Source organism: Quercus lobata, chromosome 1 (assembly GCF_001633185.2).
Source record: "Quercus lobata isolate SW786 chromosome 1, ValleyOak3.0 Primary Assembly, whole genome shotgun sequence".
Taxonomy (NCBI): domain Eukaryota; kingdom Viridiplantae; phylum Streptophyta; class Magnoliopsida; order Fagales; family Fagaceae; genus Quercus; species Quercus lobata.
The window spans coordinates 1,902,193-2,046,371 of record NC_044904.1 but is presented as its reverse complement, the minus strand read 5'-3'; the positions used below and the strand labels follow the sequence as shown (position 1 = coordinate 2,046,371).

At 33.5% G+C, this 144,179-nt stretch overlaps 9 protein-coding genes and 1 long non-coding RNA gene across 13 annotated transcripts in view; 9 read left to right on the top strand and 1 right to left on the bottom strand.

The window, feature by feature from the left end:
* Nucleotides 1–9,071: 9,071 nt before the first annotated feature.
* Nucleotides 9,072–11,701, top strand: LOC115973966 (heavy metal-associated isoprenylated plant protein 37). Its single transcript, XM_031094203.1, has 3 exons — nucleotides 9,072–9,518; nucleotides 9,656–9,731; nucleotides 10,350–11,701. The coding sequence occupies exons 1-3, from the start codon at nucleotides 9,480–9,482 to the stop codon at nucleotides 11,468–11,470; spliced, it is 1,236 nt and encodes a 411-aa protein (XP_030950063.1). The 5' UTR covers nucleotides 9,072–9,479; the 3' UTR covers nucleotides 11,471–11,701.
* Nucleotides 11,702–27,316: 15,615 nt separating this feature from the next.
* Nucleotides 27,317–32,079, top strand: LOC115973956 (multicopper oxidase LPR2-like). Its single transcript, XM_031094197.1, has 4 exons — nucleotides 27,317–27,633; nucleotides 29,609–31,060; nucleotides 31,588–31,670; nucleotides 31,861–32,079. The coding sequence occupies exons 1-3, from the start codon at nucleotides 27,403–27,405 to the stop codon at nucleotides 31,639–31,641; spliced, it is 1,737 nt and encodes a 578-aa protein (XP_030950057.1). The 5' UTR covers nucleotides 27,317–27,402; the 3' UTR covers nucleotides 31,642–31,670; nucleotides 31,861–32,079.
* Nucleotides 32,080–45,579: 13,500 nt separating this feature from the next.
* LOC115985574 (multicopper oxidase LPR1-like) lies at nucleotides 45,580–49,500 on the top strand. The gene is made up of 5 exons (XM_031108748.1): nucleotides 45,580–45,810; nucleotides 47,221–47,573; nucleotides 47,745–48,849; nucleotides 49,228–49,320; nucleotides 49,411–49,500. The coding sequence occupies exons 1-4, from the start codon at nucleotides 45,595–45,597 to the stop codon at nucleotides 49,279–49,281; spliced, it is 1,728 nt and encodes a 575-aa protein (XP_030964608.1). The 5' UTR covers nucleotides 45,580–45,594; the 3' UTR covers nucleotides 49,282–49,320; nucleotides 49,411–49,500.
* Nucleotides 49,501–54,528: 5,028 nt separating this feature from the next.
* Nucleotides 54,529–56,331, bottom strand: LOC115993302. The gene has a single exon (XM_031117457.1). The coding sequence runs from the start codon at nucleotides 56,329–56,331 to the stop codon at nucleotides 54,529–54,531; it is 1,803 nt and encodes a 600-aa protein (XP_030973317.1).
* A 13,108-nt stretch (nucleotides 56,332–69,439) lies between these two features.
* LOC115973940 (multicopper oxidase LPR2-like) lies at nucleotides 69,440–78,751 on the top strand. Of its 2 annotated transcripts, none has more exons than XM_031094186.1 (5): nucleotides 69,440–69,584; nucleotides 73,837–74,189; nucleotides 74,390–75,494; nucleotides 76,478–76,570; nucleotides 78,541–78,751. In XM_031094186.1, the coding sequence occupies exons 2-4, from the start codon at nucleotides 73,921–73,923 to the stop codon at nucleotides 76,529–76,531; spliced, it is 1,428 nt and encodes a 475-aa protein (XP_030950046.1). In that variant the 5' UTR covers nucleotides 69,440–69,584; nucleotides 73,837–73,920; the 3' UTR covers nucleotides 76,532–76,570; nucleotides 78,541–78,751. The 2 variants fall into 2 exon arrangements, with proteins under 2 accessions (XP_030950046.1, XP_030950052.1); XM_031094192.1 differs by lacking the exon at nucleotides 69,440–69,584 and adding an exon at nucleotides 70,881–71,433.
* Nucleotides 78,752–80,984: 2,233 nt separating this feature from the next.
* Nucleotides 80,985–82,360, top strand: LOC115993286 (nuclear transport factor 2-like; the record flags this gene model as incomplete). Its single annotated transcript, XM_031117456.1, has 3 exons — nucleotides 80,985–81,276; nucleotides 81,396–81,580; nucleotides 81,725–82,360. Coding segments are annotated over 3 exons (687 nt in total), but the record flags the coding sequence as incomplete, so codon positions are not given.
* A 152-nt stretch (nucleotides 82,361–82,512) lies between these two features.
* LOC115973933 lies at nucleotides 82,513–84,000 on the top strand. Its single transcript, XR_004087831.1, has 3 exons — nucleotides 82,513–82,601; nucleotides 83,369–83,442; nucleotides 83,642–84,000. It is a non-coding gene; the product is annotated as an uncharacterized LOC115973933 (long non-coding RNA).
* Nucleotides 84,001–85,420: 1,420 nt separating this feature from the next.
* Nucleotides 85,421–92,006, top strand: LOC115973911 (uncharacterized lipoprotein syc1174_c-like). Of its 3 annotated transcripts, none has more exons than XM_031094163.1 (9): nucleotides 85,421–85,541; nucleotides 85,628–85,762; nucleotides 86,581–86,697; nucleotides 86,866–86,994; nucleotides 87,516–87,692; nucleotides 88,758–88,898; nucleotides 89,922–90,107; nucleotides 90,312–90,383; nucleotides 91,425–92,006. In XM_031094163.1, the coding sequence occupies exons 1-9, from the start codon at nucleotides 85,440–85,442 to the stop codon at nucleotides 91,584–91,586; spliced, it is 1,221 nt and encodes a 406-aa protein (XP_030950023.1). In that variant the 5' UTR covers nucleotides 85,421–85,439; the 3' UTR covers nucleotides 91,587–92,006. The 3 variants fall into 3 exon arrangements, with proteins under 3 accessions (XP_030950023.1, XP_030950030.1, XP_030950016.1); XM_031094170.1 differs by having other exon boundaries at nucleotides 85,607–85,762; nucleotides 91,733–92,006; XM_031094156.1 differs by having other exon boundaries at nucleotides 85,607–85,762.
* A 20,481-nt stretch (nucleotides 92,007–112,487) lies between these two features.
* LOC115973900 (myb-related protein 308-like) lies at nucleotides 112,488–114,363 on the top strand. Its single transcript, XM_031094145.1, has 3 exons — nucleotides 112,488–112,700; nucleotides 112,960–113,089; nucleotides 113,524–114,363. Exons 1-3 carry the CDS (start codon nucleotides 112,571–112,573, stop codon nucleotides 113,951–113,953), a joined length of 690 nt encoding a protein of 229 aa, XP_030950005.1. The 5' UTR covers nucleotides 112,488–112,570; the 3' UTR covers nucleotides 113,954–114,363.
* Nucleotides 114,364–140,348: 25,985 nt separating this feature from the next.
* LOC115973892 (U-box domain-containing protein 11-like) overlaps nucleotides 140,349–144,179 on the top strand; it is a 3,894-nt gene continuing 63 nt past the window's right edge. The window contains exons 1-4 of the mRNA XM_031094134.1: nucleotides 140,349–140,939; nucleotides 142,052–142,168; nucleotides 142,338–142,784; nucleotides 142,908–144,179. The exon at nucleotides 142,908–144,179 is cut by the window's right edge and continues 63 nt beyond it. Coding sequence (XP_030949994.1) covers nucleotides 140,634–140,939; nucleotides 142,052–142,168; nucleotides 142,338–142,784; nucleotides 142,908–143,987 — 1,950 coding nt within the window. The 5' untranslated portion in view covers nucleotides 140,349–140,633 and the 3' untranslated portion in view covers nucleotides 143,988–144,179. The remainder of the gene's footprint in view (nucleotides 140,940–142,051; nucleotides 142,169–142,337; nucleotides 142,785–142,907) is intronic.

Here is a 144,179-nt window from a genome sequence, read left to right as displayed (position 1 = left end):
ATTGGTCGTGTGTGTGGATATGATATTTATAATGGGCAGCAGAAGAGGACAACAAGGTCCACAAACTATAGGAGTGTTTATCACTGTTGTTTAAACAATAGTTTTCAGTATTTAAATAATATTATACATATTTTTTTTTATCTACGTGTATTTCTACAAAACAACAACAACGTTACTAAAAATTTCTTACCAAAATTGGGCCTATATTTGACAGAAAACAGACATATGGGAAACCCAAAACTAGTTTTTTATGTTGGCAATTTTTGACCGTGCATTTGACTCCACACGAATATTGGTAAATTGGTAGCTGTTTTTGTGTTTACATGTTTCGTCAAAGTTCAAAATCTTCTTGTCAAAGTTTTGTGCCTTTTTGCTGATGGATTCTGTAGCACCTAAGTGAAACATAAGGACAAATGACCTGAGAAATAGTTGGGTTTTTTTTCGGAGGAGGGAGTTGGAATATGGCATTTATAAATCCAACAATACTAGGGTATGTTCATAAATACTTTTACATCCAATTTCACAACTTGTTAAACAGGTCAATTTTGAGTCGTAAAAATAATTAAAAAAACGTTGTGAGCATAAAGTGTTTATCAGTCCCAATCAACCAATTTAACATGCTGAAAAATTAAGTATGAAATCAAATATATGTATTCCTAAATTTATTCTACGTGCCCCATTTGCAAAATAAAGAGTAGCTTGATCATGAAATTTATTTAGGCAAATTACATAAAAATACACGCAATTTGTACTATAGTAACATTTATTGTTAAAATTATTGTCTTAAGACTTGTTTATTAATCAATTTGACAATCATTGAACTTTACCCTTCAAAATAGATAGTAATTTTAAGATCACACACTTTATTACACGCTTTTCTACAATTATATCTATTTTTTAGAGATAATTACAATATGCTGTTAATCCCGCAATTCGAACTATTTCTCTCCTAGATCTCAAGCATAAAGTGCATGAGGATGTACTAATTCAACTATAAGACCTTTGACTTTTTCACAACTATCTTATATGTTTACATAAACTTACTATTTTTTTCTCTATTACTCACGATATGCCACGTTAGGGTTGTGACAGAAAAGATTGTCCTTATATATATTTTCCAAAATCGTAGGCCTTTCACATTTAAAAAAAGTGCCATATTCCCTATGGTTCATTGGTTAGTACCATCCTTCTGCAATAAAGGCCAGATGGCCATTGTGTCTTCAATAGAGGGCCAATTGCAGACCCACTTCAAGAAAAAAGGCCCAGAAAACAGGACAGTCTGGCCCAATAAGGCCAACACCTCGTGTGTCTCTCTGTCATCGGAATTCATAGCAGATCAAACGTGGGGCCCAAACAAGAGATTGGTTACATCATATGTCATATAAGTATAACACAAAAAGCATAGCACAGCTTGGGATCCCAAAATTGTGGGTCCTATTGGTCACCAGTACCATAAATCATCCTGATCTTCATGATCTTACCCTCCTCACCCAAAATGTACAATAGGTCTTTATAATTTCCTCAGAGAATTTTAACCCCATTTAAGAATAAGATAACGATTGAATCATTGAACTCATTCCAGAAGGAAAGAAGTCAGTGGCAGTTATAGTTAATTATTACAATTGATATATGTTTTTAACAAATTTCAGAACATTTTTAATGCAGTCTTAATGTATTAAAATTGAAAAAATGCTACTAACTATTTGGTGAGTTTGATGGTCACTGGTTGAAAAAAAAAAAAAGTTTAGGTTTATATAAAAGTGATAGATAATTAGTTACCATCTATTATGTAAAATAATTGTAAAAATAAGTATAAAAATTAATTGTGGTTCTAGTAGTACTCATCAAAATTCTATCAAAATTTTCATATTTCACCGCATAACCATCAAGATAGTGTTCCATGGCTCCATCTTAACGCAAAATATATAAAAGAAAATTGGTGAAATTTTTGTATGGAGAGTTCTTTTATTCCCCTTTTAATGTGAGATAGCATATTGTGATTGATAATAATAAAATGATCCGCATGATTCTATATATATATATATATAAAAAGAAAATGGTCCCGTTAAGGCATACATTAATCATCTAGTTTATAAAAATTTGATTTTTTTAAAAAAAAAGGTTAATCACTTTCATTTCATCATAATTATAAAAAAAAAAAAAGAAGAAGAAGAAGAAGAAGAAGAAGAAGATTCACTAATGTAAACCTTAAAGCTAAGGAAATGTTTAGTAAAATCCATTAAAAAAATTATATTACACTAATCACAATCTATAAAATATTATGGAAAGGTTTAAAAAATATTAGGAGGCATCGCAATAAAATTATTTTTTTAGAAAATTTTTGATGATAATTCTTTATTATCATATTAAAATATTAATTGATTTTTGATATAAATAAAGATTGACCCTTAATCTTCTTATTTAATTATTAAAAAATTTACGAGTGAAGTTATCAATAACTAACTATAAAATTGTAATTAATGAGAAGGATGGGAAAATCATTATAACTCTAACGAATAATCAATAATAAAAAAAAGGTATAAAATTTGTTACTAGCAGTAGTCTAGCATTATCAGATTCAGAGACTTCATAAGGAAGCAAAAGATAGTAATAAATAAAGAAAAGAGCGAAGAAAGTAAAGGGGGGATTGGTTAAGTTGGGACAGCATGCAGAGAGATTTGCAGGAGCTAGGGAGCAAGTAATGATGAACCCTAACACATACTTACACACACACACCCACCTAGACCTAGCTAGACTCCTTACTTCTTCTTACACAACATCAATCACTTTTACCTTTGTGTGATTGCGTGCTGTGCCTCTAGTCATATTCATATAGAGTATTAGTGTACCCTCAGAAAGAAAAAAACGAACCCCTCTAATAGAGTCTTGGGACTCGAGGCCCAAAAGTCACATCTCCCACAAATGTTGCTGTTCATGTGGTTTATAAAAATGTATATTTTTTTGTATAGTATAGAAATGGTTAAAAAAAATAATGAGCCATTTATTTTTGGAAATTGTAAACCATAAGAGGTCAAAAAGTGAACGTCTACTTTTGTCCTTTGGTCTTTCCCATTAGAGGGTCAGTTTAAAGAACTTTGTCCGAAAGGTAAAACATCTTTTTCTTTTGCACAGATGGTCATTCAATTCAGTCCTATTAATAAATTCATTTTCTCCCTTTTAAGCATCACCCCAAAAGGTTCTTTCTATTTTTTTCTTTTTGTTTGTAGACTGTAATAGATAGCCCGGATTTTTTTGAAAAATAAAAAAGTATCCCTAATTATTTGAGGTATTTTTGGGTATTTGCAAAGCATTTTTTTGGGTATTTGAGGTATTTTTGTTGCCACTCTGAATATAGTCCACATAATAAAAATAAATATAACCCGTCTCATATGTTATGCACATGCATAGTGTTATTTTTTTGAATTTAATTTTCCTATCATGCATGTTAAAAAGAAAAAGTAAAGAGAGAAAAACATATGCATCGTTATACTAGTCTATGTGTTTAAGAGAGAAAAAAATTGCATCATCAAAGGAAAAAAGAAAAAAGAAACAAAGAAACTACTTCATTTCGTTGGTATTTAATGTTCGAAATGGGATGAACAAAATGACTATTTAGAAAGCACAATCATACTTGGAGTACAAAATTTTTTTTATAAAAAGAAATCCCAAATTTAAGTGGTTAAAATGGAAACAAAAATATAATTTTATCCTAAATATTTTAAAAACTGACATATAATGACTCTATAAAATAATTGGATGAGTTATAAACATGGGAAATTATGAGAGATCAAGTCATGAAAATAATAATTCGTTACTTCATAGCAAATTGACTCACTTTTTAACTCATAAACAAACCTAGCATTTTGTATGTGATGGACATATTGTAAATTGTGAGCGGTGAAAAATAAAATTTAAAGATTTATATGAAAGTAATAAACAGATTACTCACAATTTGCCACATTAGAATTATAACAAAATGACTTTATAAAACTTCCCACTAGCTAGTTGTAGCATGGCAATTCCCTCCCATGGAGAGGATAAACTAAACACCAAAGCGAGTTTCCAAAGGCATTGGTCTGGTTAGAAGTTGAGACTTGATTTGAGACCTTTTAAGAATTTGGTTGAGTGGCTTTTCTCTTAGGTTAGGCCACACAACTAGCATCATGGTCATTCTTTGGGCGATAAAAGCACAATGACCACTGACAGACAAAGGGTTATAGTCTTGCAAAATGTAGACACATTATCGCGATGTTGAATCCATTTATATTTTTCATGACTTATATGATGAGTTAATAGGCCTATAGTATACATTTGCACTTTTGTTTCTGATTGCAATAATCTTCTTATTTAAGATAAAATATATATATTGGGAAGCCAATTATTGTGCCGATCAATTAACTACATCGATGAGAGGGCGACAACACGAAAATCATAAGATTTAATTATACATTGAGTATACATCTTATTTAATGTTAATTAACTTATTTATTCAAAGGTTGAAAATAGAAAGGTTTAAGACCTATTTAGTAGACAAGTCTAAACCTAAGTTAGTTAATTCAGAGTTAAACCTATAGTCCACTTTTTTTTTTTTTCCACAGTCAAAAACTGTATAAAAGTCATAGCCAGGTATTGGAGTCAAAAACAAAAAGGAAGTGGGGTTAACAAGAAATAAAGAAATCATCTGGAAAAAGTAGGAATAGTGGCAAATAGAGGAGGTGGTAAGTGAAAAAAGTTGACCTCGTAATCTGTAACCCTATTTGTCGTGCTTCCCACACTGGAGTGAGGTTGTCCCTACTTGTCACGGGGATACGTGAAAATAAGTACAGGAATATATATTATTCAAAGATTATATATAGTGCTAGCTAGCTAGCTAACCTTTATACTAGTAGACCAATTTCTCCTCTAACTTCTCACACTACTTTCAATTTCTCGCTGTATCTTACTATGGATTACTTTTGATAATTAGTTCTTAGTTAATTAGAATAATATTGGAGAGGAGAGATGGATTCAAATCCTTATTTTTTTTTTATAAGTGATTCAAATCCTAATTATGTTTTGAGTGTGTATGAAAAGAAACCAACCCAAATCAATTCAATTCAATTCAATCCGATGCCTCAAATTGGTTTTTCACTTTTTTTTGTGATTTGGTGAATTGTGTTGCATTGAAATTTTATTTTGAATTTTAGGTTAGATCGAGTTCAGGTTGATAGGTTTTTTAACCCATTTTATTAAACATAATCCATCGAATTTATAGATTTATTCATTGACCTTATTTATATTTCTAGCTTGACTTATTTTTGTCTTTTGAAAATTAGTTTTGATGAGTTTGAAAATTAGATATATAATTTAGATAGATAATGTGTAATTCTAATAATTTATTGAAGAAATGCTTAAACATATTATGAAAAGGACATGACTTATTTCTAGTGAACAATTCCATTGAATATATATTCATATCTCAACATGTCTAGTGAAACTGCTCGACACAAGCTCTATTAAAAAACCATTTTATGTTTTTTTAATAAGGCATGAATTATATGAATACAATTCGCTTATCCAACCCAACCCATTTGAGTTGGGTATGAGATTACTCAACTCGACAATGTTTGGTTGGATTGAAAAAATCACTTTAACAAGATTCATGCTCACCCTTAATTTTCTTAATAAAATAGAGGATGTTGTAGTGCTACTAGACTACAAGTTCCTTTACCTGAATTCATAAAATTTTGACGGGCTCTATTTGGATCAGAGTTGTGCTTCTTCAACTTTAAACGACAAGTGGACAAGGGGCTTCAAGTTATTTCAACCACTCTTTATATTATTGCTAACATACACACATAATACAACAATGCAGAAATTACCAAAATTTAAATAGTGTGTTTGCAGCCAAAGATTGCAGGAATCTCAACATCCGTACATATCGATCTCACTTAGTATTGCATGTACGGAGTTCCAGTGAATCCTGTTATATGCATAAGCTTATATTTGTATGTTTGCAATTTAAAAGGTGAAAAAAAATATGTTTCAAAAAAAAAAAAGTGAAAAAAATAGTGTGTTTGAACTTGAATAATATATACTTTATTGATTTACTTTATTTAAAAGATAAATTGTGTAAAAATATAATTATATATGCTAGAAAGTAAAACTTTAAAAAACTAATCTAACAAAATAAATAAAATAAACTTTAAATAAAAAAAAGCTTAACCAATAACACTAATAACAGGTCCACTAAAAAGACGAAAAAGAGTAAAGCATGAGATACCTTCATAGGGTGGCAGCTTGATGGTAAAAGTCCTTTGAACCATCATCTTTGCGAGTCTAAGGGTTATAATTCGAGTCGTGACGCTTCAGTTTAAAATGATGTATTCACATGATAGCCCCAAGCAGCTTCAATGGTCCCACGTCATAAAATTTGGGTTTAAGTGGTAAAGGGTAATGATACCGCACAGTATGAGCCTTTTTTTGTTCATAAAAAAAAAAAAAAGTTTCCAATTTTATTTATTTATTTTGGAGAAAGAAGACTTGTAACTATTTTATTAAAGCAACGAAAAATTGGCTAAATCAGCTTGGAAAACAAAGTAAAAAGTTGGTGGAATATTCTCCATCTACATTGCATAGTCAGAAGCATTTATGGAATAAGGTTTGGCTTGAATCTAGAACTAGATTTAGTACACCTACCGAAGCTTTGCCCAAAATAGAAGAAATAATTTTCCAACACCGAAAATTTCACTAATTTTTACACACCCTTAAAAACCCTTTTGTTTTTTGGGTTTTGGTGGATAAGTGGAGTAATATCCTAAATATTTTGTGAGTTTGATGTGAAAACGTGATGTAAAATTCAGTGTCCCTAATTGGAGTAAAGAAGGGTTTGACCTAGTATGCATCACAATTGATACTTGACAGAAAATTGATAATCAAATCAAATTACAAGTAGGAATAATGGTAGCTCTTCCCTTCCATGGTTTTGAGCTGATGGCTCATGCAAGACTCGAATCCAATGAAGAAAACAAGGCATGTAATTCAGGCTCGTAAGATGGTGTAGCCATCAAGCATCAAAGGAGATCAATCAAGGTATTCTCAAAGGGCTTTGCCTTAAGGTGCGGGGTTTTCATTCAAATCCTTTCACCTAGTGTGGCGAATTGTAAGAAATATTTGGATTAGTTTCCCTTTGAAGAATTATTTAAAATTGTGGAACTTTTTATTCAGGCAAGTTCTGATTTAAATAGTTCTTATTTCGGGTCCACAATTATTTCCTGAATAGAGATGGTTCAAACATATGAAATATTTTATTTTCTTCTTTTCGGGTTGGTTAGGAACTTGGAGAGGATGATTAGACGTGGATTTGGCAACTTTCTTGTAACATGCAGGACTTTGCATTCTGTACATCCAAACCATTAGGTGTTCAGCAATATTTCAGGGTGGTCAAGATCAATATATTCTTAGTTTGGACTTTGGGGTATACATCAAATGTGACATTTTAGCAAATATATATAATGTGACATTAAGGAAAGTGATTTTTACACTGCAAGGAACAGTTCTATGCTAAGAAGAATTGTACAGACACATTTCTTCTGAAAAAAACACTTTTTACAATGTTCTTTTATTCCCCAGTTTCCATGATACATATATGTACTAGTGTCTAGTATTAAATGGTAAAATCTATGGTATACCTTTCACAGCAATATTTTTGGTTAAACATGTGCTCAGTCATTCTGTATTTCTTACCAGTAAGCAACAATGTCCAATAATAACTTGTCCTACGAAATTGGGGATGACCTTTAGTCCCCCAAAAAATACAATAGACTGTTTTTACATTCAATATAATGAACTCTTTACATACAATATAAGTAGTTTAATATAAAATCTGATTTGTTCTTCTCGGGTTTTGTCATAAGTCACTAGCTAGCTAGTCTGAATAAAAGTTAGTCTTTTTTTTTTCTTTTCAAAAAACATGCTTGATCTCGACCTTCTTTTTCTAACAGGAAGGTTCATGCAATCAAAAATCAAGGATATGTGCTCATGGAAAGGTTGTTAGCTCATTGCTTAAGTAGTAGTGTACTAAAAGAGAATTCAAAGATGCTGCTTCTCTTGTTGTTTAATGAAAGTTGGGGATTATAAAAAAATAAAAACCTCTTATATGAAGGTCAACCTTGCTCGTACTGTCCAGGCTTTAATGGAAAAGCCACCGAAGCTATTTGACCGATTTTAATGGAAAACCCACCAGCTATTACCATTTTGATTGCTATTTACTTAATCAACTCTTATTGAGCCTGTGAAGTACATTTTTTGTACTTAAAATTTAGAGTTGTTTTTATTATAGCTATATGTCTCAAAGTTTTGTTTTTACTCTTTACATTTGATTCTGTTTTCATATTGATCCATGCCGCCTATTTTTATTAGTAATTTGACCTTTAAATACTCTTCAATTATTTCATTAAATACTAACTTTAAAATATTATAGCATGTATAAATTTCACAATCTATGCATAACAACATTATGAATGGTCAAATTAGTAATGAAAATAGATGGTAAAGTCAATACGGAGACAAAATCAAACATGAACAACTAAAAAATATATATATATATATAATTTTTTTGATACCCAACTAAAATATAAATTTTAAAACATAAAAAGAATCAGAATCAAAACAATCTCAAACGTGTCATAAATGGCCTATGAATATGATGGTGAAACTGTTGAGTGCTCTTATCATTGTTTGTCAAAAATGAGTTAGGAGAGAGCTAGCCAAATACCCCATTTTTAAAATGTGAGCATTAATGCCCAGGTTACCTAAAAATAAATAAATAAATTACAGGACACATGAACTTAAATTAGTTTCAAGTTTCAACTTCAAAATCCAAAACAGAGAGAGAGAGAGACATTAAGCTCAGAGCTCTCGTATTTAAACTATCACGAGAAAATATTATTTATAGGGGTAAGTAGATGTGACAAAGAGGACAGATATATAAGTCGGCCTGTCAAGTCGCTGTTCTTCAGTATTTAACGTTAAATCACATCATTTCAGAATTCAGATCACCCGCTTCTTTCTCTCTCTCCCACATTTTACTCTTCACCTACTTGCATTGCTCTCTCTCTCTCACTCTTACCTTTTTATCTTCAACCTATTCAGTATCTGTGATTTTAATTTCCACCTGTTTGTCTTGGCATTTGGGTTTTGTATAGTTTGTCACTATTTTTGTTTTCCTTTTTATAAACTAATATTTTAACTTTAAGTTCAACACCCATGTGCCTTTGTTTTGTTTTGGTTTTGAGAAACTGAAGGGAGAGAAGAGAGAAGTGAAAAGTGAAAGCAAAGACCAAAGAGATAAAAGGAAGAATCTATCTATAAGTTATAGAAAACTCACATGCCATTGCTAACTCTTTTACCCCCACTAGCGTAGGTGTTTATCCTCTTTTTCTAGCACTGAGAGAGAGAGAGAAAAAAAGAATTCTTTCATTCCAAACAGCACTGAAGAAATGACTAAAGAAGAAGACTTTAAGCTCCTCAAGATCCAGGTCTCTCTCTCTTTACCACATTCTCTCTGTCTTCACAAGTCTTTCTTTTATTTATTTTACTATGAATATACAGCAAAGTGGGTTGGTGGTCTTTTCCTTAAGAATATTTGTTCTTGTTTTATTTTCATTCTCTACAGACTTGTGTTCTCAAAGTGAGCATACACTGTGATGGGTGTAAGCAGAAAGTTAAGAAACTTCTTCAGAGGATAGAAGGTGCTCACTCTCTTATATCATCCTTTTAGTTTGTATTACAAGTTCTTGTCTTTGCTCTTTTTCGTGACTCAACATTGTGTGAACTTTATTGTCTGTTGTTATATGTTACTTCTAGTGTACTATTAAAAGCTTGGTTGGCTACTGAGAAAATGTTGGAAGAAAATGTTCTAAAATGAAGACTATTTTCTTGGCCCTTAGTGAAACAAAAACAATGAAGTGAACTGAGCCTCGTAATAATATTTAGCTTTACTGAATATTTGAATAACATCAAACTTTTTTTTTTGAAAATGAATAACATCAAACTTGTTTCCTCAACAGCCGAAGAGTACATTGGTTAGTGGTTACTCTGTTCCAAGTCAAATGACATGTAAAGAACTGTCTTTTTATGTTTATAGATTGATTAAATCATGTCAAAAGTAATGATTGTTACGGGGTATTAATAATTGATGCTATTGACTGGCTATTTTGCCTTTATTTGAGAGAATATAATTAAAGTTCACTGTTCGTAGACCAAAGAGTTTAGGCAAATTTCTCATGAAAGTAGACTCTTAAGCTTTGAATTTTGTGCATTACAGTCTCTTAATCTGGTTTCCCCTTTGTTCTTCCCTACTGTTACAGGTGTGTACCAAGTAAATATAGAAGCTGAGCAGCAAAAGGTCACAGTTTCAGGAAGTGTAGATGCTGCTACTCTGATTAAGAAACTAGTCAGAGCTGGTAAATATGCTGAGCTTTGGTCACAGAAACCCAACCAAAACCAAAACCAAAACCAAAAGCAGAAGAACAACAACTGCATCAAAGATGATAAGAACAACAAAGGTCAAAAGCAAGGGTTGATGAAGGGCCTTGAAGCCTTCAAAAATCAGCAGAAATTTCCTATTTTCTGCCCTGAAGAAGATGATGATTACTATGATGAGGAGGAAGAGGACTATGAAGAGGAAGAACTTAGGTTTCTCAGGGAGAAAGCTAACCAACTGAATTTTCTTAGGCAGCAAGTTGAAGCAAATAATGCAAAGAAGGGTGTTGGGGTTGGAGCCATTGCTACAGGTTCCAACAATGGAAAAATGAACAATAATGTTGGACATGTGAATGCTGGAAATGGAAAGAAAGGAAACACAGATCATCTGACTATGGGAATGAAGGCTAGTCCAGGTGGGATTGATCCAAAAACTCTTGCAGCTTTGAAAATGAATGCTGCTCATTTGGGTGGTGGGAACAATATGATCAATGCTGGGGAAGCCAAAAGGGCTAATGACATTGGTGCCATGATGAATTTAGCTGGTTTTCATGGAAATGGGATTAATGCTTCTGCTCCTGCTTCTGCTGCTGCTTTAGGAGGCAGTCCCAATGGTTTGGCAGCTTTTCAAGTCCAATCCAACAATGGGTTTCATCAGGGATCTTCTGGTGGAATCCCAACTGGTGGATATCCTACTGGTCAACAACAATACCCTGCATCAATGCTGATGAACATGAATGGTTACAACAACCATCCATCACCCATGATGATGAACATGGACATGCAGACTAGGCATGCCATGCAACAACAGCCCCAGATGATGTATCAAAGGGCCCCTATGGTTCCACCTAGCACTGGCTATTACTACAATTATAGCCCTAGCCCTAGCCCTAGTCCTAGTCCTTACAATGTCCCATACCCTTACACTCAGCCTAATTACAGTGATCATAACTCTGCAGCACATATGTTCAGTGATGAGAACACAAGCAGCTGTTCCATAATGTAATAATAAAATAACATGTAGAGAAAAAGGTATGTTGCTGACTTCAAATTCTCTGTTAGTGGGGTTGTTTAGACTTTTGATTGTATTAATGGTGTGTGTGGTGTATGGGGAAGGCATGGGTTTGGATGGGATATCTGGTTTAAAACATTATCATCAGTGTGTATTGTGTAGTTGTTAAGAAGTCGTTGCTTTTTAATTTATTTATTTACTACTCAAGTTATGTCTGTTTGTTCTTTCTCTGTTTTCATGCGACTGACTACAAGATGTGGTTTGTTAGTTAAACAAAAGGATTGATTAGCATATCAATGTGACAGGGAGTGACATTGTCACTTTTATGAGTTTATTATTTACGCTATTTCTATTATTTACTAATCATGATAAAATTTTTCAATAATTTTGAATCATGAGTAATTCATGTACATCCAAGTTCACAGCTTTTCTGACCATGGTTATGTTAGTTTGGTAGTTATATTGTAGTAAATTATAGTCTGTCATCTACGAAAAAATTGTGTAAAAATTTATTGGGTGTTTTGTTCTGCTGAATAAAACAAGGAGTTTAGAGGCGTGGATACTGCCCTCAATTCACTTAAACTCGAGACCATTCATGCAATAGTAGAGCTTGTTCACTCAAATCCACAACCTAAACTTGTAAAATGGTTATGAACCTCTATTTACTTAAAACTCTATTCATAAATGGCATGGGACCATTCATCCAATAGTAAGGCTATTTACTTAAACTCTACTCATAAATGGCATGGGACCATTCATCCAATAGTAGGGCTTGTTTACTCGAATTCACAACCTCGAACTCTTAAAATGATGGGCTGCAATTGGGTGTGGCATTTTTTTGTGGTTATCAAGAGCATGGTTCAAATTTGAGTTTGTTTACTTGGATCTGTGAGTGACGAGGAGGAGACATGGGTTAGTGGATGTTGGAGAGTGACATAATGGCAGTGTGCAGAGAGCAAAGAACCGCTAGCTAATTAAGCTAAGGTTGACAATAATGTACGCAGAGGATTTTTTTGGCCGAAACAATGCGTATCACAGCACCAGACAACTGTATACTATTTATTGTATGGTGCTGTGAATATGTATTCAAAGTTTGGTATTTGTGCTTGTGTTCATCACGTGTTTATGTGTTCAGTGGCGTTACCGACAGGACAATTGTGGACCACAACATTCTTATTATTATTATTATTGTTTGTTTTTTTGGACTGAAGGAAAACAAACGGATCATACTGTATCTTATCTGTTAGGTGATGCTAGCATGAATTTTTATAGAATGTTTTAATCGATTTATGCATATGGTATATATAATTATATAATCATATGCAAGTAATACTAAAATGACAGTTTCTTTTGTGTGTGGGTGTGTGTGTGAGAGAGACAACAATATTTGATTATGTTAACACTTTTCTTTTTATTTATAAGGGATATTATTTTAAAAGCCTTAACACATCACCTAAAGGAAAGGGTATTCATTACAAATCACATAGCATGTAGGAAAGGACATGAGAAATGGTTATGAGAAAGAGAAATATTCCAAATACCAAAAACAAGAGGTAGAATTTGAAACAACGAGCGCTAGTTAGGGATATGAATATCATGATAGATGGATTCGATAGCTTGATAATTCAAGACCTAACCAGTAGTTTAGGATTTTGGGTGGTGCTGAACCTAGTAATAGTGATATGAAGGTGATAAAAGCACATAATGATTTTGTATGATCAAAGTGCCTAGGGCATGGAAGACACAGTGAAAGCTATGTTTGCCTTATTTTCATTGGGCTGACTCTAGTATGGCTTTGGGTCCACTCTCACTTCTATTCTTTCATGGGTTTTCCTTGTTGAGGGAAGAGATGTGTTAGTCACTCCCCATTTAGCTTTTGTTTCTTTGTTTCAAATTAAATTGAAAATCAGTAAATGATAAGAAAGGAATCTCAATTCTCAACTATTTACTATTTACTCTCCAGTTCTCCTTTGACTATTTAACCATTTATTTGGGTATTTGTACTCGTCCTATCTTACACACATCAAATAATTACAAAGATAACTTTTTTAAGGGGGTTTAATATGTTAGCTAAAAGTTTAGACCCCTATAACCTTATGGATGCCATCAAACCCTAGGATTTTGGAATCACTAGGCCAACTTTTTGGGGTTTAGTATACTCTTATTTAGGTGAATTTATGTCATAAATGTGGATAGGAAGAGTCTTTACCCTATCTCTTGTTAGCTCTACGTTTCTGGGACAAATTTTAAGTTATAGTTCTATGCAAAAGGTAGAATAGGAGAGAGTAGCCATTGACTTATTTCAACATGGTACTTTTTTTTTCCCCTAAAAGCATTGCTACCAAAATTTACAAGAGATAGATAATCATGTTAGTAAGGCTTCCATTGATTTGGTGATGTAGCAATTTTCAAATAGTAGTTCTATTTGTTGAAAGTAATTTTTTTTTTGAGAAACATGTTGAAAGTGATTGATTGTGAATAAGTGACGGACAATCTTTTCACGTGGATCGACAATTCTTTTTTCATTACTCATACCGGCCACTCTCAACAAAAGTTGCAAGGCTAAAATTTTTTTAATAATAATTTGATCTTAATGAGTTTCAAACATGATTTAATTTTGACATGTTGTGCGGACATTGTGAAAAAAACATTAATAGAATTATAGAAACAACTCACTTTAGTGAAGCTTACTCTCAGCAATGAATACATGACATCATGACACATAGAAAGAAGACAAAGTAACCCCAATTAGCAAATCATATAAACCAAGGGAATAAGATTGGAAAAGTTTCCAAAATAATGATGAAGAAAATTACCTCAATCTTTCAAAAAGTCTGCTTGCTCATGAGCTCTGCTCTTCTTGATCTTGCCTACACACTAGTCTTTACTTGCCATGGTTGAAGAGCTTGAGAAAAAATCCATTAATAAAACCAATCAGTGGTAGGATCTATCAGCAGTACTTGGGGTACAGACACTACAGAGTACCACTTTACATACTAAATCCTTAATCCCAGATCAAATCAAATTAATCAATCAACAGAAAGGAAAAAAAAAGAAAAAGAAAAAAGAAGAAGCTCATTTGCCAACAAAATTTTCTTTAAAAGGGAAAATGTCACGCTGTTACCATACATGAGTTAGTATATTACAAATATTTTATACTACACTATTTTTTAATTTTTTAATTTTTTTTATATAAAATAGAAATTCTAATCTAGTCTAATTTAAGTATATATATGTGTAAAGTTTCTTCCTGGAGACTTGAACCCTAACTCTTACTCTCCACATTTCACAAACACTAATACTTGTAGACTGATCATTGTGCCAAGGGTGCGCACAGGTAATACTACACACATTTAGCACTTGATCAATCCTTGATTATGACTAAAATCAAAGTACATTAATTATCCCTAATTTTAGCCTAATTAATAGGTCTTTTTTTTTTTTTTTTTTTTGAGAATCCAATTATATAGCATTTTTGATGTACAGAAAATACAGATCAAGTTTTACTTGATCCCCATCCCAGCTACAATATTGCGTTCAATAGTAAGACCAAATATTTGGCAGATGAATGGGGGGAGATACAATGGGAGGTTAAGGTTGACCAAGTCATCCAAGATTCAAGATATTGTGTAGGGAAAAATAATAAAATTTAAAAGGTTGTTTTAGTCTCTATCGTTGACTATATGTTGGGGAAATTTCTTTGACTTCTTAACTTTCTATTTCTGAATATATGAATAAGAATAATTCAAATTAGTTAAATATAAGTAAGAATAACCCTTGGGAATTCTGTGCCCTCCATGGGGGTCCATAATCATTATTCACACAGTAAGGTTGGTGACGGATGGTGACGGAATAATGTTCACAAAATATATAAATATAATTTGATAGTTGAGAGAGTATGATTAAAACTTTGGAATATGTTTTCAATCGAGGTAGAAAGTTTTTGGTGATATGATATATTTGTGTTATACATTTTTTTTTTTTTTTTTGAGAAACATATTTGTGTTATACTTGATACTAATAAAAGTGATACAAAAATTCAAGTGATAATATAATGGTAATGACATTTTTTATAGTGCACTATGTTTATAGTTTAAATCTCACATTCTCTATCTCTATGTACTTATAACAAATAAATAAATAAATAAATGTGATATAGTGATGAATTCATCTAATCACAATTTACTACGTTAAAATTGTAAAATATATATATATATATATATATATGAAAATTGTTGTGTGTTTACTATTATTTAGCATTTTTGTACTTTCTCAAACATTCCCTTCGGAACTTTGTATGATGAATAGTTCATGATTGGGCTAGGATGTAGTGAAAATCATTAATTTAGCGAAGTGTGCACTATGGGCTGGGTTAATAGATAAACCATGATCTCTATCTTGGAGAACAGCCTTTACACATTTAAAGCCCATTGGGGGCTTGGCTCGTGTGTGTGTGAGAGAGAGAGACTACGAGTCTATGAGACTTTGAGAGGCGGTTAATTGAGTGGGGAATTTGAACAAGTTGGAGGGTGAGATAATGGGCTGGGTTTGTTTGAATTTTGTTGGATTGTTTGGGTTTCGATTTGAGTTGGGCTCCAAATGTTTCAAATTCAAACACAATTTTTCAAAAAGAAATTTCATTACCAAACAGACCCCAACAACAAAAAAAGGTACCGCACAAAGTTCCAAATAGTTGGCCCTTATACAAATGTGTTTGGAACTTTATTGTGTTAATCTCATAATCTCTAATGGTAGAAATAGATAAATCCCATTACATTAAAAGAAAAGAGCTTCACACTCCCCCCACTCTTTCCATATTGTATGAAGTGACCCCTCTCTCTCTCTCTCTCTCTCTCTCTCTCTCTCGTATATGTAATATGGTCTTTCTTTTTATAATAATAAAAAAAAAAAAGAAAAAAAAAAAAAGAAGAAGAAGAAGAAGAAGCCTTTTATAGCTATTAAAAAAGTGTATGAGAGTGGGTGGTTGTGGAGACTTAACTTATATTTGAACATAATTTTAAATCTAACTAATATTGAATTTAACTTAATTAGGGCAATGGTTCAAATGATGGTCAAGTGATAATGACATTTTTTATGGTACCACATATTTGTGGTACAAACACCATCTCTCCCTCCTCCACAATATATCTAAAAAAAAAATAAAAAATAAAAAACCTTAATTAAGGCTTGAACATTATTGTAATTGTCATATACCTTTTAATTTTATTAATTCAATTCTCATGTATGAGGTCATAGTTTCTACACTGTAATAGTCATTAATTATGAAACAAAAAGAGAGAAAAATATATTAAATAATGAACTTAGTACAGTTATTTAATTAACACTTCTTTTTTTTTTTGTGGAGAAAGATTTGATTAACACTTAATCATAAAACTATTAATTGATAATGCTTCACGAAACACACCACTTAGCACTTACTCATCACTTTGACGAGTGCTTTACACTTTGGATATCCACAAAAGATGTTTTTTTCTTCCATTCCAGGTCATCCATATCCTGTAAATACATGACACATAAACCATATCCCACATAATTTCAAGGTATCAGCTCCAAAAGTATCAAAGCAAATCACATTTTGTAATGATGAGAAACATAAGTTGGTGTCTCTATCATATCAATTACACAACAAAAGTGCTAGAGGAGCGCCTGTGGCCTATGTATTAAACAACTCCATGTCCTTATTTAAGCCACATATATGTTATCTGGGTTCCCATTGTTTTGAGATGACAACATAAAATTAACCTCACTTTTTCAAAAAGAAAAATTGTCACTACTTTTTTTTTTTTTTCCTGCACATAAAAATGGCTTCACAACTTTTGGTCACTGAGCAATACCTAATGGGAAGACTTTTTGTTCTGATGTGACTGACTTTGGCCCTTACAGTTTTGGCTGTATATTGAATTTCTGTGGCCAAAAGGACTCGAACAATAAATGAGAAGCAAAAGAAAGACTATTCAAATTCGAGATGCCTCCTTTCATTGTCTTTTTAGCCAATGAGATGACTCTTCCAAGCAATATTGGCCAAAATTATATCGACAGCATCAAACATGGGGCCTACTTTCATTGATGATTAGCTGTTTGATGTAACAATAGCAGTAAATATCTAGATTACCTAAATTCATATCATTCATGTTTAGCTTCTTCTTTTTTTTGGTTAAAATGTTTAGCTTCATCTGTATGAAGTTGTGATTTTATTTTTTTTTAAATATATTAAAGGTATTATTACTTTCATTATCAAAATTTTATAAGTTAGTGTGATAATTTATGAATGTGGTATCACAATAATTAATTAATAAATTATTTTCATTCATGTTTAAATAGTAAGACATTATTTTATAAGATTTAAGTTGTCAAAAGTTACAATAATTTTTTAAAGTACAGTTTATGACGTGTATTTAAGTTAAAATATCGTTCCATATTTTTTGTATGGGTGTGTTTATTTATCTTCTAAAAAAGAAAAAGAAAAATGACCTAGAATCTTTTTGGTCCTCAATCTCGTTAAATTGTAAGGGGCTAACAATAAAAAGTCTAAAGAAAGCATGCAGTACACACTTTTTCACAATCCAAGTGTGTAGTAACAACTCCGTCCACGCGTTGTCACAACCCAAGTGTGTGTTAGCAACTCGGCTAATGCTTTGTGACTAAGTAGGTTTCCTAAATACCAAAAATGTTGGAAAACAAGGACTCTCCAAGCATATGTATTAAAAAAGAAATTTGTGAAACTTTTACGATACTTTTTTCTTAATAATTACTTCTACGTGACTTAAATTTGAGAGTCAAGCCCCTTCTATAATAATTTTCCAATAGAGTGAAAACTTTAAGACAACGGCATATGTGTGTGTGTATATATATATATATATATATATGAAACTTTCACAAACATAATTAATAATTTTTATGGTCCGTTTGATATGTATGTTTAAACAACAGTTTTCAATTTTAAAAAAAAATATGTATAGATGAAAAAATATATAAAAATACATATAATATCGTTTAAAAATTAAAAATATATATCTAAATTTATGTACCAAATAGTAGGTTCATAGCTTTTGTATCTTCCCAATAGGCATATTCGTTTTTGTTTTGGGCTCTGAACCCATTAGGCACATTCACATTCACATTCACAATAACCTGCAGTATAATTTTCGTCTTATTATGGGCGATATAATTTTCATCGATACGTAGGATTTTTTTTTTTTTTTTTTTGGTTTTTGTGTGGAGAAATGATACAAAGGACGAGAGTGGTCCATTTTAGATAATAATATATATGCACATCAATAACAAGATTAATTATTATTTGAATATGAACTTTTTATTGGTTTTGGCAGTGATCGATGCTTTGTGGTTCTCAAAAAAAAATTGTAAAACTACATTATTGTCATCCTCGTCAGCTTTGTCCCTGAACGACAGGGATTCAGTTTTTGCCAGTCTGAGTCTTTTGTGTTCTTTGTCCTTTTTTATTTTTCTGTTTGGTAATAGATAGAAATCAATAATTTATACCATGTGGGCACGCAATTTTGGATCTAAAAAGTGATTTTCCCGAGACAATAAAAGTTTTTTTTTTTTTTTTTAAAACCAACACTAAAATAGATTAAGTATAAATAAGTCTGTTACAAAATAGTTTAATTTTGTTAAAAGTCAGTAAATCCTCTATCACAGGTGATAGGTTAACAAAATTAACAAAATCCGATGAAATAGTGGCTCCAAACTTAGCCAATACTTCAGTACATTGGTTTACCTTTCTAAAATTGTGATTTACAATATTGTTGAACTCCTAGAAATTGATTAACAGAGCCTAGAAATCAAATCGCTGTTGCACAATTTCTCTTTTGACTATACCCTCCAAGATACAATAGTCTAGGCTGTCTAGTAATTTGTTGTATAGCTCAAACCAACTCAGCACAAGTAGTTAAGGTTGAAGTTTCCCCTTCAAAAGAAACACTATTCTTTGGCCCGAAATATCTGAAGCGTTTAAAAATATTGTCGAACTCACTCATTTTCACACACTACTCACAAATACTATAGAAAAGAGAAAATGAGCTCTTTTGCTTAACTCTTTCTCTTCTCATAACCTACATATTATTTATTAGTTTAGATAACTCATCTTTATTAATTTAATTTAACTTAAATAAAGTTACAATTTCTTTACTTTATTAAATAACTTGATCATCTCTTTTATAAACTTTTGTTAATTAAAATTAAGTTTTAATTTTAAAATGCATTTACATTCACTTCTAATTGCTCTCTCCAAAAAAAAAAAAAAAAAAATTACTCCTCTTTGAACCCAAGGGTGGCAATTCGTGTTCGCGGGTCGGGTTCGTGTTGTGTCGAGCCATGAGTATTTGGCTATATGGGTTGACCCAAATCCAACCTATTTAGTAAACATTTCAAGAATTCTTAAGCCGAACACAACCTGTTTATTAAACAAGTCGACCTGACTTGACACGTTTAACTCGTTTAATTAACAAGTTATATAAATGTCAATACAAATGACCCGTATAATAATCTATTTGATTAATAGGTCTTCCTCAACATATATTATTTTTATCAATTCTTGTATATCTAAAATTAAAATACAATTACGACCATATATATAGTAATAAACATATAAAAACAATAAGAAATTAAACAATAATATCAAAATAACTAATAACTTAATAAGCTAAATGGGTCAGACGGATTTGCACGTTAAATACAAATACAATTCATTTACTAATTAGGTTAGTCGTGTCAACCAGAATATGACCTGAACCCATTTAGTCTCAACCCATAACTTGTTTATAAATGGGTTAGTTGTGTCAAGTTTGTAGATTGTGTCAAATTTTGCCACCCATATTTGAACCCAATAATTTCTATCAACCCACTCTTCAAATCAACAACCCTTAACCCTTCCCTTCTCTTCTTAGCCTAAAATTAAAAATAAAAATTTAAGACCTCATAATTATACTTGTCAATTTTCTAATATATTTTTTTAATTGAGTTTTTCTATATTTAAATTCTCAATTAAAATCTTATCACAAATATAATTTAGTTAATATCTAATTACCACAATTATAATATCTAATAATATATAGTTATTAGTTACCATAATTATATATATTAATATATATAATAAATATCTATTAATATGTAATTAATATATATATTAATTATTGTAGGGACACGGTTCTGTTGAGGCTCAATAAGGATGTTGGGCTCGCACATGAAAGATCCCTCACAATATGATTTGTAGAGAGTGGGCTTGAAAAGCTTGCCTTTGGTCATGGGGCGATGTTCCGGTCTTGATTTTAGAGGGATTCATGTAGAAAAAGGAGTTGGGTTTAAACATTTAAGCCCTTCAGAGTCGCATCCTATGGGATTGGACTCCTCGGACTTGGTCCGAGGATCATTAAGGTCTTACTCCGGTTACCCAACGGTGGGTTTTTTATCTGATGTACATGTATTGTTCCGGTGTTTTCACCCATGGAGTCTTTTTTTGAGGTGGGATGGAGAGAGCCCCCCTTTTCTTGACTCACTTAGTTTTTATTTTATACTAGCCTGCGTTCGCTGTCCTTCGTCCACGTGTAGGGTCAACCTTTACAAGACTGATATTTGTCCCATCAGTCTAATCCCAGAATTGTTGGGGATGGTTGATAAAGCTGAAGAATACGGCTCTGTTAGGTGCAGAGCCTTATCTGGGAAGGGTAGTAAGGATAACTTTCCCAAAATATTTTAGATCTTCTTTCAAGTTTTAGTCCTATACCAGTTTTACCCTTTTTTTTTCCGGTGGGATTTTGGATCTACCGAGGACTGAACTGTCCTCGGCTGTATCCCAAAACTGTTTTGTGCTTTATATTATCGGGCTTGGTCCATAGCTCTCCTCGGCTTGGGCCTTCGGACTCTCCACGAGCAAATGGGCCTGGCCCATAAATTATTGGGCCCCACAATTATAATTACCATAGTTACCATATTATATATATTTAAAAAATTTCATTAGCAAAAGTGTACTTCAATCTTAATTTTTTAGATAAATTAATCTTAATTTATTTTTATCTTAAAATAATAGTGATTTTTTTTCTCCAATCATAAGAGACTATACCCTTTTTTTAAAATAATTTCAACTTATGGTGTTTGTTTCTGATAATAGCTATTTATTATTAAATCAAGACATTAATTGGTTTTTGGTGTAGGTAGGCAGGGACGGACCCAAATCTTGAGATTAGGAAGGGCGGCTTTGTTGTTGGTTGTGTGTGGTGAGCCTTTGGCTCTGTTGCTTAACAGCTAATAGTTAGTTATTTATTTATTTGTGTTTTTTATGTGTGTCGTGTGAGTCTAGGTATGAACAAAATTATTTTGTTTAAATTTTTTTAAAGGGCTAGGTTGTTTGTTTTTGGTAAAATTGGTTGATTGGACTTAATTGTTTTTAGCTTTGTTATTGGTAATTTTTGTTATTGTGTAATTTTTTGGGTTTGCTTATTTTGTTTTAGATTTTAGATCTAACCTTTAAAAGAAGGAAAATGCTATAGTTACAATTTTTTTTACAAATTGTCAATGTGGTTAGTGGTTATTAGTAAGTAAAAATGTTATGTAAGTGATTGGTCCAGATGTAAACCAATAATAATTTACTACCTCAAAAATTTGTAAAAATATTATAGAAAAGTTTGTAGGTATAATAGTACTCTTAAAAAAAACAGTGATATTGTTAAGGGGAGTAAAGTATAATTTTATAGAACAAAATTGCTAAAATTAGTACTGTGGGACCAGGGAACTTATGGTCTGGCCCACGCTTTACTAGGGCCCAAGGCCCGTGCCGACTAGGGCATTTGCCGAGGACGAATGGGGAAAGGCCGAAATGCTGGGGGCACAGCCGAGGATGACCTTGTCCTCGGCACTCCAAGACTTCGAAGGGAAGATCAACATCTCGTTGAGGGCTGCCCCCCAAAAAGCCCCCTGAAGGAGATGCGAGTAGAATGAGACCCACGTGGGGGTACGGTGCGAAACTGGTTTAGGACAAATGTGTCCACTCCGCATTAAATGCACCAACCAATGTCCTAACCATGTTAATGAGAAAAGACGTCTGGACATGGTGACTTCGATCATCGCAACTAACAAAAAGTAAGGAGGGACAGCTGATGGGACGGGTACTGAAGTAGGTACCTGCCTGATCAACAAGTGGAGGGCCAAGATCAACCAAGAAGGGCTATATAATGTGGAGGTTGACACACCAAGAGGGGGGCTGGAAAAAAAAAGTCAAGAACTAGAGCCTCCCAGACCTCCTCAAGGAGAAAGATTCCTCGAGCAAACACTGCCTAATTCTGTACGAACAAGATATCTAACCCTTGCCTGGTGACCAAGGCCTAACCTTTCAAACCCACACTCTATAAGTGATATTGTATGAGCCTTTTTACATGCGAACCCAATACTATTATGGGTTGTTACAAATTGTCCTTACAAGCACCTATATATATATATATATATCTATATCTATATCTATATATATATATATATATTAATATTTAAAAAAAAAATTGGGGGGTGGGGGCATTGTGCCCCCCTTGTTCAAGTCTCCCTTCGTTTTTGTAGGCGGGGATTGAACGTCAGATCTCTTATTCAACTATCAGAAATTTTATCAGTTGAGTTAACTGAAACTCACAAATAATTGAGATTTTTGAAGTATCACATTTTTAAGATATGTTACAAATTTGCGCTGAAAATAAAATGAATTGATGAAAATAATCTCATTGATCAATCCCAAATGAAGACCAAGTAAATGAGCATTACAAATTTACAATCTATCAAAAGACTTTGGCAAATAGCCAAGTGATATTAAATCTACAAAATAGAATATTTTTTTGAAGCCACAAAATAGAATATTTTAGAAATAGAGAAAATGAACCGTACATACACATAAGTAAACTAATCCAAACTCCAAAGGAAAGTATTATGAGTTACGACCAGACCAAGTAGCGAAGCGAAATCTATATATCTATATAAAATTGAAACTTCTAAAATTTTCACAATTTTCCACGTCAGCATAATATTTAAATAAAATTATAATTTTATTTAAATATTAACAAGGATTAAAACTCTATTTCATTAACAAGTCCAAGTTAAACTCAAACTCAAACGTTGATAATCTATATAAATTTTTTTTTTGATAGGACTAAAAAAAGAAAAAAAGGAGACTCACGTTGAAAATAGGACTCAAAAAAGAAAAAAGAAAAAATAGAGACTCACATTGAAAAAAGAAGAAGAAAAAACTCACGTTAGATTAAGAAGAAGAGAAAAAGAGAGAGAGACTTCTGTTAGGACTCTCTCTCCCTTCCTCAAAGTCCTAACAATTACCACCTTAAAACCCTAAACTTAACTTCACTTTAAGATTAAAAAAAAAAAAAAGACTCACATAACAAAAAAGAAGAAGTTAGGATTAAGAAAAAAGAAAAGAAAAGAGAAGGACTCTTGTTAGGAGTCTCTTTTCCCACCTCAAAACCTTATCAATTATCACCTCAAAACTCTAAACTTAACTTCGCTTTAGGATTAAAATAATAATAATAATAATAATAATAAAGACTAACGTAAAAAAAATTATATAAAAAAAAACGCTAGCAATCTGAATCAAATTTCTTCTTTGATTAATGAATTTTATGTCAAATTTGTTTATATTGTTATTATTAATAAAATTTCAATTCAACATATGTGGATATTTGTTTATGTTGTTATTAATGAATTTGATCTTTTATGTCGAATTTTTTATTTGCTTTCACATGTGCCTGAGATTTTCTTTCTATCTTATTCTTTTGTTATATTTAGAATTGATTTTCTTTTGAGTATTTGGGTTAATTTTCATATTTATATTGACATTTTTTTCGTGGGTTTGGTTTTTGGATTGAAATTTCTACTAATTATTATTTTTTATTGTACATGGCATATAAAACATCTCTATTTTTTTGGAGAAAAATCAAAGCTGTAACCTATATTTTCCTGCCTAGGAACGATAAATTTTTATTTGGTATGTTATATATAAATTTGTTGAATTTGGTTTGGTTTTGAAGTAAAATTTAGGGATTCTATAAATTTTTGAAATTTTAAGTCTTGGAGTTTTTGGTATTTGCGTCTCAGTAGGTTGATCTTAATTCTTCACCTTAAATGCTTTTTATTTTGGTTTATGTGATTTTTTGTTTTCTTATTAAAAGCTATGATTTTTGGTTGATTAATTATTTGTTTGGATTCAACATAATAGATAATGAAATTAGGTATTATAATTTTGATATTGTTTCATGTTTTGAATTGTCTATATTGTTATTAAAAGCTATGATTTTTGGTTGATTAATTATTTGTTTGGATTCAACATAATAGATAATGAAATTAGGTATTATAATTTTGATATTGTTTCATGTTTTGAATTGTCTATATTGTTATTACTACGAGAAAGTCATATTGCTGCTACTCAAATTTGAAATTTGGTATGTCTTCCTCATATCATGGTCTTTGTTTATATATATATTGTAAGGACACAATTCTCTGGCGGCCCAATAAGGATGTTGGGCTCGCGCATGAAAGATCCCTCACATTATGATTTGTAGAGAGTGGGCTTGAAAAGCTAGCCGCTGGTCACGGGGCGGTGCCCGATCCTGGTTTTAGAGGAATTCAGGTAGAAAAAAGGAGTTGGGCTTGAACGTTTAAGCCCTAAGACGTCGCACCCTATGGGATGGGACTCCTCGGAGTTGATCCGAGGACCATTGAGGCCTTACCCCGGTTATCCAACGACGGACTTTCTTCAGTGAAGTCCGGTGTTGTTGAGATGTTCTCACCCAGATCGTCTCCCTTTTTTGGAGGTGGACTGGGAGTCCCCCCATAGAGTTACTTACTTTCTTCTTTTATACTTGTCTGCGTTAACTCTCCTTCGTCCACGTGTAGGGTCAATCTTTATAAGACTGATATTTGTCCCATCAGTCTAATCCCAGAATTGCTGGGGATGGTTGATAAGGCTGCAGAGTACGGCCCTGTCATGTGTTGGGTCTTATCTGGAAGGGTAGTAAGGGTAACTTCCCCAAGATATTTTGGATCTCCTTACAAATTCGTCCCTATACCAGTTTTACCCCTTCATTCCGGTGGGATTCAGGATCTGCCGAGGACTGAATTGTCCTCGGCTGCCTCCCAAAATTATTTTGTGTTCTGTATTGTAGAGTTTGGGCCACAGCTCTCCTCGGATTGGACCTTCGGATTTTCCAAGAGCAATTGGGCTTGGCCCTTAAATTATTGGGCCCCACATATATATATATATATATAGAGTTTATATTAGTTTTAAGTGTGTGTATATATAATTATTGAGAGTTTTACTTTCTTAATTTAAGAATTGTAAATTACTCTATAGGTTTCGATAATTATGTACTTGCAACTCAATAATGTTTAATGTTAGGTAACACTTTAAAACTATGGAAAAGTATAGAAGTTAAATATTCCTTCATTTTAAAAAAAAATAACTAGCAAAATGTCTATTTACTCATTGTTGTTGTAAGGACACAATTCTCTGGCGGCCCAATAAGGATGTTGGGCTCGCGTACGAAAGATCCCTCACAATATGATTTGTAGAGAGTGGGCTTAAAAAGCTAGCCGCTGGTCACGGGGCGATGTCCGATCCTGGTTTTAGAAGAGTTCAGGTAGAAAAAGGAGTTGGACTTTGAACATTTAAGCCCTAAGACGTCGTACCCTATGGGATGGGACTCCTCGGAGTTGATCCGAGGACCATTGAGGCCTTTCCCCGGTTCTCCAACGACGAACTTTCTTCAGTGAAGTCCGGTGTTGTTGAGATGTTCTCCCCCATGTGATCCTTCTCTTTTTGGGGGTGGGCTGGGATCCCCTTTAGATTTACTTACTTTCTTCTTTTATACTCGTCCGTGTTGATTGTCCTTCGTCCACATATAGGGTCAATCTATACAAGACTGATATTTGTCCCATCAGTCTAATCCCAGAATTGTTGGGTATGGTTGATAAGGCTGCAGAGTACGGCTCTGTCATGTGTTGGGTCTTATCTAGAAGGGTAGTAAGGATAACTTCCCCAAGATATTTTGGATCTCCTCACGAATTCGTCCCTATACCTGTTTTACCCCTTTATTTCGGTGGGATTCAGGATCTGCCGAGGACTGAACCGTCCTCGGCTACCTCCCAAAAATTTTTTTGTGCTCTGTATTGTAGAGCTTGGGCCACAGCTCTCCTCGGATTGGGCCTTCGGACTTCCCAGGAGCAATTGGGCTTGGCCCTTAAATTATTGGGCCCCACAGTTGTATTTTTTTTTTCAGAGTCAATAGTTTTTTTGTGCATCGTACAGATTAGCGACTAGTTCTAACTAATTCTTATCCAACATGTTATTAGCTTATTATAGAAAAATTAAAAATAAATAATAATTATGGGATGATAACAGTGACTAAAAAAAAACAAGGAAGCACACGAAAAAATCTCATAAGAAAAAAAAAACTTGAAAGCGAGAAAGTCACGGATTTTTATTAAAATTATCAAATTAACTTCTCTTTATTGTATCTTTTCTGTTTCCAGAAACATAAGGCCACATAGGAAAAGGCAAGCCTAATTTCATTCATACCCAAGATTAGAGATGGCACACTCTTGTCACAATTTTGGTCATAATTTATACACGTGTCAATATATGATTAGATTACATTATTGACACATAGTTGACCTTAATTTGACACATGTCTACTCCAACAAAAAAAAACAATCAGAACATGTGCAAGTTGTAACAAAATGCGTGACAAATGTGTGTCATGCTTGCCTTTCTATATTAAGATCTTTAAACTACTAATAAATACTACCAAGTACCAACCTCACTCGCTCGCTCCTCCATCAAATACCACACACTCTTGTTCTAAAATTAAAAAAAGAAAAAGAAAAACCACACACTCTCTCTCTTCATGCGAAATAGAGAGATGGTCACTAAGGAGAAGATTTTGCTGTTTTCTCTGGCTGTTTTAGGACAGCTGACCGTTTCATTTGCAGTCAAAGAAGACAGACTTTTGAATCCAGCCAAGTTGAAAATGTTTGTGGATGAGCTTCCAGACATGCCCAAAATCCATGGCTTTGATATGGTTTCTGGGGTTCCCAAATCCAAGTCACTCAAGATTGGCATGTTCAAGAAGAAGTGGGTCAGTTTTTCTCTCTATTTTCTCTTTTTGTCACCAGTACTTTTAAAACCATAATCATATTTGGAAAGCTGGTTTTCTTTTCCTGCTCTCTGGGATTTAGACAATTTTTTTTTTATAAGATAAGATTTGAAATTTTATACTTTTTTTTTTTTTTTGATGTACTATTTTACACTTCCATTCTATACTAATTTCTGATCGATCGATTGATTGACTGATTTTTTTTTTTTTGAGGCAGTACTCACTTATAGATTTTATCAGCTAACTCTAATGTTTAAGACAGTGTTCCATGTCCTTGATTTTGATTGGTTTCTTGCTTCATGAAAATTTATGTTGTCCCTTCTGACTCTTTTCAGCTTTTTGATTGAATTATGTGAAGCCACAGAAGTAGTAACCGTTGCTCACATACTGCGAGTATTCGGTTTCGAACATTAAAAGCAACCTCTATGAGCATTTAAGAGAGATAATAGCTCCTATAAAAAAAAAAAAAAAAAAAAAAAAAAAAGAGAGATAATAGCTATGCTGCATTTTAAAACTTCAATTCTACATCTTTTTTGAATAGCTCCCCTACTGTCTAAAACTCAGAGAGAGAGAGAGAGAGAGAGAGAGAGAGAGAATGGAAGCATTTGTAATAGTGCTTCGCTTTTGCCAGATTCCCTCACCACCTTTGCCAATTTATCAATTAGAACTACTAAGCCATGCCATTGGAAGCATGTGTAAAAGTGCTTCACTTTTGCTAGATTCCCCCACCACCTTTGCCAATTTATCAATTAGAACTACTAAGCCATGCCATTGGCATCATGGCATGTGCCACTGCCCCCCCCACCCTTCTTTTGCAGTCTCTTTGCCGCTTTTACAATAATTCACTTGATTTATTAATACAAAATTAATTTTTCACTTTACTCAAAAGATAACTTTTAATTCTTTTTTATTTTTTTTCAATATATTTAGAATTGGGTATAATAAAGTGAGGATAATAGTGATTCAGTATAAACATAAGGTTGCTCTAATCAAAACTTATTGCCAACATAGTAGTAAAAGCTATTGTAAATGGATTGGTGTCACTTATTAGAAATACTTGTAACTAAAAAATATTTAGTCTTGGATCAAGAATTGGACTGTGATATTTTGTTCTTGATGCATCAATTCAATCGATAATTCATTTATTAGCAAAATTGTAAAGAATTCAAAATCCGATGGTCCGTAATGATAAGCTACCCTTAAGTCCTTCTGCTTAACAGCACCTTGTTTTGTTTTCTTATAAAATTTTTATTAAGGGCATATGTTAGGAAATTTCTATTATTATAAGATCATGTTAACTGATGGTTTTTAAGACAATTGCTAATAAATCATGATAAGAAGATTTTGACATTATTTTCATAAAAAATTATCAATAATATTTATTACTTTTATCATTCTCATACTCACAATAAAATATTTCTAAAAACGATTGTTAAATATTTCCCATTATTATATACTCTTAATTGTATAAATTATTATGCTTCGTTTAGCTGAGCAGTCTATTTCCTAGGACTATTAATAGCACTTTGATTTATTCAAAGCATTTAGTGTAACTATCACTAGCTATCATGATTAAAAAAATCTCTTAGGAACTGACCCTATAACTTTCTGAACACACAAACTTAAACCAATTTTTTGATTAATTCAACTTAATTCAGTTATAAATAGGAAAATATTAACTAATATCTTTAGGACATTAGTTAAAAATTTAATTAAAGAAAATTTTTACTGGAAAAGAAAAAAATAATATTTTAATAATTTTTTTTATTTCCTATAAAAATGATGTCAAAATTTTTCTAAAATAAATTGTTAACGAATGTACTACATCAACTAAGTTTTTCAAATATCTTTGCCGTGCCTCGTTTTTCAAAGAACACATCAGACTAAGTTTAATTCTCTTGACAAAAAAGTCATTCTAATGAGGTAATCAATAGTTGTAATTTTTTTTTTTGGGCAGAAATTCCACAAAGATCTTCCACCAACACCGGTGTTTGCCTATGGTACATCCAAGCACACGGCAACAGTTCCTGGTCCAACAATCGAGGCCCTTCATGGAGTTGACACTTATGTGACGTGGCGAAATCACCTCCCTAAAAAGCACATACTGCCTTGGGACCCCACGATCCCCACTGCCATGCCAGAGAAGGGCATTCCTACGGTGGTTCACCTTCACGGTGGAATCGATGAACCCGAGAGTGATGGGAACTCAAATGCATGGTTCACTGCTAAATTTAAATCAAGAGGGCCCATGTGGACGAAGAAAAAATATCATTATCACAATAATCAGCACCCGGGAAATTTATGGTACCATGATCATGCCATGGGATTAACTAGAGTCAATCTTCTAGCTGGCTTAATTGGGGCCTACATAATTCGTCAACCTAATGTTGAGGCCCCACTTGGACTCCCATATGGCAGTGAGTTTGATCGACCGTTGCTTGTATTTGATCGTGGCTTTCATACTGATGGTTCCATATACATGAATTCCACTGGAAATAATCCCTCCATTCACCCCCAATGGCAACCTGAATATTTTGGTGACGCTATCATAGTAAATGGCAAAGCTTGGCCACGTATGACGGTACGACGCCGTAAGTATAGATTTCGTATTATCAATGCAAGCAATGCTAGATTTTTTAGGTTCTTTTTTACCAACGGCTTGAGATTCATCCTCGTGGGATCTGATTCTGCTTATCTTAATAAACCCGTGGTGACCAATGATATTTTATTGGCTCCCTCTGAGATTGCTGACGTGGTTGTTGACTTTTCAAAGTCAAAGAATGAAACTGTAATTCTAGCCAATGATGCACCCTATCCTTACCCATCTGGTGACCCAGTCAACGAAGCTAATAGCAAGGTTTTGAAGTTTATCATCAATGGGCACCACGAGCTTGACACGTGGCGAGTACCCAAGAAGTTGATGAAATACCCAAGTCCTGATCTATCTAGTGTGTCGCACACACGATACATTGCTATGTACGAGTACACAAGTGACATTGATGAGCCAACTCATCTATATTTGAATGGGAAACCTTATGAGGCCCCAGTGAGTGAGACACCTAAAGTGGGGGCCACAGAGATTTGGAATATAATCAATCTAACGGAGGATAATCATCCTTTGCATATTCATCTAGGGTTGTTTAAGACGTTGGATCAAACGGCGTTGGTGAAAGAGGAAGAGTTCAAAAATTGCATGACGAAAATCAACGATGCGATCAAGTGCCAAATAAGCAAGCATGCACGTGGCAAAAAGATAGAGGTGCCGGCCTATGAGAAGGGGTGGAAGAACGTGTACAAGATGAAAAACGGAACTGTGACAAAGATTCTAGTGAGGTTTTCTTACATACACTCAAATGAATCATATGCTTTTGATGCAACTTCAGAGCCTGGCTACGTATATCATTGCCATGTGAGTATACCTCTCTCTCTTTTTTTTTTTTTTTTTTTAATAAATTTTATAAATTTAATCTTTTTAGAATTAGTAAATACAAATCTCCTTCATCTAAACAATGAATTCAAGCCGGAATTAGTATTACAAAATCGGGTTAAATAAAAAAATTATAATTAAATATTTTAGGATTTATATATTTAATGTACGATTTTTTTGAATGATCTTATTATTTTACATCTGTCTAACTTTAAATTCGTAAAAATATTCTGTGTAGGTGGTATATAACCTCTCTCTCTTTCTCACATTAAGTTTATTTGTGTCTAAACTTAAATAAAGTGGGTTTTAATTATTAATTCTATTAGAATATAGGTTTGGAACTTTTAATTATTGAAAGTTATAGCTGTTTTACGTACTTATGCCAGCTTACTTTTATAGTTTTGAGTACATTTCAGGCCAATGTTACTAGCTTTCAAACAATTTAAATGAAGTGGTACCATATTCCCTTCTCATTTAACGAAAATTTGGCTCTTCAAATAAACTTGCAGATCTTGGATCATGAAGACAATGCGATGATGAGGCCCTTGAAATTCTTCAAATAAACTTGCAGAACTTGGGTTATGAAGACAATGTGAGAATTTGCTATGACATATCAAGAGTTTTGTATATTATAGCTCAATTGATATTTTTTGATGTTTCTAACGGAAATGTTTAGTGTTTAAATCCTCTCAGCTAGCTATTGATTTTTTTTTTTTTTAAAAAATTCATTGATATCTTTTAATTCTTTTAATTCGAGTTTTAAATCCTCTCTATATATGCAGGATTATAATTCACGGCTGTGAAGTGTGAATAATCAATGTATAACTAATCCCGTTTCATGGTTGTGACGCTTGAGAAGATTAGAAAAAAAAATAGGGGTTCATAATTGGTTTTGCTCGGGAATTATTTGTATATGCATAATCTTTTTATGAAAGGGAATTATTTGTATTGATTACCAAACATTTTTAGGAAATAGAAGATAGTGAAGCTTAAATTGGGAACCTTTGCTGTCTATACTATGGAATATGTACCTTCTAAAATTAAAAAAACAGTAATCTGGAATTTGAAAATATGTTTATAACATTGATGTCAGGCCCATTTGTCTTTTTATTTTGTATGAGAAGAGGGTAGCACCAAGCCGCCAACTGAAAATTAAAAAAAAAAAAAAAAATTATTGTTCACCCTAAAGGGTATTTTGGATTAAAATTTCATCCAAATTAATGCTTAATTCTTTCTATTTTAGGGCATTTTTATTTTGATCTCTCCCACATTGAAATTTTGTTATTATTTTTTTTTCATCCCTCACATTTGAGATTAGTTTCAAAGTATTCATCTTGTCTATTTTTCTGTGAGCAACGTGATCGTAGTTTTAATGATGCACCCTAACTATAGGATTTAATTCTCTTGCTTGAGTTGTCATTGCTTGAGCACAAACTCAATGGCACAACATCTGGAACTGAAGGACGAAGTTGAATTGCCTCCAACCATCATCCCTTATTTGAGTAGGTTAAAAGTGCACCGGTAGCCATCAGTTTTCTTTCGACTGATGTCAAGTTTCAGATTTGATTCTTGAAAACAAACTTGGGCCTAAAGCCGGCTCCAATGGTTGACATGGCATGCAAAAATTATTTGGCATGTACGCAGTAATGGAATGTGAAATTGCTTATCCAACTTAGGCTAGGCCTGACAAACTTTGATGCCTGAGGCAATATATTTAAATGAAGTTTTTTTTTTTTTGTTATTACTCAAATAATATTTAACTAGTTTTTAATATCATAATTTTTTTTTATATAAAAAATCCATTCTTTTTATGTTGTAATATGCTTTTTGTTGTTGTTGTTGTTGATGAAATGTTAAGGCTATAACAAATTTGACTAAGAACTAAGAACTTAAAAGACGTTTCTCTCTGCCTAAGAAGCTAGTGCCTTGGTCTAACTTCTTTGGCTTTGTAGAATTGGAGTGTCACTTCACTGGAGGTGTGGATTGTATCCTTGGGATAGTAAGGCTATCTCTAGGTTTGTTGGGTTCTCTTTCAGGGGATTGGGAAACAGTTTGTGGGGTAAGTGATCATGGATGAGCTAGCAAACTCTTGGAACCGCCTTACCCTCTCCGAGAGAGAAGGGCCAGGGTGTAGTCTCACTCACGAGGAAACTGTTAAGGAATTCTCCATTGCTGCGAAATTCTTGACAAGGAGTGCTCTCAATGTGGATGTAATAGCTAAAACTTTTACACCATTGTGGAGAGCTAGGAGTGGTTTCAAGATTCAGAAGTTTGAGGACCATAAAATTTTATTCACCTTTGATAACGAAGAGGATGTGGAAAGAATTCTTAGTAGCGAACCATGGAGTTTTGATAAACACCTGGTAGTAATGGAGTGTTATGAAGGTGATAAACCTTTGAATGAGATCAGGTTCGAGAGGACGATCTTATGGGTGCAAGTGCATGGACTTCCTGTCAAGTACATGAGTGTGGAAGCGGGGATAAAGATATGTGAGGTTATAGGTCAGGTGTTTCGGCCAAAGGAAAATAGGGTGTTTGATGCTGGTCACTTCATCCGTCTATAGGTATCCATTGATTTATCTCTACCATTGTGTCGTGGTCGCCTTATATCATTGCATGATGGAAAAGAGATTTGGGTGTCCTTCAAATATGAAAGATTGCCCAATATTTGCTATTGGTGTGGCCGGTTAACTCATGATGATCGAGATTACGATCTCTGGATTGAGAGTGAAGGGACTCTGAGCATTGATCAAAGGGAGTTTGGTCCACAGCTGAGAGCTCCACCGTTTATTCCATCAAAGAGGAATGTTATTAAGGTTCCTGGGTATTATGCTGAAAAAAAGAGAGGAAGCACGACCACCATGGCAGGCCAAGCTTCAGGCAAGCCGTCACAGCAGGGGAGGGGAAGAGGGCTGGAACGTGCGTGCAGTGAGGATGAACGTTACGTGGGAGACATTAATTCACCATTAAAGTGCAACGGATTCTCTGGAGTAAACACCTCGGCTGAAACTGAAAATCAGCAATCATGTCCAGTTAATACCGTGATTGAAGGAGCATTTAAGGGACCTAATGAAGTCCAGCCGGTGCAGAATAATATTGATGATGATTTCGCTGAAGAGTTATGTTTGGAAAAGGAGTGTGACTCAGCAGCTGAAGTAATAAAGGACTCTAGCTCACGTGAATTTTTAAAAGACACCAACTAGCAACTAAGAACCTCACGTGCTGATCAGGATTCATCTACGGCTTCACCATCAATTGTGAAAGCACGCAGCCCTCATTGCTGGACACGAAAGAACAGACCGATTAGCTCAGTGGGGCCAATTACAGAGCAGAAAGTCTCAGGGCAAAAAAGAACAAATGTTGAAGCAGAATGTCAGTTTGAAGTGCCTTCGAAACGCATTCAAGTATCGAATATTGATGAGTAATCAACTTCTTTATTGGTGGAGGCTGATAGTCAGCCCCGCCAACAACAATGAGTTGCCTAGTATGGAACTGTCGTGGGCTTGGGAACCTACGTACAGGAAGAGAGCTCGTGGAATTAATTCGGGTAAAAGATCCCTCTGTAGTGTTTTTAGCCGAAACACTTACAGACGAAGCAAGGCTAGAGTTCATTCAAAATAGTATCAATTTTGATCATCGATGGGTAGTTCCAAAAGTGGGGTGCAGTGGTGGGCTGGTTCTCTACTGGAGATCATCAATTAATTTGACTATAGAAGGATCAGAAAAAAATTTTATTCATGCTGTTATTGACAAAGGTTTGGAAAGTGAATGGTTTTTTACAGGATTTTATGGTGAACCTGAAACAGGAAGATGGTTTGAAGCTTGGGAGAAACTTAGGAGATTGAATTCAAGTCCAGAGAGGCCATGGTTGTGTTGTGGCGATTTCAATGAAATAGTTCGTTAGGATGAAAAGTTGGGAGGAGCAATTCGGTCCCATAACCAGATGCAACAGTTCAGAGATGTGATTGATGAGTGCGGTTTTATGGATTTGGGCTTTGTGGGTCCAAAATATACTTGGAGTAGACATTTCGAGAATGGTAATTCAATATGGGAAAGATTAGATAGATGTTTGGCAACTAATAGCTGGTTTTTGAGGTTTCCAGGAACAAAAGTATATCATCTCAGATGTGACTTCTCAGATCATATCCCTCTCCATATTGTTTTTTCAGGAATTGATCCTCCTTCCCGGAAAAAATTGTTTCGATTTGAAGAGATGTGGCTGTCACACACGGGATGTGAAGAGGTGGTGCAGGCTGCATGGACTAGTGTTGGTGATTTCGGGTTCGAAGGATCTATTCTAGCAAAGGTTGAAAAATGTGGAAAAGATTTGTGTTGGTGGAATAAAAATGTCTTTGGTAGTGTGAGGAAGGATTTGGACTAATTGAAGAAAAACTTAGCAAAGGCCGAAGTTGAAGCTATGGCTAGTGGCAACAACAATCAAGTGAGGCAGTTAAAAAGGGAGATTGAGGTGCTGTTGGAGAGATAAGCCATTATGTGGGCCCAAAGATCAAGGGTACTATGGGCAAGGCAAGGGGATAGAAATACCAAATATTTCCATAGTTGTGCTACAAGGAGATATAGGAAAAATCTGATTGAAGGAATTAGAGATGAGGAGGATAGATGGAGAGACCAACCGACTGATATCGCCACAATTCTGGTAAATTATTTCCAGAATCTTTTTACCTCAACTGAGCACACTATGCCCCAACATGTATTATCATGTGTAAACCCTATCATTGATGATGAGATAAATGCCGCCCTAAGCCAAGAATTTGATGAGAAAGAAGTGGAGGAAGCTCTACACCAAATGGCACCACTTAAAGCTCCTGGGCCCGATGGAATGCCACCCCTTTTTTACCAGCATTTTTGGGGCACAGTAAGGGAGGATGTCACCTCCTCCATCCTGGCATGGTTGAATTCAGGTACTCTACCATCCCCCCTCAACCATACGTTTATCACTCTCATACCCAAAATAAATAAGCCTGAATATGCTCATCAATTCCGCCCTATTAGTCTTTGTAATGTACTTTACAAAGTATATTCCAAAATATTGGCCAACCGTTTGAAAAAATTATTACCATCTATTATCACTGAACACCAATCAGCTTTTACAAAAGATAGATTAATTTCTGATAATATCCTTATTGCATTTGAGACCCTTCATAGTTTGCAAAATTTCAAGTCTAGTACTCATGGTTTTATGGCTATTAAATTGGATATGAGTAAGGCTTACGATCGGGTTGATTGGAATTTTTTGGAAAAACTGATGAGACAAATGGGTTTTAATGAAAGGTGGATTCAACTGATAATGGGGTGTGTTAAAACTGTTTCATATTCGGTTTTGGTCAATGGGGAGCCTTGTGGTATGATCCAGCCTACTCGTGGGATAAGACAAGGCGATCCCTTATCACCTTTTCTTTTCTTGCTTTGTACTAAAGGCCTAAATGGGCTAATCAAGAAAGCAGAAAATAATGGAGAAATACACGGTTTTTCACTGTGTAGGAGAGGGCCCAAACTAACCCATCTGCTTTTTGCAGATGATAGTCTTCTTTTTTGCAGGGCAACCATAGAAGAATGTGAAAAGGTGTTGGAGGTCTTGAATATGTATGAGGAGGCATCGGGGCAAAAATTCAATAAAAACAAAACGGCATTATTTTTTAGCAAATGTACTCCAAGTGATGTGAGGCATGAAATAAAGGTGGCTTTTGGTGTTCCGAAGATCATGCAATATGAGAGGTATTTGGGGCTACCTTCCTTTGTGGGTAAAAGGAAAAAAGCAAGTTTCAACTACATCAAAGAGAAAATATGGAGGAAGTTACAAGGTTGGGAAGGTAAATTGCTCTCGCAAGCAGGTAGGGAGGTGCTACTAAAATCAATCATACAAGCTATCCCCACCTACACAATGGGTTGTTTTAAATTACCCATTGGATTGTGTCATGAAATTGAAGCTCTAATTAAAAAATTTTGGTGGGGGCAACGTGGTGATCGTAGAAAGATTCATTGGGTGAATTGGGAGGAAATGACAAAATCCAAATCAGTGGGTGGAATGGGCTTCCGGGGTCTAACTATGTACAATGACTCACTACTAGCAAAGCAAGCATGACGACTTTTGCACAATAAAACTTCTCTTTTCTACAAGGTCTTCAAGGCCTGATTTTTCCCAAATACTACAATCATGGAAGCTGTTGACTCAAGAATGGGTTCGTATGCATGGAAGAGTATTCTTAGAGGAAGGGATGTTATTCAAAGGGGAGCTACATGGAGGGTTGGAAATGGGGAGAAAATCAACATATGGCAGCAAAGGTGGCTGCCAAGGAAACATCCTCCATATCTACCTATTTGCCCTATACAGGACTTTGAAAACTCCTCGGTGTCTTGCTTGATTGATCAATCCACGCGGCAATGGAAGGCAGACTTGGTGGATGGGCTATTCAATGAAGAAGATGCTGAGCTAGTTAAGTCAATTCCACTGAGCCAAGGTGAAGCAGAGGACGTCCTGTTCTGGCTGTACACAAAGAATGGAGTTTATACATGCAAATCCAGCTACCGTTTCCTCAAGGAAGAAGCTGAAAGGGAAGTCACAAATCAGGTTCCACCTCTTCGAGATAAAAATATGTGGAAAGCAATCTGGTCGATGCAAGTTCCGCAGAAGGTTAAAATGTTTATATGGAGGGCTTGTCGAAATGCAATGCAGACAAAACACGCGTTGATGAGGCGCACCATCACTGAAGACTCCACATGTGAACGCTGCCAAACTGATGTCGAAGACCCTCTTCATGCATTATGGACTTGCACCAAGCTCGATGTCGTCTGGAATGACCACGCAGAATGGGATTTCAGAAACTCTACTGGTTTTCTGGACTTCAAACAACTGGTTTCTTGGTTAATCACGGAAGGGAAGAACTTGAATCTTTTTGCACTCACGGCTTGGTCAGTTTGGAACCAATGGAATCGGGCTCGGATACAAGAACCTGCCACTGATCTTCAGCAGATAGCAGTTGCTGCAAAATCCAGGCTGGATGATTTTCACAGGTCAATATAGAGGAGGGATTCTCAGGGGCGACGGGCTACTCATACAGCCCAAAGCCACTGGCGTCCTCCTCCAAGGGAAGTGGTTAAAGGAAATTTTGATGGGGCGACTTGTTCACAGGAGAAAACGTCTGGAGTCGGAGTGGTTGTTCGAGACATGAACGGTTTGGTTCTAGCTTCATGTGCGAAGAGAATACATCAATCCGTTAAGGCAGTGGAGATAGAGGCTATGGCAGCTGCTACGGCTCTAACATTTGCAAAAGATCTTGGCTTTCAGCGCCTTATACTGGAGGGTGACTCACTGGAAGTGATACAAGCACTATTGGAAAGAACAGAGACATTAACACCTACAAGTTTACTGCTTGAGGATGTCAGAAGTTTGTCCCAAAATTTTGATTTATTGCTATATTCTCATACAAAAAAAGATGGCAATGCTGTAGCTCATAGTCTGGCAAAATATGCTCTACATACTAGATTTTTTAGCTTGGATGGAGGATGTTCCAACGCACATTCAATCTATTATACAAGCTGATTTGGCTCTTTTACATTAATAAAGTTTCAGCTATTTTCCCCCTCAAAAAAAAAAAAAAAAACAAATTTGACTACAAAAAACTTATGAACGATGTATTAATGAATGTGATTAATGATACTTCAAGAAAATTATAAATAAGTATTTGAATGAATGATATTAGAGATATTATAAATTTTACAATATGAGGCTTATAAAGATGTATCACTAATCACAAAAAGTAATTTAAAAATACATTTAATAGGTTTTTGACGTTCACAAATCATATTAATTGTCACATCAATTTGTAAAGGTTTTGAAGTAAAATTTATAGTATTTTTAGTATTTTCCTATCTGAATTATTTTTTATGCTTTGTGACACATATTTATAAGCCCTATGTATTTAAAATTGTATTATCTCTAGCATTACTAAATTCTTTGGGACTTCTTAAAAGTAGAGGAAAAATGTAAAACTAATTTTTTTCCTATATCTTAAAAAAAAAACATTTTAAAATATGTTTCAATTTTTGCCCTAAAATTTGAAGGCCTTTCTCTAGTAGGGGGTCCTAGGCGATGGCCTAAGTGGGCCTAGGCTCTGAACTTAGAATCAATGATTCTAATATTTGGTACGTATGCAGTGACGTTGTTCTATAACCTCACTTTTATATTCTCTTTCAATATTGAAAAAGAAAACCTACTTAGGGAGTATTTGGTAGTGTGTTTTGAATAACAGTTTTCGGTGTTTAAGCAACATTACACGTATTTTTACACACTTTTTCACCCACACATATTTCCAAAAAATACCAACAACGTTATTAGGACGATATTGTCAAACCGGCCTTAAAGTCTTTGTTTTTGATCTCAAACTATGTCTAGCTAGCTGTGCTGAACATGCCCTAATCAATAACCTTATAGGTCTTTCACTTTGTGGCATTTAGAGCAGGACCACTGTTTGTGCTAGAAATTCTTTTCAATGTGATGGATCAAAGATTATTACTTTAGCTTAGTAGTTTGTAAATGTCACTTTATTTTTAGTCTATGGAACATATTTTAATGGGACCAATGGAATCAAAGAGGAATTAGCCTACGACAACTTAGCACAAATGCACAATGCTTCACCTAACTTGGTACCTTCTACCTAGTTTCTGACTCACTGGTAGTGCTAGTTTGAACTGGAGATCCAGAAAGGTATTTATTATTTATTCTCAGTTCTCACACATGACACACCAGATGCACCTGCCCATGAAGCAGGTTGAACCAGATCGAGCCTCTAAAGAGAGTAAAAAGAGACCTAAAAGACCCAATTGGTTGTTCTAAAAAGTATGTGATAATTATCCATTCCTCATACTGTTTTTAGTTTTCCTTTCAATATTCATGACACTTTTTGAACTTAAGATATAGAATTGGTGGGCCTCTATGGTCATAATGATGCAAGAAGTTGCAAATTCAATTAAGACAGCAAAATTTCCTTTGCTATATATTTATGACCAGTAAGTTAGCTAGCTTTCTGTGACTAGAGCTTCTATATATATATATATATATATATATATATATATATATATAGTCAAAATTTGGAGGAAGTCCAATTAGATTTCAATTGGATTCTTAAATTTGTGCTATGTGTCCTATTTAAAATTTTTAATTTTTATGCTAAATAAATTATTAATGTAAAACCCAAAGAGTTTATATAAAACACTATACAAGTGCTATGCAAAATACTAAGAGTTTATATGACAAACTACATAAATGCTCCAATGGAGAAATTGGACTGTCACAAAAGCTAAACTCTTTGAATTCTCTCTCTTTAATGGAAACAAGTATACTGTTTTCACTGCGCCATCATTCTCTACCTTAAATCCCTTCCGTTTCTCTCTAAGTAAATATTTCTTTATGTTCAATTATTTTTTCTTAATTTGTTTGTTTGTTTCTTTAATTTTTTTTTGTCATTCTCACTATGGTTCATATCTCTCTTTCTCTCTCCCTCTCCAAATTTCCTATTTAGTGTTGATTATCTTATTTGGAATACTTATGGGTTTCTGCTAATTTAGGAATTTTTCAACTTCAATAGTTTAATTTTTATTGATTTTCATTCATTTTTATCATCGTTGTTTAATGTTCTTGTGCGTAAGCTCAGGTTACAAGTTAGTATAGTTTAAAAAAATTATTCACATTTTTTTTTTAAATTTATAGATTAATCTCTCCCCTCCTGACTGTAATTAGTAGGAAAAAAGAAAATATTTTTAATAAATGAATTTATTCAAATAGAAATCTTCTATATTACTTTTTTGTGTTCTATTTTATACTTCACTAATTATGTTATATTGTGTGTTTGATTTTTATTTTTTCCATTTTAAATTTTGATTATTTTATAAGAAACAAAATGTAACAAGTTATAACTAGTGAAGTATAAAGTGGAATCAGGACAATAAGATAGATGATTTGTATTTTATGTCTTCGTCGTATACTTGTTAGCTCAACAAAAATGGAATAGTCTTACCTTTAGACTCTCTTAATCAGTTTAGTGATTTAATGCCATTTTAATTTATTTCCTTAAAATTAATTAAAGGAGCCCAACGTTAGGTCTTAGAGAATAGGGCAGTAAATGAGCCGAGTTTTGTCGAGTAGTGCATGTTAAACTTGGCTCGTCAGGAAAAATCAAAAGCTCAAACTTGGCTCGAGCTGGTGATGAGTCTAAAAATAGTGTTTGAGTTTGAACTCGTGGGAAAGTCAAAAAGTTTGAATTTGGTTTGGTTTGGCTTGGCTTGACTTGATTAACTAATCAAGCCAAGTTCAAGCTTAATATCAAGCTCAAACTCAAGCTCAGGTCAAACTTTTGAGCTTGAGATTAAAAAAAAAAAAATTTATCAAATGCTTAAATCTCTAAAATTAAGAAAAAAGAAAAAGAAAATAGTATACTCATTTTATCATGCATTTAGTCCTACTTATGATTAGCCATTATTCAAATTAAATATTTACATAATTAAATTCATTTATTCATCATTCCTTGTCTATAGTTTCAACAGTTGTTCAAAATACAATTTTTACATTTACTTTAGATGGTGAAGAATTAGAAAAATACTTGTTTGTAACTATAATAAATAGGAAAATATTAACATGTTTCATAACTTTACTTTAGATGATTGATAAGGAATGATCATATGTGGCCCACTTAATTAATTAATTTATTTTTAAATGTAACTATAGTCTAAAGTGATTCTTAATCAGTTTAGAGAGAAGGAAAAAATTAAGGTAATGGATAGTGGTCCCATGTTAGTCATGTCATTATTAAGATATATGTAATGAGTACATTTAGCTAACACATATAAACTTATAAATTAGTTTATACTTGAATTGTTTTGTATTAAGCATAATAACTCATGAGCTTGTTCGTGAACAATTTTTTTTGCTTGGGCTCAGTTTGTTTATTAAACAAGCCTAAAACTAAGGCTCAAGCTTAACTTATTTATAAACAAACAAGAATGAACGAGTTTTTTATTGAGCGGAATCTGAATTATTCATGATCGGCTTGGTTCATTTACAGCCCTATCTCAAACTCTCAATTCTCAAAGCCCAGTAAAAATAGCTTACAACATTGTTGACACAAAGAGAAATATCAAATTTCCAAATAATATTAACCGTCTAGTTTTGAACCATGTTGGAAAAAATTCTTGATGATGACATTTTGCATACTTTTTTCCATATCATATGGCCTTCCTCTTAAAAAAAATAATGTCAAAATACATGGATGGAGCCAAGACTTGGAGTTAGGGGGAAGCCATGTTGCTTGCTGTGCGTGGCGGCTCCGGCTTTTGATTTTAGTGCTTTATCAATAAGGATTTTTGTTTAAAACTATATAAAAGGCCAAGTTGTTTGTTTTGGGCAAAATAAGTTGATTAGGCTTAATTTTTTTTTTGGTTTTATTATTTGTAATTTTTGTCGTTGGGCTAATTTTTTTGGGCTTATATATTTTGTTTTAGATTTAATTTATTAATTTTTTATGGCCTTTAAAAGGTGGAAAATGCTAAAACTACAATTTTTTTACAAATTGTTAATGTGGTGAGTGGTTATTAGTAAGTAAAAAGTGATGTAAATATGTGAACTAATAAGAATTTGCTATCTCAATAGTTTGTAAAAATGTTACAAAAAGGTTTGTAGTTATAGCATTACTCTTAAAAGAACTGATATTATTATTAAGTGGGGGGAAAAGTGTAATTTTATTTTAAAAAATTGCTAAAATTAGTATATATTAACATACTAATATTAAAAAAAAAAAAATTAGGGGGCAATCCATCCATGAGGCAAATAACATCTATCACAACTTTTAAGTATCGACTGTAAGTGATAAAGAAAAAATGATAAATTTATATAAATTTATAAAGTAATCATCCACCATGCACAATCGATTGCTTCTTTTAAGTTGTGGTTGTAGAAGATAATTGGAGTTCTTGCTTGCACGCCTTCATTGGATTACCCTAATTCTAGCTACCAATCAAACGTTAAAAAACATACATCTATCCCTGGAAAAAAGGCGGAAGAACATGATAACTCTCAAGCCAAAAAGCATTGTCCGATGAGGCTGGATTAGTATTTACTATTTAGCTTAAGGTGGTTTACGGTTTACCAAAATATGCCAAATTGCCAACCACATATATAAAAGTCCATAACTAAAACGACAAACTGGTGGCTAAGTGGCTTTCCAATTTCTATAGTGATTAATAGTGAATAAATTAAGTATTTTGTTTTTTTTGATTGATTCAAATTCCGCACCAATTAAAATAATTTATAACATAAATTCTTTTTTTTTTTTAGTTACGCCAGATTTGACGATTTCCATGGTTCTTGACTTCTTGCTGCTTAATAGTGAATAATTAAAGTATTTTGTTTGTCTGATTGCTTCCAATTCCGGACCAACTAAAATAATTTATGACATAAAATTCTTATATTATTTTAGTTACTTACCTACCAGATTTGACATTTAGTCATTTATTGATTTCTTGTTAAGCTAATTTAGGGTGTTTTGCGAGGAAAATTTTCCTTAGTGAATTGAAATTTGAATCTTTCTCCTTAAAAAAAAAAAAAATAAAGCGTGTGCCAGCAAAACGACCTTGAATACAATAAGTTTGATAATATGCTTTAAAAATTTTAGAATACTATACTGTAATTTTCAAGTTGTTAATTAAAAATGGAATGTCACTTGTCAACATTATGCCGATAGTACTGATTAATATATTAACACGAAATCCAAATTTTGATTTGTCAAACTTGCAAACGCAATGTTATTAAATTAAAAAGTCATCAACATTAGACTTTGTTCTGATAGGCAAGTCTATCAAATGATGAATTCAATACAAGGTGAAGTCAATTCAAAATGATGGAGCTTTTCTTATTTTCAAATGGGTTCCCCTATATATATTAATCTGCCTAGATGATGCCTCTACCAGTTGCCTCTACTAGTTGTGTTAAACTTTAATGTACAGATCAAGTTTATAGATGGAACATGTAGGAAAGCCTTTAATTTAAAAATGAAGGATTCGTACATGTAGGAAATGAAGACTTGGTTTAACATGTTCTGGCCTTCTAGATGGTGATCTAGAGCTTATGGATGTAGCTAGTGCTTGGAACATGTCCTAATTATTTGCCATATGACTCGTTGCTGTAGGTTGCGGAGGGTGTTAGTACCATTGAGTTATCACTGAAAACCTTGAAAACTAGTTTCACTAATCAAATAAACCGTTTTAGGAACATGGATATTGTTAAATTATTAATGTTAGGAAAAAAATTTAGATATGATTCCTTCAGTCTCGTGCGTCTAAGTTCCCAAATTGAAATCAACCATACACAACGATATTAACTAATGTAGTAAAAATAAAATCATGTTTTTTAAAGACAAATTAATTTCAATCACAATGCAACCACGTGTAGATTTTAAGTAAAGAACCTAAGATTTTCCCTTAATATTAAAATTTTAATTTCATATTCATTTGATTTTTATTAACATCATAATTGAATTTATTTATTATAATATATTCTACTATTTGATTTAATATAATTTTTATTTTTATTTAAAATAATAGTAATGACTAATGAGAAAGAAAAGAAATTATTCGTCTAAGATCTGGAGGGGTGTTATTGGAATATGCGTGATGTATTATGTATAGTTCAAGAAATACTGCTAAATATTTAAAATAAAATTATGAATTATGATGTACAGTTTATATACATACATTAGTCAATAATTTACAGGTAAGTGTATATAGATTTTAATATATTTTCTTGATATCACGTCCAAATAAGTCCAATTAAAAATTATTTCTTGAAACTCATATATAATATATAATAGAGTAAAAAATATTCACATGACTTGTGACTATATAAAGCAGTCCTTAGAGCTTTAATTGAAAAATGACTGTTACATACCAGAGAGGTGTGCAAATAAGTAAAAAATTACGAGAGGAGAAAATATATTTTATATATCAAATACATTTTTTTTTTGGGAAGTGTATATATCAAATACATGTATCATTCGGTACTTTCCTAAGCCTTAAAGGTTTGAAGGGTTCATAGACCCAGGTTTAAGTGGTAGCAAGGTTAGGTTATACTGTCGATTGTCAAAAAAATACTAGTATCATTATCTCATAGTATATAAATCTTACATAATATAGATAGATAAAATAAAAAATAAAATTCGAAGTGAAAATAATTCATGCATGCGTAGCATCGCAGGAATTTTTTTTTGATAGAGTAGCAGCCCAGGAATTGGACATGTCTTCAAATAGTATTATCACTATTATTAATTATGGAAAAATAAGGTTATTTTACAATCTCGCCAAGGATTCTTTTCACAAAGCAATATCTAATATCGTCTATCAACTTATCAAAAAAAAAAAATATCGTCTATCAAACGCCCTCATCCTTCCTATAAATACCCATATCTTCCTCTCATTCTGTATATGCTTGCGTGGAACCAGTGATAAAGACCATGGAGAGAGTTTTGCTGCTTGGTTCCTTTTCTTTAGCTTTGTTAGGAGTGTTCACCACATCATTAGCCCAAGATACTAGTCCTCTTCTAAATTCATCCAAGTTGGAAATGTTTGTGGATGAGCTTCTAGATATGCCCCAAATCCTAGGCTTTGATTCTGTGTATGGTGTTCCCAGATCTAAGTCACTGGAGATTGGCATGTACAGTAAAAAATGGGTAAGTGGATTTTGTTTTTTCCTTCTAAATACAGTCTTATTGCTTTACACTTCTTACATGTGTTTTGTATATATAGTTCCTGCTATCCGACTTTCGATTACTTAAGTCAGTAATTAACGACCTTACCACAATCATCCATATTGCACTTCTGGGCTTTACTGTTAGTTCATCGAAAGAAAGGCACAGGTGACTTAAGTTCTTGCATATGGAGTAAGTATGCCATGCATGGGATATACGTATATTCTCTGTCAGAGCATGTGAGTCTTATATGACTATAAGAGAGAGGATACTTAAATCCGATGTATGGGATATTTATTTCTTGTTTATGTTTTAATCTTTTATACATATAAAGATATGATTCCAATTGTGTTGCCCATATTCTTGCTACATGGGTTTCTTTTTAACGTAATAGTGGCGTCTTTCTCATCTCCAATATACTAGTTCATGTTTTGCTATTGAGATGGTAGATGGCCCAGGCCCTAGTCCTCTTTCGCATCAACAACATATTTCATTCAGCCAAAAAAAGAAAAAAAATAGACAGGATTTTGAAGAGAGAGAGAGAGAGAAAAAAAAAAAAAAACATACAAATAGTATGCAGAAGCAGAAGCACATGAATGAAATCCAAATAAGATGTTGGGGTGTTCCCTTGTTCATATTATGTTCAGGGCTGGAATTACAATCCTAGAATGGCTAGACAGTTTTATGTTACAAAGATTTCAAGTCAACTTCAAGACTTTTGAAACCAAGGAAAATTGATTTTTACCAATTGGTACTTGTTATAAATGATAACCAAAATGGCTAGTTTTGTGCCTAATAAGGGGATTAAGGAATTGGAACCACTTAGGCCTTAGCTCCTTACGATGCCTTGTACGGTTGCACCCTCGTGTTTTGCTATCAATATTTTATTTAATTTTCTTAGGTATGGTAAGATTCTTCGCTAGTTCGCAAAACATATCTAGTTACGTACTATTTTTTTTTTCCTTGGAACTTTTCTTTAGTCATTACATAGCTGATCAATGCCTTATTTAATATTCTTGAATAATAAGATTTTGTATGATTAAAGTATCAAACACCCCGTTTGTCTAATCATGTCATTACCGCAAAAGACAAGCATAATGTCCTAGTAGAAGCCTTCCCTCGGTCTTGGTAAATTTAGAAGGACAAAATTTTCCTTAAATTCACTACGTGCTGGTTCAAACTAATACTTACGTAAATTTTTGGTTATATGATTTATTCAATTGTTATGTAACTTGTCCAAATAATTTAATATACATGAGTGGTTTTATAAATTGCCCTAATGAGTTAGAGAAAATTTCTTTAATCCGGTTTCGAAGAAAATTTTGTCTAATATCAAATGTGCGATGAAACCCCTAGCAAATTAGTTGTAATTTCATTTGCTTTTCTTCACAGAAATTCCACAGAGATCTCCCTCCTACGACCGTATATGCCTATGGTGTATCTAAAGAAGCTGCAACTATTCCAGGTCCAACAATCAGGGCCCTTCATGGAATTTACACCAACGTGACATGGAAAAATTATCTCCCTCCAAATCACATATTGCCTTGGGACACAACCATCACAATTGCTGAACCGGCTGACAAGATAGGGATCCCTACGGTAGTCCATCTCCATGGTTCAATTGGAGAGCCCGAGAGTGATGGAAACCCAAAATCATGGTTCACCGCTGGATTCAAAGAAAAGGGACCTGCATGGACCAAAGAAACATACAGCTACAACAACAACCAACAACCTGGAAATTTATGGTAATGATGATAATAATTCTTTCAAAGGTTTAAATTGTTAAGAAATAATGGACCTTCTCAATGTGGGCCAATCTCTCCCTTAATATGTTAGATTTTAATTAAATATCAAAAATGATAAAACATTTACAAAGTGATAAATTTAATCAATTAACCAATATTTTATTGTAACAGGTACCATGATCATGCCATGGGATTGACTAGAGTCAACCTCCTAGCTGGATTGATTGGGGCCTACCATATCAACCACCCCGAATTGGAGGCTCCACTTGGACTCCCTAGTGGTGATGAATTTGATCGTACATTGATCGTATTTGATCGTAGCTTTCGTACTGATGGTTCCATATACATGAATTCCACAGGAGATAATCCCTCCATACACCCCCATTGGCAACCGGAATATTTTGGTGATGCTATTATAGTGAATGGCAAAGCTTGGCCTCGTATGACAGTACGACGTCGTATGTACCGATTTCGTATTATAAATGCTAGTAACGCTAGATTCTTTCGGTTCTTTTTCACCAACGGTCTAGGATTCATCCACGTGGGATCTGATTCAGCTTACCTTAATGAAGCAGTGATGACCAATGAGTTTTTACTGGGCCCATCTGAGATTGCTGACGTGGTTGTTGACTTTTCCAAGTCAAAGAATGATAGTGCTATTCTAGCAAATGATGCACCATATCCCTACCCAACTGGGGACCCAGTTGATGAAGAGAATGGCAGAGTCATGAAGTTTATCATCTTGACACATCCAGAGAATGACACGGGTCGAACACCCAATAAGTTGATCCAATACCCAGGCCCCAATTTATCTAGTGTGACGCAGACACGATATATAACTATGTACGAGTACGAGAGTTCCACTGGTAACCCAACTCATTTATATTTGAATGGGATATCATTTAACTCACCAATCACTGAGACACCTAAAGTGGGGGCCACTGAAGTGTGGAATGTGATCAATCTAACGGAGGATAATCACCCATTACACATTCATTTGGGGCTCTTCGTAGCATTGGATCAGACTGCGTTAGTGAACGAGACAGAGTTTAAAAATTGCATGATGAAAATGAACGATGCGATTAAGTGCCAAATAAGCAAGTATGCAATTGGGAAAAGTGTAGAGGTGCCTGCTGAGGAGAAAGGGTGGAAGAATGTTTTCAAAATGAGACCTGGATATGTGACAAAGATTTTAGTGAAATTTTCTTTCATAAATTCAAATGAATCGTATCCGTTTGATGCAACTGCGAAGCCAGGCTACGTATACCATTGCCATGTAAGTATTTTCATTCTCTACTTTTTACTATGTTTTATTTTTTGTTCAAAGAATGACAATAATTGTAGAAAAAAAAGTTATATAATGGGTTAAGGCTCGGGCCTATTTAACATAAGTGATACAATAAACCTAATTTTGTTTAGTAGAAAAAGTAAACTAAAAGAAATATAAATTGCAAAAAACAAAATGATGAAATGACATCAATGGTAAATCTAAGGAGATGCATATTTTTAATATGCATGATAGAATTACGAATAAAAATTGTCATTTTCTCACTTTAATATGCTAGATAAGAGTGGATATGAACCAATTGCCATAATTTTATGGTGAAAAATAGTGTCTATGGACGTACTCTAATTTGCTTTTTAACGCATACAGATCTTGGATCACGAAGACAACGAGATGATGAGGCCCTTCAAGCTCATCAAATAAGATTGGGCATGAGAAAGATATACGAGGATCCTAAATAAAGTTTGTCACTCTGAGCCACAATCTTTTTTTACTTATCAGTTTGATCCATATATGCCCGAAATTTTGAAAATTCTCTCTCTCTGAATGCAGGATCTTACTTGTTCTCATGCACAAACTTGAATAATTAAGAAAGAATCCCTCGTCTTAGAAATTGTAGTACTAGTATTTGTATCAAAAAAGGGAAATAAAGGAAAACAATTGTACAATTGATTGGTAAGAATGGAAAACAAGTGTACAATTTATTGTGTTTTACAAGACGTTTAAAATAACTAGCTCAATTGTGGGCGTTTGGTTTCAATGTTTAGTTTTAGATAGACCACTCTACGCAACTTTATGTTGAGGGGTATATATGTACCAAAACAAAAGGGCAAGCCCCTAAAACCTAAAAACTTTATTTTATCCAACAACCAAAAATAAAATAAAATAAAAGAACAAAAAAATTGAACAATGCTCATATGAAAACCATATAAATTGCAATTATATTTAAGATATACAAATTTGGATAATTTATTTATGTAAATCTTATATGGGATTCATGCTAAGAGTCTTGTATCTCAACACATCTCTTTTCAAGTATTTTCAATAGAAATGTCCAGGATTGAATTTCCTCATTATTAAAAAAATTAAAAAATGAAAAAGAGGGAAAACAAAGGGAATTGTGTAAAACCTACATAAGCCCCACATACTAGTGGTCTAACAAGTGATTTGCAAGAAGTTTGGAACTCAAATTGCAAAGAATGATATGTTTCTATTAATTATATATATATATATATATATATATGAAAGGGGTTATTTGGTATTGTGAGAGACCGCGCCCCTAGCACAAACCTTTCAATGGTTTTGGCTCATAACCCACATGAATAGTGTGGAGTCATATTTGTTTCTTTCAAGAGAAAATGGAGGTTCTACTAATGTTATTATCCCTTTTTAGTTTTACAATAGAATCACCACTTATTTTAATACAGAAAATAAGAAACAAAAAGAATTGAAAAATATGTCGTCGTTATTGATGATTTGATATTGAAATCGTACAACTCTTTGATAATAACTAAAGATCACATCACTTTGGTCCTATATACAATCTAAGGCTGTGTTTGGTTTATGTAAAATATTTTCCAGAAAATAAATATTTTCGGGAAATGCTATTTTCGGGAAAGGAAAATATTTTCAAGTGTTTGGTTGCATTCCAAAAAATGCTTTGGAAAATATTTTCTAGTGTTTGGTTGTGTTGCTGAAAATAATATAGAAAACACATTTTCTTCTTGTTCCTCACATTTTCTCAGCTTCCAAACAAATATATAATACCATTTCTCAATAGATAAACATAGAAACAAAACCCAACTAAAAAAAATTCATCAAAACCCAACCATTTCTCAATTGCGATATCAGTGCGATCGGTGCCGTCTTGATGCGATCTTGGGGTGCGATCTTGGCAAAGTCGAATGCGTGATTTGGGCTCTGGGTTCGCCGGCGAAGTCGAAGGGTGCGATCTGGGTGCGATTCGAAGTCGAAGTCGAACGGCGAAGTCGAAGGGTGCGATTCGAAGTCGAAGTCGAACGGCGAAGTCGAAGGGTGCGATTCGAAGTCGAAGTCGAAGGGTGCGAAGTCAAAGGGCTCTGGGTTCGATCTCTCTCTGGGTGCGATCTCTCTGGCTGGAGCTTGGCTGGTCAGAGGGGTGTGCTCTCTCCCTCTCTCTCTCTCTTTGTCTGTGTTTTTCGGAATCCATTTGAAGGTAAAATAGCAACTGAAATTGATTTCCGGTTTGAGAGGGGAATTTTCGGTCAAAGCTGAAATTAATTTCCGTTGACCCTATTTTCCTGTGCTTACCAAACACACATTTTTACAGAAAACCATTTCCGGAAGTGGTTTGAAGCCAAAACAAACGCAGCCTAAAACAAAATACAACACTTTAATTTCTAATTACAATTACAATCTAGAGAAATCTCGATTTGGTAAGAAGTTGTTTTGAGTTTCTGAGATACTTGGTGTATTTTTGGATTGAAGGTGGAGAGGAGATTTATACTAGATGTAAGGGAGTTAGAGTTTAGTCTCCAAGCAATATGGGACTCTTATAAAATTAGGTTTTCTAAAGAAAAAACGTAAGAATCAAGGTCAAACTGAGTGGGGAGTAAGCCAAACTGAAAAAGGAAGATAATCTGGAGAATGTGGTCCAAGTATCGATAAAAAATTGGTCCAAATCCTCCTGGATCTTTTCCTTTTTTCGGGTCTATCTATTTCATTTTTAATTATGATATGATTTCCTCTGAATTTTGACTTCCTATTTTTGATTTTCTTGACTAAAAGTAGACTGGTTATGATTAAGAAATCATAATCACCTATGGTTGGAATTGGTTTCATATAAGTGCACTTTACTGTTAAAAAGTGTTTATTTGATATCTTTTAATTTTGAGGCTTGATTAATGCTCATGAACCGTTGTGTTTGGCCATTATGACCAAAACGTTTGTTTTAAAAAAAATATTTAGAGATCAAACGGTTAAAATTACAATCTTGCCCTAGAGACCAAGGTTTTCAGACCCGGACCGTTCATTGAACCGTAAAAGAGAGAGGTTCAAGGGTTTTAAGGTCGAACCGAGATCGAACCGGGGTTGAACCGTGATGACGTCATAATTAATTTAATAATTATTTTAAATATATATAAAAACATTAAATTAATAAAAAAAAAAAAATTAACTAGAATAGTCTAATTCATTTAGAAAATGAAAATGTTCACATTCCCCTATATTTCAGTTGTATGCCCTGCAATTTTAACAACCAAGAAACCAACCCACAGCCCCGTTGCTTTGTTCAGCACTGATAAAATAACCTATAACTGAACGGGATCAACAAAAAGAAACAAAACCCAGATCACAACCTTCAACTGAAATTTTAATAGGTAATTGCAATATTTGATTAATGAAAACCAATCCCAAAATTCATGTCTCATAAACATAAACCAATTTCAACTGACTAAACATGACTCCATTTCAAAAATCAATATTTCTCAGCAAAGTTCTCAGAAAACAAAAGGCAATCATTTGATTTGACATTAGCCTAATCCCAAATTCCAAATTTAGCCATGATGACTAACACCATTTCAAATAAACAAAACCAATACAAAATTTTAAAAAATATATTTCCCAAACCAAGAGAAAATTAATTTGATTGGGCTGATCCAATCTCAAATTTCAAGCCTAATAAACACATACCATCTTATAAAACAAATGTAAGATCAAAATTCTATGAAAAATCCATAAAAACAAAATAGCTGATCTATCTGATTAACATAATCCTATATCAAGTCTTGCAAACTTAAACCCACCCCAAATACACGCACACCACACATATACAATCAATAATCCCAATAAAGTTTCACTTACAAATCTACTGGAACAAAAAAAAAAGTAACCAATTAAGAAACCCATCAAATTTCTAATCAAATAAAGTCAAGATCACCTCACAATTGAAAACCCACCTCAATTCCAATTCAAAGAATTCTAAAAGATGAAAAAGACAGCAACTTTCTTAATAACCAAAAAAAAAAAAGTATCTTCACAAGAGCAGCTACTACTACTGAATATATCACCCAAAACAGCCCCCATGAACCCAGAATTTTCACAACCAATCACCCAAAACAGCCCCCTTGAACCCAGAAAAATTCACAACCAAAATCCCAGCAAAACCCACTGAATATATCACCCAAAACAGCCCCCATGAACCCAGAATTTTCACAACCAATCACCCAAAACAGCCCCCTTGAACCCAGAAAAATTCACAACCAAAATCCCAGCAAAACCCACTGAATATATCACCCAAAACAGCCCCCATGAACCCAGAATTTTCACAACCAATCACCCAAAACAGCCCCCATGAACCCAGAAAAATTCACAACCAAAATCCCAGCAAAACCCACTGAATATATCACCAAAAACAGCCCCTATGAACCTAGAATTTTCACAACCAATCACCCAAAATGAACCTAGAAAAATTCAATTAAAACCTCATTGCGAACATAACACAGGACATGAAATTCTTAGCCAAACACCATAGGAAATCAACCAAAAAAAATTCTCATAATACAACCACACATTGTGTACAACCTTGTTTCTCATAATAATGTTTTCCAAGTTATAGTACACAAACATAATACAAAATATAAAATACATAGAAATTATCTCTAAAATGTTACAGTACACAAACAGAATACATAGAAATGTTTTCCAACCTTCTTACAAAGAGACATAGAAATTATCTCTAAAACACAAAACATAACTTCAAAGTTCAAACATAATTATCATAAATCATAAATCATCAATGTCCAAATCATCATGCTCATCATCATTCCCTGGAAATCCAGGAGGAGGGCCAACAGGTTGTCCAAATGTTCCCAAATCAATTCCTTCAACCTCACTGCTATCATCTACAGATTCTATACACAAGGTTGAACAAAATAAAAAGAAAAATCATAATAATGTTTGCACAAACTTAAAAAAATAAAAGAAAAATCAATATAAGTTATTATATTTTTTTGCATATAAACTAACCTTCCATATTAGAAGAAGGCCCTTCACTTGCTGGATATGCACCCTCTTCATAAATTGCATTCTCCAACTCTTCATAATTAAGATATGGGTCCTCCTCTTCCACAAATACCCAAAAATTGGTTTTGTCGATACTTGCATAATCAATGGGGTCAAAATTAAACTTTTTGTTGTAAAGCCTGCATCATAAAATGTCATGCTCATTATTGGAATTTGAACATAATTAGTAACTAACAATTACATTATATAAATGACTTTTTAAAAATTAATATAATGATAAGATATAGCATTTAGTTACCTATGTTTCAATCGCAAGTTATGATGAACAAACACAAGATCATTGAGCCTTTGATGCTCCAATCTATTTCTCCTCTTAGAGTGTATTTGGTCAAATAAACTCCAACAACGCTCACATCCAGAAGAAGCGGAAGTTTGGCTAAGGATTCTAATTGCCAATTTTTGCAAGTTTGGAGCATCAGCACCCCACAACTTCCACCATTCATCTAATTTTCATAACACAACATAATCTAATATTAATTAACATAAACATATAGTCCAAGACTAGATTCTCAACATATAGTATTAAAGTAATTAAATTCCCAACTACATTACTTGAATGCAACACTAATTACTTGAATGCACACTATATCTTTTAGTAAACATATGGTATTAAAGTAAACTGATTACTTCACCTGGATGAGTGGTTGTGCTTGTTGACAATGCAAGCTCTCTATCAAAGCTCCCAATGCGGTCTCGAAAATATTGGGTTTCCTTAATAACCTTCTCTTTGTCACCATCATATTTTGTCCCAATATAGTCCAAAACAGCCATATGTACTGCTGGTTTCCGGCAAAAATTCTCCTCATCATACTGAAAAGCGGGATTTAACCAATATGCAGCAGCATGAAGATCTTTACGCAAATGTTTGTCCCAACGAATTTTTATAATTGAAGTGTATGGCTTGTACAAGTGCTTCTTCATTCGGAAGATCTTCTTGATTCCCAACCGTGCTCTATGCATGCCCTCATACACATATCCTATTGCAGGCCTTTGATCAGAATTAACAATCCGTAACAAACGAATGAGCGGCGATGAAATCTTGACAAGAACATTAATATCATCCCAAAAAGTATTATCTAAAATGATAGAAACTACTTCTTTTGCCTTTGACTCTCTTGCCAATCTATTGTCCACAAAAAACTTGCTAGTCACTAAGGCTTGCAAGTCATGCTTATGCACATGAAGACTTCCAAATGAAAGAAAAGTAGTAGCAAATCTTGTTGCTCCTACACGTACAATATCTGTCCAACTAGGTCTCTTCCTCAACCAAGCAATCAAAGCTACATGATTATAAATAAAAACTGTAACTTTGGATGCACGTTTTTTAAGTCTCTCCACATGAGGCATTTCTCCCATATCCTGCAACACAAGATTCAGGCAATGTGCTGCGCAAGGAGACCAACTAATGGTCTTATACTTTTCACACAACAATTTACCAGCAGATACATAATTGGAAGCATTGTCGGTAACCATGTGAACTATGTTTTTTGGACCAACCCATGTAACTACTTCATCAAACAATTTATATAAGTTTCTAGTACTCTTCACAATATCAGAGGCATCAACTGATTTTACAAATACCATTCCCCTAGGACAATAGACAAGGAAATTAATCAATGACCTATGTCTAGTATCCGTCCAACCATCAGCCATAAGTGTACATCCAACTTCTGCCCAATGCCTACGTTGTGACTCAACCAACAACTGTACCTCTTTCTTTTGATCCCTCAACAAAGGGACCCGTACAGCATGATAAGATGGAGCTTTGTAGCCAGGACCAGCAGCAGCTACAGCATCAATCATCTTTTGGTAGTACACTGAATTGACTACATTAAAAGGTATGCAATTGTCATACAAGAACCTTGCAATAGCCATATCAGCTTGCCTCACCCTTTCTTTACTTTGAAACACACTTTTAAGACCAGGTTGAGCTCCTGGAGTAGTTCTTGGAGCAAAATAATTATCCCCCGGATTTGTACCCTTTCTTTTACCTAAAACAAGTTTTTTAGGCAACCCACTACTATACACCTCTTGAACATCTTCATCTTCTTGTATATCACTATTTGTGGAAGGCACACTAAACATTTCTGCTTGACGTTGTTTTTCAACTTTTTTCTTCAACTCAAACTCCTTCACATATTCCAACATTTGGTATCTCACATCATGAGAAACCTTTTTACATGATCCAATATCACCTTTTATCCCCGCAAGGTGTTTTTTCATCCTATTAATACCCCCACCTTTATATGTTTGCCTACAATACATACATGTGAAAGTATTTCGTCCCTTCTCATCCGACCCAAGGCTAAAATGTTCCCAAGCCGGATCAACCTTTTCCCTTACTCTAGAGCTAGACTCCATTACATTGGAATCAGCTTCATGTGATGGAGTAGACCCGGTCTCTGTTTCCATTTTAATCTAAAAAACTAAACAACCAATCAAACACGCATAGACCCATCAATTTTTGAAATACAAATAGTCAAAGAATCACAACTTCATACACAAAGTCAAATTAACAAACTAACATACACCAAGTCATAGAGTCAAAGAATCACAAATTGATCTATAGGTGCTAATATAGAAAGAATCATAAACTAAGCCAAATTGTTGTACCAAGCACAAAATAAAATGAAATGAGAATCCAAACTTTAAGCCTCTCTCTAGCTCTCAAATTCCCCGATCAACCAAATGTGGGATATAAACCCATTAACTTAGTCCACATATAAGTTCTAGAGAATTACTACAATAAGTAAACCATTTAGCAAAACATTCCACATCATATAATCTTTTCGAGGCATTTTATCAAACACACATCATGCATTATTGTTGCAACCACTGTTGCATATATAATCTTATAAAAGAACTACCCACAAATACATTCAACTCAAAACCCAGCATCAAAATCCTTTGATAGACTAAGTTCTCCAAACTCTTTAACAATACCCAACTCCAAAATTTTCCTAGAAACAGCATTAGCATTAGCATTAGCTTAGCTGTTCCCATATTCTAATCACAAGTGAATCAGCGCCCACTTCATGATTATTTCCTAAGTTATGCATGTTTCATATATGATTCCCTAAGTGAGCAGTGAACACACACTTACATGCATCATATTGCACATCAATAGCTATAAACAAATTTCTCTTTCAATGCCGTAGAGGACACCGTCGCACTATTAGGAGAGGAGAGGAAGTGAGAATTGGTGAGAGACGTTTGTGGGTCAAGTTTGATGTTCAAAATAAACCATATTGCGACGGCGAAATCAACAATCAAGTTTGATGTTCAGCAAAAAAAAATCAACAATCATCATCCACATTTTCAATTGACCCAAATCATCAACAATCAACTTGCAAAAATTAACAAAGAAAAAACAGATTAGGGGTAATAAAATACCAAACGACGGCGACGGCGACGAGGCAAAGAGTGAGTTGCGACGGCGACGAGGGAGAGAGGCAGAGATGAGCTGCGATCTGGGCTGAACTGCGACGGTGAGAGAGTGACTGAGCTGCGATCTGGGCTGACTGCGATTTGGGCTGAACTGCGACGGCGAGAGAGTGATCGAACAAAGGTGGAACGACGGCGATCTGGGCTGAGCAAGAACGACAGTGGAACGGCGGTAGGATTTTAGATTTAGGGCGATCTGGGCTGAGCCAAAAGAAGGGTGGAACGGCGGTGGAGCAAGGGAGGAACGGCGGCAGGATTTATGGTGGAACGGCGGTGGAGCAAGGGAGGAACGGCGACGACGAGGGATAGAGGCAGAGACGAGAGGGTGAATGAGAGAAGTGAGGTTTCGTGTGATCTCAAATGATGTGAGGGTTTCAGAGTGTTCTGGAGACTGGAGAGAGGGTTAAAACATAGTAACGGTTGAACGACGCCGTATAGGAACTAGGAAGGAAAAAAAAAAAGGTGCTGGAACGACGTCGTTTTAAGGCAGAAGTAATGCACCCGTTCAACCCGTTTGAACCGCTCACGGTTAACAGAACCGGACGGTCGGACCGCGGTTCAGACGGGTTCATGCTTTTTTCGCATAGAACGGTTCCTTACCTTAAACGGACCGTGAATCTGAACGGTTCCCGGGTTTTACGGTCGAACCGGACGGTCCGGTCCGGGTTTAACAACCTTGCTAGAGACATGAGATGCTGATGATATGCAATACAATACAAGTAAGGTTAAATGGAAGGTGCAAAATAGAGTGTCTACTAATATAGATTCCTTATTTTTAAAACCAATAAAAATATTGTTTTGTGCTTTGTGTTCTCTAAACTTATTTTTTTTAGTGTTTTTCTCGCCCTTCAAAAACTTGTTTGGCAATATTTTTGGGTTTTTGACTTTTTGTTTTTCAACCCATCCCATCCTTAAAGAACTTGCATTAGTCAACGCAAAATGGACTACTGTAAAGCTACTTAGTTATAGTAGTCGTACAAATTTACACAACTATTGTAGTTGTGTATATGCATTTTTTATTCATGCTTTGTGTTTCTCAAAGTTGAAAAATAAGAGTGAATAGTAGTTGTGATGTGTGAAGAGAGAAAAAATTGAAAAACCAAGAAAATTTTATATTTTAATAAAATAGACAGTATATAATTAGATGTGGGTGTTTTTGAAAATTGGTTATGCAAAATAGAAAAAGTAGATTTTATGCTAAAATAGACAAAATATTTTGCATGAGTAGATGCAAATGCTCTTAATCCACAACCGACATGCTTATATTAAAGCCCATCCCCACCCCAATAACACCCAATCAACTAAATTCATCCACACTCATGTGAGACTGACATGTGGGCCCTACAACTAACCACCAACCAAACCATCAAATGCAACACCGACTAACATTTAACATGGAAATCAAACCCACACTCACAGTAAAGGATGAAAAACCCATATTTGCTACATTAATTTTGAGAACAAAAGTTGAAGAGAAAACTCCTTTGGGTTGTTTTCAAATAACTATTTTGTACAATACAATTAGAAATAATTTTCCTATGAGCGTGCACACGCACACACACACACACACATATATACACATGCAAAATTGTATTTTTTTATTACAAATTTTGAGAGCAAGGTTAAGTGTGGGTTTAAACCCTAACAAACTCATGCATACAAAGTCGTGGTCTACCCGCCCTTCGCACATCAAGCCATGACAAACTCTTACACTCCTAACCATTACTAACTCACACATTTAAAGTCATTGTCTAATATTATGCCACATAAACTTTTTATGCCTTAAAACATCATTTTTGACATCTAAATTCAAGATTATTTGCATATTTTTCTTTCATTTCTTCATTTTCCCCCTTGGTGGGAGTGGCGAGGAACCTAGTCACTACAAAAAGCTTAACCTGTTTCAACCCACTTTTTTTGAGGGTGTATTGAGAAGTGGGGAAACAATTACTAAAAACATATGCTTATCTATTTGAGAACAATTTATTTAGATAAAATTGAAAATGTTATGCTGAAAGTGTAGAAAAAAATGTTAAAAATTAACTGAATAGTATAGTGGGACCTATAAATAGTACCAAAAAGTGCAATAAGACCCATAAATAGTACCAAAAGAAAGCTAAAAACTCAAATAAGCTGTAACTTGTGACAGTGTGGAGGAACCTAGTCACTACTAAAAACTTAACCTGTTTCAACCCACTTTTTTTGAGGGTGTACTGAGAAGTGGGGAAACAATTACTAAAAACAGATGCTTATCCATTTGAGAACAATTTATTTAACTAAAACTGAAAATGTTATGCTGAAAGTGTAGAAAAAAATGTTAAAAATTAACTGAATAGTATAGTGGGATCCTTAAATAGTACCAAAAAGTGCAACGAGACCCATAAATAGTACCAAAAGAAAGCTAAAAACTCAAATAAGCTGTAACTTGTAGCTGGTAAATCTAACTAGCTTTATTTTGAGGGTCTTTAAAACCCTCGAAATAAACCCTATACGACCCTGAAATAAGCTTTAAAAAAAAAGTTCAACTCTTCTGCGTGAATTTTGCTTCCAGATTTTAACATTTTTCATGGCAACCTTGCAATGTTATTAAATTAAAAGTCATATCAACACTAGGCTTTGTTGTGATAGGCAGTCTATCAAAGGATGAATTCAATACAAGGTGAAGTCAATTGAAAATGATGGATCTTTTCTTCTTTTCAAATTTGATCCCCTATATATTAATCTGCCTAGATGATGGCTCTACCAGTTGCCTCCTCCAGTTGTGTTAAGCTTGAAGGACAAAGCAAATTTATAGATGGAACAGGTTCGAAAGCCTTCAATATATTAAAAAATGAAGAATTCATGCATGTAGGACAGTAGGAGATGAAGACTTGGTTTACCATGTTCTGGCCTTCTCATTGGTGATATAGAGTTTATATGGATATATATAGCTAGTGGTCGGAACATGTCCTAATTATTTGCCACATGACTTTTTGTTGTAGGTCGAGGGTGTTAGAACCATTAGGCTATCACTAAAATCCTCAATAACTCATTTCATTAATCAAACAGCAATTTTAAGCATGTGCATATTGTTAATTATTAATGTGGGTCCGAGAGGTCTGCAATTCGGCCCAAACTCTATTTGGGCCCAGGGCCCGTGCCGAGGAGGTATCTTGCCGAGGACGAATGATCAATGGCCGGAGTAGCAAGGGGAACGGCTGAGAACTTACCCTGTCTTCGGCATTCCAGAGTTTCAATGGGAAGACCAACATCATGGTGGAGGCAATCCCCAAACAGCCCCCTCAAGGGGATGTGAACGGAATGTGGCCCATAGGGAAGCAGGGTGTGAAATTGGACCAAGGAAAATGCGTCCCCTCTTCAGTAAATGTACCTGCCAATACCCAGAACTGATTAATGAGAAAAGACGTTTGGACGGTGTAAACTTCGATCCATGCAACTAATAGAAAGTTAGACGGGACGGTTGATGGGATGGATACAGAAATAAGCTCCTGCCTGCCCTACAAGTGGAGGGTCAGGATCAACCAAGACGGACTATATAATAAAAAGGAAGGTGCACCAACTAAGAGGCTGGGAAAAATAGCCAAAATCCAGAGCCTCCCAGCCCACCTCCAGGAGAAAGACTCCAGGGGTGAAGGAAACATAACTATATACGAACACCTCGAAAAACCCACCGCCTGGTGACTAAGGCCTAGCCTTTCAAACCCACGCTCTACAAATGATATTGTTTGGGCCCTTTTTACGTGCGAACTCGACATTGTTACGGTCCGCCACGAATCGTGTCCTTACAATTGGCGCCGTCTGTGGGGAAGGCTTGTGTGTTGGTATAGGAGGTGGGTCGATAGAGTTTCTTTGTTATTTCTAACCGTTGGTTATAGAGTTCTAGTATAAAGTTCTGCTAGGGGCTACGTTTCTTGACTAGGGGCTTGGCTGAGGAACTAACTCCCTTAAAGCCAAGGTCCCCCGCAAAGAGCGAACTAGGCACTTGGTAGCGTTAATCGTATGGATAAACTCTAGGGGCTTGGCTGAGGAGCTAACTCCCCTAAAGCCAAGATCCCACACAAAGAGAAAACTAGGTTTTGGACAGAACTAAGGCATTGCATGGTCCACGGACTCAAGCCTATGGGGAAACCAACTACCTGGATGTGGAAAACTAGGTTTTGGACAGAACCAAGGCATTGCATAGTCCTCGGACTCAAGCCTATGGGGAAACCAACTACCTGGATGAGGAAAACTAGGTTTTGGACAGAACTAAGGCATTGCATAGTCCTCGGACTCAAGCCTATGGGGAAACCAACTACCTGGATGAGGAAAACTAGGTTTTGGACAAAACCAAGGCATTGCATAGTCCTCGGACTCAAGCCTATGGAGAAACCAACTACTTGGATGAGGAAAACTAGATTTTGGACAGAACCAAGGCATTGCATAGTCCTCGGACTCAAGCCTATGGGGAAACCAACTACCTGGATGAGGAAAACTAGGTTTTGGACAGAACCAAGGCATTGCATAGTCCTCGGACTCAAGCCTATGGGGAAACCAACTACCTGGATGAGGAAAACCTTGGGGGGAAAACCAACTACCTGGATGTGGAAAACTAGGTTTTGGACAGAACCAAGGCATTGCATAGTCCTCGGACTCAAGCCTATGGGGAAACCAACTACCTAGATGTGGAAAACTAGGTTTTGGACAGAACCAAGGCATTGCATAGTCCTCGGACTCAAGCCTATGGGGAAACCAACTACCTGGATGAGGAAAACTAGGTTTTGGACAGAACCAAGGCATTGCATAGTCCTCGGACTGAAGCCTATGGGGAAACCAACTACCTGGATGAGGAAAACTAGGTTTTGGACAGAACCAAGGCATTGCATAGTCCTCGGACTCAAGCCTATGGGGAAACCAACTACCTGGATGAGGAAAACTAGGTTTTGGACACAACCAAGGCATTGCATAGTCCTCGGACTCAAGCCTATGGGGAAACCAACTACCTGAATGAGGAAAACTAAGTTTTGGACAGAACTAAGGCATTGCATAGTCCTCGGACTCAAGCCTATGGGGAAACCAACTACCTGGATGAGGAAAACTAGGTTTTGGACAGAACCAAGGCATTGCATAATCCTCGGACTCAAGCCTATGGGGAAACCAACTACCTGGATGAGGAAAACTAGGTTTTGGACAGAACCAAGGCATTGCATAGTCCTCGGACTCAAGCCTATGGGGAAACCAACTACCTGGATGAGGAAAACTAGGTTTTGGACAGAACCAAGGCATTGCATAGTCCTCGGACTCAAGCCTATGGGGAAACCAACTACCTGGATGTGGAAAACTAGGTTTTGGACAGAACCAAGGCATTGCATGTCCACGGACTCAAGCCTATGGGGAAACCAACTACCTGGATGTGGAAAACTAGGTTTTGGACAGAACCAAGGCATTGCATAGTCCTCAGACTCAAGCCTATGGGGAAACCAACTACTTGGATGAGGAAAACTAGGTTTTGGACAGAACCAAGGCATTGCATAGTCCTCGGACTCAAGCCTATGGGGAAACCAACTACCTGGATAAGGAAAACTAGGTTTTGGACAGAAACAAGGCATTGCATAGTCCTCGGACTCAAGCCTATGGGGAAACCAACTACTTGGATGAGGAAAACTAGGTTTTGGACAGAACCAAAGCATTGCATAGTCCTCGGACTCAAGCCTATGGGGAAACCAACTACCTGGATGTGGAAAACTAGGTTTTGGACAGAACCAAGGCATTGCATAGTTCTCGAACTCAAGCCTATGGGGAAACCAACTACTTGGATGAGAAAATTGGGCACTAAACAAGACCTAGCTACCATACGCGACGTCGAAAATGGTTCCTATATCTCCGTTAAACGATGGTTAAAAATGATTCTAAAGCCTCTACGGGTGCAAATAAACTAAGGTGTGGGAAACACGATGATAAATGTATTGCATACATAGATAGTCGTACGTGTTAAAAATGAATCAGCACAGAATTTGTAAACAAAAGTGCGTATCAACGAGGGTAGCTAATGATGTAACCAGAAGGAAAAAAGAAAAGTAAGATTTCATATATACATGCTCAAATGTTTGCACATCATCACTAAATTAGGAAGTTTTCGAAATAAAAGGAAACAAGTTAATCGTTAAAATAGACACGAATACAAAAGCCTAGCCTAGACTTTTACTTTTCTGCTTTTTTGTCGGTCACATCTTGGGAGATAGGAACAGGATCAGCTTCGATGCCCGGAATGACGGTCCCTTCTGGGGAAGGCTGAACAGGGCCAGGGTTGGTACTCTGAGGGACCACAGCAATGGGAATGGCCTATGGCGGTTGTGCAAGTGTGGCTGGCTCCTCTATACTAGACACCTGAACGCCAACCACGGGCTCAGTATCCTCTTTAGGTGCCTCAGGACCCGTATGCTGAGATATCATTATCGCACCCTGAAGTTCTCCTTCTTTGGGCGCCTTGCTAGAGGAACCGCTGGCCTGTAAGTCATCCGATGGGGTGATCTTTTCCTCGGGTTGATCACACGTAGCCGCAGAGTTGGTAGAAGTGGCCTCACGGATGGCTGCCGGGTAGAATATGCTCTCCACCTTCCACAAATCAGATGAAGCATCCACCCCAGCTTGCTTCAATGCTTCTTCCCAAATCTGGGAGCAATAAAACCTACACACTCCAGGAATCTGCGCCTTAAGGGTGGCTTGGGTCTCGGCGACTCCCATGTTGTAACCGTCATCTTCGGCCGTATTCTTGGCAACCTCTGCCTCATTCCTGGCAAACTCGGCCTCCTGTTTTGCCCTTTGGGCTTCATCTCGGGCGTATTCTACCACTCCCTTTTCATGCACAGCCGCGGCCAGCTGCTTGTTTAAATCCTCGATCAGGTTTTTGGCTATTCGTAACTGGTCCTCGGCTTCAAGTGCACGCTTTGTTTGGTCCTTGGCCTGTTTTTGGGCACTAGCAAGGCCCGCCGAGACGTTATCCCTCTCGTGGGTAGTTATTGTTAAGTCATCCTTGACTTTGGCAAGTTCCTTTTCAGAAGCTTCGAGAGTCTTTGAGGCCGTTATGCGCTTCTTGCGTTCGTTCTCGGCTGCCTTACTCCTGTCATGCACTTCTTCCTCCATCCTATAGGTTGCCTGGAGAGCCTGTCAAGAAAGATGAGCGTGTAGTGAGTGACAAACCGGTGACAAGAGTTAATAAAGTGTTAGGTTTCAAGAAATCTTACCATGCCCAAGTATCTCTTAGTACTGAGAAAAACCTCCTGCATCCTCATTCTCCCCAACTCATCCATGTCATTAGGGAGTAACATGGTTCTCCCTAATGCATCCGCCACGTAGCCACCCTCGCCGTCTCCAAGGTCCCTCAGAGAGGCCGTCTCCAGTAATGGACCCCCGTGAAGCATTGGGGCAGTAAGCCAGGCGCTCGGTAGGGACTGGGAATCAATTCCTTTTCCCTTGCCTTGAGAAGTTTGAACTTCGGTTCCTTTGCCCTTGCCTTGGGGTCCGATCTTCAGTTGTTTTGTGCGCGGAGTCTCATCCTTCTCCTTAGGAGGTTGGGATTTTCCCTCGTCCATAATGTCCTTGCCCTTGGGGCTCCTCTTTCTCTTGGAATCAGCACTTTCAAGTTGAGGAGGCCGAACTGGTTGGGAGGAAGTGGGAGGTTCGGGGCGGGTGGATTGTGGCTGGGACTTGGTGGAGGATGACCTGGTTTGGATTGTAAGGGGCCGAGGTGGTGGAGGAGGAGCATTGGGTTGTGGTGTCTCCTGGGTATCCTTCCCTGGTTGGTCCTCGAGGAGTTGGAGAAGGGGGGTCAAAGGTATTCGCTTGACTCCCATCTCGGCTTGAGAAGAGGCGCCTATTAACGACAATTCCACCTCGGACAAGGCTGGGTCACCTATGTCACCAGGAGGGTCCTCGGATTGGTAGACTAAGTCAAATACCCCGAACCCTTCCTCCGGTTGATCTGGCTCACCTTCGTCCTCTGCTGCTTGATGAGACAAGGAGGGGCCCACCTGGGGAACGTTCTCGGGGACAGCTGGCTCCTGAGAGATTAGAAATCCCTTCTCAACTACGGTAATTTTGGGAAGCCAAGGACGGCGGGCACTGATCACGTGCTTTGCGTCCCCAAATGACTTTTGAACAGGAGGGTACCCTAGTATTTTGTGAGCTGCTCGGACTTGGCCATCACTGTCATTCACAAAAACCGCCGCTTGTAAAACGGTCTCCAAATCCGCCCGATTGACTAAGTGAAAATGCCGTGTGTAGGCGTGTTCATCTGCAAAAAAAAACAAAAGCAAACACATATGCATAGTTAGTTATCGAACAACATTAGATTAGAATGGCGTAAAGGGTTATCCCCCTTCCATTCCCGGTACCCCACCTGGTTCTCCTTCTACTACGGGGCATGGATCGCCATCGTGCCATTCCCCAGAGACGATAAGGAAGTCCTTGTTCAGTCCCTTATTAGAGTCAGGGAGGCACTGGATCAACCGAACCCTGTCGTCCCTCGACCTCATGTAGTAGGTTTTCTCTTTCAATTTTTGGAGGTTATAGCACCAGTTCACGTCATGATGGGTCAGTCTTAACCCCATCTTCTCATTTAAAGCGTCCACGCACCCCAGAATCCTAAAAATGTTGCCGGCACATTGGGTGGGGGCTAAACGGAAATGTCTGAGATAACCCCTCGTCACTGGCCCCATAGGGGTTCTCATGCCTCCCTCAACAAAGGCGAGGACGGGAATTACCACCGCGCCTGTTCCCCTCTTATAGTGCCATTCCCCCATCTTACAGTGCTCCAGGCTTATGTTGGGGGGAATCCTGTAATCAACGATGAACTTATTCATCGCCTCTTCAGTATCGACCAACTTCCTCAATCTCAATTTAGTCGTCTTTGTCATTTACTAAAACAAACCTAAACCCGCGACGGGAAAGAAAGGGAACCAAAGAGAAATAAACTCAGAAAAGAAAAAGCACGAGTTAATGGAGGTAGGAAACTTACATAAAAGAAGAATTACGCTTCGGATAGGCTTTATGTGCTTGAGAGAGACTTGAATTAGGGCGGAAGTTCAGATGAACCCAGGATACACGCACTAAAACTCTTAAGTGCAAAACTGAAGAGACGGATCCATCTCCAAAAAATCTTTTATACTTTCTAGGGTAACTGCACGCCCTTTTCCCACCCAAAGAGGCCAAGAGATCACCACCGTTCGATTTCCATCACACTGTTGAACATGGGAAGCACAGAGCCGCCCGTATTTAATGATGCCACGTTTCGCCTTCCAGGGGCACTAGGAACGTGCCTTGGGCAGGTGAAAAACCTCGGGAATCGATAGATGACAAGGATTGATAGGCATTGGCAGATCTCTGATGTCATCAAAACCCTCCTATCCGTCCCCATCAAAACCCTCCTATCCGTCCCCATCAAAACCCTCCTATCCGTCCGAGGAGACGGATAGCAGGATTTTGAGGGGCTATTGTGGGTCCGAGAGGTCTACAATCCGGCCCAAACTCTATCTGGGCCCAGGGCCCGTGCCGAGGAGGTATCTTGCCGAGGACGAATGATCAATGGCCAGGGTAGCAAGGGGAACGGCTGAGAACTTACCCTGTCCTCGGCATTCCAGAGTTTCAATGGGAAGACCAACATCATGGTGGAGGCAATCCCCAAACAGCCTCCTCAAGGGGATGTGAACGGAATGGGGCCCATAGGGAAGCAGGGTGTGAAATTGGACCAAGGAAAATGCGTCCCCTCTTCAGTAAATGCACCTGCCAATACCCAGAACTGATTAATGAGAAAAGACGTTTGGACGGTGTAAACTTCGATCCATGCAACTAATAGAAAGTTAGACGGGACGGTTGATGGGATGGATACAGAAATAAGCTCCTGCCTGACCTACAAGTGGAGGGTCAGGATCAACCAAGATGGACTATATAATAAAAAGAAAGGTGCACCAACCAAGAGGCTGAGAAAAATAGCCAAAATCCAGAGCCTCCCAGCCCACCTCTAGGAGAAAGACTCCAGGGGTGAAGGAAACATAACTATATACGAACACCCCGAAAAACCCACCGCCTGGTGACTAAGGCCTAACCTTTCAAACCTACGCTCTACAAATGATATTGTTTGGACCATTTTTACGTGCGAACCCGACACTGTTACGGTCTGCCACGAATCGTGTCCTTACAATTAATATTAGAAAAAAATTTAAATACAATTTCTTAGTTCTCGTGCGTTGAGTTCCCAATTTGACATCCTTGATAACTAGTTTCATTAATCAAATAGCAATTTTAAGCATTTGCATATTGTTAAATTATTAATGTTAGGAAAAATACAATTTTTTAGGTCTCGTGCGTTAAGTTCCCAATTTGACATCAACCATATGACGATATTAACCAATGCAGTAAAAATATTGTCATTTTTTTTAAAGACAAATTAATTTCAATCATGTGGTTTATTCGCCAATGCAACTACATGGTAGATTTTAAGTAAAGAACCTAAGTTTTTCCCTTAATATTAGTATATTATATTAATTAAAATTTTAATTTCATATTCATTTGATTTTTATTAGCATCATAATTGGATTCATTTTTCTAATATTTTTACTATTTGATTTTATATAATATTTTATTTTTATTTAAAATAATAGTAATGAGAAAGAAAAGAAATTATACATCTAAGATCTAGAGGGGTATTATTGGAATATGTGTGATGTGTAGTTCAAGAAATACGGCTAAATATTTAAAATAAAATTATGAATTATGATGTACGGTTTATATATGTACATTATTCAATAATTTACGAGCACGCTTAAATATAGAGACGGAATTGGAATTTAAACCTAGGGGGCCAAGGTATAAACAATTTTTTTTTTTCCCATGAAAATCTAAGCTAGCATATATTTAATATTAACAAAAGAGAGGATACAAAATTATTGTTTCCTAATACCTTAAAACTACATCATCTAAAAAAATAGAACTCGATGTTCTTTAAATCACCAATTCACCTAGGATTCATTGTGCACATAATTTTGATCACAAAATCAATGAAAATCTCCAAATGAATTAATTATGAGGTTTGATCCTATTTGAATAATTATGTTGTTTTGATTACAATTCTAATAGGTTCTTGATTTGTAAGGACATGAGACTTTTTTAAATGAATAAAGACATGACAATTTATCTTATATATAAAAACCTAATGTTTCTAATATTGCATTCCATTATTTGTTTAATATTTTCATATATTTCATTATTTTCATATCTCATAATTTTATTCAGCCAAAAATTAAATAAAATATATAGGAAAAAAAAGAATAAAAGAAAAGGTATATAGTATTCATAACATATATTAATGTAGCAATTCATTAAAAAAGCATATACTAATGCAGTAATAAATGTGATTGGTTCTATTTCAACAAAAAACAAATTAATATTTTAATTACTATTTTGTGATTGATAACACATCAGTTTTTTTTTTTTTTAAATTAATTTTTTTAGAGAGTTTCAACTTTCAACCTGTGGCGTTTGCTTCTAATGATAATTCTTTTTAACCTATGGCGTTTGCTCTTAATGATATCATTAGACCAATACACTAATCGGTTTTTGGTGTAGCAGGAATTGAATTTTAAATCTCTTATTCCTCCATAAAAAAACATTACCAGTTGAGCTAACTAGAACTCACATTAGTTTGTAACATTTATTTACTAAAATTGATAGTATTCATAGCGTCACTCTTTATATATAAAAGACAAAACCTAATTACAGTTTCTACTTAGATTATGTCCATTAAGTTCCCCAATATCACAATAATAAATAATAATACACATATTTCACTCACACACCTTAGTTGCTTAGCACTAATTTATTAACACAACTAAATAAATTAACACCTTAGTTGCTAAGCCCAAATAAATTAACACTACTTTATTACACAACACTCAAAATTGGTTAACACCACTACTTCACATAAAACTACAAATAAAAAAAGAAAATTATAGCCACACACTTTCCACCCCAACTCACTGAGATTAATTAATGGCCACACACACACAATAGTCACTTTGTATTGACACTTTGACTTGGTTTACGCTAGTCCACCACCAAGCACAAATTTTTCATCTGTTTCACAGTCTAAGTTTTATACCAAAAAAAACCGTAGAGAGAGAGACCAACATACCACCGTTGGGCAACCATGTAGATGCTGCAGTTAGAGTCAAGATCAACACTGAGTGGTAAGTGGGTAAAAATTGTGGATTTGTGTTTTGTGATTTTAGATTTGTGGTTGTTTTGTGTGTCTTTTTTGTTTAGATTGGATTATTGATAATTTTGGTTTGTTTAAAGGTTATTCTTGTTATTTTTGGGACAATTGGGTTTGTTTAGATTGGAAATGTGATATGTTTTGTGGGTATTTTTGGTTGGTCCAAAGGTTTTTCTTCTTATTCTTGGGACAACAAGTAAAAGGCTAGGGTTGGGTCAATTTGTAAAAAAAAATTGGGAAGAAGGGGGGGGGGGGTGTGGTTCCATCGTTGCTTACATAGATTCAAAATGATTGCATATATTTTATTAATATCATGTCCAAATAAGTCCAAGTAAACACTATTTCTTGAAACTAATATTGTAGAGTACAAAATATGCTAGGCGATGGCTGATCTTCAAGGCTGGGATTTGATTTAAGAATTGTCTGCAATTAACAAGAATTGATGCAAAGTCAGCAGATGAGCTATCATTGTTAGAAGATAAATTAACAATTGCTTTAGCATCAACATCTAATTCAACCGCAAGTAGCCCAAGAGACTCTTTAGGGTCTTTTTGTAATAGAATATATTTGGACTGTTGTTTAATATATTGCCCTTTTACCACATATATATATATATATATATATATATATATGTTCCATGACTTGTGTTGTGATTATAAGGCAGTCCTTTTAACAAGATCTTTAAATGAAAAATGACACTTACATACAAGAGGGTAGAGACGTGCAAATAATTAAAACTATGATAAAATTTAAAAGAAAAAAATTTAGTTACAAGGTTGGTTGTAAGTTAAGACTACAATTTTACTTAATATCTTTTTATTGGAGATAAATTTTGACAAATTTACCATTGAATTACATTTTTTTTCTTATATCTTCTATACTTGCAAATTTTTTAGAAAATTAAAGATCAATAGCTATATCATCAATAAATATTTTAAATTGTAAGTTTTTGTAGTTTAAAATTATGCATAAAACATAATTTTATAGATTATGAGAATATGCAATTCAGCGGTTAGATTTTTGAAATATGTAGTAATGTTAATGATATTAAGTAAGATTGTATCCTAAAATTACAACAAATTTTGTAACTAAATTTTGTCAAATTCAAAAAAAAAAAATCATACATAACATATATGTATCATTTATCTCACAACAGATCAAATGAGAAATAACATTTGTATAACAAAAGTGAAAATTATTTAAGTTACAATCAATTTTGTAATTAAACTTTGTCCAATAAAAAAAAAAAATTCATGAGATATGTGTTTCATTCATCTCACAATAGATCAAATGAGAAAAAACATTGGGGTTACAAAAGTGAAAATCATGCATGCATACTTAGCGGCGCAGGAATTTTTTGTTTTTGTTTTTGATAGAGTAGCAGCGCCGGAATTGAACGTCTTTAAATAGTATTATTACTTTTATTATGGAAAAATAAGGTTACTTCACGTTCTCGCCAAGGATCCTTTTCACAAAACAATATCTAATATCGTCTATCAAACACAAACCCCACTTGTATAGTCCCTCTCCCTTCCAATAAATACCCACATCTTTCTCTCATTCTGTATATGCTTAATGCTTGCATGCAACCAATGATAAAGACCATGGAGAGAGTTTTTCTGCTTGGTTTCTTTTCTTTAGCTTTGTTAGGAGTGTTCACCACATCATCTTTAGCCCAAGATAATAGTCCTCTTCTAAATTCATCCAAGTTGGAAATGTTTGTGGATGAGCTTCTAGATATGCCCAAAATCCTTGGCTTTGATTCTGTGTATGGTGTTCCCAGATCTAAGTCACTGGAGATTGGCATGTACAGTAAAACATGGGTAAGTGGATTTTGTTTTTTCCTTCTAAATACAATCTTATTGCTCAACACTTCTTACATCTGATTTTCGATTACTTAGTCAGTAATTAATGACTAACACAATCATTTATATTGCACTTCTAGGCTTTATTGTTAGTTCACCGAAAGAAGGTAAGTGACTAAGTTTTTGCATATGGAGTAAGAATGCCATGCATGGGATATAAGTATATTCTCTCTCACTCTCAAGCATGTTAGTCTTATATGATTGTGAGACTCACATACTATAAGAGAGAGAATACTTAAATCTGATGTATAAAATATTTATTACTTGTTTACCTTTTAATCTTTTATATATATAAAGATGTGGTTTCCGATTGTGTTGTCCATATTCTTGCTACACGTTTCTTTTTATTATAATATTGGGGTCTCCAATATTCTAATTCATGTTTTGTCTATTGAGATGGAAGATTGCCTAGGCCCTAATCCTCTTTTGCATCAATAACATACTTCATTCAGCCAAAAGAAAAAAGAAAAAAAAAGAAAAAAAAAACAGGGTTTTGAAGAGAGAAAGAGAGGGAAAAAAAAAAAATACAAATAGTATGCAGAAGCAGAAGCAAATGAATGGAATCCAAATAAGATGTTGGGTTGTTCCTTGTTCATATTAGTGATCAGGGCTGGAATCAGAATCCAAGAATGGCTATACAATTTTACGATACAAAGATTTCAACTTCAAGACTTTTGAAACCAAGGAAAATTAATTTTGCAAATTGGTACTTTTTATAAATGTTAACCAAAATGGCTAGTTTTGTGCCGAATAAGGGGATTAAGGAATTGGAACCACTTAGGCCTTAGATCCTTTCGATGCCTTGAACAGTTGCACCCTCGTGCTTTTGCTATCAATAGTTCGTTTGGCATATATATATCTAGTTATATACTTTTTTTTTTTTCTTGAACTTTATATATCTAGTCTTTACATAGCTGATCAATGCCTTATTTAATATTCTTTATTAATAAGATTTTATATAATTAAAGTATCAAACACCCCGTTTGTCTAATCATCATGTCATTACCGCAAAAGACAAGCATGATGTCCTAGTAGAAACCTTCACTCGGTCTTGGTAAATTTAGAAGGACAAAATTTTCCTTAAACTCACTACGAGCTAGTTCAAACTAGTATATATGTAAAATTTTATCATATGAGTTATTTAGAGCATTCACAGCAATGGAGTTAAAAATTTAGCTATTTGGCATTACAAAAAATTGTTTTATTTATTTTACCTACTCACTTTACAAAACATTCATCAGCAGTGGATTTATTTTAGCTTTCAACATAATAAAATAATATAAATATCACAATAAAATAATATATCTACTACATTATTTTATTAATTTCTTTCTTTCTCTTTCTCAAAAAAAAAAAAAAAAAAAAATCTTTCTTTCTCTCTATCTTTGTGGTGCCATGCCTCCCTCTCACTTCTCACTTCTCATTTCTCTCCTCTCCACTCTTCACTCTCACTTCTCTCTATCTCGTCGCCACTCTCTCCTTCCCACCCATCACCATCCCGAAACCTTCCTTGCCGGCGTCGGAGACGAAATTGTCGAAGCTTTCAAGGATCCTGTGGGTTGTGGGTTGTGCCGGTGCAGGTTTGTGGGTTGTGCTATGGGTTTGTGTTCTTTCTCTCTACTCTAACCGATTTGCCATGGGTTTGTGATTTGTGATGTGGGTTTGTGTTTTGTGGTGGTTGTATGGAATTTGGATCGGCGTTGCTTCGATCTTTCTCTTTACTCTATCTTTGTGGGTTTGTGTTTTGTAGTGGATCGATGTGATGTGGGTTTGGTCCAATCCGGTGTTTTTTTGGTGGTTGGGTGTTTGATTCGATGTTTTTCTAGTGCCTGGGTGTTTGATTTGATGTTTTTCTGGTGGCTGGGTGTCTGATTCGATGGGTTTTTATATGGATTTTATGAGCACCATTGCCGGCGAGTTGGCTGGCAAAGCAAAGAGGAGATGAGGGATGCCAGAGAGAGAGAAAGAAAAAGAGAAAATATTTTTTTAACGAGAGAAGAGAGAAAAGTTTAATAAAATATTATTATTATTTTTAGCTTCTTGCTACAGTGCATAGCCATAAATAGCTGTGCACTGTAGCAAGAAGCTAAAATTTTTTAGCTATGGCTCCACTATTGTAACATGCATTTTTGTGTTTTGGTGAAACTAAAATAGTTATATAACTATTTAGCTTCACTGCTGCTAATGCTTAATAATCATATAACTTGTTCAAATGATTTAATATATATGAGTGGTTTTATAAGTTGCCTTAATGGGTTAGAGAAAATTTCTTTAATCCTGTTTTGAAGTAAATTGTCTAATATCAAATGTGCGATGCACCAATAGCAAATTAGTTGTAATTTCATTTGATTTTCTTCACAGAAATTCCACAGAGATATCCCTCCTACACCTGTGTATGCCTTTGGTGTATCTAAGGAAGCCGCAACTATTCCAGGTCCAACAATCATGGCCCTTCATGGAATTGACACCAATGTGACATGGAAAAATTATCTCCCTCCAACGCACATATTGCCTTGGGACACATCCATCACAATTGCTGAACCTGCTGACAAGATAGGAATCCCTACAGTAGTCCATCTCCATGGTGCAATCGGAGAGCCCGAGAGTGATGGAAACCCAAACTCATGGTTCACTGCTGGATTCAAAGAAAAGGGATATGCATGGACTAAAGAAACATATAGCTACAACAACAACCAACAACCTGGAAATTTATGGTAAATGATGATAATAATTCTCTCAAAAACTTAAATTGTTAAGAAATAATGGATCTTCTCACAGTAAATCAATCTCTCCCTTTATATGTGAGATTTTAAGGGTTCAGACACAAGGTCACTATAATAAATTATCTGAAATATTAAACATTTAAATAATGATGAATTTAATCATTTAATTAACCAATATTTTATTGTAATAGGTACCATGATCATACCATGGGATTGACTAGACTCAACCTCCTAGCTGGATTGGCTGGGGCCTACCATATCAACCACCCCAAATTGGAGGGCCCACTTGGACTCCCTAGTGGTGCTGAATTTGATCGTACATTGATTGTATTTGATCGTAGCTTTCGTATCGATGGTTCTATATACGTGAATTCCACAGGAGATAATCCCTCCATACACCCCCATTGGCGACCAGAATATTTTGGTGATGCTATCATAGTGAACGGAAAGGCTTGGCCACGTATGATAGTACGACGTCGAATATACCGATTTCGTATTATAAATGCTAGCAGTGCTAGATTCTTTCGGTTCTTTTTCACCAATGGTCTACAATTCATCCACGTGGGATCTGATTCGGCTTACCTTAATGAAGCAGTGACAACCAATGGGTTTTTGCTATGCCCATCTGAGATTGCTGACGTGATTGTGGATTTTTCCAAGTCAAAGAATGATAGTGCTATTCTAGCAAATGATGCACCGTATCCCTACCCAACTGGGAACCCAGTTGATGAAGCTAATGGCACAATCATGAAGTTTATCATCTTGACACGTACTGAGAATGACCCGGGACAAACACCCAATAAGTTGATCCAATACCCAGACCCTGATTTATCTAGTGTGACGCAGACACGATATATAACCATGTACGAGTACAACAGTGCCACTAATCAACCAACTCATTTATATTTGAATGGGATATCATTTGAAGCACCAATCACTGAGACACCTAAAGTGGGGGCCACAGAAGTTTGGTACGTGATCAATCTAACGGGGGATAACCATCCTTTACACATTCATTTGGCTCTTTTTGCAACATTGGATCAGACTGAGCTAGTGAACGAGACAGAGTTTAGTGATTGCATGACGAAAATCAACGATGCGATTAAGTGCCAAGTAAACAAGTATGCAATTGGGAAAAGCATAGAGGTGCCAGCTGAGGAGAAAGGGTGGAAGAATGTTTTCAAAATGAGACCTGGATTTGTGACAAAGATTTTAGTGAAATTTTCTTACATACATTCAAATGAATCGTATCCGTTTGATGCAACTGCGAAGCCAGGCTATGTATACCATTGCCATGTAAGTATTTTCATTCTCTACTTTTTACCATGTTTTCGTTTTGTTTATTTTTTGTTCAAAGAATGACAATAATTGTAGAAAAAAAGTTGTAATGGGTTAAGGATCGGGCCTATTTAACAGAAGTGATACAATAAACGTAATTTTGTTTAGTAGAAAAAGTAAACTAAAAGAAAAGCAAATTGCAAAAAAAAAAATGATGAGTATAAACAAGTGTCTTATGAATAAACGTTAAAAACCACTAAATATTAACTATGAGCTATAATACAAACTTTAAAAAAAAGTGCACTTACTGAAAATTAATTGCGTAGAACGTACAAATTAATTTGTTGTGACTAGCTATGATTTTTTTAAAAATTAATGTATGTACAGTTTAATATTATTATTATTATTATTATTATTTTACTTGTACTCTTTAAGGCTTCTCGTAAGTGTTAACACTTAACAAAACTCTTAGAAGATTCTCAAAAAAAAAAAGAAAAAAAAAAAAGAAGCAATACTCTTTGAAGAATTAAAGCCATTTTTCCACGTGGAAATGATGAACCTCACTCTTGAATATCAATTGGAAATTATATATATATATATATATATATGGAGGTCACAAGTTTTGAATGTGAAATGATAAAATGACATCAATAATAAATATAATGAGATCCAATTAAAACATGTTAAATTAAGAGTTAGGAAAATTATTGTGTTTGTACTCTGTATTTTTACTCTTCATGCATATAATATATTAATGTGCATTTTTTTTTTTCATGATTGTCTAAGATTCACACTTTGTGAGAGGAGATGCATATTTTTAATATGCATGATAGAATTACATATAAAAATTGTCATTTGTTTAATATTCATGATGAATTACTAATAAAAATTGTCATTTTCTCACTTTAATCTTCTAGATAAGACTGGATATGAACCTTAATTGCCATCAATTTTATAGTGAAAAATAGTGTCTCCTCTAATTTGCTCCTTCACGCATACAGATCTTGGATCACGAAGACAACGAGATGATGAGGCCCTTCAAGCTCATCAAATAAGATTGGGCATGAGAAATATATATGAGGATCCTAAATAAGGTTTGTCACTCTGAGCCTCCCTAGTCTTTTTTTTACTTATCAGTTTGATACATATATGCCTGAAATTTTGAAAATTCTCTCTCTCTCTCTGAATGCATACTTGTTCTCATTCGCAAATTTGAATAATCAAGAAAAGATCCCTCATCTTGGAGATCGATTTGAATATTCAAGAAATTGTATTTGTTCTATTATTTGTTGTATCAAAAAAGGGAAATAAAGGAAAACAGTTATACACTTGATTGGGCAGAAAGGAAAATAAGTGTATAGTTTATTGTGTTTTACAAAACGTTTAAAATAAGCATAATTGCGGGCATTTGGTTTCAATGTTTAAGTTTTAATTAGATAGACCAATTTACGCAACTTTATGTTGAGGGGTATGTACCAAAACAAGAGGACAAGCTCCTAAAACCTAAAAACTTTATTTTATCCAATAACAAAAAATTTGAACAACGTTAATATGAAATCCATAATCCATATAAATTGCAAATTTATTTAAGATATACAAATTTGTTTCTTTATGTAAATTTTATATGGGATTCATGCAAAGAGTCTTGTATCTTACTGCATCTCCTTCCTAGTATTTTTAATGGAAATGTCCGGATTTAAATTCTCCCATATTAAAAAAATAAAAAAGAAGAAAAGCAAAGGGATTTATGTAAAACCTATGTGAGCCCCAGATACTAGTGGTCTAACAAGTGCCTTGCAAGAAGGTGGGAGCTCAAATTGTAAAGAATGAGAATGATATGTTTCTCATTGTTTGGGAGTTAACATTTTTTGTAATTGAAAACATGATATATATATATATATATATATATATATATACGTGGGGCCAGAGAATTTGTGATTCAGACCCACTTTACATTAGGGCCCAAGGCCTACGCCGAGGAGAGGCGTTGCCGAGGATATGCAATGGAAGTCCAAATGGTCTAGAGATATAGCTGAGGACGATTTTGTCCTTGGCATCCTAAAACGCTCCTAGAAGAAAGGGCGAGTATGGTATAAGAGCGGTTCAAGGAAAAGCTAAACACCTCCGCATTGATGGGGAAAGGACCCCTGAACAGTGTGGCGACAAAGGACAAGGGAAAGGCTGCCATTACTGCAATTAAGTACTCTACGCCTGACAGAGCCATGCTTCTTAGCTTTTACAACCACCCCCAACCACTTTAGGTATGGGGCTGATAGGACAAGTATCAGCCCTAGAAAACTGAACCTACACGTAGACGTTGGAGGGAGGGGAAAGGGTAGTATAAAAGGAGAAGAGGCAGTCCAAAAAAAGGAGGCAGATCATCTCCAGGGCCATTGAACCCTAACGTAAAAAGAATAATAAGAATATTAAGCTCCTCGGACGAGATCCAAGGACCGGAGCCACTCAGACCGTGCCGAGGAGAAAGTCTTTTTAGATACGCTAGGTTCACCTCTGTGCAATCATTACGAACACCATGACTAACGATTGTCCGTTCACCAAGGCCTAGCCTTTTAGCTCACTCTCTACAAATTTTATTGTTTGGGCCTTTAACATTCGAACCCAATACACCAATTTGGGGTCGTTACAAATTGAGTCCTTACAATATATATAAATATATATATATATATATATATATATTTTGTGAATTAATAAATTGATGTTTATCTAGTAGAAGCTAAATTAAATAGAAAATAATTAAGCCGTGTGATTCTCTCAGTGCTCGATATCTTGGGCCCTTGACTCTATAATCAAAGTTATGGCTCTGCGATGCTAACAATGATTATCTGAGCTGACTTATGTTTATCTATCCTATGGATAGACGAATGCCTATTTAGCTGGTACTGCAGAAGAAATTGGAGAAAGAGGGAGAAAAGGGGTGCTAAATGCTAACCTGTAAATCTTATTGTTATGTGATTTTAATAGATGCTGCATGTTTCTTTATTATAATGGTATGAGCGATATAACATTCAAAGAGAGCATTTTTTTTTCCCCTCTTTTATGGCAGGTACTACCTTGAGGTGTTCAAGTAGATGAAATCATTGAAATCTTGAGGCGTGCAAGGATATGTGGACTTTTGTTTTTTTCATTTTTACATATTCACGTTATCATATTGAGATTTTAGAACCATTGTGGAATTTGTAATATGTGGTCTTTTATATATGTGTGGTTGTAATAAACATTGAAGGAGATTTGGGCTCCATTATATGATATTGAGTTTTGGCATAACCTAGATTTTGTAATGTGGTTCTTTAAAATATATGTGCATGATTTTTTTTTTTTTCAAAATAAAAGAAAAACTTTATTTTGAGGGTTGGGAGAACTTATATATATATACACAAAGCATACATAGTACTTATGAAATTTGGGAAAAAAATTAAGGACATTCATTTAAATGGCAAGTGATATTTTAAAATAAGAAAATGCATAAAAAGATTGTATATTTATAATATTTTGTATAATTACTAGATTTTTTTTTCTTCACTTACATAATCTTTTCATCAACTTTTTAAATATATATAAATATAGAATTTGATAATGTCCATTTCTTATGAATATCAAAGTTGTGATTTCTTAGTCCTTCACGAGTTGCAAACTCCCTAGGTTCGTAATGAATGAACAACGCATGTTATGCTTGTTTTTGTAATTTTAGCTCTTCCATTGTCTGGTAGACAATGTCACAGAAGACACACATTGGAGGTGTAGGCACTACAAAAAAGTGGACCTGTTTCAACCCTTATTTTTCGAGGGTTTATTAAAATTTGTCCAAATAAACACTAAATTTAACACGCGGGTGACTATTACAGACTTACTGAGAAACTTCAAAATAAATCAACATATAACCCTTGAAATAAGTGCTGAGGCGGTGATTAACTGATTATTACTAAGCTTACTGAGAACCGTCAAAATAAGTCAACATATAACCCTCGAAATAAGTGTGGAAAAAATGGCGGGCATACCAGCGTGAGTTTTCACTCTAAAATTTGCAGATTTCCCAGTACCCCTCGAAAAAATACTGTAAAACATAAAGACTGATTTATTTCTAAGCAAGACTGAAAAATTTGTATGAAAATTTCAGAGTATTTAGGTCCTCCCTGTCTTATTCTCTTTCATTTTTTTTTTTCTTTCTCTTTTTCCTTTGATTGCTCTTTCTCTCTCTCGCGCTCGCTCTCGAAGTAGATCGCATTTTCTCTATGTGCGAAGATGAATCACCAGAATGTGAGGAATCTCTGATCGGAGGAAGGAATTTTCCAACGAGGACAGCAGCACCGACGAGAACTGTCATGATCTCTCCGTTACCACCTCCGGCGAATCTTCCGATGGTATTTTTTTTGTAAAAATTAAGTTCGTATCTTGATCATACATAACGCAATCGTAGTGATTGAATATGGTGTATTGCTTTGTGCCTCAATCTTTGTTTTTATTGAATGACTATGGAAATTAGGGTTCAATTTTGGTGTGTGATTTTAAACTTTGCTTTTGTAGTTGAGTATTTTTACAATTCAACATTTCAACTAGCTATAGATGGAGTACTGATGTTATTGTTACAATTCAATTCAACATTTCAATCATTTCATATAGGTTAGTAAAAATTCTAAGTCTTTTTGCAATTTTTTATTATAAATTAGTCTTTTTGTAATTCTATATTCAATTAATTTAGCAGGTTGATGTGAAAGGAATTAATAAAATTGGCTTGGCCAAGCTAGGATTGATTTTGGTTTTAGATTTGTGATTAATCAGGCTTTATTGTGGTTGAGATTCATTCAATAGATATAGTGTCCAAGGAAACTGCATGAACTTGTTTCTTTTGGTTTATATTGTATTTATTCATATTACATTGGTTGCCTTCTTATGATATGATTGCCCTGCTCAAATGTTTATCATAAAATACTTTAGTTGAAAGATAGTGGGTTTAATCTTTTCCCTTTATTTATGATTTCTTTTTGTTAACCCTTTTCCGAATCCATTTATTAGAACTTATATTAATTGTAAAACTTTCTATAATGTTACAGAAGTTTTAGCTCAAACAATTTCAATGGAACATTACCTATGCAGCTTGGAATGTTGACCTCCTTACAACAGCTGTGAGTTATATATATATATATATATATATATGTATGTATGTTTGTCAATATTTGTCAAACATGAAGTAGCCTCTTCTTATTAGCTGTGTAGTATAATTATTTATCTATATTGTTTAAGGTACATTGATAGCAGTTGAGTGAGCTAGGAAGCCCTTCAAATTCTGTACTTTTATCTCTTTTTTATAGATCAGTAATACGGTGGTTTTGAAACATGGAAATAGTTTGATTATGTTATTTTTAAATTCATTTATGGATTTATTTTTAAGTTCAAATGGGCATACGATAATGGCTTTGCTGGAATGCTTCCAAATTTCTTGGGACTCTTATAGAACTGAAGGACTTGGATTGATCTCTCTATATATTTTGATTGATTTTCATTGATCCGGCAATCAACGAGAAGATACTCTCTCTTCATTATGGCGAACTTAGTGCACAAATCTTAACTGTGGATGCACAAAATTCTTTCAATGAAGGAGTCCTTATTCTTGTGACTGGATATTTGACTGGAAAGGACAGTTTGAGGCACAAATTTACTCAGAGTTTCTTCCTAGCACCTCAAGACAAAGGCTACTTTGTTTTAAATGATGCATTTAGATATGTTGACGATGGGAGCCAAAGTTTCGTGAATGATGTTGGAGTGCCCCTTACTCCTGACCCTGGTAATGTGAAACAAATTTTACAATTCAAAGTAAAGCCTTTTGTTCTTCTTTAACTGATTTTTAGGATAAATTTGTTTCAAAGCCTACTCTTATTGAGGAGAATCATGTTTCTGAAACAGCAACTGAATTGTCAGAGGTTGTTGATGGAGAAGTATACAACCTTCCTGAAAATGTACAGGCTTCAATTGAAGAAGAGGAAATGCCAGTTGGTGAGGTAGTAGATGAAGTTTCAGATGAATGGCAGCTAGTGGCTGAATCCAACTCTGAAACTGAAGAAACTCCAAAAAAGTCATATGCCTCTATTGTAAGCATTCATCAATCAATATTTTATCCTTCTGACTTGCTTATTCATTAAGTGTGTGGTTTCATTGGCAGTTACAGTTCTTGTAATTTCTCTGTCCTGCATGTGTGCAAAAATGGTATCTTTTACTTCAATTTGTTGTTGCAGGTTAAGGTTATGAAGGAGAGTCCAGCTGCTTTTTCCTCCCCAACTTATGCTCCTCGGAGGTCTGTTTCCAGGAGCCAAGAGCAACCAGTAATTGCTGGACCTCCTCCTCCTCCTCTGGTGTCTGAGACACCGATTTCCAGCACAAATGCTAATGAAAACAGTAGTAATAAGGATTATGAAGGCGTGCAGTTTGTTATTGTTGACTTTTAATATAAGTAGAACCTTGAAAGGATTTTTTTCATAAAAGGTTTGATGCAATTGGGTTTTGGTTTTGTCAAATAACTCAACTAAGTATTTTTTCACTATTTTGATTCTATTACCTATTCGGAAATTATGTATGGGACAATGTCATTAAGCTTCTTCTTCTTTTTTTTTTTTTTTTCTTTTTTTTTTTTTGAGAAGTCATATAGCTACTTGTTGATCAATTTACTTATACTTAATAGAAAATTTTGAAAGCAATGATCTGATCTGTTTTCTCCTCTGTGTTATCTTAGTTTTCTTCAATATTTACTGCATTTTGATCACTAAATTTTGATATGCGCAGAATGGCTGGGACAAGATTAATCCAATGGTTGAATCTTCTAGTATGGACACTAGTAATGCTCAAAACAGAAGGTGCTAATGTATTATGTATCAATTACTATTGTTGAGGATGCGGTGGCAAAAGGAGCTGGTAAGAAATCTCTTGCAAGATAAACTGATCAAAATTAGACCTATATTCTTTTCCTTTCAAAAACAATACATTCTTTCAAATCTTTGTTTCAATATGTTCTGAAATTAGACATATGGAGCAGTTTTTCTGGATGGAAGTCCGCCAACTTATCACTGGGATATGGGATTTGGTGCGGGAATTAACAATTGGTTGGTTCACATTGAGGTTTGTCCTTTTGTCACATCCTGTTTAGCCATTTCTTTACCAACTAAAGAAACAATGCCAGAATAAATCCTTGAACAGATTGCCTACAAGGAAGAAAGAAAAAGAAAAAGAAAAGAAATGGGTATTAATATTGAAGCAATTTTTCTAATGCCAAATAGTAACAATAAATATTACTTTTAAGCTTTTATGAAAAGAATCAGAAAAGGCTAAATATTGTAATTTTGATCACATGTTATGACATATGAATGCTAAAAATTTCTTTCAAATCTAGTTCTTGAAGGCTTTAACAGTTTTAATTATTAAAATTATTAAGTTGCCAAAAAAAAAAAAAAAATGAATAAACTTAATTTTCTAATATCTTGATGTTATCTGTATGTTACTTTTGTTCTGGCTCTTAGGGAGGTGGATGGTGCAACAATGTCACCCTTTGTCTTAATCGTTCAGAAACTCGTTTAGGTTCATCTAAGCATATGGTCAAGGAAATTAATTTCACTGGGATTCTGAGTAGAGTCCAAAACTAGTTTTTGTTGCCAAATTGAGTGCCTGAATTATTGCATGCTAGTGCCTTCTGTTCCAGGCAATGGTTAAGTGGAAACATTTTGCATGGATTTAAAGTTAATATCTGTTTTCATACTCATTCAACTCATGCAACAGGAGAGTGTTAACTGTTACTTCTACATTAATTACTAAATTTTCATGTGGGATGGTTATTCTTTTCAATATTACCTATGGATTTAAAGTTAATATCTGTTATTCTCTTATTGCAGACAAGGAAGTTTTGCTCCTGCATACGAAAGTTGACCTTGTAGTAACTCTTGGTGGGGATGGAACGGTCCTTTGGGTATGTGCATTTACTTTGATTTTAGCAATTATTTTTAAATCAGAATGTATTATAACATTAAAATATTATTTTAGAGTACTTACATTACAGTTGCACTTTATCTTGTTTCATCCTAGAACAAGCTAAATCGGATTTAAGTCTGTTTTGAGAACAGATAAAGAAGTTTTCTTCTTTTTGGTGAATGACATTTCTTTTTCAGAAACTTGCTGGGAAATTAACAAACTTTTGGTATCATTCTCTCTTTTTCAAAAACTTGAGGGCACCCATAATGGCTGAAATGTTCAATTATACTAGCTGATAACTTCTTGCTTTGGAGATGATGATGAAGAATAAAATGTATCAAAACTTTTAACTCTTGGACAGATTTGGTCTTTGTACAAAGTGTGGTTGTTGATATCTTTTCTCTTAAACAATAATTGACATATCGGCAGTTTGTATGCGGCCCCTAATCTGTTAATTTGTTGGTTTGAGTTTAGAGATCAAAGAAAGTGTAATTGTAGCAATATACCACTTTTGCTATACATCAATATCATAGCATATCATCTCAACAATTGTGAATTTTTGTTTGTGTATATATATATTTTTTGTGCATGATTGTGGTTTTTTTATTTTTTTATTTTTTTTTAAATAAAATAAAATCTTATTTTGAGGGTCAAGAGACCCCTTAAATAACCTTATTTATCAAAGGTTGTAAATATAAATATTTTATATCTTGGTAAAAGGTTATTTAATGGTCTCTTGATCTTCAAAATAAGATTAGAGCACTTGTTTCGAGGGCCACAAAAGCCTTCAAAATTTCCTTTTCGACGGTATATGTTTCGAAGGTTATCAAGGGTCAATTAGACTCTTAAAATAATTTTTTTCAAGGTTTGTTAATACTTTTTTTAAGGGTTTTGACTCTTGAAAAAAGTCATATTTGTTGTAGTGAGGTTCTTGCATGTTAGGTGTTGGTATGGTAGGGATGTAGATGTAGGTGATGGTGATGCAGGTGTAAGTTCTTGGGGTTTGGTTTCTTTCTCTAGGTGCCTTTCAGATTCTCCACTCTCTAGAATGTTACTTTTTATATAGAATAAGATAGAGTGATAACTGGATTTACAAGCTTGGCACAGATATCCTATAAAACAATAGCGTGTTGTAGTTACAATATATGTAGATGTAGTTTTTTACTTTTTTATTCCCAATTTTCCCTTGCTAGCGTAATTGTTTTTTGTAGGTGGATTGAGAGTGTATTGTAGTTGATTTCCTACAATAAGAAAACATGCATTTCTACTTCTTATGTAATATTTTTCTTAATTTCTTCTAATATCTCAACGACTGTATATATTGAACACTTTTTTGCAAAACTATTGATTTGGTTTTTTTTTTTTTTTTTAACAACTTTAGCCTCAATTAAATTAGTTTCTTTGTATTAATATTAGTATGATCATGCTAAAATAATGAAATATTAGCCATGCATGTTATGGACATGCTAAATGCTTTTCATGCAAATTATAATCGCATTTCTATAATGATTTTTCATATTCATAGAGTATTTTAATTATAAAATAATTTTTTTTTAAGAATTTGTAATATTAATACTAGTAGGTACCTTGCAAGAAGGTAGTTTTAATCTACTACTATTTTTCTCCCTTCAAAAAGAGAGGAAAAAAAAAACTTTTTGGGTTGTTTTCAAATAACTAGTTTCATTTAAAATGGTGGGAAAATAAAAGAGCGCCCCAAACTCTTGGGCCTTGATAAAAATGGGCCTTTCCTAATCATTATCGGCTTTGAAATACGGAAATTAAAGACTAACACGCCACCAACTTAAACCCAAACCCAAAATATAAAAAAATAATTTTAAAAAAATCCAATAAAAATGTCATTTTTAAAATAGACAGGGTCAAAATCGTCAAAGAAAAATTGTAAAGAACAGAAGATTCTTTATATTCTTCGTTCCCTCTTCTGCAAGAGACATAAATATAAACACTCCGCCAAAAAAAAAAAAAAAAAAAAACTAAATGGCAGTCCATCTCGGCCGTCCATTTCCCCTTATCGCGAAATCCCAACCGTCCAATAAACTAAGAGTCAGCTGCAGCTTCAATCCGAACCACTCCGTCAAGGTGAGCTTAACAACTCTCTTTCTCTCTTCTTTTTTTAAATGGAATTTATGGAAAAAGTGTGGTAGTGGGTGTGTTTGGAAACGCAGTTAAGGAGGGAGTACACGAGCGTAATGATAGTCCCGACAGGGATAGGAGCTGCCATTGGTGGATACGCAGGTGACGCTCTTCCTGTAGCTCGCGCTCTCTCCTCCGTCGTTGATTGCCTCATCACTCACCCTAATGTATGTAGTAATGTATTATGCCTCTACGACCTGTCTTTTTTTTTTGGGTTTTGATAATTTCAGTGTTTTGGATTAGAGTATCTCAGTAATTAAAGCCCAGTTTTATTTGTTTGGGCCTGTAATATGGGCCTAGTTTTGGTTTAAGAAGAATGGCTCTTTTGCCTTGTTGGGCTGTACTTGATAAAATTTAACAGCCCGGCCAAACTTAATTAACTTGACCAACGGGCCCATAAGCCCAATGGGCCTTCCAAAAAAAAAAAACTTAAAAAGAGCCGCATGATTTGTTTAAATAATTTGACAGGTCATTTGATTACAAAATACACACACACACACATATATATATATATATATATATATATGTGTGTGTGTGCGTGCACGCGCGCGTGAGCACACGCGTAGAATGATCATTTGAATTATTATATGATGTATTGATGAAGAGTTTTTTAAAATGGTTCGGACGAAAACTTTGTCCTTTTTTTTTTTTTTTTTATAACACAGCCAATATTACATCTTTGTTTTTGGGCACATTTTGTACGATCATAAATATGTTGGGTTGTAAATTTTGGTAATTTAGAATTTCGATTGCTTAATATATGTTTTTATTTGGATGTATATTTTGACAAATATGCTATTAGGTTATATTTTCTTTGATACTTGCAAATTTGGTGCGCATGTTAAGAATAAAATATTAATCCAATAAGACCGTGTATAATTTGGTGGCATAAAATAATGGCAGGTGCAACCAAATTTGTATCACATTATTTATGTATTATTAATTTATTATCAACAACATTATATTAGCTTTATGTTTTTTGCAGGTGCTTAATGCAGCAATGCTGTACTGGCCAATGCCTAATGTTTTGTACGTGGAAGGTTATGCTCTTGATCGGTTTGCTGAAGGATTATGGGCGCTTCAACCTGTTAACCAAAATAGGGTGTGTTTTTTATGTGTCCCTTTCAATTTGCAGTACTGTATGACTGTATGTGTCATGTCATATTCCCAGCCAAATAAGGGGGGAAAAACACAGTGTGACAAGGTGCTGTCAGATTATTTCCCTGACCAATGTTATGCAATTATGTATTGAACTTGTGATGTGAAGCAGGTGGGGTTGGTTCTTGATGCTGGATTGGAGGAGGAGCTTCGGATACGCCATTTACAAGTGGCTGATGCTGTGAGGGCTTCCCTTGGATTGCCTGTGGTGGAATATATTGTGACTGACACCCCTTTGGAGGTACCCATTTTTATTTTAGCTGAGATATGCAGTAAAATGTAGTGATTTCAGTCACTCAGCTTGTTTTTAAATAGGGCTATGCTCACTCACCCCTTTGGAGGTACCATTTGCTAAAGTGTTCTTGTTTGAGGGTCAAGTACTTAGTGATTGATCAATAGGCTGCATCACATATCTGCTTATGATTTTTAACTTCATGAGAACCATTAAAGTCTGTGAAGAAAAATAGGAGCTCTGATTAGTCAGCGATGTGGTAAGCGTGCTGGAATGCAAAAGTTTTTCTTATATTTTAGGTTGTTGCAAATAATATTTTTGTGTGAGTTTTCACTTCTTACACATCTGATGGAGAATTGCTTTTTTTTTTTTTTTTTTTGGCATTTTTAATATTTTTCTCTTTCATGGTCAAAAAGTCATGTATACTTCTAATTATTATGATTTTAGATAAACTCTAAACTGCCTAGCCAAGAAAACAGTATTTTTCTTCCAATGTGAGTGCAAGAATCTGAATAGAACAAATATAACAGGTAGAAAAGTGGGTTGATCCAAAGAGTGGGCAATCAACAGGGAGGATTAAACACCCTGGCTCATTACTGAGAGCTGTTCAGTCTTTAGTTAACCGATCAGGAGTAAATGCCATCGCAGTTGTTGGACGCTTTCCAGATGATGATGTTGAAGACACAGATGAATATCGACAAGGGATGGTATGACAATAATGGTTTTGTTATAAATTTATCTTTAGGTAAGGCCATCCTGCTGCCACAATTACTTAACTTTGAACATAATGAGCATGTGAAGGCATGTTGTAGGTTTTACATGGCTGAGCTATCTAAATTGTTGAACAAGACCTTCATTACAGCCACATCTGCATTAATGAGAGCCACTGCCATTCATAATTAAATTATATTCAAATATTACAATACAAGTTCTAAATAATCCAGTTGCATTGAAATAACTTATATGTCTATTTTCCTTTCACACTTGTCCATCATTACTTTTACAATTTATAATAAAATTTCAGCTAAATAACATCTCCCCTGGCGGTGGGCAGTGGTTCCTTAATGGTTCTTGATGTCAACTTTGTGTCTATGGTTATTGATAGGTGTGGCTCATTGGGTGTTTGAGCGCAATGCTTATGCGAGTGCTTTTCCACCCATAGACTGTAGTAAGTTTTTTAGCATAATGCACAAATTATATTTCCCATAAAAATGCTTCAGCTTGAACTTTGTTCTAACCAATAGCTCTGATATCAATTTGTAAATGAAAAACATGCATAACTATAAAAGACAAACAGCACAAGACACAAGAATTAATGTGGTTTGGTAACTCTATGACTACATTCACCAGCAACACAAACCAAAATCCAGTATCAATGGTATGAGTTACAACCATTTCACAGACTCATAAACCTCACAAACAATAACAAACGGATAATTTTTGTATTCTAACTCCCACATTTACAACAAAGTCTAGACCACCACTCTATTTGTAGGGATTGTTACACCTACCTACTTCTTTTCTTTATCATTCCTACCTGGTATTATTACACCTCCTTAGTAATCTTCTAATCAATGCATGATTCCAAAACCAACTAAGAAACCTCTAAACTTATCCTTTAGTGAGTTGGACTCAAAAACTTCTTAAGTTGATCCCAAGAATTTGGTATCTTTCAGTTTAGTTTGATGATTGGTTTAAGCCGAAGCAATGTTGTTTCATTTTATTCTATAAAGATTCACACTTCGTTACACCTTGTTCTCTTTGCTTTGCAGGGAATAGATCTATTGGCAGGAGTTGAGGCAGTTATAAGTCATTTGGTGGTTCAGGAATTCAGAATTCCTTGTGCTCATGCTCCTGCATTATCACCCCTTCCCCTGAGCTTTTCTCTGTGCCCAAAATCTGCTGCAGAGGAGGTCAGGATCTCTTTAGATCATAACCAATAAAAAAGTTACTTTTGAAGCCTAGGGGTGAAGTTCTCTCTCTCTTCTTTGCATGTGTGTCTGCCCATACACGCATGCATTGTATAATAGGATGACATCAGTGATTTAGATGCAAATGGTTTTTGAACTAAATAGCATCACCTTGCCCGATAAGCAAGAGATAGATGGTAAGGTCATGGGTTTGATCCTTTAGGACATGTATTGTATTTACCTAGCAAATTGATAAGTAACAAGATCATTGTTTAGTTTTGGATAATTTTTTTCATGCTGAATACATATGCAAATAATGTGGGCTATTTACTCTTTTAGTTTGCCGATAACATATTCATACCAATTAAATGTAAAGAGAAAAAAAATGTACTTAAAAAAAGGGTGTGACTTGTGAGACCAGCACTACTTTACGAAAGGAAACTTTTAACTGTCATCGGATGGAATATTCATGAATTAAGTTGCAGATTATCGGAATTGTTTCAGTCCAATGACATCATGTTCATTGATTATTGGAGAGGATAAATAAAAATGATTTTTCTAAACATGCTAGTGCAGTATAATTATTCTTGAAGAACATAGCCAACTAAGATGAAATAGAGCTGTACAGATCAAGCTTGCAAGTTGAAGGATCTGAAAGGTCACGAGGAAATAAAAAAAAAAAGTTACATTGGTATGGTTAGAAGTAAAATTTTTTCATGCTCTGGCTGAAGCTTAAGGCTTTTCTGTTTGTTGTTTGGGGAGTAGATTTTGGAGATGTGATTGGGAAAGCCTCACTTGTGTTGCAACATCAGGACAGCGTATAGACACTTTGGTAAATTAAAATAAAAAGCTAGCCTATTGATCAGCGTCATTTACATGATTTCAATAGATAGCTTATATCCAAATCTAGACTGTCTCATGTGTCATTCCTACCATGTCTAGACGTTTACAGGCCGATTTTTTTTTGCTTAACTATTCTCATTCACTCTATCTCATATATTCTTATGTCAAAATCCTGTGCAACAGTTAGGACACACATTCTTGCCATGTGTGCTCGCTGGGCTAAGTAATGCACCACAGTACTTGGTCAAGAACAATGAGTCCTTGGAAAAGGGTTGCATGTTGGCAGGTGACGTTGATAGTGTTGTTCTTCCTATAGATGCGTGTGGAGGAGATGGTGCTCTTGCTTTTGCAAGAAGAAAAAGGAACAAGGTATAAATTCAGACAACTATTTTCACATTTTCTTCTTTTTCTGATTAATAATGGTGGTTAAATATGCCAAGAGCAAATTGGCTTATTCGAAGTTTTGATTCTTAGTCACCTCAGCCCTCCTTATGCCCCCAATAATTTTAATGATGAGCAATCAAGTTTTGGCTTCCAGTTCCTCGATGATCACTAATGTTGTTTTTGATACAGCCACTTATTATTGCTGTGGAGGAAAATGAAACAGTTCTCAATGATACGCCAGATAAACTTGGAATTGAAGCGGTATGTGTCTTAATACTTTTACACTCTTTTCCTTCTTTTCTTTTCATTCTTTTAGGTGTTCCCCAAAAGATATTCATTGAAGAATTAATATTTATGTTCCATAAATCATCATTAATGTTGAAATTCTCATGTTACCAGAAGGGTAAAATAAAGGCAAAAATGCAATATATAATTTTACATTTTTCGTTCATTGTCCATTTAGGCACCCTTCAAATTTATCACCAATGGTTGGGATTTACCAATAAACTTGCTTAGTCCTTGTGAACTCTATCAATTGAGCCACTTCCATGGTTCAGTTTGCAGCATGCCTAGGAGACAGTGGGTCCGTTTGGATACAATTTATTTTTGCTGAAATTGAAAACAAAAAACTGAAAATACTATAGCAAAATAATTTTTAAGTGTGAATAGTACTGTGGGACCCATTTTTAAATTTTTTTTTTCTAAATAAAGTGACTGTGGGTCCTATGAACAGTATTAGAATAGTACGTGAACAGTGTTAAACAGTACGGGAATAGTGAATTTTGTCCCCTCAGAAACGCATGCAGCAGAAAAAAAAAAAAAAAAACCTGGATCCAAACCCACACAGTAGCTCATGAGACATCTCTCTTACAACATGTGTGCCTAGAGTTGTGATATTGTTCTATAATTTGCTTTTGAAAGTTTTAGAGACATTTGTTTTTCTTTCTACTTTTAGAGTTACATTATGAAGCAATACCTACGTACCTCTGATGTTCTTTTTAAATGAAGATTTTGGAGAAAATGGCAGTTAAATACTATAATATGGACAAGACACCTTGGTATATAATACGGTTCTTCATAGTCATGTCTTAGGTAGCTTGATATGTTGGTAATTGCAATTTTCCACAAAAAGGAGGAAAACGGATAAAGCGGAAGATAGAGAAAAAAAAAAGAATCAATGCCCCTAATAGGCCGTCAAAATCTCCTTTATAAAAAAAGTAAAATTTTTATTATTTTTCTGACATTACTCCCGAAGGAACCATGTATATATGGTTATTGAATGGGATTTCACCTCTCATACAGATCAAGGTCTCAAACTATTGGGAAGCCATAGGTGTTATTGCAGCTCACAAGGCAGGAATAGACCCAATTTCACTCAGAAGAAACAGAATAAACAACATTCCATGCAATTCCAATATGCTTTCTAATGGTTATGCGTATTCCAGGATTATGCCCATCACCTGATTAATGCATGTGACTATTTGTTCAACTTATATTCAAAACAAATATTTAAAAGTTGTTCTTTTGACTAATTTCAAGCTCTAGCTGGTTCACACTATAAGTTGATGTAGTCATCTTGATTGTGAAAGAAGAGCCGAAAATCTTGGCAGGTCACATTGGATTAATCAACGTGAGGTTAGTCAGCATTTTGTTTTGATGGAACTTTAAACAATCCCTAAATGCTTGCGGGTGTTGAGTCTCTTCAATGTTTCAGAACATCTGGACATTTGTTATCAGTTGTACATTCAGTACACATTAACTTTTCTTAACGTTAGAATAATATGATGGTTTGTTTTGTAATGTTTTCATCTTTTAGCTGGTAGTGGCCCATATGAAGCTTTCATGATGCTCATTTATATAATTCTGCAACAACATTGTTTTGTCGTACTGTTTTTGTTTTATCTTCTGTGATGAGCTATTTTGTGACTGAGATCCTTATGTCGCATCCAAACTACCTTTACATCATGGGTTTGTGTGACCCTGAAAAATCAAGCAAAATTTTCGTCTAGGAAGAAGGAAAAGAAAAGATTCAACAAATAACCTATACTGACTACAGATTATGTTCATGTTCATCTAGCCTTGGAAGAGGAAAGGGACCTTTAAAAAAAAAAATGAAGATGTTATTTACACAGATATATCATTTATTGCTTGTTCGGTTGAATTATTTTTCATTGGTTGAGGGGATCTTTTTTTTTTTTTTTTTCATTCTAAAGGGAATGTACATTAAAGAAAAAGAAAAAAGGTATAACTATACTTTTACACAATAAACAAGATAAACTAATGAAAATAAGTTCATTTAAACGCATTCTTAGGTTACAATATAACATGTTTTTCGCTATCCAAAAAATCCAACAATATAATATGTTCATGAGAGTTTGGTGGTGCACGTTAGCCCCTATGTGCTAACGTGAACTCAAGTCCTTAGCCCTGCTACAAGTGCCGCTCCCAATGTGAGCTTCCCCACGCCCTCTTAGAGAGCTTTATGGTTTATGCCCCTCTCATGGGCCTTTCCGCCTTTAATTGTGGCTTTGTCCATCCCCTTGGCGGGTCTCAAGCTAGCTTAGATTAGTTGTCTCCCTCATTAATGATGGTTAAATCACCCTCAAAAGCCCTTGGAGGTATTTTTCAGCCCAAATCTGACTCAAGCTAGTTTAGATCTAAGTTCCTTTTGCACCAAACTGTTGGACCATTTTCAAAGTGCAATTTTTCGAATATCACTTCTTTTAATGTACATTTAAAAAAAAAAAAATTTGATTTTCAATTTTAACAAATAAACTACATTGACTAGACCTTAGATTCATCTATCCTCGGAAGAGGAACAAAAAAAAAAAAAAAAAAACAAAATGAAGATATTATTTGTACATATAAATCATTTATGGCTTGTTTAGTTGAATTTATTTTCATCCTAAAAGGGCCCGTAATTTTTCTCTGGGGGCCTAGTCTCTCCTAACATATACTATTCTTGTAATTTTCTTTTTCCTTGTGATTCTTTAGTGATAAATACTGTCGTTTTCTCTTCTCAAAAAAAAAAAAAAAAAAAAAAACCCATTTTTCTTCCTATTTGGAAGAATAAGAAACTAAATTCAACCCAAATAAAATAAAATAAAATAAACACCTGCTAGACCAAGACCAAGAATAACCAAGCTAAACTGCGCACAAGCATACCTAACTACACAACTACAACAAACCAAAAACCCACATAAAGCAAATATTCCAACAATATAAAGTACCAACTGTGAGATGAAATGTAAACTAATCACCAATTAGAAAAGGCAAATGCAAGAAAATATGCATCCATTAACAAAATCTTTTCACCTTGTAAAAACAATGAGTATAATTTTGATGCAAAATTATTCAAGAAAAAGCAACTATAGCACTACAAAGTCCAAAACAAATCAACCTTTCTGGCATTTGAGTACTACTGGGAAAAGTGCAAAGTGCACAATAATCGACAAAATTATCGTCCGGCACTAGTACAAATTAACAGTATATTAGCTAAAATAAAAAACAATATGTTATAGTGACCCATTGAGTCGGCCCTAATGCCCTTCTCACTCTAGAATAATTTTTGGGGGACTTAAAATAAATGTCTGCAACAATAATCACTAAGGTTACAAAAATTAAAGTAAGGGCAGGTCACGGGCATGAATGAGGGGACAATTGTCACCGTCATCTTTTTCACAACATGTGTTCCATAATTATGTGGGTTTTATATTTTGTGAGAGAGATCTGATACGTATATCAGATGTATAATTTTTTGAGAGCCTAAAATAAATGTCTGCGACAACAATCACTGAGGTTACAAAAATTAAAGTAAGGGTAGGTCATGGGCATGAATGAGGGTCCAATTGTCACTATCATCATTTTCACAGCACGTGTGTTCCATAATTGTGTAGGGTTTATATTTTGTAAGAGAGATAATACATATATCATATACATAAGATAATTATTGTGTTTTTTTATAGTTTGATATATAATTGTGTGGTGTTTATACTTTATATATTGTGAGATAGATTGTACATATTATGTATAAGATAATTATCGTCTCTTTTCATAGTTTGATATTTTTTTTTTCTATTTTTTTCCTTCATTTTTATTATGGTTTTTTATATACAGTCAAATCGTCAATTTTTTTATTAAAAAAAAAAAAGAGATATTTCATTTTTTTTTAATTTAAAAAAAAAAGATAAAAGAAAAAGAAAATAAAAAAGTAAAGTTTAAATTAAAACCAAATTCTTTATGTTATAGTTTATTATTATTCATAAAAATGATTGCATAAGTGATATAAGTTGAATATAAGTATATAATACTTCACAACTTGATATTGTTTTTTAAGTTAAACTTGAAAGTCCTGAATGCACAAATGGTTATTATACGGTTTAAAATTATTATAATTTAATCATTTTATGAGTTTAACAAAAAATGACATAAAGTTATGCTTGGTATTTTTTCTAGTTGCTAGAAATCATTTTATGAGATTTATGTTTATTTTTTACAATGAAATAATTATAAAACAACTTATTCATATATAAAATTATCATAACAAATAAACATAAGATAATGAATATATTATATCTTTCTATGAGTTTTCTAACAATAGAAAAACCGTTTGATATTCATATGGTGACATTTTTTAATTATTGTATGGATTGGTTTAAGTGCATGTATATATACATTGTGTGTGTTGTGCACATGTACATATGTATCTATGTATGTTTGTAGATGTAATGAGATATATGCATGTTAGCAAGGCAGATTATCTCTCTTATTTTTTTTTGTTTTACTTTATGATCTACCAATTATAACTTGTTCTGCATTATTTTGACTTTCCATATAAAATAAATAAAATTTTAAAATAAATAAACACATGACAAGTTCTAATTAATGGAACATAGAATGGTACACAGAAAGTGAGATGGAGGATTTGTGTGTGTGTATACGAGAAATGTTGATACAACATTTCTCACAACACTTTTGCAACAAATTTTAAGTAGTAGAAATATTTGTATTCGGATATGTATATTAGTTATAAAGTTTAGTACTTATCCTTACTTTGCTACTTTATTAAATATCAAACACGATCTAATGTTGTTGGATAGACTATTTATCCACTATAGAAGTCTAGAATTAATAGTTGAGATTCATTTCCTATAGATAGGTTAAACCAACCCTTCTAATACAGGTGCAATACGAGCAACTAAACCACAGTCAATGAAAACAAGCGAGAAGGTCTATTAATAGCCCATCTGCATGGTGGGTGTTGCCTGATAGTGATTACTTCATCTACCCGCTCTTTAGTCCTATTGCTTTTGAATTCTTGCTCGTGACGTGCTTCATTTTGTGGTAGGTATTATATTCTCTCCACCGAAAAAAAAAAAAAAAAATCATTTATAGTTATTTTTACCATTCCTTATCTGTTTAAATTTTTGGTTAAGTAATTTGCAGTGATAGTAGAACATGTGGCAAAATTCCCTAGATTATGCAAACCTGGAAGGAGAATTCAAATAATGATGAAGTAATTGAATTTATCATTTATTATGAGCTTAAACATTTGGGGAAAAGTGATTTTTTTTTTTAATGAAAAGTGATAGTTTATTGAAATAGAACCAACATATGTACATAGGAGCAATTAGGCATAATATTTTTTATTTTAAAAAAGAAAAGACTACAAGCAAAGCCTTGCTTTTCTATTTTGGTAATCATTAAGGAGAAAGTATTGCGTAACCCATGCATATTAGTATGAACAATCAATTTTTTTTTTCATCCTTCGTATTACATTAAACACTTGATTTTCAAAATTAAAGAAAGTGATTACATATAGTTTTCAAAATTACAGTTGCAACACAGTGTGAGCTCATATATATATTGCAAAATTAAATAATAATAAAATTATTGTATGAAAATTACTAAATGTTTTGCAACTTAAAAATTTGTCACCATACTGAGATGAGGACCACAAGAGCCCCAGAGAATCAAAAGCTATAGTAGCCGTTTAAGACATGAGAACAGGGTTTAATTTTATCCACCCAGTAGCCAGTAGTCTATTGCCAGCATTGAGTAATTGCATTTCTGAATTATTGTTCTTCAATTGTATTGGAATGCGTGCAAGGCTTAACTTCTTGACAATTTTAAATTACTAGTTGTAGCTTTCATCTTCGTCACTTTAGCACACAAGTATACAAACCCTTGTCAACCATTCATTGGAGTTGTTGGCAGTTCCATATATACTGAGTTCTTGTTGTTAATAATATAAAGGGATATACTAGCAAGAATCGAGAACCTCTCAATCTTTTTGTATTATCTTTTGAATGTTTTCGGTGCTGACTCAGAAACTACAACCCTATCCACAACTATTTGTATCCTATTCTTTCAGATAGAGATAGAAATAAAGATAGAGATAGAGATAGTGCAAAGTCATTCCTGAAAATTCTCACTCCTTTTATATATATATATATATATATATGTGTGTGTGTGAAACTCCCTCATGAAGATTTGAACTCCGGCGTTTGCCCTTCACACCCCACAAACACTTATATTTGTAAAGTGACCATCGCATCAAGAGTGTGCGATGGTAAAATTCTTTCTCCTTTTAAGTTAATTAATTATATATAAATTTGAGGATTTAAAATCAAGAGGTTTTAAGAACAGTTATTAATATATAAATTATACTTTTTAAAGAACCATTGCGGTGGATTTAAAATAATATTGAAAAAAAAAACACATTTTTAGTGAATTTAATCAATAGAACAAATTTTCTTTTTATAGTTGATTCAATTTATTTAAACTCAAAACTAAAAAAATTGGAATTTATTTATCATTTTCACTATGGAAAAAAAAGACCAAAAAAAAAATCCAAGTTGTAACTTTACATCAAGGGATCCATAGTGATGCCAACCTTGACTTTGCTACTTAGAATTGCATTATGAAGAAAAATATCCATTACGAGGTGGCACTTTCAATGGGTCCTCTTTCACTGGGTATTAAATTAAATTGATAGTTGCCGGGTAGATAGGCAATAGAACGTGATCTCCGCTACCAGCACGCCCGCCATCAATATCCCATCTGCATGTACTTCTGTACGTTTCTACGAAACAAAAAGTTCTCCCATAATTAGGTGAGTTTTGGAACATATTAAGAATTAAAAGTAAATAAAAGTACATTTATATTTTGAAAAAAGAAAAGAAAAAAAGACTCTATAAGTAAATAAGCCAAATAAGCAAAAAGAAAAGAAAAACTCAGATTGCATGCGTGTGTAGGGCATCAATCTTAATCAACTTCAATTTAAGTTGTAACCAAAGATCCATGTATATATATATATATATATTTTATATGATCGACCAAAGGTCCATATTGATCAACCTAAAAGAGTAAGATGTTTAGTTCTTTATATGTAATATCCATAAAGCTTGCAAAACTTTTTTTTTTTTTGAGAAACAGAAAGCTTGCAAAATTTGTATCAGTAATTAGAGGAGGATTGAATCTCTATTGTAAGATGAAATAGGACATACTAGAAATTACCAAAAAAAAAAAAATGGTTACAATGATAATTAACAAAGAGAAATTAGAAAAGACTATATTAAAAATCCAAATTCAGTAATTGTAAAGTATATACTGTCTCTCTTTGTCAAATTCAGAAAGTTTTCTAATACTTTTTTTTTTTTTTTTGGATAAGAAAGCATTCTAATTTTTTTTTTTAATATATATACAAGATAAAAATTTTACTTTAACCTAATATAAGCGTATATATATATATGTGTAAAGCTCTTTTTTGGAGACTTGAATTCTGGTTCTTGATCCCACAGTACCCCACAAGTATAAGAGTTATGTAGCATCAAAAAGAAAGTGGTAAGTGTTTAAGAGTTCACTTGATCATGTGCATTGCACATGACCGTTGGATACATGTTACTTTCTTTTTGTTGTCACATAACTCATTATGCAGCAATTGCTCCATATTAGTATATATGCAATAAAATCTTTCACTTATTTAATTAGACTTATAGATTTATCAATAAAACTGCAAATAAAATTAATTTCAAAAGTACAAAACTTGATGGATACAACGTCCTACCGATGGAAAAATTCCCACATTAATTGCATTACTTTAGGATTAATAAAAGCTTCCAAAAATAGTTGAGATGGTCCCAACAAAATCATAATCATGCTTATGGTTATTGGTTACCAAGCATGCAACAATTCAAAAGAAAAGAAAAGGCACAAAAGAAATAACATTAATATGATTATTATTTAAATGTCATTTCTAGTTTAGATATGTTAGAAACGTGTTACGCGGATCACAACACACTTTTAGCAACGGTCAGGCAACTGCTACTAAATCTTTAGAAGCAGTTTTTTGACCTTTTGCAGCGGCTAAATTTCCTGCTGTGATGGAAAGTGAATAAAACAGTGTATTTTGTGTTGTAAGATTTGCTAATGCAATGAGAGAGAGAGAGAGAGAGTTTTGGGTTGCAATTTACTATGTATTTGTAGGATTCCTCTACATGGTAGATTAGATCTCTAATATTTTTGGAGGCTTGATATTTGACACCTACTATGGAATTATTGTTTGTGAGTTACTAATGGATCATGTGATAAAGTTTTTGTAAGATTATATAGGTTTACTTTTGCTTTTTATATTTAACCCTAGATAATGTTCAGTTATAGCTATGGCTATTTAAGTGGCTAAAGGGATAAGTAAGTCGACTTTTAAATTTATAGTGTCTCCAGTGTGGTAGCTAGGGCCGGTGGGATCTATCAAAATTGAAGCCATCAAATTTGTAAGGTTAATTTGTTCTGAAAGTACATGTACTTATAACGAGTTTAGACCTTTAGCACCATAGTATCTCAAAAAGTTTCAAAATTCCAATTTAATTTCATCAAATTTTGAACTTGCTTCTTGTTTGCTAGATTGATGTTTTTCCTAACACTCAGCTTTTCCTTCCTTCTCTTCTTATTATCACGGCCTAAATCCTTTTAATTGAGTGGAACTTGGGGCTTCCTAAATTTATAATAAAACCTTTCACTACTGCACATTTTTAAGAATCATTTAAACTAAATGCAGAGCTAGGACTTTTTTTCTTTTCTTTTCTTTTCTAAGAGAGAGATTCAAATCTGGAATGTTTTTATTGAAAATATTAGAAAACATCATTAGAGCTAAAGATCATTTACATTTGCTGTAACATCTAACCTTAGAAGAGGTGGTTTATCGAATTTCAGAAAAATATTTTTCACTTTTTAACTTTGCACCTTTAACATTCTTGTCATTAGTTGTTGTTTTATTGGTGACTCTGACTCCATTAATAAAAATGTTGAATTTCATGAAGCGCTAGCTGCATGTATGAAACAAGACGAAGTAGTCAACCAACCAACCAACCAACCAACCAACCACCAGTCATTTTTTGTTTGATAGGTTCCATTTTTGATTCTATCTTTACATATATTCTTGCATTATTTTGATACTCAACCAGTCAAGTTTTTGATCAAACAAGCTTCTACCTTCCAGTCTAAGTTTATCCCCAGCTTTACTAATTAAGTGCACTGAAATTGTGAAATCATTTGAAATTTTGTCAACCAAATTATATTATATGAAAAAAAGTGCTTAGATCCAATGAACGTAGCATTTTTTTATTATTGTGTTTTGTTTAGAATTGTGATTGTTTATCTTTACAAAATTAGAATGAATTGACTTGGTTTTCTAAGAATGAAACACAGATTACACCATTATCAATGGAAACATCATCAGTATTTTAATGGAATTCTTTAACCTTTTAAATGAAAAGTTGATAGTACACATTCTTACTTCTTACAGTCTAGTGATGGTTTAACTTATTAATTACTATATTAAATTTATAATGGAGATGGATGAGGCATTGTCCTAGTTATGAGGTAAATTCTAAATTTCTTTATGGGCTCTAGAATCCTATAGACACCATTTAATAACTAAAATAATGGTTGATCAAAGGAGTTCTTGTAATGTACTAAAAGTTCACATGCAAACATGTTAACTAAAGGGTTCATATGTTAATAAAGGGAAATTCGACAATGCCCTCATTATTTTTGTGGGTATGATACTTCCACTAGTAACAAAATTATACATGACAGTATATTTGTTACATATGTTGGTAATTAACATCACATTGAGTAGTAACTTCATAATTTTTAGTATTTGTAATTTTATTTCCTTGGGTTAGACTGTGATTCGGTTGCTAACAAATTGCATACCTCACTTCACTCGTGGGTATTCAGGAAAATGTAACCTATACTTAGTTCAATAGCTTAAATCATAACAAATTTCTTTTTATTTTGTTGATCTTAAACTCTGTGTTCATGTAATTTTGTAGTGGTTTTAATTGTATTGGATTGGTGAGGTGAAGTTATGCAAGTGCTGAAATTGAAGTTGTAACTCTGTGTTCTTTTTATCAATCGGATTGAGATACGAAATCAAGATTTGAAAATCTATTGCAACAAAAAGGTTTTCCCTCAATTCGTACGATATGAAATAGTAATTCTAATACAAATTTATTTTTTATTCCAGTCATTACCCTTACCATATAACTCTCATTTTCCACGAATTTCAGCAAGGGAAATACCTACATTGAAGAGCTAGAGAGAACCCAAAACCTGAGAGGAAAAATCCTCTCATATCTCTTCCTTCTTCCTCTCACCTTTGCCAATTTCTATGAGAGGAGAATAAAATCATCACGCCTATTACTACCTTTTGAGTTTTGGTGTTGATTGGAGCTTGGGAATCATTGGAGCAATCCCAGAACATCTAAGGAGACTTGGAGATTGCAATTAGACGCTCAATTGCCAATTCGGAGACTTGTGAGAAGAAAGATTTGTGAAATTAGTTGCTAGTAGGAGTTGGAGGTTTAAGTACATAGTTACTATTTGGCTTGTGACGCCCTATAAATGTTTCTTAATTTGTCCAATAATTGAGTGTTTCCTCTTCACAAATACCTTTATGTTTTTGTGGGTGATTGTTTTTTTGTGATTGGGATTAATTTTATGTTTATCCATGTATAATTATGTTAATTGACTAATAGCGTAAGCTTAAATTTTGTAATTTCAAAAAAATTGACATTAGTCGTAAAGTTTAGATTCTAAATCGAGTTTGTGAAACTCTCAACCTTAAAGAAAATGAAAGATTACTTTTTTTATATTTTAATAATCTTTCCTTGGTCTCCTTGGAAACTAACTAAGCAAAGAATAACTTAATTGTAGCGCACCCTAATCTAAGTCTGTGGTCTACGCGGACTAGCTAGCTTAATTACCTTCTATTAATCTGAATCAACTTGTTTAATTGGTGATAAAGAATTAATATTATTATAAATTTATAATTGTGGAATTCAATTAAAAGATGTAATCTCTCTCTCTCTCTCGTGTTTGAAAAACTTTACCTGTCTTTCTTCCATTCTCATGCATGAGAGACACATGCCCATCAAGCAGTCCAAAGTCCAATCATTGGGAGATTTTATGCTTCAGGTCCCTAATTATCAAGCTCTTGACACCGTTCACTTCTTGTTTAATTTTTTGTACAAGAGATGACATATCCACAAAACATTGAGTTATTTATTTTCTCTTATCTCTTACTAACATACAGTTAGAAATCAATATATATGGTCAGCTTGTTAACATGTGCAAGAGTTTTTAGACAAATCTATAATGGGTTAGTTTAATTGATAAAGTATTTTATTATCGAAAAAGAGATTAAGATTCAAGTCCTATTTACACAAACTGAAAAATCTATTGGCGTCTTAGTTGGATGATAAAAAACAATTATTATATATAGTAGCGGCTCCAGAAATTTTCTTGAGGGGGGTCAATAAGAAACTTAAATTAAACAAATTTTAATAAGAAGAAAACTTGAATACATTGTGTTATTGAAAAAAAAAAAAAAAAAAACACAAATACATGAAATTTTACAATTTCTTTCTACAAGTTTTCATTTTTTGAAATCGTCACATGGTAGTTTATTACCAATTGTCATTATCTATTGTTAATGTAGATGTGACCATTTTATTTTGTTAATTTTGTATAATATTTTTATTTTTATGGAGTTGTCATTATTTATTTGTTATTGTTTTTTTATATAAATTATTGACCTTATATTAATTATTGACCCACATAACCACACTCATCTATACATTAATGATACATTTAACAATCATTGACTTTACAATTTTTTCTTGAATAATTGTTTTTATAATAAAAAATTGTTATAACATGATAACAATATACACATGTAACAAACACACACACATTCTCACATATATATAATATAAATTTATAATAAAGAGAGTCATTCAGAACTCACAAACACTCACATCTTACTCTTAGAGTCAGAGATACATAGAAAATCAGATAGAGAACAGAGATGAGATGAGATTCATGAGAGAAAGGAAGAGTGATTTGTGTTGTTAATTAGTTTTAGGATGAGCTGATCTATGTTGTTTGATTTTGAGCTAAATTGATTTGTGATCAGGGAGTGCAAGATTTAAGCCAAATTGTGCAAAAATATTTTTAAAAGTAATTAAATTAATAATAAATATTTTATATATATAAATTTTTTTTTTTTTTTTTTGAAGTCAGGGGGTTCATTTGAACCCCTGAATTGAACCCCCTGAATTACAATTGCAACCGCCCTTGATTATATAAAGATAGATTTCAAATCTTACTGTCTTATTGTTTTTAAAAAAAAAAAACTATAATGAGAGTTTGAGTCTTTAATTAAGATCTATTTAACACTTACAAGTACAACTAACACTAGAAAGGAAAGCACCGCTTAGCTCCAATAATCTGATTAAATTAGTTGTATTAGTCTCCTGTTTACCTAAAAACATAATAAAGACTTGAATGAGAGGTCCATATCATCTAGAACCAAATAAATTAATGGCTAAGCCAGCCTTAATTTGCAGGATATATTGAATTTGAATTGGTTGAGAAGTGTCGCAGAAAAAGTGATTACTTTTAACAATGTACAAAACTTTTTGCTTGACCAGAGAGAGCTTTAAATATTTAACTTGCAACTTTTTAAAAAGATATTCTGATGAAAGACTTTTTTAACTCCATTTTCCACCGATCTAAACAAAAACAAATTCAACCGACAAAAAAAAAAAAAAAAAAAAGCTTTTTATTTATTATTATTTTTATTAACCAAAAGATAGATGATGAATAAAACCAACAGCTGTTATTATGATCAAATTGTATACATTATATTGTTAAAGCGTTTAACAGAAGGTTCATGGCAAGGAGCAAAAATTAAATAAGAATAGGAGTAAGTTAGACCCATTTATTTATATCCTCTCCTTTTTTTTCCCATTTAATTTAACTTCTTTTTGGTGCATTGGTAAAGTGTATATAAATTTTAATGCACACACAGTCTCCATGTGATGTGAGTTCACATTGTTGATGATTGTCTCTCTAGGAAATTTAGTTATAAATAAAAGAGAAAGGAAGAGGAAATTAACATAAAAAAATTTACGTGATTTGAATATATCTTAATATTGAATGGTATCTGTAAGGACGCAATTTGCAACGAACCTTAACAGTGTTGGATTCGCACGTAAAAAGGCCCAGACAATATGATTTGTAGAGCGTGGGTGTAAAGAGCTAGGTTAACTGTGATCTCCCTTAAAAAGATTCGTTCCCATGCATACTAAAAGTCTAAAGTTGGTACAACGATCGTTTTCTTTAGTGATCAAGGCAACTCTTTTTCTCTACTTTTGCTCTCTTCTTTCTTTTGTCTCTGTTTTTCTCCCTCTTCTTCTTTTTGTTTTCATCCCCCCTCCTCATGCTCTTCTTTTAGTTTATATACCCCCCTTTGTGTTCCATCCTCACCGCACACGTGTAGGTTGGGTCCGGAGGACTCATTTCTGTCCCATCTCGCACCTCCTGGAACTTCCTATGGGCAGCTGTAAGGCTGCTTCCTTACTGTTCAGGTATCACCTCCACATTAATGCGGCCAGAGAGTTGGTTCAGAGGTCATTAATGCGGAGGCAGCTGTAGTGATAGATATTTATTTGCCTTATCTCTTTCTCCCTTGGTCGGTTATTCTATCTTTCACGGTGACCTAATTCTGAGGTCTAGTTGCAATAAGACCACGTCCTGATCATCCTCGGACGCATACTGCCGAGGAGTAGGGTGTCCTCGGACGGATACAGAACCCTACCCTTGTAATGTTGACTACCATCCCCTTCAGTAACTACATTATGACCTGACTTGACCTCCTCGGACAGATATGCATCCTCAGATGGGCTGCGGGCCCAACATTCCTAAATCAATCCTGAACTTTATGGGTCTATTGATCGAACGGTCCCCACAGTATCGTAATTCGTAAATCATTAGCATTTGCTAAATTTTGAAAATATATTATATTTAGTTTAGTTGACCAACCTCACCTCTTAAACTATTACTTGACTACGCATTCAAGTATAAATAGTAGTAGAACTAAGAATAGGATTATCAGTTGTCAATCACATCCTGTAATTTTTATATGGTAGTTAGATATATAGTTATATCCATCTAACTACCATATGAAGAAAGGAAAAAAAAAATTAACATAAATAATTTTACTTGTCGAATCACAATCTTGAATAGTATCGTAAACCAATAAAACCATTAATATTAACTAAAATTTGAATATTAATATATATTATATTTAGTTTAATTATATAGTTGACCAACCTCACGTCTTAGCTAGAATTTTTATTTTGACCATGCATTCAAGTATTATTTGTGGTAGAACTAAGAATAAGATTGTCAGTTATCAGTCACACATCTCAGTAATTTTTATATGGTAGTTAGATGGTTATATCCATGATGTAATAATTTATAGAGAGAGACATTAACAATTTGATAAGCGCCAAGTGTTTTTGGATTTTTCTACAAAGTTAAGAGTTAGAAAAATTGATATAACTAATTAACCTATATATGTTTTCAACAAAGGTGTTCTGAAATAATGAATAACAAGTTGGCAAGCTTCCCAAGTTGGTTCTTATATTATCATAATTATGGCCATATATATGATGCTTTTATCTTATACTTGAAAGATGAAACCATTAATCACTCCTAATTTTGAGTAACAACCAAACGAATAAGACTTGCATTTGAAGCCAGAGTAGCAAGATAATGACTGGCGGATGGAAATTCTTGAAATTCATAAAAACTAATATCATAAAGTAGTTGTCCTAGCTCTCTCATTGATTACTAATTTTTTAAGGGTGCGATGGCTAAAAACAATAATGTGAGTAGAAATTTTCAGACCTTAGGTAATTTTTGGTTGCTAAGTCATTAATCAGTAGTATTTAAATTTATTTAATTAGTGCTTGTTCAGATAATAAAAGTATAATTATAAAATTTCTATCATAAGTAAAACATACAGTTCAATGCTAATTTTTACATTTTAATATTTCTAACGGAGATATTTACAATTCAAATTCTCTCTCCTTAGATTATTGCATGATAAAAAAAATGTTATTTATAATTTATTCCCTTAAATGGGATTGTTGATTATGATGATGATTATTCATTGTTTATGGGTTCAAATTATTAAGATCTCTAATTCTGACAGTTGGCTATGCTTGACCTCTAGTTAATCCAAATAAAAAAACTTAGTTTGGCCAACAGAAAATTTGGCTGTCAGCTTTAACAATCTTCCTTGCAAGGACTATTCACATGCACAGCAGTAGATATGTACCTGGTTCTCAAGCAGTAAGTACAACACTGTAGTACATTTCCTTTCTATCCATATATTAATATATTATGAATGAGATCCGGAAATAAGTACTACTCTGTTCATCAAAAAAAAGAAAAGAAAAAGGTACTACTCCTGTAGTACGCATTTTCCTTTTTATTTATTTATATATTTTCCCTTTTGATAGGAATAGAGTCTAGTTCCTATAATCCCTTCTGAAGATGCAATTAAAAACTTACTATAGGTTTCTGTGCATGGTCTTTACGTAAAGGGAGTTAGTACAAACAGCCCATTAAAAGACTTGTTTGGCATGCATCCAATATTTCTTTTTTCTTTTTTTGGGGTAAAATATATATAGATATTTTGTGTCTTGTATAAATAAGACGTCACCATAATCTTGGAAATTATCCCATGATATGATAGGCGAAAAATGTCTTGATAAAAGAAATATGAAAAAATAATTTTCATTTAGTTCTATTCTATTTTCTTTCAATCCAAACAAACCATCATAGTATAGTTAAATTTTCATTTATTAAACAGAACAAGTATAATTAATAATTTGAAAATTAGGCCATGTTCTCTCCCAAAATTAGGGTCCTCTTTGTTTTAAGGAAAATTGAGGGATTCTATCTCACGGCTAAAAATGAAAATGATTTTTTTTAATAAATAAAAATATTGTACATTTTCATGTTTTTTAAATTCTCAGTACATCTCATAAATAATAAATAATTTTAAAAAACAAAGTGCACAATTATATTTTAGAGAAGTATTCTTGAAAAACTAAATGTTGTTTGTTAGTTTAGACCCTAGTATACTTAGATTGTTTAACCTAATTAATTAACCAAGTTGTTATTTAAGTTTATTATTCAGATCTAGGTCAAATACAAACAATCATATCACTAAGTGAGGAAAAGTAAAGAAAACAAGTGATACGATGACCTAAGAAAACCAATGAAACCGTCCAATTTCAAGGTAAAAAAACATGGGGAGGATTTAATCTAAACTATCCTCAAGGCAACAAATTCACTAAATAGAATGGAATTTATACAATAGATTTTTCCCTAACACCCATGTAGCTTCAAATCTACAAACTCTTCTATCTAAATTTGTCGCACACAAACACCCACGTTTGTGACTCTAAGATCTCACTCAAAACTTTAAATCATTAGCTATGTATGATTTTGTTGTAGCAACTTCAAATCTACCAGTTCTAATAATGTGTAGATGGAATTCCGGTAGTGATTTTGAAAGGAGAAGGCATAGTACCTTTTAGATCTCAAAAAAGAATCTCCAAAATCATAACAAAATGTGGCTTAGGCTTTCCTTTGAATACTTAGTAAAATAGATTTGAAACCCTAATCACTTAATCGGCTTAATGAGCTATTGGGCCAAAATTAAATTCTGCAGATTCTTGTGTCGATCGGTCAAGTCTTCTTCTTGATTGGTCAAACCTAGTATGTTTCGAATTTCCTAAATCTGCAACTTTCTTTTTCTTTTATTTAGACTTACAGCACCTTGAACATTGTCTAATATACTCTATAAACTCTAAGATTTATATTTAGACAAGTTTGTCCTCACGATTTGCGAATTATTCTAAACTTTTAGAACTTAACAAATGCCAACTATGAAATTGTCTTTTCCTTAAAAAACAAATAGGGTGAAACCTAATAACACTCTCCACAGTCCCTGCATATCTCTCTCTCTCTCTCTCTCTCTCTCTCTCAGACACACACAAAGAAAAAAAAAGAAAAAAAGAAGAAGGTTTCAAAAAATATAAGGATAGTTTTTCGAATTAGTTTTAAAATGTATTGAGGATAATAATTGATAAAGTGCTTCTCTTAAATCAATAATGTGAATATTGATCAAAAGAACTGTAGGGTTAAGGGCCCAAATTATATATTGGGCCTTGGCCGAAAGTATGAGCAGTCCAAAGAGGAACAAATGATAATGAATGATTCAGACTCAGGATTTAATGAGCAAGATACGAATGAGAAGTCGGTCCGAGGAGGAATAACTCCTCAGATACAACAAGTACAACTCAAATATGTATTCTAACAATCAGGGTGACCTTCCAAGAAGTTTCATTGATAAAGATGTGCATCATGAACATACAAAAAGGAGGAGAATCCAAAAATATCTAAGGGAAAGCTGCTACCATCGCATTGAATGCATTACAGCTACTTTTCTGACCGCATTTATGTGTAGAAGACCTCTAAACAGTGCTGCATTAGCCACCACAACTCACAGAATGCCAAAGAAGGTGTTTGATGAGACAGGTACTCAAGTAAAGATTCAAATGACCAACAAGTGGAGGATCAAGATGATCTAAAGGGAACTATATAATGTAAGGGACCTTCCATGAGGAAGAGATCGAAAAATAGAGAAGAATACTAAACCAATCAAAATTATACTTGTATCAAACTGTTATTGATTTGTATGACAAAATACCTTCTCAGACACTGAATTCATTCAACTTTATTTTCTTTGTTTTTTCTTGATCATCTTTTGAATCCATACTAGCCGTTGTCAAATTCATTAGGGCCGAGTTCTTCGACCCACTCTCTACAAATTTATTGTACTGGGCTCTTTGGGCCAAAATCTCATACATCTTGGACTTGGGCTACAAACTGTGTCCCTACAAGAACTATGATGATGTTTGTGTTGTCTTCATATATATGTAGTTAACTATTATGGGGTGACCGGGTGGGGATTGGGGTACGTGTGTTATATGGCAGTTGCACAATCTAGATAATACTTTTGGTACTTTGATTTAGAAGGGAAGCTAAAGGTCTGAAAGAGAATGAATTCAAGGAAGAAAAACAGAAAGTATAGTTTTTAAACGAAGTATAATCTAAAACGGTTGCTTCTTCCTTTATTATGAAAAGATTAAAGAAAAGAGTCAAAATTAAAAAAAAAAAATCACATGCATGTCATTTTTGGTTTCGCCTTTTATTTTAAATATAAGATCCACAATATGTTGTATTTTTCTAAAAGTTAATTCCTTGGGGGAAAGGGGATTTTTGGTCTAGAGAATCAAAGAGGGTAGGGTTTAAATATATAATTTAATATGTATAAGATAACCTTTTTTTTATTATTTATTTAGTTCATTTGGGGGGCCTCCTCGATTGGGGCTAGCTACAGCTATATATATGGTGTAAGAATTGGGTAAGGGTTAGAGGACACAAAATCTTAATATAAGTGACAGAGTTTCAATTGATAAAGTATTTTGTTATCGAATAAAAGATTTGGAGTTCAAACCTCAAATTATTTCATATTTATAAAGGAAAAAAATGTGACAGCCTGTCTAATTTAGGTGTTGCATAGATGTCTCTTTTTTTTGGGTCAATTTTATTTTAATTGAGAAAATAAATGAAGTCATAAATAACATATGTGTCAATTTAACGAAATAAATATAAAATAACCCAATAAATTAAAATAATATTTATAATTTGTGATTAGTAGGTTATACATGTGTACCTTGAATTTGTAATTTCATTCGGGACCTATTTAATACAATTGGAGACCTAAGATGATAACTTTAAATGAGTCTTTTTATATTTAAATAATATTTTGTTAATCTTAATATTATAATTTTTTATTTAAAATTCATTATTCTTAATTTTTAATATGACTAATTCACTTAATACTGATTGATTTGGATTTTTAGTAATCCATAATTTTTTTGAAATATGATAAAGTTATTATAAATTTTACTTCAAAAAGCTGACAAATTGATGTGCCTATAAATTACTTTTTATGATTTGTGACAGATCAATTTGTAAGACTTCTAGAGTAAAATTTATAATATTTTTAACATTACTCAATTTTTTTTAGTCTTTTTAAGAATTTATATATATATATATATATAAAACTCATTTTTTAATAAAAAAATTATCACGTATTGATATTTTTTGGGGCCTTTCTCTAACCTAGACCACCGCCTTTAGACCACCAGCGGGTGTGGTACAACTGGTAGGTGACTGCTGAAACTTTCATCACATCCCAGGTTCGAGTTCTCACGAGGACTGCAATTGTAATTTCTAGAAGTCCCAGAAACCAATAAAGCCTGGGATGTGTGTGGGTTTGGAGTTTTCGAGCTCCAGTTCGAGCTGGTGGTACCCATGGGCTTACCCAATTGTACTATAGGACGTAGACAATGAATGCCACACACGAGTCCCTTTTTTTTTTCTGAGGAAGAAAAAAAGAAAAGAAAAAAAAAGACCACCGCCTTTAGTGGCCTATGCGTACGGCTGACTGTGATTTCATCCACCACCTATATTCTTGTCCCCACCTTATTCTTACAAGAGGAGGATCTACCATTTAAACTAAATGAGAGAATATGATAAAATATCATGAACCCTTAAGGACGATATATAGACCAATAGAGATAAGCCAAGACTGATAGGTAGTGATTCTTCAATTGTGATAGATTACTTATCCAACCAACAACTACAATGTCATCAATACTCTTTTATTTCCTTTTTTTTTTTTTTTGGTTGGGGGGGGGGGGGGGGGCGGCGTGTGGGGATGGTGAGGGGGTATGTTACACAAATAAAATTACTTTTTTTCCATAAAAAAAAAAAAGACTTTTTTTCTTTTCTTTTTTTATTTTTGCCAAACCTTATGCATCAAAAGTTGTGCATATAATTAGTACATAGTTTTGCCAAATTTCGAGAGAAATCTATATAATTTCAATAACAAAATGTAAATAAAAGGTAGAGGTGCTGAAAGGAAGCTTCAAGTATAAGTCTCTCGTCCTAGATCTCTAAAAAAGGGTTGGTTTGGCAAATAAATTAGTTGGAAACTTAAACAATAAAAAGGGTTGGTTTATAGGTTGAATACCCATAAATTAAATAATAATAATAATAAAAAGCCAAATAAAAAAATACTCATCACCTTTTAACAAATGGAATTTATTTTTTGTTGACATCATTGAGTCCTCCATAATTTTTATCCCGTGCCAATATCATTCTTTTTCAGAAGATGAGGTTAGGTTTAACGAAAACTACTATCACACAAAAATTTCCCAGGGTAAAGTATTTTAAAGTTCATTTAGTAGAATAGCAAACGTTTGACACTTTCACTAAAGAGTTTTAAGGTGGTTCTTAAAGCTGAAAATAACTTTAAGGTTGAAACTGAATTTCAGAGCTTTTATGACTTCAAAGAATTATTCACTATAATTTGTCAAACACTCAAAATTTTAGTGAGCATTTTCAGTGAAAAACTCTATGGGCCCGTTTGGTGTTAATGTAGGAAGTAAAGATTTTTTTTTTTTTTTTTTTGGTTCTGTAGGAAGTAAAGTTTTAGTTTGTATAGCTGTTACAATAAAGAACTTTAACTGAAAAGTGTTAATTTTAATATTTAGAGCATTTGGCAAACTATAGTTTTAAAATTAGGGCCGTAAAACTATTATAGGTGTCTGACAAATCTTTCTTTTTGGTTGAAAATCAGACAATTGAATTGATAAAGAGCTTTAGAGTGAGAAATGACAATAGAGAACATAATAAATTTGTTTTGTATAAACAAATTGTTTAGTGTAAAAAAATGCTACTAAAATTAACTCTTTTTTTTTTTTTTAAGTGCAATGTTACTCAACCATTAGAAATGAGAATGGGTAAATATTTTAGTTGCTGGATGAGTTTTCCAATCTTATTTTGAAAATTTTGAAGCATTTTCCTACTTTGAATATTTTATTAAATAATTTTAAATATGTGAAATCTTAAGTTTATGGCCAATATATTTCGAAACCATGAATATATTTCTTATGCTAAATCTGAACCACAGAATTGTTGTTCTTGATTTCTCCCTGCTTTCTTACGCTAGGAAAGGAAAAATAAAATGTCTTCTAGACCACTGCATGTGATTTTTAATAGCAGACGTTGAAGAAGATCATCAATTCATCAATACCATGATTGTAAAGCCTAATGCACATTGTCACCAAGCTGGAGGGGTTGTTTGCTAGCTGCTAATTCATAAAAAGTCTTATAGTTATAGATGAGACCTATGGGAAACTATCAGTCAACTTGGAAAGCATGTGACTGTGCCAACTTTTTTCTTGTTCTTCCTCTGCTTCCCCTTTTTTTTTTAGGTTGTAAGTCTTTTTTTGTACTCTCATCAATATTATCTAACATAACTGTTTTTTCACAATTAATAAATTTCGTTAGAATTTCAGTACTTTTATCTAAATTCATATCACTAAAACCACTTTTATGATGTACTAAACAACATGTCAAGTTAATAATTATAAATAAATAAATAAAATTGTGAAAAGATATATCGTAAACTTACTGATATTATCCATCTATGATGATAGCTTCGGAAAATGCTTTAAATAAATCAAAGAAAATTCTATTTGCTAAATACTAAATTACAAGGACCCCCCCCCCCAAAAAATAAAAAGAAACAAGGAAAATAAAAACGAAAAAAGAAGAAGGTAAACCAGTGAGAAAGAGATGTGTGCGATAAAGACTAATACTAAACGGCAACTAACTAACACAACGTTGTCAAACTCTGCCATTTCTATTTCTCTTTCTCTCTCTCTCTCTCTCTCTCTCTCTCTCTCTCTCTAAATTTAAAGACTATCGTACCCATGCAAGTCACGCATGAGCAAACCACCGGTCCAAGTCAACCTTGTTTACTCTCACATACATACAACAGACCCTAATATATATACACCTCCATTTCTCATCCCCAACCCATTTCTCATCATCCTCTTCCATTTTCTTCTATTTTCTTCGGTTATTGACAAGCTTGTATAATGAGGAAGCCTTGCTGTGATAAGCTAGACACAAATAAAGGAGCATGGTCCAAGCAAGAAGACCAGAAGCTCATAGATTACATTCGGAAAAATGGTGAAGGTTGCTGGCGTACCCTCCCTCAAGCTGCAGGTATGTGTTATCTCAAATTAACACCTCAACAACTAAGAAAAGAGCAAGCAAGGGTGGTTCAAGCTAATAGTCCAGTGGTATCACCACCTTCTGTGATGCCACTTGGTGTCTGGAGTTCGAATCACACCTCTTCTTCTCCCTAATTTCTTACCAGAATAAATAAATAAAAATAAAGATCATATATATATATATATATATATATGAGTTTTATTTAATTTTTATGAATATTGCCTAATTTCTTCATATTTTTGTTGACCAGGGCTCCTTCGCTGTGGCAAAAGTTGTAGGCTGAGATGGATAAATTATTTACGTCCAGACCTTAAAAGAGGAAACTTTGCTGAAGATGAAGAAGATCTTATCATTAAGCTTCATGCACTCCTAGGCAACAGGTGAGATATGTTACCATTATTCATCTTCTTTCTTATTCTTTTGTTCCCCCTATTTTTGTTTTTCTTATCCCATAAAATAATACAAAAAAAGTATTTTGTCAATGCAATTACTCCAAAAAGTTGTCCAATTTATCAAGAATTTATTGTTGTTGCCGCCAATGGTCCCTATATGGACCATTAGCAGCAGTTCTCCCTTTAATTCAAAGTCTAATTACCTTATTTACACTTTATAACAATAGAAACAAAGAATTTATTGTTATCCCCACCAATTTATTAAATAAAAACAACTTTTGTCAAGCAAAGTTTTCAGCATGGCACTAATGCATCATCTATAATTTATGCTAACATACTTAAATTATTTGGTTATAAAATGTTCTTAGGTTGTAATATCTGCTAATGTACTTACAAGTTTTGAATTAATGGTGATTGTTTAGGTGGTCACTTATAGCTGGGAGATTGCCAGGGCGTACAGATAACGAAGTAAAGAACTATTGGAACTCTCACCTAAGAAGAAAGTTGATGAACATGGGTATTGATCCAAATAATCATCGGTTGAACCACATTAATGTTTCTCGCCCTCAAACCTCGAATGCCTCTGCTGGTGCAATGTCTTCTGGTTTAAAAACTCATGCCAATAATCAATCAGAGAAATCCCAAGTTGAAAATTGTGATCAAGTTTCAGATGCTGGAAGTTGCTTAGAAGATGATTCTTGTGGCTTGCCTGATTTGAACCTTGATTTGATGATAACTATGCCTTCTTTGAATTCACTTGCTGATGTGGAAGAGGAGCAAAAACTTGTTGAGTCTAATACATCAAGCGAACTAGAATTCACTCATTCTCCCACGCTTGTTCTATTTAGATAATCAATTTGTGAAGAAATTCAACAAGATTTTCAGCTGTATTAGGAACTCATTTTAATGGTAAGTCTTAAATTTTTTGGAAGAGATAATAAGGAGTGCAAGGATTTGCGGAAATTAAGGCAAAGAGCGTTGCGAAATGAACAAAGGAGAGGCATCCCCAGGAGTCACTGTCCGTCCCTAGTTTTTAGTTTACAGGCCCATGAGGTCGTGCACATTGGGCACAAAGATCGTATGTCTGATTACCTAGAGAGATTATTTTCTTGTAAATTTGACCATTCATTGTCGAGATATATATATAGTGTCCATTGTCTCAGCATACTTGTAGTAATAATATTATGCAATATATATATATATGTTCTGATGATGTAGGGTCTGAATAAGAACATTTGAATTTATGGAACCTTTTTTTTTTTTTTCCAAGTGTTAGTTTGATATTGTGATACAAGTGTTATCTTGCATTTCGATAATTTAATTTTTATTTCATCTTATTTTGTTTATGATGTAAATATTCTTCTGTAACTTTAAAAAAAAAAAAATTGTACATTTACTTTGAGAGGATGTAAATAAATGCAATATGCCCTAATATTTAACATTTCAGTTATTTATTTATTTTATGCTAGCAATTTATTTCCTGAAATGATTTTTTTCCTATGGAAAATCCATAAGTCAATGGACGCCATGCCAATTTTAGGAGACTTACGGACATAGATTGATGGATATATGATTGATTCTCTGTGAAAAGCCACTGAATATCCCTTACAGAACCAGCAATGGATAAATATAATGTTAAAAGAAATTCCTAGGATTCCGTTAGTGTCAGAAGTCTTGGGAACTTATCCATATATAAAAGAATTTCTGCAACCCCAGTTGCTTAGTTAATTTTTTATTCTACCAGAACTGGATCACGTAATGAAACTTGAAACCATTCTCGCAATAAGTTCAGATACACAAAAATTTACATGAAGCTTTTTTCACAACTTCGAAATGGTATATTGCGATTTGCACTAATAATGAATTATGTAAAAGTGATATTGTTTCCATCATAATTTATCACTTTTCTATTTTCAAATAAGATGGTGAACAATTTTTATACCTAACATGTCTATCATTGGTTAGATCTAAAAAGTTGCCATTAATGGCAAGAAGAAAGAGATGGGAGAGGGGAATTTTAAAGAACTACCAAACATTCAAAAAAGTCTTAGGCTTAGGAAATTAATCAAATAATGATTCTAATTTGTGCATATTACCTCTTTTGTGGAATATAAATTCTCTATCATACTTTATGTGTTCTACTTTATATTCTATTAGGAAAAAAAAAATCAAATACATGATATATATTAATTAATGGAATATAAAAATAAAATACAACACAAAAAAATGGCACAAAGGATTTATATTTCCAATTTATGTATTCCCTTCTGAGATAGTATGCATAATCGCATGTGAATCAAGCTACCAACTAGGGGTGGGAAAGTAAACCTAAACCCATTTGCTCACCCAAACCCATCCACTCTAATTGAACTCAAACCTACCCAATTATTAGTTGGGTTAAATGGGCATCAACCCAATTAGACCCAGTGATTATCAGGTTTTAACTAAAAACTCATTGAGTCTCATTTAACTCAAAAACAATAATAAAATAATGAGCAAAGAACGAAAAGGATTTACCGTGTTGGTTTTGGAGCAAAGGTGAACGATCCCTAAGAAACTCAAGGGTGAGCCTTGTCCTAGGCAATGGGTACTTGGCCGGGTCAACTTGACCCATATGGATCACCTTCTTGACCCGAAGCTCCACTTTCTGCCTGATCCTAGCCAAAGGAGTTTCAGAACGCCGTTGATAGCCACGCATGTGCCGGTCGGCACAAGCGGACTAAGATTTGCTAGGGCAGCGTCCACGATGACTTGTAGATTCCCGGGACCCGACTCGTTGTTTAGCTCCAAGAACACGAAGGCGTCCTTGTCTGCCATCCAACCCGTCTTGACTCATCCTCCGACCCGGACCCGCTGCCCCGTGAGCCCGGCGCCACCGTCGAGTCTGGAAATGATGGATCGGATCGAGACTTGGTCAGAGAACTTGGCCTTCAGAGATTCTACGGGGAACGATGACGTGATGTTGTTTAGCGTTGCAGCGGCGAGTTGGGTCAGCAATGTTGATTATGGGATTTCATTTATTTTTTATTTTTTTTAAATTTGGGTAATTTAAGAATGGAGCAATTGATAAGGATGTGTTCATTTTTTTCTCTTTTTTTGGTTTAGAAGAATTTCTATTTGTTTCAAGGACAGATGCTTTTGAAATTTCAGGAAAGTTTTGAGTTTGAGATGACATTTCTTTGTATTTGTTGCACTATTTGGTTACTAAGAAAGTGAAAGAAAATAGAAAAGAAAAGAAATTATTTTTTTATTTGGATTTTTAATATAATTGCTGATGTGGATGTGTTTATGTGGAATTTTTTAATTCCAAGAATGGAGACTAAAGAGAGTGGAAAAGGAAATCCAAGAAAGTGTTGGGGTTTTCACTTTAATGGCATTTTGGTAATTTTGATAATTGAGTAATTGAGTAAGTTGGAGTTTACTCATAATAATTGGGTTGGATTAGATTTGGATTAAAAGCAATTAGTTAAATTGATTTTAATGGGTAAATGAGTTTTATATACCAAACCCAATTATACCTACCACAAACCCACTCATTTCACACCCCTACTACCAACTAATCTCAGGTCAATGCTGCAACATATTAGACATTTGGGTCCGTTTGGATACAGTTGAAAACTGAAAACTGAAACTAAAAACTGAAAAACACTGTAGTAAAATAATTTTTAAATGTGTGAATAGTGCCGTGGGACCCATTTTTAATGAAAAAGTTGCTAAAAAGTGTAGTTTATGGACCCATGAATAGTACACGAGAGCACTGTTCACAGAAGAAAAGTAAAAAAGTTACGGCTGGAAAAAAAAAAAAATTCTGAAACACAAATGTGCGTATGGGAAGCGCGTTTCGCGCTTCCCAAATGCACTCTTAGATTTTGCGCTTCCCAAATACACTCTTAGACTATGGTGGGGGCCGTGGGGCTAATCAGTTAATATTTCAATGACCTTATTGTAACTGTGCGTATCATAATTAATTGCAAAAACAACGAGACAAAATTACTTTCTACTTGCTACATTTAATTTTGACCTATAAAAGCGGCTAATTATATTGACTTTATAAACAGAAACCCCACAAGTACTAGTGGGCAACTTAAGAGTAGGAAATAAACTTTAAGCCACATTTATTGAAACGGTTTTTATTTTTCATATCTATATGGAGTATTCTTTGTTCTATGGTATGAGTAGTAATATAGTTTGGAAATAGCATTAGTATATCTAGGCGTGAGTCCTCAATGGTAATATCATGCTTATTATATATAATGAGATAGATTCAAGTTACACCTGGTGTAAGTAATATTACATCACCTAATAACTTGTTATTAAATTCATATTTTAAGAATTTTACTGTTAAATTACATATTCTATATGTGCTTAACATGCGTGCCAATTTTCATGCTAATCGGATATTATTTACCATATGATCCATAAACTCATCTTTTATGAATTATTTTAAACTACAAAAACTTGAATTTAAACAATTAATTGATACCATGACTATTAATCTTTGATCACCATGAAATTTTGCAAGCATGAAGAATATATGAATATAATGTAATCCAACGGTAAATTTGTCAAAATTAATATCTAATAATAAGTTATTAAGTGGTGTAATATCGCTTAGAGTTATACCAAGTGTAATTTGAACTCAATTCATATATAATATATCATATGTACATATTGATTTTGCTTTTGTAATTTTACATTTTAAAAAAGAGTTCAAATATCAAATGATGATTGTAATGTTTCTATTGATTTTTTTTTTTTTTTTTTTTTAGTTTATAACTTTATATGAGGCGGTATCTTATGTATTAGCTACATGTATTATCTCTCCTACATTATATGGATCTCATAGATGAATGACATCTATATAATGTGTGAGAGATGTTACATGTGATGTATCTAAATTATCTAATTCATAATGTCCTTTACAAAGACAAGCGGTGATAATTATTTTATATGAGGGAAAGCATTTATGAGATTAATTGTGTGTTTGGATAGCGTTGCGTTTTTACTTAATTGTGTTTCTGCGTTTTCCTTTTTTTTTTTTTTCACGCGTTTTTCCCACAAGCGGCTACTGTTCATGCAACAGTAGTCGCAACTTTTGACCGGTCTGTTATGAACAGTGCACGGATGCACTGTTCATGGACCCACAAATTTCATTTTTTATCAATTTTTTCATTAAAAATGAGTCCCACGGTACTATTTACACATTTAAAAATTATTTTACTACAGTGTTTTCAATTTTTAGTTTTCAGTTTCAGCAAAATAAGTTCTATCCAAACAGACCCTAAGAATTGAGGATCTTGTTTATTTCCCTTAAGAAGAGGGCTGTGGTTTGGAGCATCAAATATTGTAGTCTCAATAATAATACTACCAATAGATTTTTTTTTTTTTTTTTTTTTTTTTAACTAGCACTGAATCTAGTGGATTAAAATCCTTTAGAGTAACTCTACTTAAAGTTCTAAAATTTTATTTATCCATTTGAAAAGGAGTGAACTGAATTTTATCACATCATCAAATTGGTGATTTAAATGTTAATGACATGGTAAAATTTAATTCACTCATTTTAAAATGAATGATAAGATTTTAGGAACTCTAAAGTCTAACCCTTAAACTAGATAGGATCTCATCAATCCACTATACAGCCTCACCAACTAGAATATACATAAATTTGGGTGCAAAATTTCCTATTCCACAGTGATTAATGAGCATGCATGTTGAGCCATCTACCATTCAATATGAATTGAGGAGATATTTGCGATCAAGTTTTGTTTATTGCTTTAAGATAGGCATTTGGTGGCCAGAGAATAAGGAGATCCAAGAGCATAGCCATATCTCGTTTAATTTGGAAGTCTCCTTGCTACTAAAGTTTTGGCATTGACGGTAATCTATCATGTAATCAGGGTATTCTAACGTGGTCAATGATTGTTCATTACCAAAAAAAAAAAAAAAAGGGTAAATGATTAATTTCTCACTTTCTAAAGTTTTTCATTGATGATAATCTATCATGTAATAAGAGCATCAGGTTTTATGTTCAATTTGAAAAGAATTGAATTGGACAAGCCAAGGATGGCAGTACCCCATTGGATATTTGGATGTACCATTAATTAAATCTAAATTGGAGAGTAATGAATTTGCTATTGCAAGATTCTTGTTAAAATTATACCATGTTTAAGTTTTTTAAATAAGAAATAATCTATCGTGATATATATATCCGAATTAGAACTCTTGAGTTCAAATTATGTTTTTACTTTGGCTACCTTGTATTTAAAAGTTAAAAAATTTATATATTAGACCCACTTATTAAGGAGAGTTTAGACCACACATAATGGTAAAGGTTAGAGCTTAGAATAACTTTTTAAGTAATTAATCTAATGATTTCCACTAGCTTAAATGTTTGGGACAATTTTATTTTCTTATTTTTCATTTTTATTGCTTATTTCCAAGGACTATGAAAGCTCAATATACAATTAGTCTTTTTAAATATATTCCAATGTATAAGTGACTCAAGTAATAGCCTAAAGGTAATGATATTCTTAGTATAGTGTCTCAGTTATGTAATTTGAGTCCCACACTTCCTTCCCCACAATCTACTTATAACAAAAATGTACATTTTAACCGTTATTGCCATTTTTCATGATGCAAATATGTTTGATTAATGGACAACGTCAGTTTGGAGAACAATTACTGGACAATGTGTTTGGCAAATACTTTTAACTTTTTGTTTTTTATCTCAATTTTTTTTAAAAGAAAATTAACAAAACTAAAACTAAGGAAAACTATATCTTTTATATAACACTATGCAACTATATCAACCTTTTGTCATTTTTCTAACCTTTTGTCCTTTTGTTAGCTAGAGAGTTAGAAAAGGAAAGTTCTACAAGGTAAATGCATATCTTGGATATGATTCCTGCATTACCCTAACGATAATCATTCATAAAAATATTAAAACAACTTTTTGGTAGTTTAAACAATTACGTATGCTGGTGATAAACAAATTTAGCACATACCTATAGTCCTATAATTAACTTTGTGTGTTTTTACGTAATAAGTTTTTGCTAAAAGTTTATTTGTTTATTTGTTGAAGATTGGTTTATTTGCTAAAAGATTTTTTATTTGTCTAATTATAACTTAAAAAATAAGGTTTAAAAAAACTGTATAGAGTATATATACAAGCAAACAAATTGAAAAACTAAAAGAAAAAGTGGCTGTTAAACAAACACAAATCACCTAGATAACTACTAACTAGGTTTAGCCTAGTTATATGAGTTTGGGACATTTGTACCTTGAGTTCTTATCTTGCCCATGCCTTGCTCGGCTGTATATACTTTATACCAGCCAATACTTTTTTTCTTTTCAAATAGCAACCCATAACATATATAGTATATTGCTATATTCTTTGATAAAAATAAGGTACGGTTCATGCCAATTAATGCATGTGAAGGTGCTCACTGCTCAGTTTTACAAGACATAAATGTTTCTTTTGCTCAATGATATTTAAGAACTGTCTGTGTCTGATTCTTCAACCTTGAAGGATACATGATATTTTTTTCTGGCAAATGGAACTTTCAAGTTTCAACAATGAACGTCCCATCCTACAGGGGCATACTTGTATTGATTTAGATATAGGGTAAAGGAGATAGAGACACCTAAAAAAATGAAGTAAATTCAAATTTAGAAAGAACAAAAAAAAGCCTAGGGGTACGTACCTATATAGATATATGATTTAACTAAAACGTGCACTTTTAACCATTTTTAGTACCAAGGTAGTGATTGATTTTGATTTCATTGAAATGGGAAGGAAAGCTAGAGAGAGCTACAATTTAGTTTGGTGGAAATTGGCTTAGATATATGAGGAAACCTAATAGAATACTTGCGTACCTGCACCAAAGGGCAAAGAGCTCTTACAAAATCTAGCTAGAGGCATGTGAGACAAAATGGGTTTTCCATATTTCTTTTACCTAAAAGGCAAAATTTTGTTTGGTGGTTCCTATTTCTATTTTGGATATAGCACCAATCAATTGAAAAGACTTCTATTGCACTGGGTGCAATACCTAGGGTATTGCATTGGGTGCAATTACTCTGATCCCTCTCACATAAATTTTTACTATTCTTAACTTTTAACTTTAACTTTTTAACTTCTTTTAACTATTTTTCAACTTTTTGTATTTAATGGTTAAAATTGAAAGTTGTTTTTTTCAACTTTCAATCTCAACCACCCATTGCTTTTTAATGGGCCTTTTATATTTAAAAATAAAATTATAACATGTACATTTGCATGTATACATCACTAATGCATCATTTCTTTTTCTCCTTTATATTATTCTTATAACATACATATATATTTCATTGAACCAAAACTATATACTCTTTTCTCTTATGTAAATGGACAATGCATCATCTTTTTCTCTTAATAATTCTCTTATATACCATATTTGTAGCTCTTTAAACTTTAAAGCAAAGCATATATTAAATACATAAACAATCTCTCTAATATAGGTCTTCTTTATTTTTCAAAAGTTTAAGTTTTTTTTTTTTAATCTTGCATTTAGAGAATTAAAGATAAGGACACTATGTTTTATTTTTTATTTTTAGAAGAAAGGATAATTGTCATTTTTGAGGTTAGGAATTAGTGTCCATTTAAAATCCGCTTATTTTGTTGAAATTGAAAACATTTTGTTGAAATTGAAATTTTTTTACTGAAAGTACTATAAATAAAGGTAAAAATTAGCTGAAATAGTATAGTAAGACCTATAAATAATACCAAAGAGTGTAGTGGGACTCATAAATAGTAGCAAAAATAAGCTAAATAGTAAAATAAGTTGGCAAAAATAATTCATGCCAAACGCACAGTTGGGTCTATTTAGGATCCGCTTATTTTACTGAAACTGAAAACTTCTTACTAAAAGTACTGTAAATAAAGGTAATTGTTAGTTGAAATAGTACAGTGAGACCCATGAATAGTATCAAAAAGTGCAGTGAGACTTATGAATAGTAGCAAAAATAAGCTGAATAATCAAATAAGTTGACAAAAAATAAGTTAGCCAAATAGCCACTTAGAGTCCTCATCTCATTTGTTAATTATTATAAAAAATTAAGGTTTTTCTTTAATTCTTATTCTTGTTATATTTTTCCTATATTGATTTGTATTTGTTTAGATATGAAAAGTAATGTTTGTTAATTTAAATGACTTAAAATTGAGACAGTTTATAAGTTTCATAATTTCTAAAACTATTAATATAGTATAATTTTGTAATCTCTAATGTATTCAACAAAAAATCTTGATCTAATTTTGTCTTAAATATTAATTAATGAGTAGTATTGTTTAAAGAATAATTTATAGTTTACAAACTGGCTTGATAAAAAAAAATATATGTTTGAGTTACGTAAAGATTATCAATATTTATTTTTGTTATATAACATAATTGTGTGTCTGTATGTTATTATAATTATTATTATTATTATTATTATTATTATTATTATTAGAGAGTTTCAACCTAATAGGTTGTTATTTAGATTCAAAATTTCTTGACATATTATTAACTTGGCCCCTTGAAAACCTCTTTTGACTTTACCAATGGCTAGCTAATAGAATAATTGGATACTTATGGTGTGTTTGGATACTGCTTATTTTGCTGAAACTGAAAAATTATCGCTAAAAGTACGGTAAATAAATGTAAAAGTTAGTAGAAATAGTACAATGAGACCTGTGAATAGTGTCAAAAAGTACAGTGAGACCCATGAATAGTAGCAAAAATAAGTTAAATAGTAAAATAATTTTAATTTTTAATCTTAACCCAAACGCACACAAATATGATGTTTAAAGGCCTTTTTAAAAGGACCAAGTTTCCAATAAACCAAGTTGGAGAAATTTTGATTACCCATAGTTGATAAGATTATTAATATGTATTAAATCATTTAACCATTTAACCAGTATTAGTATTTAGGTATTGACATTGATCTACCGGATGAGATTCGTTAATAACTAATAACCACTTGACTAAATTAATATTAAAAACGGAAACTAGAATTCAATCTCCGCTTACACCAAAAATTGATTAGTGTTTTAGTTTAATAATAAAAAGCGCAATTATTAGAAGCGGACATTATAGATTAAAATTCTATATCAAAAAGAGGAAAACATGCATGCAAGCAAGGTATGGGTTTCACAATTTGTCACTCCTGCTCAAAACGAGCAGTTTTACCAAACAGAGAAAAGTAAACTTTCATAGTTAAATGACATTTTCTTTTCGAAAATAATAACTTCATGTGTTTACCACCCACAAGTTTACCCTTTCTACTGAACTCCAATCAAGGTTAATGCCACCAAGAAATTGTACTAATAAAATAATTTGATGAAAACACTGTCCTAGATATGCCAACATCCTTATTTTCAGTTCACACACTTCAATTTGGTTGGCATTAAGTTTGTCTCCTAGTACAAGACTCATTACAATCTGTCTTTTAAGATAGTTAAAGATCCAATTTGGAGCAACCTATATAGGTCCAGTACTCTTTGTATACATATATAAAAATCAATCATATATGGTACTGCCAAATTTCTAGATAATGTCCAGAATATTCTTTAAAGTCCACTTACTATGATAGTCTGGATAATTATAATGCAAATACAGTTAAGCTTTTTGTCCAATTGAGCTTCAATAAAACAAATGAACGTTTCAATATAAATATCAATCATATATGGGACTGCCAAATTTCTAGATAATGTCCAGAAGATTCTTTAAAGTCCATCTATAATAGTCTGGATAATTATAATGCAAATACAGTTAGCTTTTTGACCAATTGAGCTTCAATAAAACAAATGACTGTTTCAAAATTTGTTGGTTTAAAAAATCTTGTGTCTAGCTACCTCTTTTCCCATCATAGTCTTCCTTCTCAAATTTACATGGAAATCTTTCTAACTGTATAGCTGGCTTGCAATTTACAGATTACTGTTTAAGAAAGTATCATTCAAGATCTAAGTCTCAGGAACTGGCCCACAAAAGCAAATAATAATAATAATAATAATAGTAGTAGTAGTAGGAGTAACAAACATACATACTTAAAAATAAAAATCATATGTCCAATATTTGGTGTTTCAAATTTTTATTCCAGCAATCACAGCTTTTCAAATTTTTATTTCATCAATCATAGTTTGTCACTGCACATTCAATTTTTCCTTATAAATTAACCAAAATATAATATTGAAAAAAAATAGATGTACAACATATTGCAATTGATCAAGTATAAAGTAAAATACGAAAAGAATAATAATGTTTGATTTTTATTCATATGTATAGAAAACCCAGTCATGAATCTCTATACTAGCTACTTAAATTGATATGCACTAAAGTACATCAGATCTCTCAGCATCAAAAAAAAAAAAAAAAAAAAAAAAAATCTCAGATCAGGAAACGCATCCATTTGCAGACTGCTGATATTATATATACTGGCGAAAAGAATCAAATTAAGACTTCTGTCTCTCCTATATGATAGTATAATATTGCCTTCTACATTTCTAATATTTATTTTCACAATTTTTTTTTAACTTTATTCTCAAATGTACCTGTGATAGCCGATAGGTGATACCTTATTCTTCAAGTAGGTAGATATATCTACTAGTTCATGTTCATGTTTTCGTGCATAGGAAGTAGAAAAATGGTATATATTTAATCTCTCAAAGTTTGCATTAATAATGGCAATGATTGGCACACATATAGCTTACCTTGATGACCACCCTTTTTTGAGAGATTGACCAAAATTAAGCACAAAGGTGCATCATGCACAACTGTCAAGTGTGACATTTTAATGTCCTATTTGTTAGGAGAATTACATAGACGGATTACTGCAGTAGTAAGTGAAAGATAACATTTGAGAATTTGAAGTGGTCCCAGTTAGTTTAATTGGTAAAAATTTTTGTCATCGAATAATAGATCTAGAGTTTGATCTCTGCCTACACCAAAAACCAATTTGTGTCTTATTTGATAATAAAACACAATCATTAGAAGCAGACATCATAGGTTAAAAACTATCTCTAAAAAAACCATTTGAGAATTTGTAACTAGGTCTAACTTCTTCTTTTTTTCTTAAAAAAAAAAAGGTCTAACTTCCTAGAATAATTAATCCTATGACAATTTATTAATATGGAAATTAAATAAACTTGCTGAGTTAAATTCTTAGGTACTCCCGGAGTATGAATAAATGGTGCTCGCTCTCTCCTCTCACATTTATAGTAGGTCATATCATAAATTTAATGAGTGGACCACATTATAAATATGAGAGGAGAAAACATCATTCTCCATGCTTCGGGAGTATCTAAGTATTACTCATAATTAAATACTGTCTGCTTAACCTATTTTGAAAACAAAAAATTTTACTATGTCATATCTAGCAATGAATTATGAAAATAAATTGTCAATTTGCTTTTTACAAAAATAAAAAGTCTCGAAATAATTAAACTGATGCAAGAGTGATCATATGATGGATCGGTGGTGTGTATATATATATATATATATATATATATATATATATATGGAGTATAAAGTGGAACTTTATAATGGGACAAAGAATATTCATTCCACACAGTTATTATTAGTAAGGTCATATTGGGGGGTCAATTATTAAAATAAAATATGTGTGTTTTGAAAGAAACATAATTAACCTCGAGTAATGAACCTTGGAAATTTACAATTCACTTCTATATTTTTGTTTTTTAGGTAGAATCTGCTTGGAGATGACGAAACCGTTATACTATATATACAACTTTGCTTGCAACCAAAGATAAGTATCATAGTCATTGATAACCTCGTAGTAGTAGACAGGCCTTGAAAATCTTTCTAGGTGCATGTGATGCAAGAATTGGGAAATGTATGATCAACTAATCTTCTTAACTACAAGTCTTCTTCTTTGAGTAATAGCTGTGGTCGTTTGGTACCTTATTTAATGCTTCTCTTGTAGATGTTGTATTTTTTTTTTTTTTGGGTTCTCTTTGTTGGCGTAGTTTAGCTTTAGCCACTCTTGCAGAGAAAACTCCCAGTTAGAAGGATCAGTGGACCAGACTAATTATAGGACTTTCATAACGATATAATTAAGTTCCACACCCCAATTTTATGTGTGGGGGTACTGACCAAGACATTTTACCTATGGATTCATATGCAATGGTTCTTTGACATTGATTGATAGACAAGGACTTATGAACACATTCTCTTGAGTTTATTTTCACCTCAAATCAGAATATATATATATATATAGGGGTTTTTACCACTTTTTAAAGCTTCACTATATAGGTATAGTTATATATTAATTTACATAATTAATAAACTAATGAAAACATACTCGTCCAAACGATATGAAATTGTTTTTTTTCTTTTTCTTTTTCTTTTTTGAGTGTTTCTCCCAGGTTACTCAAAGGGCAGTGACAGTGAAGGCTCAAATTAAAAAAAAAAAAAAAAAAAAAAAAAAACAAAAAACAAAAACAAAAACAAAAAGCATTGATGATATTGCTAGGCGTGACTTTGGGCTCCATTCTTTATTGTATATGCCAAAAGAGTGATTTAGAAGGCTCATCAAATTTTACACATTGTGGCACTAAAATATGACTCATGCACCAAATTATCAAGGTAGGGCTACAATCATTTTTTGAGAAAATTACGTACGTAAGTGATGAGCCAAGCAGAACTAATTTGTGTGTAAAAGAATACTAGTGCCGTACATTTGGGGCATCCTCTTGTGAGGTCTCTAATTGTTCATCACATGTCTCCAACAAGTTTTTCCCATAATATGACAGGCTACTAAAAAAGATCTATAAAATAACACTAGATCCACCCATATTTGTTTTGAATAATTTGACTAAATGACACTTTTTTACGTTTGATGACCATGATTGCTTTCATTTTGGTACCTTAAGTCTTAAATTTTATATTTAGTCTACCAAATTTGATTTCGTTTTAAAAATGATCACTTCGTCCTTGTATGTGACTAATTTAGCCATTCAAAAAAATAAAATAAAATAAACGTCATTTTGTTGGCACTTAATAGATAGATATGAACGGAATAATCATTTTAAAAATGTAGTCAAACTTAAATACTTAATGGACCAAAATAAAAATTCTAAAACTTTTAAAATTGTCTAATAATGTTGTTAAGTGTTTGGTATGAGGCGCTCTGCATTTGTTGGGGCAAGGTTATTGTGCAAGATCTCTTGTTTTGAGCTCTTTTTTTTTCTTTTTTTTTTCTTTCATTTAACAAAATTACTCCCAAAAAAAAAAGAAAAAAAGAAAAAAAAAGGACAAAGTTAATGGCTAATCATCATTGGATTAGCTCAAGCAATTGTCCTTAGTTTGCATAAGTAATGTTTTTAACTTTTTATGGAACTTTGTCAAAAAAAAAAACTTTTTATGGAACAAAACCTACAGCGTTTCAGGTGTAAGATATTGGGGCCCAGACCAGCCCATGTGGTGTGCCACCGATGGGCCTAGCCCGACTCAAAAGAACAACTAATTTTGGAATTATACTCGCGTTGAAATACCAATACCCCCAAAAAGTTCTAGTTTCACAAATATCATTTCGAAATCCAACCTGATAATTACCATGAAGTTTTAATTTTTATACTTCTGGAGCTTGAGGCCCAACTCACTTACCCAATTAGGGTTACAAAGGAGGGCCTGACTAAACTATTGATGTAAATTGTGCTTCTACCTAGTATAACATGGATCCATTTGAACAGTGTCTATTTCATAGGCCCATACCTTTATGTCCTTGCTCTCAGGATCCATTTAACAAAGAACGTCAATTATATCTATATAATATCTAAATGTTTAAGCGTAAAATGTATTGTTGCTTTGCTCTTGTGAAGTCAAATTAGCGTAGCATTTCGGTTTGTTTTGGTTTATTTGTTCCATTTCAATCCACTTTTGTCCTTTATGTCTATTATGGGTCCACTTGTTTCACTTCAGTCCACGTTGGTTCAATTCGGTCCATATCAGTCCATTTATTCCCATTTCAGTCCATTTCGGTCTATTATGGTCCACATGGTTTATTTCGGTCTAATTTGGTCCAATTTATTCTACTTTGGTCTATGCAGTCCATTTCGGTCCACTTCTATCTATTCGGTTCAGTTTGGTCCATTTCAGTTTATTTGGTCCACTGTAGTGATGTTTGGGATGAGAGGTTTTTGTAGAAAAAGGAGCTACCCATTGACAATTATATAACATTTTTCAATGTAATGTTAATAAATTCTTGATAAAATTACATTTTTTTTTTTTTACATTATTAAAGTCTTATATTTTTTTCTAATATAAGTGATGAATTTATTCTTATATGCTTCATTTTTAGACCATTCAAAACATATAGAGGATGAACCATTTACAAGGAGTACTAGAAACAAATTTCAACCATACATTAGATTATTTACAAAATATCTCATCTTATATAATAATTGAATGTGAAATGCATTGTGTTTCCTTAAAAAAAAGTTACAAAATTCTAACAAATAAAAAATATAGATAACTTAATTTAGAAAATCTAATATATTGTATCGACTATACTTTATTAGAAAATAATCACATCATTTTAAGAACAGTTTAAGACTAATACTTATAAGTCTCATAAGAGACTTCCTCTTATAATCATTATGATTGTTTTCATTTTTGTACCTTGAGTTTGAAATTTTATATTTTGATCCACCAAATATGATTTCGTTTTCAAAATAATCATTCCATTCATGTTTGTGATTGATCTAACTATTAAGTGCCAACAAAATGACATTTTTTTCTCTTGAATGACCAGATTAGTCACCTACATGGATGGAAGGATTATTTTGAAAACATAATTGAACTTAAATACTTAATGGACCAAAATAAAAATTCTAAAACTTTTAAAATTGTCTAATAATGTTGTTAAGTGTTTGGTATGAGGTGTTCTGCATTTGTTGGTGCAAGGTTATTGTGCAAGATCTCTTTTTCTTTTTCTTTTTTTCTCTCTCTCTCTCTCTCTCATTGAACAAAATTTCTCCTTCAAAATAAAAATGAACAGAAAAGAAGAGAAAGGACGAAGTTAATGGCTAATCATCTTTGGATTCGCTCAAGCAATTGTCCTTAGTCATACCCCACCAAAGCCTACATGAAAGGAACAAAATCTACAGCATTTCATGTGTAAGATATTGGGCCCAGACCAGCCCATGTGGTGTGCCCACCAATGGGCCTAGCCCGACTCAAGAGAACTAATTTTTGAATTATACTCGCTTTGTAATACCCCAAAAAAGTTCTGGTTTCACAAATATCATTTCGAAATCCAATTTGATAATTGCCATGAAGTTTTAATTTTTATACTTCTGGAGCTTGAGGCCCAACTCACTTACCCAATTAGGGTTATAAAGGAGGGTCGGACTAAACTATTGATGTAAATTATGCTTCTAACTAACATAGATCCATTTGAACAGCGTCTATTTCATAGGCCCATACCTCTATGTTCTTGTTCTCCGGATCCATTAAACAAAAGAATGCCAATTATAAATGTGGTAGATATTCTAATATTATATTTTGCATTACTTATTACTTATTAGCTTGTAACCACATGCATATGCATAGATACACTTAAAGATATACAATAAGATGTATAATATAATTCTTATATATATAATTTAAATACTATTGATAGTCATTTTTATATTTTGTTAACTCTTTAAAAAAATTTGTAAGGATATTATTAGGTATAAAATATAAATTATCTTCTTCATTTTTTTAATTATTGTGAAACTCTTTTTTTTTTTCGATTCATTTATTCTAGACTCTTTAGTTTTTATACTTAATAACTCACTTGAATGGATATTTATGATGTGGTCCCATATTTGATTATAAAATTAAGAAATAAAATTCTTTAAGAATAAATAATTTAGGACACATGATGCAAAATCAGAACTTTAATTTGAAATTCTAATTTGAGTTTATCTCTCAGCTTTACTTATTATTATATACATAGATTAGTATTATTTGAAGACAAATTAGACAAACACTTATCTCTTTCTATATAATATCTAAAAGCTTAAGCATAAAATTTATTATTATTACACTCTTGTTGAGCCACATTAGCATAGTATTTCGGTCTGTTTTGGTTTATTAGGTTCAATTCAGTCCATTTCGGTCCACTTTTGTCTATTTGGTACCCTTCGGTCTATTACGGTCCACTTCGTTCACTTCAGTCTACATCGGTCCAATTCAGTCCACTTTTGTCTATTCGGTCTGTATCGGTCTACCTAGGTTTATTACGGTCCACTTGGTTCACTTCGATCCACTTTGCTCTATTCGGTCTATTTCGGTCTACTTCTGTCCATTCCGTCCACTTTGATTCATTTCCGTCTAGTTCGGTTTTCTTTGGTCTATTCGGTCTACTTCAGTCGATTCAGTCCAGTTCGGTCTATTATGGTCCACCTGGTTTACTCCGGTCTACTTCGGTCCAATTTATTCCTCTTTGGTCTATTCGGTCTATTTCGGTTCACTTCTCTCTATTCAGTCCATATCAGTCTACGTCCATCTATTATGGTCCACTTTAGTCTATTCGGTCTACTTCTTTCCATTCGGTCCACTTTGGTTCATTTCGGTCTAGTTCGGTTTACGTTGGTCCATTCGGTCTACTTTATTGTGGTCCACTTGGTTCACTCTAGTTCGAGCCCATTCGTTCCACTTTGGTCTATTCGGTCCACTTCTGTCTATTCGGTCCAATTTGGTTAATTTAGGTCCAGTTCAATTTAATTTAGTCCATTTGGTCTATTTCAGTCCATTTCTATCTATTTAGTTCAAGTTGGTCCATTTCGGTCTATTTGGTCTACTTCGGTGATGTTTGGGAGGAAATGTTTGTGTAGAAAGAGGAGCTGCTCATTGACAATTATATCACATTTTCAACGTAATTTTGTTATAATTTCTTAATAAAATTACATTTTTCTTACATTATTAAAGTCTTGTATTTTTTTCTAATATTATTGATGGATTTATTTTTATGTGCTTCCTTTTTAGATCATTCAAAACATATAGAGGACGAACCATTTACAAGGAGTACTAGAAAAAAAAAAAAATTCAATCACACATTACATTATTTACAAAATATCTCATCTTATATAATACTTGAATGTAAAATGCATTGTGTTTCCTTAAAAATTAGAAAATTTAATATATTGTATCGATTATACTTTGTTAGAAAACAATCACATCATTTTAAGAATGATTTAAAACTAACACTGTGGGGGTGACAAACCAGGGAGCCCATACCAATGTATGTGTTGGGCCAGGGGCCTAGCCCAAAAAAGAACTCCTCCTTGGCCAAGCAAGGCCGAGGACAAAGGGGACGGTCTGTCATTGAGAGTGACACTCAGAACCATTCCATAGAAGAGGATAAATATTAAGAAAGAAAAGGACAAAGGAAGGCCTGGAAATATCTAAAAGAAAACTGCTACTATCGCATTAAGTGCTCTGCAACTAAACTGAATCCTGTTTTTCAGCCTTTACAATCACTCCCAACGACTTTGGGGAGGGGCTAATGGGACAAGTATCATCATTATCAACCTAAATCTACACGTGGACGGTGGAAATGGGAAGAAGATAATATAAAATAGGGGGGAAGGACTGGAAGAAAGAGGTCAATATATATGAAAAAGGAGTCTCGGATAAAATATGAGGACGTCTCTTCCTAGTAAATCTATGACATCTTTCTTTCTTTATCATCCAGACCTGTTGGTCGATCGTCTGATTCGCTAAGGTCTAAGTTTCCCACCCATTCTCTACAAATTCATTGTATTGGGCTCATTGGATCAAGAATCCATACAATTTAGGCTTGGGCTCCAAAATTGTGACCCTACAAACACGTATGAGACTCATCTACCATTTTTATTTTTCACTTAAAAAAAATATCATCAAAACAAATTTATTAATGTGTTGGAGGGATGTGTCATCAATGTTGATATAAACCCAGTATGTCAAGAGCCGAGTTCACAAATCTACATATATATATATATATATATATATCTCTGAATTCTCTTATTATAACTGAAAAAGAAAGTGGAAAATAAAAAAGAAAAATAAATATATGAGCATAAGAGACTTCCTCCTATAATCATGATAAAAGAAGAAGTATGGTGCATCTAGTCAAACTCAAATGGAAGCATGTTAATAGCTGAGGTTGATTGTTGCCTTCCTAATTCCTATAGCTAGATCCACTCACAAAAAACAATTCAACAATAATATTGTTGAAATTGTTCATTTCCAATGAATAAAATAATTCAATTGCCGTTCACCTTGCAAAGAACTATGATAGAATAATTATGGTCATACAAGACGTGCTCACAACTTATAATTGGTATGTGAGTGAGTAATGAAAGTATGAAACAAGAGTTAAAAGACGAAAATACCTTATTTGAACAAATAGTAATTGGCGTGTAGCTATATATATTTGCTTTAGTTTGTATTTTGTGCCTTGTGCCCATAGGATACAACAATTTTAAGGAGTTCCAGACTTTCTCAAATGTTGATATGACACCCCTGTTGTGTGTTCTTTGTGCACAAAACAAAGGATGCAAAGTTGCAAACCTACTCAGCCGAAAAAAAAGAAGAACAACAACAATATAATAAGGAAAAGTTGTAAACCTTATCCTATTTTTCACTTTTTTTTTGGAGATAAAAAACCTTATCCTTATATATATATATATATATTTATATATATATCACTCTTTGTTCTAGATTATCTAATACTTTGCTACTGTGCCCATTTACATAAATAGTTATTTTAAAGTGAAACCTCCAAGCTGTATATATTGTTCTTTAACTAAAAATAATATTGTGTCGAGGTAATCTTTCCTCATTGCAGTATACATTTTTCTTTCTAAGTATAAATGCCTATATATATCCTCCATCTACCACATCAAATAATTTACAAAATGAAACGACATCTTTGTATATTTTACTTATTAAAATATTTAGCTTTTTTTTTAAGATATTTTTAACTTATAGCGTCCGCTCAGTTTTTAGACCCCTTAAAACCACAATCAGATTAACCTAGGTAATTAGCCAAGTGATTACTTAGTCCAAGTTTCAGATCTAGGTTAACACAATCATATAATCATATCATGTAAAGCAACAGAAATATAAATAACACAATGATATGATGACCCAGGAAACCACACCGGTAAAAATTTGGGGAGGATTTAACCTAACTATCCTCAAGGTAAAACAGCAAATTCACTAGAAAGAATCGAAGTTCATACAATAAAACTTACAAGCCCCCATGTTCGACTTCTTATTGCTACCCACCAGTAGAACTTATTAACACGACCACGTGCAAGCTCCAAATCCACAGACTCCTTCTTTCTTTGGCCTTTGCAAAACACAAACACCCACGTTTGTGACTTTGAGATCTCACTCAAAGGTTTAGCAACACAAACTCTCCTGTTTGTGACTCTAAGACCACCCTTGAAGGTTTAGATCATCAGCACCTTTGATGACTAGAGAAGGCAGCAACTTCTACAACACCAGATCTTAAGATTCTTCAAGGAATAATACCGGTAGAAGACATAAGAGAGTTTTTGGGTACAAAACCCTAGATCTACAAAAGAGGCACAAGATGCACTCTAATCTCTCTAAAAAAACTCTCAAAACCTCACCTAGGATTAGCTTATAATGTCCTTTAAATACTGAAAAAAACGGCTCGCGATTTGGGCTTCAAACGAATAAGTTATGGCCTTTTTACGTTTGCTGATTTTGCTGATATGCGATTTTGGATTGATCGAACCTGTCTTTCGATCAATCGAACCAACCAGCTTGTAACTCATTTGTTTTTATCCTGAACTTGAGTTTTTTGTCTTGGGATTCAATGTAGACCATTCTAAACTAATGAGACTTAGTTTTTGTCATATTTTGTCATGGTTTACCAACATTACAAACTCAAAACCTAACATAAGATATCAATCGATTTTTAGTGTAAGGAAGGATTGAGTCCTAAGTCTCTTATTTAAATATTTAGCTCTTAATTTGAAAGAGTGGACCAGGAAATTGGTTTGGTATGCATTTATAATATCGTTCAATGTTTGACATATAGTTATAGGAGGTTAGAGAAAAAAAAATCTTCGACATTGTTCGTTTGGATTTGGATTGAATATGACGTGGTTCAATGTTTTGTAATGTATATCCACCAAGAGAAAAAATGTTATCTGAAATTGAATAACATAGCCGCAGAGAACCAGACAAACAACTAGTTGTTGGAGCCACGACAGCATTAGTTCATATCCAAATTAAACATATCGATTTAGTACTGTAAGAATAACTTAGAAATTTTCAAAAGTAGATAAGACCAAAGACACTGACAGAGAAAATTGTCAGCAATCTTTTTTTTTTTTTTTTTTTTGATTGGAAAAATTGTCTGCAATCTCCAATCTACAATTAGTGGATCCCACATTGTTCCAAGAAATAAGTTTTTGTTTGATGGCAAATCTTGATTATTTGATCTGTACGACTGTATCTCATTTTCGAAGACAACTATAAATAAAAAATATATATATTAAGATTTTTTAATTAGATAATTTATTGTGGAGCTTCTAAAATCTTATTTATCTATTTTAAAATAAATAAAATAGATTTTACTATCTCAATTAATATTTAAATAGATATTAAAATGATAATATTTAAAATTCATTTAAATGTTGATGACATTGTAAAATATAATCATTCATTTCTATTAGGTTTTGGGTCCGTTTGGATACAACTTATTTTTGCTGAAACTGAAAACTGAAAACATTGTAGCAAAATAATTTTTAAATGTGTGAATAGTACCGCAGGACCCATTTTTAATATTTTTTTTTCTAAATAAAGTGACTGTAGGTTTCGTAAACAGTATTGTGAACAGTGATGAATAGTGTTTTTTTTGTCTCAAAAAATAGAAAACGCGTGAAGAAGGAAAAAAAAAAAAAAAAAAGGGCAAAACACAAATACAAAAACGCAGACACCGGATCCAAACACTCACTTTAGTTTGGCAAGAAAATGACTTTTTTGTCACCTTTTCACTTGTCATCAAATCTATGTGTATTTATCGTTTCATTGCTTTGCAAACTAATTTGGTGCTTGTTGTTATTATAGTTTATAGTATTGTAATTGCGATCACATAATTGGTTTGATCGGTAATAAATTGATAAATTTTAAAAACTCTATAGTAGAGTTACACTAAAAATTATAAGGGATCTTAATCTTAAAAATACATAACACATCCATTTCATTTGTGCGCTTGCATGTGTGTAATGTTAGATTTTGTAAAGAAAGAATTGAGATATTCTATTCATGAACCACACATATCATATATATATATATATATATATATGTACAAGCCTCAAATATTAGAAATTAATACCACTAAGATTTATGGGTTCCAGTTAACTCAACTGGTAAAGTTTCTGATGATTGTATAAGAAATCTGAGATTCAATCCCCGCCTACACCAAAAACTGATTGATGTCTTGGTCTGATGATAAAAAGCTATCATCAAGAACGGACGCCATAGGTTGAAAATCTCTTTAAAAAAAAAAAATACCACTAGGATTTAAACGTAGCTCAACAAAAATAATATCTTTCGTTATATCTCATATTTATGATTTGAATCTCATGATTCATCTCTCCTTTTCCTACTATCTAGACGAGGCCAAAAAACAACTACCATATTAAAATATTTAGCTATAAATGCTTGAGAGGCCTTTAAATAAATTGGACCAAGAGTGTTTAATGCCGGAGAAAATTTTGGACAAACCTATTAAAAAAATTGTGGACACAACTGTCTTTAAATGTAGCCTATCAATCCCATCGAATTAAATGATATAACACAGGTAGATATCAGTTTAAATGTTGTATACACATCCATTCTTGCTGCCTGCCTGTCTGTTTATCGTTGTCCATCTTCCCTTTAATTTGTACTTTGCAAGAATCCATTTTGGAGAGAAAAAAGTGCAGTATTGAAATTGGAGTGGGGCGCCTTTTCGAAATAGGGCCAAGAAGCAATAGCAATATGCACTTTTCAGAGCAATGCAATGCAAGCCACATATATTTATTTCAAAATCTTTTTATTGCAAATTTGCAAGCCACATATAATATATTTCAAAATATATATATTTCTAACTAGACAGGGTGAAAAGTCATAAACTTTTATAGTTTGTATGAACGTACAACTCCCACTATTATTAAAAATATATATATTGACCAATTAAAATTTATTATTTCGGTAATTTATTTAAAAAATGTATAAAATAAATTGTGATCATAAATTTGTTCTAGACTTTTAATATGACTCATTAAGCGAAGACTTTTGTAACTCGATGCTATTACTTATTTTATTTAGAATAGGAACTAACGGTTGAGTGCAATATATTGTCTTTCCACAATATAAAAATTCTATGTTTGACAAAACTTCACAAAATATTAAAAAGAAGTAACAACTAAACAATTAACAAGTGGCAACAACTTTCTCAAAAAAAAAAACAAGTGGCAACAAATATTGTGGAAATAATAAGCTTAGTTCCTATCAAAAAAAAGTTTTGTTACAATTAAACAACAACTAATTTTTAGTCCTAAAACTTTGGAGTTGTTTAGGGATTTTCAAGAGACTAATCATGGTTGATAGTTGACTACATAAATTAATATGCCATTTTTTACTATTTTTACTATTGTTATTTTAGGTCATCCTTTACCTTTTTTTAATTCATTCCATGTGAATCAATAACTTTTCCTTATTGAAGCATTAATTGTTTGCCTCTGCACATGATCAAACAATCTCAAGTGATTTTTCCTCACACTTTCATTATTATGGGCTAATGATCGCCCTTATCTTTAAATGAGTTTCTTCATTTTGAATTATATATTTCCTCGTATTTCCATTAATCCATTTTAATATTCTTATTTTATAAACATGTTACTTCTTAACGGTCCAAAATTCAATACCATAGAATATAAGTGCCTTATAACAATCTTATAAAATAATGGTTACGACTAATTAGTTTCGAATCTAACTAATTTTAACAAAATAATAAAATCCTTAGGCTACCAAACATGCATATAAAAAGAAAAACTTAGCTTTTTTATTTTTTATATTTTTGTTCTTTGGGAGGAGGTGGGGGGACCAGGGGTTGCTTTGTTGCAAAATTATAAGAAAGCAAAACCACTATACTTATAGCACAACTATTGGCTATACAAAGTGATATATGGTGTAAGACAAATTTGGGCAGACTCAGAATAAGAATTTAGATTCTTACGAATATTATCTTCTTCTTCTTTTTTACATCATTGCAGATTGGGTGCACGATCGAATTTAAAAAAAAAAAAAAAAAAAGAGTGATTGTACATTTTTTTTAAATAAATAAATTTGGCGTTTTTATTAGTTCATGAGTGATTAAATTAAGGATATGAGATCATTTGCTTCCCATGTTTGGAATTTTTAGATAAATAAAAAAAAGCGATAAATACGTAATAAATTCTACAATTTGGCCTTCTTCTTCTTTTTTTGATCAGAACAATTTGATCTTAATTCCAATCCAAATTAAATTTTGAAGTTATAATTGCATCAATATCTATTGCATAGTTTCAAAATCCTTGCAATCTAAAACCTAATTGAGTTGTGGGTTCCAATAAGCTCAACTAGTAAAGTTTAATGGTTGAATAAGAGATTTGAGATTCAATCCCCACCTACGTCAAAAACCAATTGGTGTCTTAGTCTGATGATAAAGAGGGTAATCATCAGAAGTGGACGTCATAGATTGAAACTCTATCAAAATAAAATAAAACCTAATTGAGTCACTTTTGACTAAAAAGTAAAAACAACAAAAACCCTCCATAAAAGACATACTCATACATAAAAACTTGACAAATAAACATGATGTAAATACAGCTTAATTAGTATTTATGGGAAAGGGGAGTTTAAACTATAAATATCTAAAAAGGTTTATGAACCGTTTATAAGACTTTATATTTCTTTTAGTGAACAGATAAAGTATAAGTAATTGCTATGAATCAAAAAATAAAATTTTAAGATCTCATTTGAAACTAAAAATGCTTCTTTATTGATACAATTAAAACTATTATTCCAAAAAAAAAAAAAAAATCTTCTTTCATCTCTTTCTTTATAACTTTTATCTTGTTTAAAAAATATTTTTGGCAAGATATTATTAGTATTATCACAAAAACATTAGCGGTCACGCAAATAACATGAAGAACAAGATTAATATGGAGACAAAATCAAACATGAAGGCCCAAAATAAAAACTTTGAAATGTAAAAGTCCACATAATTATTAACCAAACTTTATAGGTCAAAAGTGTACTTTAGTCTAATTAATAAGATCATAACCAATACTCAATCCACATTATCTACCAAGCTTGGCTATGAACTTACTAAGAGTAAAACCCAAGAAATTTGAAAGAAGCAAACATAACCTCATCCTATCTCACCCCAAAGTCACTACCTTAAGCATATAAAGGGTTAGTGGCTATCAGCTTATTGACGTTTTTTTTCTTTTTTTAAGGTCTTTTTTGAAACAGTTCTTCAATTTTTATTTATTTATTTTATAATTTGATAGGTGGGGGAGGGAAATTTTGAACACAGACGTCTCCATCAAAAACACCAAAAAATAACAATTGAATTATAAGACTCTTGGCATTTTTTGTCATTGTTGATTGCTATATCAACGGTAAAATCAACTAGTTTATCAATAATAATAATACTACAATTCTTCTAGTACCACAACCTTTGTACATTTTTTTTTTTTTTTTTTTGAGAAGAAACCTTTGTACAACTTTAATGCGAGTGATTGCGATTAGGGGTGATAATTCGTGTTCCCGGGTCAAGTTCATGTCGTATTGAGCCATGACTATTCGATTATATGGGTTGACCCAAACTCAACCTATTTAGTAAACGTGTCAAGAATCCCCAACCCTAACTAGACTTGTTTATTAAATAGATCGACCTGACACAACATGTTTAACTCTTTTAATTAACAAGTCATGTAAAAGTCAATACAAATAACTCGTTTAATAACTTGTTTGATTAATAGGTCATACATGACCTAATGAACTTGTTATCAATTCTCATACATCTAAAATTAAAATTCAATTACAACCACTATTTAGTAATAAACATATAATTACAACCATAAATTAAGTAATAATAACAAAATAATAATAATAAATGCTAATACCTTTATAAGCTAAATTGGCCAAACGAGTTAAACGGGTTCGCATGTTGAACACAAACTGTTTATTAAAAGGGTCAGTCGTATCGACTTGAATATGACCCGAACTTGTTTAGTCTCAACCTATGACCTGTTTATAAACTGGTTAGTTATGTCGGATTCGCGGGTCATGTCAAATTTTGCCACCCCTAATTACGAATCACTGCCTACTACTTTTACATGAACTCACCATTTTTTTTCCATCACTTACAATTGAGCACGTTAGAATTGAGTTATAAAGTTCTTGACAGTTTTTGCAATAGTATATTGCTTATGTCAAAAATATCATCAAGAACAATAATAATACTACTGTTTTTTTCTAGTATCACAACTTTTGTACAACTTGGGCATGGCGATTGTGAGTAGCTACTTACGAATTTCACTTAAACCTATCATTTATTCTTCATCGCTCACAATTAATTTCATCACAATTACATAGGAAGGGTTAAACTTATGTATAGTGTATAGACGTATTGAAATTTGAACACAAACGCGTTCAAATTTCAACGTATCATTGCATTGCTGCATTGGATGCAAGCCGTATCGTGAAGTAAGAAAAGTCCTTAAAAGTTACGTGGGTAGAACTCCTAATAAAAATAATAATAGAATGTCCCCGTTGATGTCATCCATTACAGCTAACTACTAAAATAAGCCAAAAAGGAAATTGCCACTTCAGGTTCGATACAACATACAAGTCATGAACCCTGCACATACATTCCCAATCAAAAGTTGCCACGCAGAAACCCAATCCCATCTACAACACACAAGATTGACCCACCCAATCGTTGATCCTCAAAACTAAGTTCAAAGTCTTACGTGGCATGGCCTAATTGGGCACAAACCACCCTTCAGTAGAGGAAAAAAAAAATATAATAGATTAAGGGCATTACAGAGTTCACAGGCTGGCATGGTTGGAAAAGTAGCACCGCTGTAATAATTATTATTTTATCAAAAATAAAAATATTCCTATATAATATAATATAGTAATGCTGTAAAGTAACAAGTGAAAAGCGCGGAGGGAATTTAGTTGAGTTGTAATACAATTCATTGGATTCCAAATCCAACTGTATTTTCTTGTTTCTTTCTTCAACTTCTAATATTACTTCTTTCTCTTTCTCTATTTCAACCCCCGAGATTCTCGCTTTCCCCAACTCACGCTCATTTTTTTAAAATAAAAAAATCAAATCAAAACGCTTATTAGATAACAAAAACCAAATGCATTATTATCAGAAACACAGAGAGAAAAATTAGCTGAGCGAGCGAGTGATTGACTCGGGGGTCACGTGAGTGGCACGTGACGAGATGGATGTTACCGGCGAAGTTTTACTGGTGCTTGAGCTCGTCGGGGAAGTTACTGCGGCCGGCATTGCCGTTGGCGGTGGTGGAAACGACGGCGTGTCGTTTAGGAAGGACTGTACGGATCTGGTGCGGAAGATTTCGCTGCTCTCGCATTTGCTTGAGGAGATCAGAGAGTTTCGTGCGGCGTCGGCGACTTCTGATGATGTGGATGTGGAGTCGGAGTCGTGGTCGTCCGATCTGGTTGTGGCTCTCCGAGCTGCTAAGCGGCTTTTGTCTCTCGCCGGGAGCTTCCGCTCCAAGAGCTCTTCCGTGAGTTTCATGTTATTCTTTGTGTGTGCATGTGTTTGTATGTAGTGTCTGTTTGGTTGCTCGGAAAGTGAGAGAGAAAGAAAAAAGAAAATTTCAAGCTCCGAAAATAGTTATACTTGATGCATTAAAGCAGTAGAGTTGAGTTTAGGACTTGAGTTTTTTTTTTTTTTTGAATCTCGCATTCTGGATTTTTGTTTTGTTTCGATCGTTTCCTGCATTTTCTCGGCAAACAAACGTAGCGTTTGTGTGAATTGTCATGGAATTTGCTTGCTTTTATTTTTTTGGAAATTTAGATCTATGCTATGGTTTTTTTTTTTTTTTTTTGGTGATAGTGACAATGTGATTTTTCCGTACGATCTTGTACGAAAGTAATTAGATTGATAGCAAAGTTGAGCTTTGATTGCACAGTTTCTTATTCTAAATTGACGTGTTTGGATTTGTTGATGATAAAGAATAATCAACATCACTATTGGTTTGAAATAGTTATAATTCGAAGAACAGTGAATTGCAGTTCTCTCTTAAACTTTGAAAAAAAAAAAAAAAACCTCTGATAAAACATTGTTGCCAAGTCAACTGGCATTTCCTAGTGTTTTCAATAGAGATTTTCAGAATCCTCAGATTGTTAATGTTTGAATTGGATACCAGGAAATTTCTTGCTAGCGATTTATTGATTGATTGATTGGACGTCATTAGCTGGATTTGAGTCAACCCAACAAAGCACATAAACTAGGTGGATCTATTATTTGTGCTTAATGGGCATGCCAAATTTTGTACAAATTGGAAATTTTGAATCTTTTGCATGTAATTTCAAAAATACCCACGTGAAATTGTTATTGATCTCTAATCATCTTGATATTTTACATGCATGAAGAGTATAAGGAGATGATAATCCAACAGTTCATATAAATAAATAAAATAAAAACTCATTCAACAAAAAGTCTATTTATAGCTAATCCTATGTCCTTGCAATGGGAATTAATAAGTGTGCTTTTTATTTAGACGCAAATTGTTTGAGTTGCATCCTTATTCTTGCTAAGACTCTGTTGTTGTCATGTGCATCCTTAAAAGAATGTCTAGGTACCTCTCTGAAATTTGCTATATCTTGATTTAAGGATGGAACTACCAGGAGAATTGCCTCCCTATTTCAATCTGTGACATGGAAATTGGAGAAAGCATTGAGCAGCATTCCATATGATCATTTTGACATCTCGGAGGAAGTTCAAGAACAGGTAGGAGTTGATATATCTATGGTGCTTTTCATATCAACTGGACTTGTACTTTATAGTTTTTCTTTTACTAGAATGGCAGAAATGAGTGCATATAGCCGACCCTGACTAATCTGTCGAGGATCCATAGCTGACCAAAAATTTTGAGACTAAGGCTTTGTTGTTGTTGTAGGTGGAGTTGGTGAGATCACAATTGAGAAGAGCCACAGAAAGATATGGGTCCTTGAATTCAAAAATGTTATCTCATGTCTTAGCCCAGCTGCTGAATGAAGAAATTGATCAGCAATTGGGCAATAGGTTGATTAGAAGTCTCCATATTCAGAATAATGGTAGTATTGACAGTGAAGTTTCATCAAAGATGGGTGCTGTTCCAGAAAGTAATGGTTCAAAAAGCCATGGTGTAAATATAATAAGTTATAAATCTAAAAGGCTCGGAAACACTTCTGATCATTCTGAAGCCTGTCTAGTAATTGACATTGATGCTGATGGACAAGACAATTCACCCAACAAGAGTTTAGATGAAATCAAGAAGCCTGATCCAATTGCAATTCCTGATGATTTTCTTTGCCCTATATCCTTGGAACTCATGAGGGATCCAGTTATTGTGGCCACAGGGCAGGTATATTACACTTAAAATTATATTTTGACATATGTTCTTGTAAAAGAGATTTTCTTGAAATTATGGAAATCTTTCTCTTTCATATACCCTGCCTTCTGATATCTCTCTCTCTTAATTGTTCAGACATATGAGAGATCTTTCATACAGAGATGGATAGACTCTGGGAATGCAACATGTCCAAAAACTCAGCAAAAGCTCGAAAATTTTACACTCACTCCAAATTATGTTCTGAGAAGTCTAATTACTCAGTGGTGTGCCAAGCATAATATTGAGCAGCCAACAGGACTAACAAATGGAAAAATAAAAAAGAGTGACGGATCATTTCGTGATGTTAGTGGGGACATAGCAGCCATTCAAGCTCTTGTCCGCAAGCTCTCTAGCCGGTCTGTTGAGGAGCGTAGAACAGCTGCAGCTGAAATCCGATCACTATCTAAAAGAAGCACAGATAACAGAATACTAATTGCAGAATCTGGAGGCATTCCAATTCTGGTCAACCTTTTAACCTCAGAAGACGTGTTAACACAGGAAAATGCAGTTACATCCATTCTCAACCTCTCTATATATGAAAACAACAAGGGACTCATAATGCTTGCCGGAGCTATCCCTTCAATTGTCCAAGTCCTCAGAAATGGAAGCATGGAAGCAAGAGAGAATGCAGCAGCTACCCTTTTTAGCTTGTCACTTGGAGATGAGAACAAAATAATAATAGGTGCATCAGGTGCAATCCCAGTTTTGGTGGTATTGCTCCAAGATGGAAGCACTAGAGGGAAGAAAGATGCTGCGACAGCGCTGTTCAATTTGTGCATTTATCAGGGAAACAAGGGTAGAGCTATTAGGGCAGGGATCATCTCAGCGTTATTGAAGATGCTTACAGATCCGAGCAATTGTATGGTTGATGAAGCTCTAACTATAATGTCAGTTCTTGCTAGCCACCATGAAGCAAAGGTTGCTATTGTAAAGGCTAGTACTATTCCTGTCTTGATAGACCTTTTGAGAACTGGACTACCTCGCAATAAAGAAAATGCGGCTGCAATTTTACTTGCTTTGTGCAAGAGAGATTCTGACAATCTTGGCTGCATAAGTAGGCTTGGTGCTGTCATACCCTTGACAGAGCTTGCTAAAAGCGGCACAGAGAGGGCCAAACGGAAGGCCACTTCATTGTTGGAGCATCTTCGAAAGTTACAACAGTTCCAACAGGTGTAGTTGTAATAAAGGGAAATTTTTTTATTTATTCCATTGCTTCCAATTATTTGACAATGAATTTCAGGCGTGACAACTGAGAATAGGAGCTTGAGATATTAATGACTTTCTCATTGCTTCTACTTATTTAATATTTATTCCCTCCTGTATGAGTGTGTAAAAAGTTCATTCCTTCTGTACTGAGTGTGTAAAAAA

Coding starts and splice junctions, on each gene's coding strand:
- LOC115993302 (XM_031117457.1), bottom strand. CDS start 56,331: ATGGAAACAGAGACCGGGTCTACTCCATCACATGAAGCTGATTCCAAT.
- LOC115973956 (XM_031094197.1), top strand. CDS start 27,403: ATGCGAAATAGAGAGATGGTCACTAAGGAGAAGATTTTGCTGTTTTCT. Junction 27,634..29,608: donor GCATGTTCAAGAAGAAGTGG/GTCAGTTTTTCT, acceptor TTTTTTGGGCAG/AAATTCCACAAAGATCTTCC. Junction 31,061..31,587: donor GCTACGTATATCATTGCCAT/GTGAGTATACCT, acceptor ATAAACTTGCAG/ATCTTGGATCATGAAGACAA.
- LOC115973900 (XM_031094145.1), top strand. CDS start 112,571: ATGAGGAAGCCTTGCTGTGATAAGCTAGACACAAATAAAGGAGCATGG. Junction 112,701..112,959: donor TACCCTCCCTCAAGCTGCAG/GTATGTGTTATC, acceptor TTTGTTGACCAG/GGCTCCTTCGCTGTGGCAAA. Junction 113,090..113,523: donor CATGCACTCCTAGGCAACAG/GTGAGATATGTT, acceptor GTGATTGTTTAG/GTGGTCACTTATAGCTGGGA.
- LOC115973966 (XM_031094203.1), top strand. CDS start 9,480: ATGACTAAAGAAGAAGACTTTAAGCTCCTCAAGATCCAG. Junction 9,519..9,655: donor TTAAGCTCCTCAAGATCCAG/GTCTCTCTCTCT, acceptor CATTCTCTACAG/ACTTGTGTTCTCAAAGTGAG. Junction 9,732..10,349: donor ACTTCTTCAGAGGATAGAAG/GTGCTCACTCTC, acceptor CTACTGTTACAG/GTGTGTACCAAGTAAATATA.
- LOC115973911 (XM_031094156.1), top strand. CDS start 85,440: ATGGCAGTCCATCTCGGCCGTCCATTTCCCCTTATCGCGAAATCCCAA. Junction 86,995..87,515: donor TGACTGACACCCCTTTGGAG/GTACCCATTTTT, acceptor CAAATATAACAG/GTAGAAAAGTGGGTTGATCC. Junction 90,108..90,311: donor CAAGAAGAAAAAGGAACAAG/GTATAAATTCAG, acceptor TTTTTGATACAG/CCACTTATTATTGCTGTGGA.
- LOC115973940 (XM_031094192.1), top strand. CDS start 71,179: ATGCTTAATGCTTGCATGCAACCAATGATAAAGACCATGGAGAGAGTT. Junction 71,434..73,836: donor GCATGTACAGTAAAACATGG/GTAAGTGGATTT, acceptor TTTTCTTCACAG/AAATTCCACAGAGATATCCC. Junction 74,190..74,389: donor CAACAACCTGGAAATTTATG/GTAAATGATGAT, acceptor TTATTGTAATAG/GTACCATGATCATACCATGG.
- LOC115985574 (XM_031108748.1), top strand. CDS start 45,595: ATGGAGAGAGTTTTGCTGCTTGGTTCCTTTTCTTTAGCTTTGTTAGGA. Junction 47,574..47,744: donor CAACAACCTGGAAATTTATG/GTAATGATGATA, acceptor TTATTGTAACAG/GTACCATGATCATGCCATGG. Junction 48,850..49,227: donor GCTACGTATACCATTGCCAT/GTAAGTATTTTC, acceptor TAACGCATACAG/ATCTTGGATCACGAAGACAA.